Below are 103,616 nucleotides of genomic sequence, written 5' to 3'. Positions count from 1 at the left end.
CAACACCTGTGGGCACAGAGGGTGCACTGCAGATGTAGTTAGCAGTGGTTATGAACAGTACACAGTACTCACAAGTGTCAGCAATAACCATTAAGATGAATACTCAGTAATGCCTTGGAAGTAGGTGTAAAAAGTGTGCAAAGTGTATGATTGAGTAAGGATAATTTCCTCATTTCTTGCACATAAGGTTCTTTCTACTCCCATCCCCCTTAAAAAGTGAATTTTGTTTTCTAACTCCTGAAGGGGAAAAGTAAAAATTACAAAAAAATAATTATTCAGTTGGCAGCAATTTGGTACCAGGGAGAATTTATTGACACGGAGTCAATAAAAACAAAACCATCACATGCTCTGTTCGGTTCCTCACCCACCAGACTCTTTCAGGGAGGTGATGTGTGGAGGAAAACTATATAGTTTAATTTGATATTATTATCTATAAACTACTAGGTAGGCCCTGAGGTGTTCTGAAATAACCTGTAACAGGAAAAAGCATCTGCAGTGAAGAGCAGGAAGAACATCATTCTTTGCTTATTTACTACTTAGAAGTATTTTAAATCTTGTTTTTATTTCCAAGTGATCTCAGCCTGCAAATGTACAATGCACCATTAGAACAGCTGCAGATGATATTAAGAGAACTGAATTGCAAGTACATTTTGGAGCACTGCACTGAATCATCAATGAGTGCTGGAGAACTGTTCTTCCATTATTTTAAATGTGTACACATTACCAAATAAAATAAAAATATCATGTATTATTGATACTACATTACAGCAGAGCGGGTAGGTTGTATAGAAACCAGAAAAGGATAACCAGAATAACTCTGTAGTTAAAATATTTTAATAAAGTTTATAGAGGTTAATCTGTTACCTGAAAAAATGACAAAAATGAGATATAGATATAGGATCTACCCCTGATCTCAGAAGGAATTGCATTATATTAACTGCATTACAGAAGATGCTCTGCTTTTGCAGATTTGGTTTTTTATAGTTTAATCATTGTAGGCCTCTCTAAATTAAATAAAATGTTCAACTGTTTGGACAAAGAAACATAAATTATCACAAATACATTAGAAAGTATTTTTAATAAAAGCCTGCTAGGCTCTATAAATGAATGGTGGTAAGGGCTGTAAAATTTCATTTTAAAATGAACTCTTGAACATGAGAGAAACATTATCATGCTTAAATGCAAGCATATAGATTTTTCTCTAACATGGGAGTATTACTCTGCAATGGAATGACGGAAATGCCATAATATGTCGTAAACACGATTTAATAATTTTTTCCATTAGAAGACTGCTTGCAGGCACAAAGAAAAATTTATTACAGCAGAACCATCGGTGCTTTCACAGTTAATGCCTGATTGCATTTTCATTTAAAATTTGTTTGTTCCACAGTTTGTAACTTGATAAATTTGCCCTGGACCAAACCGTGGTTCTCAAGAACTAATGGTCAGGACCTCATTTAACCAAATTACATTTAAGTATGTATTTTAAAAATATTGGAAAAACATTTTCCGTGACTGAATCGTGATGGCAGGTGAGAACCCCTCAGGATGCATGGGAAACTGATAGGATGGTCAAAATCCAGTTTGTGCTGTAGAGCGGGTTAAATATTACCTTTTCAGCAGCATCACGCGAGTTACTGATCTGGCCCTGACAATCACCATCCCTGCGTGTAAGAGCCATTGCTTTATTTCACCACTAAGAAAAACTATTGGCACTGGGAAAACACCAATGACATCCATTCTGCAACGTGTGAGCAATTAAAGCTCAAAGGGCGCTCTGCCCTCTGAAGGGCCATCCATCCTCCAGTAACTCCTCTGAGATGCCTGCTCACTAGCTGCGGGATGAGTCACAGGCTTTCACTTCCCAGTGACTTGCCCAGGTTTCCACAGATAACCTACGTTAAAGAAACAAAACCTCCAGCCCTCAGCCTACATGCCAAACTACAATTCAGCTTTCTAAACTTTTTCTTCTCTCTTCTCTCCTCCTTCCAAAAGATGCTTGTATAAACTGGAAGTTTCAAGTCAACATCAGAGGTATTGGGAAATTAAGCCTTGTGCTGTTTTCTTTCTGGTTTATTCAAAGACAAGGAGGGGCAGAAACATTACTAAGTAACACCTGCCAAATACATGATGGCTGTATGCTGCAGAACTTGGTTTCCCAACTTGAACTTTGTATAGCTCTTTCCTGCTGCCCTGTAAGCGTGGGAAATCTCTCAATACACAGCAGAGGCAAAATGAAGATTTCTTTGTTTCAGAAGCAATATTCCAATCTGGGGCTTAATAGATTTTAAAAATCCAGAAACTATGATTTCAAGAAAGGGCTCGTCAGCATCGATAAATTTGCCACTTAAAATTCTCAAATGAATAGCACAAACCGTGCTTTTCAAAGACACTCAAAAGTTAATCCACTGAACTCCCACTGCAAGCTAAAGAATTTGACATTTGATATCTACAGATTCCTTAGCCAATCCCTCAGCTATGGTATACAAGCACCTTTTCGTGGCCCAAAGAAATTGCCTCCTGCAGAGACTATTTTACAGCCCAAGAGGCTGGTGGGGCAGCACCGGTAGCGCGGCCAGCACAAATGCCCCAGCAGGAAGAAGCAAGGCCACTCCATAGGGGAGAGCACTTCTTGCCGTGCCCATGCTCAGGGCACACGCTAGAAGGGTGAACTCATGGCCTGCCTTTTCCACCACCCTGCTGGAATGAGGTTTAATCTCTGCTTTTATACTTTTCATTCCTGGGAGTCTTTCCAGGCTAATCCATTCTGCACGGACTGTTTGGGCCGCCTCCGCCCCCACTAAGTCAGTGATGAGGCACTCATTGCTTTCAGTCCCTGCTAGCTGTGTCCAACGAGCTCATCAAGAGCTTAAGAGAAATCCAGAATCTCAAGTTGAGCTCCTCAGCTTGTCTGGAAGCCTTTTGCTGAGTCTGTTCCACAGTAACGTATTTCCACAGCTTAGCGTCCTATGCAATCATCTTTCTCTGCATAGAGCCAAAAAAATAAGACTTTCAAGCTGATGCTTGTAGGGTCATTCCAGCATCAGCTCATAACTGCCAGTACATTAAGCCCAAATCCAAGTGTTCACCCTAATATTAGACTGCTTCATCCAGACATAAGCATATTTATGTAGATGTGGGCAGTTAATACCTTTGAAAAAAACCTAGCATTTGAAAGTTAGAATGCATTTGAAAATTTTGGCCCAAGCACACAGAAAGGTAAAATTGCTACCAACAGTTCACAAAAGCCCAAGTAAGCTGGAGCTCTACTAAGCTAGTTCCACTAAGATAGCTCTACTACAATCTGTTCAGGCCTAAATACAAGAATACAGTAATAAAAAAAGAGATCCATCAGTATAAAATTAGCTATCAAATAAAATTATAGAAGTAACATAACTTCTAATAAGCGTTTAGAAAACTTCTTTGAGTTTACAAAATAATAAAGAACAACTCCATACAAAATACAAATTAGAATGTGATTTTTCTATGAAGAATGACTTTCATAGCACAGGCTACTAATTCTTATGTTCATTGCTTTCCAGACTGAAAGTCTTGCTTAAAACACACTTTCCATCTTCCCAACTCTGTACTCGCTGTCTCTCCTCTTGTGCTTTCACACTTCACAATAGTATGTTTCATGTATTTATTTTGCTATCCTTCAGTTAATTCTATTTTCTATAGTAAGACAGATACCAAGGTGTGAGAAATCTTAGACACCAATGTCTGCCACAGACTTCAACCGAACCCTGAGAGGCACTGCTAAGTAGGCTACAGAATATGCAAATATGAAACAGTAAACTGCAAGCTGCCTTTCAAAATGAATTTGTGGATCTCCTTGCCCACAGATGGAGCATTCCTTGTAGTATTTCTCCTCATGGTTCTCCTTCATGGATAATGAAAGCGTTTCCAAACAAGGTAAACACGAGGCAAATTTCATGCTCAAAAACAGTCTGGACACAGTTGATGCATCTATCATTCTGGTGAAAGTTGTCTAAGGACCTTGGTAACAATATCCCCTAAGCCAGCAAGCCCAGAGCACTGCCCAGCGCTGCATCCCTGGGTATTGAGTGCCTGGCCCCAGGACAGCCACTGCCATTTTTGCCCAGTGACTACCTCGGATTGGCTGTTTTAGTGCTGCACAGCAACACCCTACCAAATTGAAGAACAGGGAGTGAAAACTTTATCAATCTGTTGGTGGCACTGAGTAAATTAAGCCAGGCAGAATATACTTGGAGGTTAGCCAGAACACAAAATGTCCTACAGATCTTCTTATCAAAATGGCTAAGATCTTGGACTACAATTCAGACTAAACTTCATTTAGAAAAGGAAATAAGACAAAGCTACGAACTTATATATGCATCAAAGGTGACCTTTACAATACCATTTTTGAAGAATAGGGGAAGAGAAAGATGGGTTCAGATCTTATTTTTGGTGTTGCCCGAAACATCCTGCTTCTTCGATACTAGCTAGAACATGAAGACCAGGAGAACAGAGAAATGGAAACAAGAGCAATGCTCACTTCTAACAGCTGCTTCTTTGCTGCTCAAAAGAGCAAGTTTCCTGAGGAGTGGATTCCCCAGGGCGATGAGCAGTTTTTAATTAGAGTCATGGAAGACCAGCCAAGGGACCAGGCCCTTTTACATCAAAACTAATGCATAAGAATCAAATTGGCTGTTTTGGCTGAAAAACTAGTGAAACTGCAATGTGTTCTAATTACTTGGGTGAGCACATTGGTCAACATCCAGCAAGCCAAAACCAACTGTCATTTTTATACATCTGTCCAAGCATCCCATAAGCAAGCATATATTTGAGGGTTTTTTCAATTGTTTTAGGATTGTGTCTGGTGAAAGAAATAAGAACACAGGAAAATAAACCAACTATTAAATAGTATTTTTGTTTTGAGGAAATTTGAGGAAAAAAGTATTTCCTCTATGTTTAGTCTTTGCCACAGGAGTACCTCGTAGCTCAACAGAAAGGAGAAATGCATTATTTTTTAAAGTTTCAAGAAAATTCAATGTGTCTCCAGTAATTTTTACTGTGTCCCACTGATTCCCAAGGGTTTACTTATCTGCCAGCTCAAGCCAAGGTCTTTTGTTGGCAGGATCTTGAGCTTTCACTCCCCAGGCTTTGGTTCATTAGGCTAACTGAGGCAAGGTACTAAAAGATGCACAACTATTACAGAGAAAATATTTTAAAACTCCCTCAGTTCCTTCAAACAGAACTTTCCCTTCTCTGGAGTCTCCCAAGTGCTTCAGAAATATCCGTGTGCTGGGCAGGTGTAGCAGGGAACAGGTAACTATACTAGGATGAAAAAAAGGTCTTTTACCATGACTTTACTTCTAGATACCACAATGACTGATTGCTTTAATAGATGACAAGTGTGAATCCTCCTGTAGCACCTTCTCATAGCTACAAAGTCCTGCAAGGCAGAGTACCTTATCTGAAAAATGGAGCCCTACATCGTTACTCAGAATGCTGTGTTAGCACTCATGCAGCTGTAGAACTACTTTCCTCATGTCCTCTCAGCCTCTGCCTGACAAATCCTTCTCCTAGACCTCTCTAGAAATAAATGAGCAGCAAGAAACATCAGGACTGTGATACCTGGAAGCAAACTGCATCTAAATTGCCTGTTCGTTTATCTAGAAGCTTCTCAACTGCTGTAATTAGAAACGCTAATGCTATTACCAACAGTGGCAGTTTCTATTGCTAAGGTAGTAAATTGAGTGATTTGGTTATAATCTCTCTTTGTAGGAGCATGGGTGTGTGATAGGGGAATCAATGAATGACAGATTCAGTAGTCATCACCTCCAACCTCTAAGTTGCTTTTTATCTAGCTGATATCAGAAGTCCTGGCTGCACACCCATATTCAGCAAAACTCCACTTGATTGCACATAGTGATCATGACGAGCTCCATTCAGGGAACAGCAGGTCAGAAAACAAATCCCTGTTACATAAATATAGTCTGTAAATATAGTCAATTTATACTTTTGTACACTGATCATAGACTGCAATTTCCTGCATAGGATGGCACAGCAAAAGGCTTAATCTCAGAAAACAGGCAGAAATCTATTTGCATCTCTTTGTGTTTAGATGTTTTTTTCAGTAAAATACTTGGAAAGCTCCCTTTTTGGTGGAGATTTTTCTTTGGTAATTTTTCATCTGATGTGCTTTCAGGAAGCAACTTCTGTGCTTCAGAATCTTAGTATCTAAATAGGTCTTTAAATCTTTAGCTAAATGTTTTTCTCTTTCCTTTTTTTGTTTTCATGCCTTCCCCCTTTCACAGTAATCTCAATTTCAAGTCAGCAGCAGCACAGTTCAGCAGCATAAAAGATTCTCATATATCCTGGCCTGTACTTTCATGTTCACAGGCTGGATGGAGCATCTTAGTGCTACATCCACCGTTTCAGGTCTGCAGATACTATGCTCAGCAGTGGGATCCCAAGTGTCTCCTAGACAGCTAAAAGTGTCTATAGAAGAATACGGATGACATTTAAAGGTCCCATTTGGGATGAAAGCTCCATTCGATGAGGTGCCTTGCATACCCCGACACAGACAATTCAAAGAATCTGCAGTCTAATAGATATAATTCACGTCACACTCATAGCCAGATATGTAGTAAGAAAGCAAATACAGTCATAAACAGTGCTACTTCTGCTGTGTATTGGTCTTTGTTAAAATAGAACCAAAGTCAAACGGACCAACAGTAGTGGGGGAGTCACTAGAGGAAGGAAGATGAGGGAAGAGAGTCAATATTGTATTTCTTCCTTCATAAAAACGTGGTCACTTGTATCTCAAGGATGGATGTGAAAACAGATGAGGTGATACTTGCACTGACACATAAGCATGTTGCATGTTTGTATGAAGAGGCAGACAACAGAAAATTAAAAAGTGTCAGGGAGCCTGTGTGTTTCTGGCATTATTTAATCCACTTTGACCCTGCTAACGCAGAAACAGAAGTGTATGGGCAAAACAGCAAAATACAGCTGTTACTGTGACAATAGTGCTGAACATGAGAGCAGGGCTCCAAAGGGACCACACCTGCCTGTGACAGAGCTTCCTCAGTCTTCTGAGTGACTGTGCTAGGAGAGCCACGAGGACACCACTGCCAGATCAGGAGGTCTCTCCCTGCTTTTGGAAAGTCTCACATTTCTCCTTGCCTGTACCTCTGCCCTGAAACCAGTGCGCATGTCCAAGAATGGATGAACTGGCAGAATGCCGTAGTTACACCACTGCCACAGGGAGACAGGGGCCTAGGTGTTGAAAAGTGCAAGGCAAAGGTATCTATTTGTCTGTAATATATTCTAAGCCAAACGCTAAACTGCAAACCAACACCAACCAATGAGGAAGATGACACGCTTAAACACTGCTAAAGTGTAAAACTCATCAGAGAGGAATGGCACTGAAGGGAAATGGAAAGTTTTTTAAGCTAGACTAATGTATGCTGCAAAGCTCTTTATGCCATCTGGTAATAACAGCAATAAAAGACCAATATGGAACAGTGAGTAAGTTCAAAAAGTAATCAAGAATAAGAAACTGGCGTACAAAAAAAAAAAAGATGGCATCTGTTACAGAGAATGAATGGAAATCACATCTATCTCATACTCAAGGATTAAGAAATGATGAACTGAAAGTCTACTCTGATAACATACTGTCCTGGAAAAGGGCTATGCCAGGACATCTTAAAGCTTCTGGGAGACACAGCTGATAAATTCGCATGATAATTCCAGTCTCCATCTGGCAGGCGAAAGAGCCTTTCCCTGTTCCAGGGCTAACCACCAATCTACGCAAGCTTGCAGCCTCCTGTTACAAGTCTGTCAGGAAGAACAATACCAATGTAACAACACAAATGTGCAAATACTCATCAGCAACTAAGCCCATGGGCCCATTTTCCCACAGCATGCTGTCCTGCCGAAGACATTTGGTATCCTTTTACTCTAGTAGAAGGGAGCATGGCTGTGTATCTCAGCTCTGGCTGCAGAACAGCAGTGACAGGGGAAGCTGCAGCTCTCCTGTGTCCTCCTCAGCTAATGCAAAAGCTGTGTTTGAAGCCTTGCTAATGGTCTGTGAGTGCAGGGAGAGAGCAGAGATGCGCAGGAGAGGAGGTACTGGATTCACATCAGGTGGCCTACATCTGAGGTCTAATTCAAAGCCTGATCAGGGTGGGGTATGAGTTTCAGAAAGGGGACTTCTCAAAGCAGGAGACAGAAGGTGGCTGAAGGGGAGTGATGATGATCAGGATTTTCTTATTGTCTCCCATACATCTTTTTTGGTGATTTTCTTCAAGTAGCAACACACAAGAAGGTTGCTTTGGAAAGGGCCATTTGTCATATCAGGAGTGCTCATATCAGGAGTGCTGCTCCCAAATACCACATGTATTTGAAAGAATTAACAACATATGGTCTGATTTGTAAATGATAAGATGCAAAACCACCCCTCCCACCCTCCACTATGTCTCCTATTTAAAACTGGAACAAGTCCCCTGATTCCCACCCAGAGTTACACAAACCAGAATAGACAAGAGCAGCATCTAGTCCTTTCCTGACCAATTTTCTTTTCTGCTATATTGCAGAAGGCATGATACACACAGCCTTGCACATCTTTGCTTTTCCATTAGTTTGTGACTTGTCACATATTCAGGCCATATTTGTGCCTGTAAACATGACTGTCAGACCACTATCTGTAGTACCTGCAATGTCATGAATTAATCTAGTATGATCTGTTTGCTTTACCAGCTGTATAGGAAGTTCTCATCCACTATCTATAAAGTCATTGCACATTATATCCTTTGAAATTCCACTTGTACTCAGATTTAAACCTTTAGCTTAGATTATCTCACTCACATTCGTTATAAAATTTTCCTTACCCCTCCATTTTTTTCTGAAACAATTCTCATTTTCTGCTGTTGCTCTACTCCCATTAAAATAATTGATACCTCACCACATTTTTCTACTTTCATATTCATATCTGCACCTGAAAAATCCATTTTATGTTGGAAAAGGCCTAAGTCCAACTACATTTGTTCATTACTACACAATGTGACACAGCAATATGTAACATCTAATGAGAAAGACAAATGCCAGAAGCAGAGTGAAAAAGCGAAGACAGAGCACATAGCCATGTAACAAAAGGAGCAGGTATACTAAAGGCCAGTGAGGATGAAGAGAAAAGTTTTAGTACTGTTTTCTTTGGGGTTGACATGTATGTTTCTCAGCAATCTTCCTTCCGGTTGGAACCACAACCACAGTGAAGTGAGTGGTATGTTTGAAAATCACACACTTGAGATGAAGCAGATCATAAAGAGCCTTGTAGGTGACCAAACCCTTGCGGTATCTCCCACCACAGTGCTCAAGACGACTTGTAGAAGCTGGCTCTTCCATTGAACCTATAGAAGTGACTCTTCCCCTCAACCATGAGAGGCTTTTAGGGTTTATAGCAGTATACAGGTAGAATTCTGTTTACAATCCAAATTTTCAAAAGAAATTACATCCATGACAGAAATTTTCTTGACCTCTACATGCAGATCACTAGATTCCTGAAGAAAAATTCCATTTTATTCATTCAGAAATGCAGAATACAGCCTTTTACCTTAAATATGCAGGGAAGGCAGGTCATCAGGCAGCAAGTAAAAAGCAGCAGCATAGTGTCCAATGCCATGGGAGTAACGACTTCTCTTAATCTGACAGAGAACTAAAGATCAAACATCTCGTGATTATCCGTTCTTCTAAGCAAAATGGTAATTGACTGAAACATATACATTATAAGTAGGCAACATTCCCATCAGAGACCCAGGATGACAGAATTATGTCACATAATCAGCTGACATCAAGTCCCCACTCACTTGGTTTCTTTCCTAAAAAGACTCAGCGTGGGAAAACTCTTACCCTCCATTGGCAATATTTAGTTTGTTTAGTCTTTCTATTCCCGCTCTTCTGTGCTGGTGTTCACTGTCTTTGAGTATGACTCCATAGAATAAATATAATATAAAAACAAGGACATTCTCTGTTTCTCTCTGGAAGACTTTATGCTCCAAGACTGCATCCTTATAATGTTTTCTCTAATTGCTCAAAAAACCCCCCAAAACCCCCAAACGGGTATTAATCTCAAAAAAGATCTATCACCTTGCCTTGACAACAATGCAAAGCATTGCCAAAAGGCAAGGGTCTTGTTTTATCCTTCATGTTTCCTACTAGGATTAGCTTCAAGTCTCCTGTCTTCAACGACAGCCAAAGGGGTTTTTCTTTTGTTTTCCTAAATAAGCACTTCATTCTTATCACATCAGACTTATTTTTAGAATATGTGAATAGAATATCTTTAAGTTGTCGGTTGCTACTGTATAAATAGAGGTTGCTAAGGAAGGAACAGTAGCTGCTTCCTTAAGCAACAGTAGCAAAAGAGGATGAAACAGCAGATGATTTCTTAGCAGAAACAGCAGACTAAGAGCAGCAGTTCTCTTCTGCTGCAGTGTTTCAAAAATGCAGAAATGCCATCCACTAAAGTATTGATATTTTAAGTTAGAAAAATACAGCAAATCTACCTCAAATTGGCACATTTGCTAATGAAGAAGGTGTTTTCCCTGTTTCTGAAATCCATTACCTTCTCATTTTGTAGCTCTTTAGTTTTCTTTTACAGTTGTAGACATGTTTACTCTCTTTTTTAGGGTTATTGGCCTACTTCAGACCAATCCTAGGAATTCACAACTCAAGGATCTCACAATCAGAAACACATTAAAAATTGCCAGCAAGGTTACAAGTTCCCTGTAGCTGCAGAGAGTATGTATTGAGGTATAACATATTATTTAGGAAGAGATTTGTCAGAAAAAGGGTTTGGTTTCTTACATTTAATTATTTATTTAGATCTGAACATTGCCAGATAAGAACACTAGTGCAAAGAATTTGGTTTTGGGGACTAAAACCCTTTACTGGGGTTTTTACTGAAGCCCTCATTTTAGAGGATGGATTCAGTAATTTCACAGCTGGAGATGACCATTGTGCCCATTCTTAATCACTTTCAGAGCACAAGAGTAGCCCTCTGCACCCAGTCCACTAATGAAGCCACCAGCAGGTGCATAATTTAGAGATGATTATTCTGCTGATGTAATCACTTCAGGAAGCTGGCTGCTGCACACTGTTCTGACTGTAGTCACTAGGGAAAGATATTACAACAGTAGAGCTCCTCTGGGAAACAAAAAGGCTTAGGACTTGTCCACACAGGGGACAATTCAGGACAGTTTATCTGAATTAGCTAGACACTTGCTGTGGATTAGTTAGAATCATATAAAACCTATGGGTGCATACTTTCATTCAGAATAAATTGTCCTAATTCAATTAGATTAACTTCCACGTGTTTTACACAGCTAGTGATAACAGACCAAGAGCAGAAGACTTGTAAGACTATCTAAAATGATCTGCCAATGAATACAGTTGCTCTCCCCTTATGCCTCATGAATATCACATCTCACAGCAGAATGTAGCGAGATAAGAGCTGACAACTGGAATGGAAGAAATTGAGTTCAGGGACCTGATAGGCAGAGAATTGGATGTCACCATCATCTTCAGAAAGAAAGTAGTTGGAGCCAGGGCACTAGCCGGTTATATTGCTTCCAGCTAGTGATCATCAAACATGCCTGGATCATGATATCTTTTTAGGCAAGCAGGAGCTGAGTATCTTTGAAGCTAGCCTTAATGACAGCTATCTTACTACCAACTTGTCTGGGATACTGTTCATCAGACACTGGGGACAGGTTTCATATAGGATATGCTGCGCTTCCTAGGATTCTCTACAGAGAACAAGCTCCAGTATCGAGCAGTGGACCAAGTACCTAATCCCGTGTTGGAAGTGGACTGGGGCTTCATGATGGGGCAAATATAGGCAGTTTAGTATCAAAAGAAAACCTGTTAGAGTCATACCTTGGCATTGCAACTCAGCGAGTGCTGAGGAAACAACCAAGCTTATCACACAGTCACACTAGGGTTTCCAAGTCCCACTCTGATAGGAGTATTTCTGGGGTGCTCACAGTTTACTCTTTCCAGAATGTTAGGTCAAGCCCAGAAACCCCAAGGAGCTTTTCCAGCCATCCTCATACAGGAGAGGATGACAAAAAGGCAACACTGTGTTTTAATGGAAAGTCCCTGATGGCCAATAGCAAGAGTAAAGTTTGCACAATCCTGGGCATACAGCAGAGATTCAAATGGGCAGACAGACTGTGAAGCTTTCCTTTACTTTCCTTTGTGGAAGCCCCTGAAAACCAAAAGGCCTAGAAAGTGGAGGAGAAGGCCAAAAGCCAAAGCCATGATGGGTCCTCATTCATTTGGCATTCCACTTGTCCAAGCTAGCTCCAGCCGCAGTCATGCTTGTAGTACACTTTGAGGTGAGGGCGTGGTACCTTGCCTGATCTGTCCAGTTTCTCAAAGGTACTTGAGGGGAGTTGAAAAGTGCTGGTGTACAGCAGGTAAGTCTGGTGTGTTGGGGTCGAGTCAGCTGTCAGAGGCAGAGCCTGGTGAAAATGCTCTTGGTGTGCCTGGAGGAAGGTGCTGCAGGGCTGAGAGGTCTGGAGGTCTGCTTGCCCTTCCACCTGCAAATGCTCCTGAGTGTCCCCAAGGCCAAGGCTATGCAGATGGCCAGGGATGTATCTGATCAAAACAGACTCAGGTTATCTGTTCCTAAAATGTAGTGCACTCTTCTTTCTGCATGGCAAGCCTCAGAAATACCAAAATTAGACTTCAGAAGAGTATAAAAAGCTCCCTGCTAACATAATGTGCAAATGGACTATCACATTCACTATGATCTTGGACAGCACAAAATTAGAAGGCAACAGCAAACAGCAAAGAAAATTGCAGCTGAAAAATACCAACATTATCCTCTTTTAATACATATTGTTAAAATGAACATTTTTAAAAGCTGAAGAGACGTGAGCCCAGATGCTATCGCCGTATGTCTTATGCAGTTCATGATTATGAACAAACAGCAGAATACATATACGGGAATCTAAAATGGTATGGATATGAGCCCAGCTGGTGTCCCCATATGCCTTATGAATTCCATTTTTAGGAACACAGCAGCATATAGCATTAGAGATGCTTCTTAAACATCTCATTTATAAATAGAGTGGAGCTGTTTCACTGAAGTACACACAGAAAAGGTCCACTAGAATCATAAAACCAGCTGCATTCAAAACCACTGAAATGGTTCAACCAGTGTTTTCATTAGGAACCTCTCTGCACCAGAATATTCCCTGAATGAGGGATGATGCTTGTTTGTCATAGGCTCCTCACCCTGATTTTTTTAAAAGCAACCACCAAAAAGCCATTTTAGTCAGAAAATGCCAGCTACTTGCGTTTTGGCAAACTATTCCTACTAAAGGCTTTTTCGCATCCAGAATGGAAGAGCAAGGGCCCAAGCTCCAGAGCAATAGAGAAGTACAGGTATAGCAGAGGTAAATTCTTGCCACTTCTGAAAAAATCAAAGCAGGGTCTGGAGCTTGGCTGATCCACATCTTGGGGAGACTCTTTCACCAACAGTCTGTGGACTTTTCTGCAATACTGCTTTTCCTCTCCTGCTTTTCAATTTCATCAGAACCACCTCTAAGGAAAGGTAGTTAACTGTGAGGATTCCTGGTTAATTGTGAAAATGTATCACCAAATGCAGTTGACTTAAAATCATCATTTCATTACATGTATACTATCAAACAAAATATATCTAGAGCAGATATCTTAAAAAAATACACTATATGTGAATGAAAAATTATTTTATTTAAAAATACATTATACAGCAGAGTGTCTCTCTTTTTGTTTTCTCACTGCTGGTTCACAGAGATAATATGATAAATTTAACCCAAATATTTGACTGGGAAAGATCCTGAGAGAGAAAGAGACCAGTTACAAGCTGATGATATACAGTACACTGAAGGAGTCATCTCTTTTAACATAAAAGAATCTCTTGGTAATCTTATAAATCAGATATTAAAAAATGTAGGTTTGCTACCATGCAAAAATGAGTGAAGATTTCATTTAAATCTGCACACAGAGAAATAATTAGTACCTTGGACCCTAAATAGCTAGACTGAGAGAAGGGTAGGTGTGCCTAACATGGTGATACAAACTTTGGACCTACTACAATTTTGTAAACACAGTTGATAGTCTAATAAAGGTGGATTTTTAATTACCTAAGTAACATTGTTGTAGCTAAGGGCTCTATTCTAGGACTTTTCTCACCACTGATGTATTTCTTTATTCTGTAATTCTTAGCTTAGCACAATGACTTCACGAGATATGCTCTATTGCACTCAAAGATGACTTGGCCTTGCCCTGTTTGCCAAGCACTATTTAGGTAGTTGTACTTTAGTGAAAGAAGAGGTAAAAACAAAAAAGTTAAAAGCAGGTGTTACCTGGATGACTATGTGGGAATGCATTAAAATTCATCATAGAAAATATATACCTGATTCTACAGCCTTATACTTCAACATCTTCTAACAATGATTAATGCACAGGAAATACACTGAATTATGGAAAATTTAAGGCCTAGAAATGTTCAACAGCCTGCACTGAACATTACTATTCTCTATGTGTCTATAGTGCTAGCGCTGTATCAGCTGTTGCCAGAGGAAAACTTTCTGGCAGCTGTTAAGAGCACCTTCAGCATCTACAATATTCAGATCCATTTTGAGCTTAATTTTTACAGGACACCTTCGCTACGAATAGTCAGCGAGGCTGTCTGTTGAAGGGGAGTTCAATGTGATTATTCACAGCGATAACAGGGATATGGCAACAATGCCTGATGTTGAAGAAAAATCTATTTGTCAACATCACACAGACTGACAGAGGATTTTTTTGCAAGAATATGGCCCTGCAACACAGAGATAGAAAGCTTTGTAAAGAGAAAGTCTGCCTGTCCTGGTCATTTAGACTGAAGAAATTAATGAAGCCATTTTGTTTTTTCCATGAGTGCTCCAACATGAAAATAGAGAGCAGAAACTCATACGCATTTTTCTCACTAAGCCAGTGACCCTCTTCTTATGTTAGCATCCATTCTCCCAGCATAATATCAGGGTGTACAACAAATATGAGAAGATGCAGGCTTCCTCGAATAATTTTTTAAATGACAGCACGGCTTCCCATCAGATATACTGAGCTAAGAATGGAGCCCTTAACACTTCATGGGATATCATTAGTAATAAAGAATATATCAATAATGAAACTTCCTATATTATTTTCATTTCTTTTAACCTAGATACATATATATCATCCAAGACATTCAAGAACTACAAAAACAACAATTCAACTACAATTATGTCAGGAAAATATCCAAATAAATAAACTTTTAATTATGATACAATACTTATTACAGTAAAAATTGGCATTTTTTTTCTCTTCAAAAGCAGAAGCACCAGTCTTACATGTAACATACTGTTTGAATGATATCTTACATGGAATACAGCGTAATACAATGTGCAAACAGCATTTTCATACAGAACATAATATTTGTCTATATTTTTATACACTGAAATCGCCTCAAATGGAAACAAGTTCATGCTGAATTAAAAATGTAGATTTTAAAAATCAAAGTCAAATCAAAATATGAAGTACTGTTGGAATAGGTACATGAACCATTGAAAACAATGAGAAGCCAAAATAGAGGGTATTGTCAGATAAATATAATTAGTGCTCAGTTTGTCCCATTCCATCAAAAAGTAAACAGTTAATATTTTTGCTAGAAAGTAAAGTGACGTTCTAATATTTAAGAATTCTTCAAAATGTTGGTATCATTTTAATGATGTAAAAATCAAGTCAGAAATAGGACTTCTAAAAATTTCTTATTTTTGATACACTGCAATTATCGTGTGTGGGCTGTGAAAAGAGATGAAGTCCAATGGAGGGAATACACATCAGCATCAACATCATGTGACTTCTGCAAAGGCCGTGATGTGGTTCTACGAGTTAAAGGAGAAACAAAGAGATAAAAACCCAGAAACCACACAGACAGACATCAGTCGCCATTGTGAAAATCTTTGCCTCTTGTGCTTTAGGGACAGCCTTATGCTTGGAGACTATTGCAGGATGATGTAAATAAAAGTGGTTTTCACTGCAGTGCTCTCACTCGCTCCCATAGCAATTCTTTGTTAACCGCTGAAAGACTGGATATGTAAGTATGCTGAACAAAGTAATTAGGTGAGATGGTTCTGCAACATTTTAGTTTTAGATGGGGTTTTTTAAATTAAGTATATGTGAATAATTGAGTTAGCTGTACTTTTATTGCTACCTTATTCATAATTTAAAGCAAAATTCCTAGAAATTAAAATGACAGTTTCTGACAGATTATAATATTCTATTTCAGCGTTAATAACATTTTTAATGTTGCATTTTTTTTAAAGATTAATTGCTCCCCATCAGCTCGATGGCACAGAATCAAGTAGCGAAATGCTACAACAGAATTGAATTCAGCAATTGAGAACTCATATTCAAAATTTCTTTTTTAGAATCACTACAGTTTCCTCTTCATTTGCAATGTTGTTCTCTTCTTTCCTTCAATGGGATGATTCTTCCGAACACAAAGATGTCTATCAGAACGTGAATATACTACGTGTGACTCTACACAGTGACACTGCAGCATCCCGTAGAGCTTTGTTACTTTTTCATGCTCTAACCTAAGCAAGTGCCTCTGCAAACATTTGGTAGGTGAAGACTCAACTGCACAGTGACGTGCAGGATCCAAAGGAACTGCACGTTCCCTTTAGGCACACAGTACCCTTGACTGTGTAAAGTCATAAAAGATACAATAAAAACATGCAATGTGTAAAATTAATACAGGGAATCTTGATGTTAAGCCACGTGTTTGTTCCCCAGCACAAAAATGCACAGAGGGAAGTAATACCATGCAAAGCACTGTAGATTTCTCTCATCACCTCCCCTCCTGGAGCAGACCAAAGTCAGAAGAGAGGAGGTGTAAGCTGAAGAGGAGGGGATGTAACTAACTCATGGACAGAAGGATAGATCTCCCTTTTTTTGCTTACGTGAAGTTGTACTAAGTCTATCAGAAAATCCCTTATCACGCACCATAGAAAGTGCTGGAGAGAAACAGTGGTTACCACACAAATTTCTGTTCTTCAGTTCTTTAAACTGCCTGAATATTTGTCTGTCAGTCTGTGCAGGGGGCGGCAGGCAGACGTCTTTGATTTTCATATTGCAGAAAGGAATTTAGAAGTACCCTGAGTGGGAGCATAGGAGAGCTGCCTCTTACTCCCTTGTCTCCAAAGGCGGCTGGCAGCTTTGGTCCCTTTCTCACTGTGCCGTAACTGCACTGTGTCCAGGAGGAGGAGCTCTCTTTCTCCTCCCCTATAATATGCATTTTAGCTCTAGCAATGTTCTTGCTGAATTTTATGACAGCTTTCATAAAAGAACACCAGCAAATAGTAAGCATCTATGTACATTCTTCTCCAAAATAGAATATATTTTAAATAAATAACAATGATTAAACCATAGCCAGAAGACTATTTAAAAAAGTATTAGGAAAAAAAAAATTAGTGTGCAACTTTTTGTGAAAGTGTTTTCAGTAAACAATATTAGAAAATGTCATTGTTTCCAGATTTTGATTCTGCAGAAGAAAAGCAAAGTTAGATTTCCTAATTAGAAAACAAAACATTAACATTTCAAAGCATTTTAGTTGTTTGGCCATCATCTGCTTTCAGTACAGGCAAGACGAAACATTGGGCAACCTCAATGACTTTGGAGTTGCTGTGAGGCTATTATGACGTTTTCTTCACAGTGTTTACTTCATTTTTCCTTATTTAGACCTGAAAATTATCCTGTCAACTTAAACTAGCATCAGTCTAAATTTATTCATTTTATTGGTTCAAAAATGAGGAATTAGAGGTGAAAAAAATTCCTCATTATTCATTCTAATAAATTCTTTCAAGTCCTGCTATGCGCTATCCTTTTCTCTAAGTGACACACATTTGTCTGTGACGCAGAGAACCAAATGCTCTTTCATGTGGCATTAATTCAGGACTGGATAACTATTACTTGGGAAAGGAGAATGTGGTAAACGCTCCCGCCAGCTATACTTCCAAGATGAGCAGGTCACCATCCTTGGAAGGACATACAGAGCATGGGATATAACAACACAGAAGAAAATCCCATTCCTCAATAAACTCTCAGAGAGAGCTGCTAAGCTACCAATCATGGAGCTATTGATTTGGACCCTAGTGAAGACTTGTCAATTCACTTCCAATGGACTCAGCAGGGTGATGCATAACTGGGTCAAAATTAATCGCTTGCTGATCGCAAGAATCACTGATACAGATTCATGCAACTGTCTGGGTATTCGTGCTTTGTCATACGTTATTGTCTCAGGCAAATGTACAAATAAGTCTTGCTGAGACTCTTTACAGAAAAAAAATAATCAAACAGCACCCCTCTTGAATAACTGCATTTCAGCTCTCTTACTATGCTCTTTTACTTGTGCTTAGATTTACTGTGACAAAGTTCAATGTGAGATACTAACCACCATCAGCAAACAGATTCACACAGATGCAGAAGACAAACAAAAACACATGCATAAGACCTCAGCTTCTCCAATTCCATGGGAAATTATTTTTCTCTACAGTACTCAAAAGAATTAGAATATGCTGAGGGTCTGCTCAATGGCAGCAGTTTCACAGACAGGCACACCAGCTTTTGTATTATTCATTCTAAATTGACAGTATAAGCTTGGTGTCAGCACCACATGAACAAAGCATGCTTTATAACCATGCTCTCACACCACTAACAGAAATATGAAAGCTGAAGGCTAAGCCTTGAGTGCAGGTTTTTGGAGGGAAATGATCCATATCTGTATGTCTTCTGTTAAGATTTTAATTAATTTCTGTTTATAAGCAATTCTGTAATGTTAAATCATTGAAACAAATCCACAACATCTTTTTTGTGGTTTGCAGTTTTCATTATATATCTCTTAAATATTTTTTACCTGAAATTTTTTTGTTCTGCTCTCATGAACACAGTTAGAAATATTAAAAAATAGTCATAACCCTAAAAAGATTTTCCCATTTTTGAAAACAGGAATTTGAAAAATTGTTTGTAGTCCTTCAGACAGTGGAGTTTGTTAAAAGAAATAGAAAATCACTACTGTAGCAGTTCAGGCAAATGATAATTTACCATACAATAATAATAATGTTATCATACAGAATTCTCTGGGTCAGCGAAGTATATTTTATGCTTTTACTGGACGAATCACATTTTTACAGAAATGAATGAGTTTGAATTAAATTCCCCATTTAAAATGTTGCAGACCTGCACAGAATGCTGCCACCACACAGCATCTGCCTTTGTTTCAATTCCACACACAAACACTCATGTGCGCTCTTGCACACGTGTTTACTGCCTTATATGAAGATGTTCAAAATGGTCCATTCCTGATATCCAGGAGAAGAACCTAATGATGCGTGCTTTGAGGGAGTTTCGTTGCAAAGGATCTTCTTGATTGTTACTAATACCTTGATTCTGTAACACCTACAATACGTATATTTGAGGAGGTCACAACGAATATATTGTTCCACTTCCTATGTTTAAGTATGATTTTATTTGAACATTAGATGTGGTGATCACGGTTTGCATTCAAACAGAAATAATTCTTGTACAATCCCCCAGAAGTAGACTTAAGCAGAAGAGTAGGACATGAGTGCAAATTCAAATGCCTGACATTGAAACAAAATTGCTTATAGTCTTTTATGAGCTGTTTCTCCTGGGTATGTGTTTCTGTGTGTGAAACAATGTTGTATTGTATCTCCTTTAACATACTGTATTATCACGAGAGAACCATTATGACAACAGAAATCTGAAAACCTGCCTAAAAGCTAATGTAAGCACATGGACTCTATAAGCTAATCTAAGCCATCCTGGAGATACACATATGTGTACTATAACACTGTACGGATACCCATGTACACTTTTGGATATCAAGCACAATAGTATTTGGATACTTCTCAATTAAAATATTTTGAAGTAGCAAAAATAGACACAAACCCTCTCCCCCATTTGCTCATAGTATGATGAGCCAAAACATCTTTGCGTTTTGCTTTTAGCCTGTGAGCTCAGTGATAGGCAATCAGTCTCCCAGGAGAGCCGCAGGGACGAGACCTGAGTCCCTAGGCGACGCTGTGTGTACGCAACTGCGCCTATGAATGAAAGACTTCTTAGTACCAAAATGCCAGCTATCTGAAACACAAATTGTCTTGTAGGAGATGAAGAAGGGCAGAGACAGGAGAGAAAAAGGAGTGAGTGATGAAGTTTCTTGGCTTTCATTCTTTTCATTACTTCCGAGGATGAATGTAGTCAAGGTGAAAGCAATAAGTCTGCATTGTTGAGCCAGCTCTGGCAAGGATTCTTCAAGGAGATACTCTGCAACTATGGCTTATTTGAGTGCATGAGATGTGGGTACCCATGCAGAACAGCTAAATCATCTACATGCACCACAATTAAACAGAAGTGTCATGCAAACAGTGATCTACCCTTGTCATTAACCAGCAGCAGCTCAATTCAGAATATTACAAGTACACATATTCCTGTTTAAGTGCACTTCAAATGTAGCTCTTGACCTCCACCAGAACTCAGACAGTGGCAGCACAGAGAGCATGCCAAGCATGCTAAGAGCATTCGTTCTCTGGCAGGAAAAAGCACTGGAATAGCAAGTAGCAGATCTGGAAACATACAAATAAGGTGCTTCCAGATCTGTGTGACGCACCATGTGCTTATTCATTTATAGGTGAATTTATAACAAAATTGCAATGCGTGAGGTCCCATCTGGTGGGCATTTCTAATAAATTCATTCTTTAAGACAGCATCTTTGAATTGGTCACTTCCAGATACCGATATAGTTATTATTTTTAAATACCAGAGTTGCATTGCTTCATGCTAGCACTGCCTTAGCCCATGATAACTTCAGTGAGTCAGGATTTGTGCTATTCTTAATAGCTAATTTCTGACAGTAAACTGTCTGTAATACTGGCATAGGAGCTTGCAGACTAAGAATAAGGAAAAACAGATTTAAAATAAGCCAAATGTAAATGTATGTGCATTCAGAATATGGAACTGGAATAGCCCTAACGGAAATGTAGTGAAAAGTAACTTGCATGTGGCTAAAGTAGGGAAAGGCAAGTAGCACACAAATTATTTAGCACCTCGCCCTCTCTCCAGAGGAGAGCAAAGAATGTAAAATAAGAAGGGAGTTAAAAAGCAAAGACTAAGTTAATAATTCTTGTAGTGCTGGTAGTTAATTGAGATGGCTCAATTTAGACTTTAGTTCTACATAAGTATTACTCTTAGTGCCTTTTATTTAACAGGGTCTGGCTTTTATGTAAAACTTTAGACTAAGTATTAAAAAAAAAAGATACACAAAATCTCAACACCTAAAGCACTTACATGTAAGTAACTTTTTCATCAATTATTTGCTAATTCAAATTTAAAATTTCTGAGAGTGGAAACAAGAAAGTATTTCCCAACAAACAGCAAAGTCTCCACATTATCGTCCTCCCATCTCATCCTCTCTGTCTGGAAAGGAGAAAGGCTTTGCAACATAGACCAAGATGAACTCATACACTCAGATCTCATCAAGTGTTAACACCCTGCAGACAGCCCCCAATTTAATTATCTAGAGAGAAGTTCCATGACAGCAACAGCTACCCACTACTGCCACAGGAATATGGGTTCAGAAGGCAAGAAGCTCATTCATATAATAGAGTCCTGGGAAGTTCACAAATGATAGAAGTCATCCTCAAGCAGAGCAAACATTATTCCTGCCACCACCCTTCCATATTCTCCCATAACTTTCCCCACAACATCTCAATCTTGCCTAGGCCAAGTCTCAGGAAAAGAGCATTGTTCATCATGAGCAAGAGGGTGTCAAAGCAGGTAGAAACACTAAGTTAACATGAGGTCTTTATCCACAGAAAGCAAATAAAAATGTCAACAGCCACAGAATGTACATTGATTACCTATGATGGCTTTTGAGCCGCAGAAATGGCTTCTATTGTGGGAGAGCCAAGCACATTTACTCCCCACACATTTACAAGAGTAAATAAGACATGTTCTTAGTGTGGTATCTCCTAGGCTGACATCTTGTTTTGTTTTTTACAGAAAGTTTACTAAATGGATTATTTTGAAGATACACATTCATCATCTAAAAGCTTGTTCAAGCAAATGGGACTCTAACCTCCTTATGACAAGATATCAGCAGAAGTAGCTTAGACACATTTGGTTCAAAAAGGTGTGTTAGATCATTCTGAAAAGAAATCTCTCCTTTCAAGGAAAGGAATAACAAACCCAGGGCTAGCAGCAATTCTTACTAAAGGACAACTTCCACTACTTCCAGTGACTAAGCCAGACTGGGAAGTGGTTAAAAACATTTCTTCTTATGTTTAATATGAAAAAATATCAGAAGTAATTTGGATTTAAAAGAATGCCATAGAAACATACTTTTGGTGCCCTGCCCAATGTAGAATTGTTTACTATCTTCAAATATGGGCATAACACAAGAGATTTTAACAAATAATGACAGATAAAGTAATTAGAAAAAGTAGAATTGGTTTCAAACTTTCCCCCTGGTAAAAATGCCTAAAATGTTTTCTTTATTTGGTTATGCTATCTATTTCAGTGCTTGTTGCTCATAAAATTGTTTAGGCATAATCTTACCTAACACTTACATAGTACAACATCATCTTCCAAAAATATATATTTTTATTACAGGAAACTAAAATAAAATTTTAAACACATCGCAATACTTACTCATGCAAAAAGCCTTGGCATAACCAGGAGACTATCGCTAGCATGTCCTAGTCCAAAATCTCATTTGCTTTGGCAAGAGATCCCCACTTTTGTGCAGTTACTGTATGACCCACGTTACTCTCTATTATTATCACGTTCATTAAGTTGTTTGCCCTACTAGTGCAGATGTCAAATCCCCAGCATTTCCAAGTGGGTGTCCCAGCCCGGGGCTAGCATGTGCCTGATAAAAGCCCCACAGCTGATCCAGAAGGGACTGCATCCCATGTTCTATACTAACTGAGGACATACCCGAAGAAATAGGACAAATGCCACTTGTACCTGAATTGCATAACTCCTTGGGCTCAGGGGTTCAATTTACTAAGTACTTCAAGCTCTGTGGACTCTCAGCCAAAGTGTTAATCAAACTTACTTGAGGAACATAAGGAAAGAGGGCTTCAAATCTACTCAGCCTGACTCCACGGACTTAGCAGTGGCTACAGCAGTAAACTGGACTAATATGTAGCCATTGTTCCTGGAGGTGACATAAAGAGTCTCCCAAGAAGTGTCTCTGAATTAATTCTTCCCTTCTTTCTCCTTCACTGCCATGTCTCCTTACTTTGAAACTGATTACCTTGGCACTCTTGTTAAGATAGTTTGGGATCAATCCTTCCAGGAAAGCTACATTTTATTTAATTGTTTTTAAAAAAGTCAGACATTACCTTTTCTAAAGGGCTTTCTACTCGGGGTATGCTGATCATGGGCATCTGGGCCAGATTATCCATATGAGAATGTTCGTGTTCTGCCTGACGTCCTCTGAAGTTATTTACCACACAAACAACCTAGAAGGAATTAGAAGATAAACAGAATAGCTAAGGAACTACTCATTTTTTTAAGCTTTGATCCTAACATCCATAATTAGGCAGAACTGACACCAGCTTTAGTCACAGCTTACAGTAAAAACACAGAAATGTGAAGTTCATGTTTTACAGAAAATCTTTAATTAATATTTCAAGACAAAAGATTTTCAACCAATTTATTGTTACACGCATCATCTCAGAACCAAAAAACTCTCTTATCTAAAAGCAAATCCATTACCAAAGCTAAATAATAGAATACCAATAAGCAATGTCATGAATAGATATCCAGAGCATGTGCAGCAGAATATGGCAGTAACCTTAAATTCCTTTGAAAGGCCAGTACCATCTAAGTTTTGACCAGCAAAGACTTTCTCAAATGGAGAGTGAGAAAGGGGGGATAAGGAGGCAAGGACCATCCCCAAGTTTGAACTGAACTCTAAACCTGCTCAGGGTAGCAGTGACTCTCACACAGGGATTTAGGAATGTGATATATAGCAGTTGGTTAGTGTTTCTACTAGTTCAGACACTCAGGAGCAATGTTCGCCCATTGTATTTTCTTCAAAACACAACTAAATTTGATGTCATGCTACTCAAAGGAGTTTATGCAATATAAATCACAAAATACAAGAAAAAATGCTGGGAGAGATCTCTTTCCTATTCTGTTCTCTTTTATGACTTTAGGGGCACGAACAGAATGGAAAAACTTCTTAAAAATGAGCAACAAAAAAACTCCTGGACACCTTGTGTGGAAGGGAATGTTTGGAAATGCGAGCAGGTATATTTTAAAGGAGACTAAAGCTGCCCTCACATTTCTCAGAGGAGTGAAAACACCCACATCAGCCATCTCTGTGAGAGTTCTCAGACAAGCCAAGTCTTCAGATCCAAGACCGTGATATCAAGACCTTGAGATCCAAGAATCAAGCTCAAAAGTGTTTTCATGGGGAAAAAATTCAAAGGTGTATTTAGTACTATTACAAGCTGCCAAGGCAGACAAACTTGCAGGCAGTAAACAGCAGTGACTATTTTATGCCATAGTCTTGCATTGAAGTTATCAGTGAAGGTGATTAATAGATTAGCAGCAGCTTTCTGACACTGACACTAGTCATTGTGAATTGTGACTAATGATCTGGTTTTGGAACACAGTTCCAGAAAAGGAAAAGGCTAAACAAGGACTTTTTTTAGATAGAAAAGAACATAAAATTTCAATGTAAACCTGAATTAGCATGAAAGAAATTCAACGGGGTTACATTAAAGCTGGAAAAGAAATGCTACTTATTCTCTGATCAGTGTAGGTATCACTATACCAAATTTAATACTTTATACATGAAATCATAACTAGATGTTATTCTGAAGGATATATACTTGCTTAAAGCGGAGCTTGATGCAAAAAATATTGGTTGAAATGATACAATCTGGTTTATAAGGAAGTCAAAAGAGATCATTTAATCAGTCCTTTTTTGACTTTACATTTCTGAGTGTATGTAAATATAACTAAGGACATGGAAAATTAATTAAAAACAAAAATTAGAAACACCTCTTTTGTCATTTAGTTGTCTGAAAAGTCAAGGCTACCAATATTTTTTTTGAAGAGATACAAAGCTATACACTGATTTTTTTTCAAACAGAAGCAACACAGATATACACTTACCAAAAATACTGCTATAGATATTCCAATTACAAATCCTGCTATTACATCTGACCAGTGATTTCGATACTCTGCTACTCTGTTGATTCCAGTAAGGAAAGCCAAGCACATTAAGCCCAGACACAAAACAGGTTTTGCAAGCCTTGTTCCTCTGGCTTTTACTGTGTTGGTGATATACATCTGAAAATTAGAAAGGAAGAAAGTATAAGACTGGTGGTATCTCCCATTAATTGGTGAATACAATCTCTACATTTTGTTTGAATAGACTATGTGTATTTGGCTTTTTTTTTTCTTTTTGGTAAAGAAATAATAAAGTAGAGGGCTAGCTAAAGTCATCACACCCTTTTCCTAGGGATATAGAAAAAGAATTAGACAATACAGGAAAATTACACTTTATGTGAACCTGAAAAGCCCACAAAAGAACAGGCAAATTAGACAATCATATCTTATTACTCCCAATGTATGTGTTTATTTATGCACAGAGGTAAGGAGACTGATTTTTCACTGTGCTGTGTTGACAATAATAGACAAAGATCTTTATCCTGAAAGGGGCTACATCAAGGCTTTGTTTTTATTAGCAAATGCCTTTCTTCATACATAACTTCTCCATGTGATTAACTAGAGATTTGTCAAAAAGCAGTGAAATTTGAACTAAAGCCAGCATCTTTTATAAATAATGTGCAATAGTTTCAATGAGTGCTGAACCAATACACCCCTGTACTTTACAGATGGTAACTGAGGATGTTTAGTACCAATCCTCTCCCAGCACACAAACCAATCTAAATGCAGAAACTTTTATGCATCAAACTCTGAGAAATCAATCTGCCCTGCTTGCAGTCTAACCCTCCCTTGCAATACTACTGAATGAAAAGCACGACCTGATGGCAGAGCAGCTCTTCTGCCTTAAGGGTGCATTAGTAACTACTAGGTTTAAGCTGGCACTTTCCAAGCTCTGATGGGCCAACAGAAGAAATGAACACCAAATCTTTGAATTTCCATTCTCTTGAATCTTGGCGTTAAGGCTGCTTGAAAGTTCCCCCCTGAAAAATTACACTTCAACTAACAAGATTTTTAAGAAAAAAAGTATTTATTTTCTGCAGAAGATGTTTCTGCAATTAAACCATTGAAATCCCTAAACCATTCACATTTAGACAGAGTTGAAGTTTTTAGACTGAAAAATGGAAATATTTTCTATGGAGTTTCACTAGAGACTCCAAGTGTGTAATGCCATCACTTTGAAATGCAAAGGGAAACAGATGAATCCGCATTGAAGAATCAGTACATTTTGGCTAACAAATGGGCAGTCCTTTGGGGTTTTTTTTGTGCTGTCTGAAACTTCAGCTGAATTTACTGGGTAATCAGTTACAAAGTGCTACAATAATCCAGTCAAGAAGTTTAAGAAGTGTGGTTACAGTTACGTTAAATTAAGTGAAGCAAGTAGTGGTCAGAGCTTGTCTGAAAAGAGCAACATCCGACAGTAATTTTGTTCAAAACACTAGAGAAAGACCCATGGCTTAGAGGACAAATCAAAGCTTAAGGTGCAAATCGCAGCAGAGTACTGCACCACATACATCTTCAGTGTACCTTATGTGATGAATAGCAAATTCGTCACAAGCTTTCAACTAATACAGACAGAGCAAAGATTTGAAAAAAAGAGTTTTGGGGCGTATCTCCAAACCACATTTCTCCTCTCCTCCTCCTAGACCATTTCAGAAATAGCGTTTCTCCCTTTGCTGTTTATCCTTTTAGCTCCTTATATTTTTGCTGGCTCTCTTCAGTGAGTTACTCTTTACCATGTAGAATGCTGATAAGACAACTGCAACTTTGATTTCCAGCTTTTTAGCCACTGGTTTTCTTCAAGCTACAGGCAGAGCAGTACATGCTGACTTACTCAGTAACCCTCTGTTTTAGTGAGTCTCATTGTACTCCTGGATACTACCACAATTATCCACATTCACACTACATGTTAGAACATCTGGTGCTAGGGAAAATATTCTAATATTTTGAATGTGCAGCAAGATCACCAAATTTCAAATATAGCTTGTGTGAAGTTGACACAGGGAAATTGGCAGGAAGGTATCCTGTATTTAATTCTGTATTGTGGAATATTAAATCAAAACGACTACTGAGAAGGAGAAATCAACTCAAAAAAGAGCGTAGCTTGTTTAAGGCAGGTCTCGGTGATATATTTCAGTTATCTATAATACCTGGTCATCGCCCAAGAAGATGATCTCAATTTTTATGAAGTGAAAACACATTATAATACAAATACTTGATTCTGCAGTACTTCAGTCAAACGTCAACATTTTTAATAGAAAGCTAAACTGAAAAGTGATCTTTTTACGATCAAGCATGTCCTTCAAATCCCTACTCAGGCAAAGGACTGAGTGAGCAGAAACAACTGCAGGCTCATGCTGGGCCTCACATGAGTAATAAAGACCTCCATTTGCCAAGTCCCTTCCTACATGTACAGCCAAGATCGTCATGCCCAGTCTATCATTCAAAATAACCTGAGGGTTCTGCCAGCATAGGTACCATTTCTATCTATCCTTTAAAGAACAGACACCACTAATACTAAGAATATTATTATATTAAAATATTATTAAAGCATCAATAGAAACAGGGTAAACTTTTCCTGAAACAGTGTAGCAAAAAGTCTGCATATTTGCAAAACTCTACATAGCAAACGTAGACTCTACCAAGCCAGGATTCATAATGTCCATTTTTAAACTTGACCTCTTGCAGTGCTAGTACAATATATTAACACAGTCAACTCAGTCACAGATCTGATTTGAACTAAGAATAAAATACAATTAAGCAGTTGTTTTCTTCTTGATTCTGAAAGGAAAGCTAAAAAACAAGAGTCAGTAATTGCCAAAGAATAAACATCCTGAAAAGATACAGGATTTTTCTTCTCTTACTTTTCATAACTATTAAATGCAGTATCAACAAAGGAAAATAGCTTTGTGATTCAAAAACATTAGTGAGAATGAATGACAATATAAATTTTTACATGGCTGAAGATGTTTACTGAACAAGTTCCTTTTAAAAACAGAAATTGGAAGAGGAGAAATCTAATTAAAGATATCTTTTAAAGTAGTCAACAGCAAGACCAACAGCAAAGATATTGTATGTAAGGTCAAGGATCGATACAGTAGTTAGAATTGATTTTACAGGCTGCACGTTCTCCTGCAACATCAGATCAGCGGTGAATTTTCTCTTGAAGAGCTTCTGCTATTGCTTTTCCTTTTTCCTGAAATAAGATTTTTAGTATGAAAAGATGTAAAGGTGATACAAGCAAGTAGACACTGGCAGAGAGCCATATAAGGAGGTGGATGTTATCTGATCATTCTATATACCAATATTTACTAGGTTTTCAGGAAAATACAAACATTTGCCCTTCGGTCTTCAAGATGTTGGAAGTGAAGTCTTCAGAGAACCTCATAAATTGAAAGAAAAACTTTAATGGAAGTGTTTTTGAAAATACGTATTTGAAAGAGTCAGAATCATTACCATCACCACCAAAGACAAAGCTACCTGTGAGGTTTCTGACATGACTATCTCAGGTGACAATATAGGGAATTATTGTAGTGTTGGCACTTAGCTTGCACTGGGAAAGTTTTCAAAAGTGTCATGCTGCAAGTCTGACTCATGTGAAACAGGTCCTAAATCCAGTGCAAAAAAAAGTAATTCCAAAACATGTAAGAGAAGAACAGGAATTGTATGTCAAGTGCAGGACAAAGTGGCCTCCTGGGCTGTGCTGCAAGCTCTTCCTAGTCATCATCTTTCAGCTATCTTTAGCCTCACCCACAGAAACATCTATGCACACAAACACACACATAATAGCTCCCAGAGTCCCATTTTAGTTAGTGTGGAGCTAGTCATCAGGCTGAGTGCGCCAGCCAGGAGGAAGGTTAATTTTCCTAGTCGAAAAATGTTCCTACACCAGCCTGGGGCCCAGGGATGTGGGTAGGAAGATCCCCTCTGTGCTTGCTGTTTCAGTCCTCCCTAAAGCAGATGGTCTGGGGGACTGACAAAGAGACAGACCAGTCCATTAGTGGGAAGAGAACATTGACTCATGAAATGACAAGCAGAAAGAGGAAGGAATCACTGTACAGGCACCTATCCCAGGCAGAGCTCCAAATATAAATTATCTCATGTTTTGTTTTGCTTTTATAATGTGCTATTGTTAAAGAATCTTGAACTATTCAAGTAATATAAGTAATGTTATAGATGTTCCACCTGAGGAATGCACAACTGTCAATACTCATCATACCTACAAGAAAAGAGATACTCGGAGATCAAAAAGCTTAAAAAGTAGTGTGCTATAGTGGATGGTAGTCTATAACCAGGTTGAATGTTTAGTTAGAATCCTGTTTGACAATCTAAAAGCTCTTCAGCTTCCTTAATTAATAATTATTGGGTCAAATTATTTCTAAAGCAAACCACAGTCATTCTGAAATCATCTAGGTCTTTCTGCAACTGCCCACTGAAGACTTTTTTAGTGCTTTTGAAGCCTCCTCCAGCTTTCCCCATAAGTTTTGCAGTAATTATTAATGACGCTAGATAAAAATCGGCTTTCAAAGTCAGGGGTCTGGGTTGGCTAATGGAAGAGAAAGCTCTAGAAATGCTGGACCTTCCTATTCAAGTAAGTTTCCCACTATGAGCTCCCCACAGTTTTAAGTCTAAACAACTGGAAAAGGACAGAGGTATCCTTCAACGTACCAGGACTGTAAGATACACTCAATATTAATTGAAGCTGATTCAGTCTACAGAGGTCATTATCCTGAACAGTTGAATTGTAGTGAAGGATTGACTGATAAGAAAAATCTAGAGGTCTTTAGATAAATCCCTGGATTAAACTGCAACTTCACTATCCAGCCTGAAAGTAACTAATACACCCAATATATGAAGCCCATGATAGATGTACAATCAGTATCAAGGGATAGTTCTACTTACTGCACCAGGTACCGAAAAGAAATGTCACTTTCCTAACACTGCCCCTGAAAAGCAGCCAAAAGAATCCTTTAATTCTCCAATTTCCTAACAAAAAATGGACAAAACTCAACAAGGTGGTTCTGCTACTCCTTTTCTTCCTGAACACTCCCTAAAGCCTAGCAAAAAGAGGCCTGTCATGCCTCCGCCAGCTGCCCATTGAGCAGGTGCCAAACAGGCACTTCAAGACGAAGGAGAGGCGAGACAAAGCCTACACCTAAAGACTGGATCAAGGAGTGACATTGAGCAGAATGTCACCATGTTGCCAGCACTGTGACCCAGACTGCCTTGCTGTCCTTTCTCAGTGACTTAGGAACACAGTAAACAGCAAAGACAATACAGCAAAATGCCAGGAGCAAGAACCTTGCAGAAAAGATGATCACAGGCCCAACAAAAGCTTTGCAGAGTGGAAAAAATTATTTGTCAGCTTTACCTGCTAGCCTTCCTGAGGCCATAGTTGAGGCCAAGGGTTCACCATACAAAGCAACAAAAGCAGTCTACAGACCTAAGGACTATGTCAATTATCAAGACATTAAACCTGCTCCTCTATCATTACAAATCCAAAGCAGGTCTGAAATGCGGTAACGCCAAGTTCAAACACTACCTTACAGACAGGTTGGCTGCCAACTGCTCTTGTCCAACACAATAAGAATAAAACAACAAAACCCCAAATTTTATAGAATGAATTAAAATGTCTTAAACTACATCTAGCAATGAGCAATCCCGTAGGTCTGCAGTACCAAAGGACAACTGTTAGTCACAGGTGTCATATTCAATTCCATGGGAATAGACTGACTAAATCTTCATATATCACTTTGAAATCCTACCAAAAAAAGACACTCATGACTTCTCATTTCTGTGCCTCAGCTGTGGAAAAAACCCGAGTATGTGCATACTTGGCAGTTTCAACATACACCTCTAATTGTATAGCCTGTGTCAGCTTACACATATCAAAACGTGGTTTATACAATTATATTCTATTTAATAAACTTGCAGCATTTGCCTTAATTCCTATGTTAGCAGATGTTGTTCCAGCTGAGAAAGGGTGAATTGCAATGCTGATAAGAAGTGAAAGCATCCAGTCAACTTATTAGCCCAACTCAAGCCAAACACAAACAAAAGATCTAAGATGAGCTGAGCAGACACCTAAGGAGAAATCTAGGTAGCAGCCAGCTTGGTTAGAGATTTTGGAATAGATTTACAGTAGTTCATTTTGAGGATTCTTGGCACACTGGGAAAAATAAACCTAAAAGTCTGAAGAAGACAGGTAATGCATCCTTGAAAGTGTCTGTGTTTGCAGCAGGGTAGAGAAAATGCCTAACCATAGTGCTGCCATTCAACATTTCCATTGCTAAGTCTTTCTTGAGAGGTACTGAGAGAAAATAATGGAGGCAAACATTACAGAGAGGTCTAAATATTAGCAATAGAATTGTTTGAAAAAGACTGTACTTTCAGCAGGAGGGGAATTCAGAGTTACCATAGCAGCCACCCACTCTCAAAAGAGGGGGAGGGGGGGAAAAAGGAAGACTCAAGAACTTAGATGAAAAAAAGAAGCTATTGTTAACAAGACAATATGCACAGATGCTATGTGATAAGGACATGGCTACACTTAAACGGAACAAGATAGGGGAATTAGATAAAGCATAGGCTTTGTTTTTAAATGGGTTGATCACTGAAATCACACAAGTCTGAGGTTTACTTCACCCCCTCAGAGAGCAAGGACTTTGGATCAACTTATTGCCAGTTTATGTCTTCAAGCTGGTTTTGTATTGTGCACAGCTGGCTAAAATGTCCAGGGAGAATTCTGTAACAATCCCTCTCTCTCTCCCAAATACTTCCGTTAACCAAAAAGAAAGCACATTTTGTATCAGAGATTATATACTCATGAAATACTGAGTAATATATGGAGGTCTTTACCTCCATGCTCTCAATAACTGTTGCACCATGGCTCATACAAAGACTAGGCTACTGTTTAAATCTTCTACTCCAGTGAATAGTGATGAGAAAGTTGTTATTCAGGGCCAACTATGCTGATAAACATCATGACAGTGTAAGGACATGACCCCGAATATTGGAACGTTGCATTTCTTTCCCTGGTGTATAATGAACAGTATTTTTAGCTGCAACCATGCAAGAGGATTTAAAAAATTACTAAATAAAAAGGATTGCCAATATTGCATCAAGGTCCTAAATTTGCAGGCTACACTTCAGCTGATACATCATAGTAGTTCACTTTATTAGGCAGTCTGTAAGAATCCAGAAATCCTGAGAACAGTTTATAGTGCTTTAGTTAAATGATGACAGTGTCATGCACCATGCAGCAATACAGTAATGACATAGGATATATTCATTTCTGCAGTTACTGAAAGATTATAAAGTCATGAAACAGATCACAGCAGTTTTAATTTTTGATGTTGCTAACTGTATATTGACCGCAGGGTAATGAGGCACTGGAACAGGTTGCCCAGAGAGGTGGTGAATGCCCCATCCCTGGAAGTGTTCAAGGCCAGGCTGGATGAGGCTTTGGGCAACGTGGTCTAGTGGAGGATGTCCCTGCCCATGGCAGGGGGGTTGGAACTAGATGGTTTTTAAGGTCCCTTCCAACCCAAACCATTCTATGATTATATGATTCACAGATAACAGAAGGTTTGCCTAAAGCACTCTTGCTCATGTCAAAAGCCATTGTCTCTAGGTATTAGACCTTACTAATGTCTACTTTTTGTTTTTAAAATGTATTAATACTATTTTCCTTCCTGCTTTGCAGTAGCTGAACAGTTGGTTTCTTTTAGTTACCGTGACTCACGGCAACAGTGGAAATCCAACTTTACAGATGGATGAGAAAAATAGGAGCAATTAAAATGAAGAATGCTGAATATTTTCTAAAATAGCTTGTGCCAAATTTAGAGGTACGTTTCAGTGAAGCAAAGCCCCAGATATCTCCCCAAATAGATAATACTATTAAGAGTCTTACACTTGCCTCAAGTTAGAATAGAATTTTATTGCTCATCTCTGATTTGCAGATAACACTTGACTGTACTAACTGATGATCCACATCTCTTAAGCAGACATTGCTCACAAGGAACTTTTGATAAATGTTACTGTCAGTGCTGCAGATTTTAAGCAACTGGTTCTAAAATCATGTTCAGAAGCATGGAGTTGGCACACTGTCTGTGGATGGGGTTGGGATCTTTGCCATATTGGCAAGTATCAGTTTCCAGCTCAATCGGGAATTAAAAGTCAGCTCATTAAATATATGCTCAAAAGCAATACATACATACATATACATGCATATATAGGCAGACATACGTACACACACATATATAGGCAGGCCACTGCTCAAATACTGAGGGAATTTAAGGGATGACTCCTGCAACAACCACAGAGGTACACACACACTTGCCTAGTTTCCCACTGACACTATGAGGGCAGTCCTGGGCCCATCCAAAGGGCTACCAACGACTGTGATTACCAGCACAGGTCAGGTAAGAGACGCCCATAAGCACGTGTTGGGGACAGCTTTACTAACAACAAGATGTGCTTCTGCTTAAGACTAGAACAAAGTGCACTCCAAACTAAGCCAGTGAGTACTGCACAGAGTTACTCGAGTGAGATTCATTAGTCACCGTCACTCTGCCCCTCACCTGCCTCCCCATATTTCTCAATAGCCCATAGAACAGCTCTGATGCCAGGCAGTAAACACCAGTTTTATCCCTGCCCTGCTCATCACTCCCTGTATGAGAGAAGAAAGAGGGAAGAAGGGCTGGATTGTATTGTAGCCCACTCCATTGCAGAATAAGAGCCAAACTGACTTTGCATGAGCATTGAGGTACCTATGAATAGCAATTCTGGCACCTAAAGACATGCACAGATCTCACGAAACCTGCAGAGATCAGACACTTATGTATGCCCACTCTTCACTGCACCGAAGAATACAGCCGTGTGCAATTCCACTAATCTGTACTGGGTTAAAACATGGAAAGGAACCACTCTAGTCACGGGCAATCCCTACCCTTATTCCTTCCCACCCAGCAAGGCCTCCTCCCACATTCTCTAGAAATGAGGAAAAAGTAAACCAAAAACCTGGTTATCATAAATCTATAACCCTTTTTGGACAACTTGCCCTCTCTCAGCATTGCCTTAGCTTTCAAAGCTCAGAGAACCGCTACATCTGTAATTGTCAGAATTAAGTCCAATGAATCAAATTCTCAAAGGCCTCACAGCAACTCATAAAAGGTTTGCATATATAAAATCAGCCAATAGTTGTCTTGTCTTCTCCCCATTCCTCCCTCCTCCCCTCACAGTGTGAGCCATTCGCTCTTAAAAATAGAGTGACATTAAATAGTACAATATACTTACAGCCAGATACATAGCTGCATATACGCTTAGTGCTGCTTCTTTGGATGGGAATGTCTTTCTGGCTTTCATGATAAGGTCTGGATTTCCAGTACAGGCATGTACACTACTGATGAATTGTGTATACTGTTTACATCCAAGTGCTGTATAGTTGGGTTTACAAAGTGCAAGAAAATGTGGTGCAAGATTCCCTGTTACTACTTGTCCAGCATTTACAAAGATGTCCGTAGCAAACAGTCCAAACGCGTAAATTCCTAAAGAGGGAAACAGAGAGTTAAATTTCCTGACAATTTCACTCCAGTGCAACAAATTATAGTATTTATCACAGTAATATATCAGCTCCTTCCACTTAAGTGCATGAAAAACCCTCACATGTACCCTAAAGACCCTGGCTCAGTTGGAGATAGTACTTTCCTACACAACCACAGCAGCCACACTGCAAAGTACCCGCACGCCTGAGCTCTCTCCATCTTGCAGAGGAGCACGTTCACCTCTTGTGCAAGTAACCTGCTTTCCTAGGTCCCCTAGCCATGAATCTCCACTGTTCAGGGTAGCTAGCTATACCAGTACCTAACTTTTGCCCATGTTCACTAAACAGAAGTGACAGAGGCAAATTCTTCACCCTATAAATCTGCTTGAGAACCAAGCAGAAGTCAGGCCCTGATGGAAAAATAACTTGAAAAGTTGTCACACATACTGGACAAACATTCTCTTTTCCCTTGCAGCTGTAAAGAAGCTGAAGTACTGAATAATTCAATATTGCCATGCACGAGTTGTCTCCATCTGCCTGCTGCTGGGGACATCTCTATGCAAGGCATATTAATCACAACATCAACACAGTGAGCTAAAGATCTCTATATTTGAGGAGCTACTTATGCTAAAGAGTTTTTTCATCAGACATCAGCAAAGCATTAAGCACACGTACTCATTCATTAGAGTGGAAATGCATGTACCTGATTACTTAAAAGAAAACGTATTTCTGCTATTCTGAGGTCCCTTTCTATCCTTTTGCAAGCAGAAAATGAGCTCTGGAAGGAAATTCAAACAGTTCACCCTGACTGGGAGGCAAAGCCAGCAGGTACATGTCCAAATTCCACCTGAACTACAGATTTCCTCCTGTGTTTCCAAGGGCAAATCACCTTACCTTTCCCATACTTCAATTGCCTGTGTATATAGTGTGAGTTCTAGCAGCTCCAAATTTCATGGGGCACCATGAGGACTTTAGTGAATGTACACCACAGCAGACATGATCCCACAGAAACACGTGCATTTCTAAAATCAGGTTTTTTCCTCAGCAAAGCTAGAGGACCAAGGATGATTTCTGGGATCCTGGCTGGTCAGCAATGTCACACTAATGTTAATTCACCCTGAGCTGCTAGGCACTGGTGATCAGTATTTTGTGCCTAGCGAGTGGCTGCACAGAAGGGCTCTTTCAGCAAGCCCTGAGGGCGTGTACCGCCCCAACAAAGGTGGCTGCATCACTTTGTGTGAGCATAATGGGTAGTGATGCCTCATCTGGTAGAACAGTGCGGAGGCCACTGCTCATTCCCTCCCTCCCATTTTTTTTTTTTTTTTCCTTCCATGAGCAAGCAGGGCCCACCAAGTGGGAAGGAAATGCAGGCACTGATCACACACAGAGCAACTGCTGGAGCAGGAGGAGCTCCTCATCATCACTCCCCACCTTCTCTGGACCCATGCAAGACAGTCTCAATGACTCTTAGCACTCCAGTGTGACAGCAAGCAATCGTGCTCTCAGAAGGCAGGCACGGCTGTTGCACAAACACTGCAAATACAGACACAGCTGTACATCCCCCCGCTCCCCCTGTGACTGGGGCATACAGGAGGATTAGCCGCCCCAAGGCTTCATTCCTCCAGCTGTTTCTCTTAGATATAACCGTGAGTGAGAAGCAAACAGAATTGAGCCCTGCTATGGCATCCCTGCACGTATTAATAAGCAGCATCTGGGAATACTCAACAGAGATTCTGAGTGGTGGTACTTCTCCCTCCAAACACATTTACAATGAACAAAGTAGAAAGGATGACATCTCATATCTATTAAAGTCAAAGGGGGAGTTACAGCTGACTTCAGTGGCGCATGGATTTTGACCCAATTTTTTTCTATTTTTTACTGCTGTTTCTGCAACTATGTTTTTATCCAAACTTCCAAAAAGCTTCATTTGCTACCCAGTAGGAGAGAACTCACTGCACCTGTGTTAAGACTACACATGAAATGTTGTATGGTTATCTGAGTATTTTCCCCCGGTCAAAATTAAGACATAATTGATCATGCTCACCATTCAGAAATTGAAAGCATTAATTTTGCTCATACCAAGGAATCTGATGGTCCTGCGCACCAGTGGATTTATATAACAACAGTCTCCAGTTAATATTGTTTTTTCTTGGTTTTCAAAATCCTTTGTAGCTAACTGTAGACAAAACACTGCAGTTTCTCCAATGATAATCTTAAGGAAGGAGAAAAAAGGGGAGAGAAATGGTACATCAGATTACAGCAAGTAAAATATACTAATATTACAGAGATGGCTATCTCATCTTAAGGAAACAAGACCAAACCAGCACAAAAGACAACATAAACGAACCAAGTTCTGTACATAATCTTCTTATGAGGGAAATACGCCTTATGGCTTGCTATACTTTATTTGCATTAAAAGAGAATAAACTTCTACAATGGGGACTTGGAATTGACGTAACATAAGCTCGTTTTCAGGATGAAGGGAAAGAAAGAAATCTATTAGTTCAAGAACAACAGATCGCATAACACACAAGATGTGGACCAAAGTGAAGGCCTAATCCTGGAAGATGCTGGACATTTCAGTTCCCACGTGGCTTTCCCTGACACTCAGCAATTCACAAGGTTGAGCTCTAAATTTTGGACCATGGTGGGGGAGGGGAAAAAAAAAAAGTAAAAAATGACAACATAGCTCCTGTTCACATCAGAAGATTGGTTTGCCAGGATGTATTTAACAGGGTTTGATTCATATTTTGCCAGCTAAGTTTATCAAGCCTGGCTTTAGCTTTGTTCCTCGTGCTTGAACAAAGTGTCACACCACTGATATTTTAACAGTAAGCATGGCCTGTTTCACATTCATTGTACCAAAATGAATAAAGTTCTCATGCCTACAGATCAGTTGCATTACAGTTGGGGGAAAAAAAAAAATCACAAATAAAAAAAGAAAAATATAGATTTTGAATGTAAAATACCCCCTCCAAGATGTGTATTTACCTGTACAGCAAAACATGACCTTTAATTTACTCATGGCAATTATGGTATTGAGAATTAATAGCCAAAGCCAAGTCTTAAGCATGTTTCTATCTAAACCTATGACACTGAAGCTTTATTGCAGTAGCACAGGTATGATCAAAAAGGGGTCAAATACTGACCACTGTATTCCAGCTTTGATTCACTGTGGGACTTAAAGGCAAAGCTTTTCCACTCTTCTATACGAAAAGTAGCAAAGCTTATTGATAGGTACATCACACTTTGATAAACAGCAATGAAGACTAGCAAACTGAAGTCTCAATACTACACAAATATAAGAAATAATGCCATCAAATCTGATTCATTGCCTACATTTTTCTAAACCTTTGACCTAACAGAAAATTATAAACCTTTTCATATATCACAATAGTTCTACACACAGCACTGGTTACAAAAAAACCCCAACCTATGGGTGATGGCTCATAAGCAGAGTTTGCTGTCAACAGGAAGAATGCAATTAATGGCCTGCCTTAGTTATATACAGATCTACACAGATGACTTTGGGCTAAATTGTGACACACAGAGGAGGAAAGTGGTTCTTACAAATAATGCAGCACAAGTAACTGTGGTGGCAAGTGTGTAAAAAGCAAAATTGAGTTTGTCACAGAAACAATAATCATCCATTACTTTAGAGCGGCTTCAGATCCTAGTGGAATTTTTAGATGAAACAGAAATTTCAATACCTGAGCTAACAAGTATCCTCTCTCTACTTTGATGTAAGCAAATTTTGCTTTGATGTAAGCAATTTTTCCACATTCCTTCATCTATAATTAACAAATTATCAGTACACATAAGAAATGTAATTCAATCTTGAATTCAAGGTCAGCAAAATTATGACGATGATAAGGAGAATTCAGCCCAATGACCCCTACAGCTTTCATGAAGAAAACAAACCAACCAACCCTCAGTTTTAATATGATTCATAAAGGTGAGAACTGAAACACTCTGTGAGTCACAGTAACTCCTTTCCTCTGGAATAATGGAACATCAAGGACTAGGCAACCTGAACAAAGTCAGATTCTGCATTTAACTGACGTTTTTTTGCCAAACTCAATATATTTCAGTAAAATTATTGCAGATTTCCAAACTCCAGGAAAAAGTAGAGTTCAGCACAAGGGAAGTATCTGTGATGTACAGTGCTCAACCTTCTGCAAGAACAGAAAGAGAAAGTGTGTCAGCAAACTCAACTCTCCAGCTCTGAGCACAATCTCTGAATCTGCTGATCTAGGAATACAGGTTCTTCTTTTTGGTTGGTAGGGAAGCTAGGGTTAGCAAATGGGGGGACTGCTCATTCAGTTATAGGAAAGGAGATCCTCACTTCCAGCAACCTGTCTTCATCAGCTGCTGGCAACAATTTTTCCTTGTTACAATTCCTGTCTTTGATGGTGACCTGAATGAAGAAAACCCTCTGCTCCAAGAATAGCAGCGAGCAGTGTTCAAGTTCTTAGCTGACCAAAAATACTCTTAGAGTGGGTACATAGGTGCAAGGGTCAGAATGATGTGGAACTCAGCAGAAGACAAAACTTTTGCTACACTAGACATAGTGCTCTACCCTCAGAAGTAATCAGAGTGGGATACGCCATTGAGCACAACAGGCATTTGTATGTATGTTTCTATGGCTTTACTTTGATAGAATCCATCTGGAATTTGGCAATAAATACAGGTTCTGTATTTTTCTGTACTGGCAGGTCAGCTAAAACTGTTCTCCTTCCTCCATCCTTCATCACAAGCACTGCTCATCTCAACAATCAGCCTACTGATGCTTCAGAAATGGAAGGAAAATATTTTTCAATTTCAGTAAGTTCCAGGAGAGATTCTGTTTCCCAGTACAATTCCTGCCCCTTCTTCTCCCGGCACAACTGGCAATAATCAGCTCTACAGGGTAGAGGAAAGGGAGGGTGATCTCCCTCTTGCCCTTTTTACCATAATTTGCATGCCTGGCATATTCCAGGATAGAACAATTTCTGCACTTCCTCTGGCACAGGGACTGCCATTACCCCTTCCACTGCATATGCAAGTTGCGACCAGTCAAAAAATGACATTTAATGTAATGGAATTACTTGTGTACTTCTTGGCTAAGTCTTGGGGCAAAACATCTTTGGAATATTCCAAAACCGACAATGAAGAATTGCAATGGAGAATCTGAAAGCTCTGATGACATAAACTTTTGGACAGAGCTACACAAGTTAAGGTACAGAAATATAATTTGCAATGAAAAAAGTGAGGATATTAGAAGTACCTTTTACCTTATTCTGTCTAACAGGGCCATGCGACTTTAGATCACTGTACAGATATCCTGAAGAATGATATATATTAAAATTCCTAGCTCACAGATATTTTAACAGCTGTTAAAAGCAGAGGTCATCCTTCCCTAAAGCTGAGAAAACCTTTTGACATATAATTACATCTTCTAAAGTATAAGGAAAAGAACATTTTTACCTGAAGACTAAGAATACAAAGTGCAGGCTTTCCAGTATTCCAAAGAACATTATATATAATTGTTTTATTTATACTTATATAAAAGTACAAGATATTTGTACTTAGATAAAAATGCAGTGTGCATAATTGTTACAAGAAGGAGCAAGACAAGAATGAGTGCCCTACGGGCATCAGCCTAAGCTCTGACAGGCAGCAATCAGGTCCTTGTTCTACTACAGCTTCCTTCTAAGTAACCGAAGGGAAGGCTCTTAGTCCTGGGTCACTATATAGAGTGTAATAGGAACAATACAAAAATCACCCTACATAAAGATATTTAATATTAATACATACTCCATAACGAGCATTTAGACAGTCCTTCCTTTTTATGGAAGCACAGAAAAGAAATATTAACCCAGCCAAATCTATATTACAGGAAAAGTTCTTGTAACTATCTCCATGGTAATTGTATCCTGTCTGCAATGTGACAACCCATTAGACAGCCAGGAACAGAGTTTGGGAGGGGTGAGATCTAAAATTAATATTTCTTCTTGCACCTCTTAGATTCTGATTAATTTATTAGCTGATTGATTTTCAAGGTGGTTTTGTACTAGTAATGTATTTATTGCCAACCATTCAATACCTGTCCCTTTTCTTGTTTTCTGCACAGGATACTTACAGCGTTTAGCACACATTCCCTACACTGATTCCTCCCTCCCAAATAAATTCTTTTTTTTTTTTTTTTCTCTATTAGTCATTTTTCTGAATCCAGGCAAGCTGTTCCTAGTTTTAGCACTGCATGTCAATTTAGAAATTTAATTTGTCATTCCCAAAATCATCCATCCAGTATATTCTTAACTTGGTTCTAAATTCTGAGCTCTTTTTTAACTTGAAATGTCAAACCTGACTCATTCCAAATATTAGAGCTAGAGCAGCTTTGACCTTGCTGATTTTCCAGTAAACTGACTCCATAAACAAACTTCCCCTAGTGTCACATATGGTTTACAATAGCCAGCACCTATATAAATGAATAAACTTAAACCTGCGCTTCTGAAATACTAATGAGGTTTATTTTAAGGTCTATCTTTTCATATATGACATAACTTCCTATAAAAATCCAGGATTCAAGTAAGAATTAAACATTCATTTCTATGACAAGATATCTGAGGGTATATTAATGCGCTTAAACAAGATAAATCCTGAAATTTAAGGCTGATAATCTTTATTTGGGATTGTTGTGGTTTAACCCAGCAGGCAGCTAAAACAACCACACAGCCATTTGCTCACTCCCTCCTTGCCAGTGGGATGGGGGAGAGAATCAAAAGAGGGGAAGAAAAAAAAAAAAAGAAAAAAAAGTAAAACTTGTGGGTTGAGATAAAGACAGTTTAATAGGACAGAAGAGGAAGACAATAATAAATAATAACAATAAACAAAACAAGTGATGCACAGCCCAACTGCTCATCAACCAAAGCCAATACTCAGCTAGTTCTTGAACTGAGCTGCCTCCTGTCCCACCCCTCCAGTTATATAAGGAGCATGATGTCATATGGTATGGAATATCCCTTTGGCCAGTTTGGGTCAGCTGTCCTGGCTGTGTCCCCTCCCAGCTTCTTGGGCACCCCCTGCCTTCTCATTGGCAGGCCAGTATGAGAAGCTGAAAAATCCTTGACTGCTTGGCAACAAATAAAATATTGTTATCAACATTATTCTCATTCTAAATCCAAAACACAGCACTATAGCAGCTACTAGAAAGAAAATTAACTCTATCTCAGCTGAAACCAGGACAGGGATTAGGAAAGAAATTTCTGTGTACACATTCATAGATCTTTCCAGCTAACACCTCTTTTAGGGTATACAAATGTTCATGAAATATTTCATATGGGCCAGGGAACATGGTAGAATACACGATTCCCTCTCTGCCAATTCTCAGGGCTATGCAGTAGCTACAGCAACCACTCAGACAGATGAGTAACACTGAAAAGCAGTTATTGCATTAAAAAGACCACTAAATATTCATCTGCGTTCTGAATGCCTCAAGTTAAGAACAGTTCACAATACTGTGCACTGTGATTTCTCTTCTGACTTCTTTGCATTCATTGTATTTCTCTCATTGACTTGAACCCTAACCAAGGCTTCTGTGAGACCATCTTTAGGAAATAACATGGCAAAGGATTGTCCCTCAGGGGAATGAGCAGCTCTGCTCTTCTCTGAAGAATGAACTTCCTCACACTTCCTTAGCAGGCAGGAAGGGAAGCTGGGAACTGGATCTAAAAATCTTGGGGATGATCTGTGTATCTCCAGGCAAATTGTTATCATTTAAGTTGCATGGCCTCCCCATTCATTTCACTTATGAGTTCCCACTTAAAAAGTGTGTGGTAGATTTATTTTAAAAAGATGGCTTCCATAGGCTTTGTTGTTCCTGTTCTTTATCTTTTCTTCATAACGTTTAGCAAGACCATGAGCTATTTTTGGCCTATTTCCCCTCTAAAAATGCCATCAACATACCACAGAGCATAGTGGTCTCTAGAGTTAGGAAAAATCTAGCAGCATAAACCTCAGTCTTTAGTGATGCTGTAGATAAGCTCCACTCTCCACTTTAAGCTAAAATTGCTGTGCGAGGTGACAGCCCTGGCAGGAAAAGCAGCAACAGTATTTCCAGCAGTAGCAATTTCAAGTTCATTATGCAGAGCTTTCCCCTGAGGCCACTTTCTTTGTGGTTTTCTTGTTCTCATTGCTTCTTGCTTGCTTAAACTGACAGCAAATGCCCTGGTTGATTTTCACAGAAGTACATTTTCCATAGTAAAAAATGACCAGTAGTTTTGAGGAAAATGAAAAAATAAATCCTAGATAAATCTGTCTGCTATTAATTAAACACAAAATATTCCCCCTTGCATTCAGCATGGAGATATAGGACCATACTGCATAGCAGCTTCTGAAGGTCTGGAGAAAAGATGTGAAAAGAAAATTGCTTTTCTAGAAAAAGATGTGGAAAAAATACTCAGCCTTTTTTCCAGTAAATTTTGTTTTTAAAATATGTATTCTCAGTTTTTTGAGAAAAATATCAAAATTCTAATAGAGTTCTTGGTATATATTTGGTCATGGCCATTTACAAAAGAAAAAATATCAGTATAAGATTATATATCTAATAGTCAAATATTATCTGCTTTACTTTTCTGTAGTGCAGAGTATGGCTATATGCTACTAAACACTAATGTTACTTCTGACAGGGACAAATACTCTTTACTGCTCTTTGTAATACATTGTACACATAGTCAGTATGTAGCAATGGTAAAGGTTGTTCATTTCATTAAGACTTTATGGCTATTTGAAAGCAAGAGGCACATAAATAACCAAGCATTTATAACCAGGGAGCTTCAAGTGAACCCCATGAGCACATAATCAGAGAGACACGGACAACTTCATCATTCACTGAATTATCTTCATATGACCATATGACAGGAAAAAAAAAAAAAAAGGAAATATTTTTCAAGTACAATGTCTCTAAACAATTCCTTTTTCCCCGCCTGTTCTTTTTCTTTTTTCGTAACTGAGCAATTGATTGTATATGCAAATGGCATCTCCTATAGAGCATGCCTGCGTTATCCAACAGGCAAAGCCTCTGCACAGCAGCAAGCTCTTACCAGGGCGGGAATCACACAGTGCTGGAGCAAAGTTTGGTTACACAAAAGATCATTTTGAGAAACAGTTACCAAGACCCCACTATTTGGAGTGTAACTAAGAGAAGGGCCTTGTGCCATCACCACAGAGGTTGAGTCTTGGTGCATGACACAGGTCCTGCATTTGATGCTCCGTGACAGAAGTGGAGGGGGAAAGAAGCAGCACCACCGGTGCACCGGCCCTGCCAGGCTCCACCTCGGCAGGAACATTCACTCCGCATCCAGCCCACTTTACCCACTGCGTTTGGCTTACATCCCCTACTCATGTCTACTAAACCTTTTATATCGCTGTGAGATGAAGAGTATCCAGCTGCTTTGCACTGCGGTTCTCCAGAGGGTTAGAAATGGCCAGGACACCAGGAAAACAAGCTCAGTAATGCTAACATGGCAGTCTGGGGGCCAAGGAAGTGTCTGGCACCTGGCTCCAAACCATCTAACTACTGGCACCATTTCACAATGCTGAGATAAGTACTCTTGGTGAACATATTGCAAGATGTAGTAGATAACAGACTTCAGTGAGAACTCTTGCACCAAGCTTTTCTAATTTTAAAAAATAACACCCAAAAGCGAGAAAAAGATATTAATCTAGAAAAAGTTCTCAACATCTAAACAACCCCAGTAATTTTGACCTGAAAATGTTGAGGGGAAGAGAAACGTATGCAAAACTGCCTTCTAAAAGCATCAATTCACATTTCAAAAGGTAACGTTACTTCAGGATGAAATATTCCAGATAAGGTGCTTATCATAAGGAATTCATACAGGTTTTAAGTTGTTCCCATTTTCCTGTTACAAAAACAAGGATGCCATTATCCAAAGTTTCCAAGCTCCACACTTCACTACAAACACATCTCATCAGGAAGATGAGCTGTAGTATGACCAGAGACCAACTAATTTTAGTCTCCTGATCTCCAACTGATACGTGAAAAGGGTTGTTGCTACATACAATTATTTTATTAGGGATTTTGAAAAAGAACTTTTCATCTATTTTTTTTTCTTTTTTTCAGGTGCTTAGCTTCAACCTTTAAAATACCGTAATATTTGTGAAGGAAAAACAAAATGTTCAAAGCCCTACCATTTATCTTCCTTATTAGAAGATGAATTCCATACAGCATGTTCAGGTCTGCTCTCAGCTGTATCAAGCAAGTCTTCCATTGGACTTCAAGTGATACATGTGAAAAAGACAGTGGTTCCTTATGGCCTGGTCTTGGTAAACCCCTTTGTTTCTTATCTGTCCGAGAAAACAGTACTTTGTTCTGTCTGTTGAGAGAGATTGGTTTCTCTACCCTTCTGTGCATGTTGAAAACATTATTCCTTGATGAGCACAGTACCAATGCTTCTGATATCCATACTGATGATCATTTCCAACAGCAATGTTACTTTATGCTTTAAACCTTAGGTGATCTACACAACTTTTCTACCCAAAATGAACATTCAATTGCAAAATTCAACATAAATGGTCTTCCATCCATGTTTGAATAAAAACTGATCACATAAAAGGCATCTCTTAAAGATTCTGGTCACAAACTAGTGGTTTTACAGTCAGTATGTGACTGGAGCCAATTGTTCTCAGATGCTTAGAGGAAGGAGAATATCTGAATTTCCTGCTTTTCACACTGTCTTACTTCTATCTCACTTCTCCTCAAGGCCAGTCACATTTTGCAGATACATTATTCCTGAGATCAGTTCAAGCCAAGTTACTTTCACTGAAACACCATCGTCGTCAAACAACTCAAACTGAAGGACCAAATATGTTACCATTATAAGCAGCTTGTGTTTTAATGTACGGCCTGTTTTTCTCATAGTTATATATGATAAATATCTGTAAGATTCCAGAAAAATTGTTTTCTGGATTTTTGTGGCAAAATATGTGTGTCTGCAAAACATACACACGTAATTAGTTTTTACTTATGTTTGTTATTGTCAATTAGTATTTGATTCATAATGATAAATTTAAGTAGACAGCTTAATAAAAGAATTCTATCCTTTTTTATTAAAAATTTTCACAATAAAACAGCTGTCTTTGAGAGCACCTAACTAGCTCCACTCCTATTATAATGGCCTCTGTATAAGCATCTCTTCCTTTACAATTATCTTAGGCTACAGTATAATTGCCAACCCACCAAAAACAGTAAGGCCATTATCTTTTTCCAGTTGAAATCCAAGGTAACATCCCCATAAATTCAATAGGGGCTGGATTAGTCGTGAAAACCCACACCACTCTTGATGAAGAGCAATACTTCAGTCAAAGTGGGAAAATGGATCATAGCTATGAATGCCATCCCAAGAAGATAATAAAACAAAACTAGGTAGCCAAGCCAATTTTAAAGGCTAAATATTTGGGAAAGAGGTTTAACAGGTCAGATAAATCAGAAAGAAAAGCCCAAAACTATAATGCCTACTCCTGAGCATATTACCTTAAAGTCATTCTTCTTATATAATACTTTATAGTCTTCACATTGTGAGCATTACTGCAAAGGATCCAGGTGTCATTAAAAATGAGTTAAAAACACTTCAAAAGCCATTGCATAGGAAGCATCTGGTCTAGAACCATGAAATTCTGCACTGTCGCACATCAGGGTTACTTATGCATAATATGTATGTTCAGCATAAAACCAGCAGTAGAACTACTAAGTAACAAGTCCTGACAGTATTAATCTGCATTTCTAGTGCCTGTGAAAGCCAGGAAACGACCAAATAACAGCTTTCAAAGTAGAGACTGCAACTTGTATTGACACTTCAGCGACACAGTCAAAGCAAATAGTGCTTCTACCAAACTTAACTTCTGAAGTTTCACTAGAGATGCTGGTCAGTGAGAAAGGATCAGAAAGAAAAAGAGAGCAGAAGTCCCTCTTCCAGGCATACCCAGATACAAAATGACATGTGACCATTCACATCTCTTTCCTCAGATTTGAAAGCTGTAATTTCACAGTGTGCAATTATTTATTATAATAACATTCTTAAGGAGAAATTAATATATGAAGTGATGTTTATTAGAAACACAATCTTAATGAAGGGCATTGAGAGCAGAGAACTGTTTATGAGCATCAGAAGTTTTAATAATTACCTTCCTCTTCTCTTAACAATGCAACAGTAGTGAATCAGCCAGCAAGCTTTTTCACAGAACATTGCATAGGAGTAGCATATCCCACTTGTCTTTATTGAAATGGTCTTTCTAGGTGCGTATGTATCAAATAACGATTCCATATATCCTGTAGATCAAATATGGGGCATTTACTTTATGGTTTTCTGCAAACATGATTTGCAGCACTCTTGTCGCACTTTCAACTCTGCTACACAATGTCTATTTTACTGCTCCTGCCACAACTCCAGATGGCTGCAGATGTGCAGCTGGCAACACTATGTTGTCTGACCCTGTTTAGGAGTTTACACAATGCAGTGCTTGAATTAAGAGGAAGTCCCAAGTGCCCTCATTAGCACAGCAGCCAATGAGCTGAAACAGGAGCAGCAAGACTGGGAAATTTTTGCAAAAATTCCTAGTACAGGAAATGCCTACAAGACAGAGGAGAGATTGTATACTTTGCTGTGAAGACAGCAGAGGATAAAAACAGCTCTTTTAGGCATGCAATGGTATTCTGAAAACTAATTGCTAAGTCTAAAGGCCAAAGCAAGCCCAGCTACTCTTCTTCAATATGTGACTATCTCTTTCCACTCATAAAATAAGTCATAATGGTTTACCTTAACTAGGATCACCTCCCTTCACAGAACTGTAAAATAATAGTAAACATGTTGCTGGCTTTATCAAATTACCTTCAAAAAAGCTCACTTGGTGAGAGAAGTGTTTTAAGGATGAATGAGTCTAAAAATTTTAGGTCTTGTGAAGCTATGACATTGGCTGTCTTCAAGGCAGACTTTATAAGAGCTGGCATTTGATCTTCTCTGTGAAGACAAAGGAGTATTAGATAAAATACATAATTGTTATTTAAATGTATGAACATATATTGTGGTTTTAGTCAGTGTTGGATGTAATCTCTCATTATTTGAGCAACTTAAGTTATTACTAGAAAGAGAAGTTCAAAATATGCTGTGTTGAAAGGTGCTTTCACACATTCGGTTATATGATAACCTTTTTAGGTATTCTGGTGTGGTGAACTAATTCTTTCAGGCATTATTTTTTTGCCACCGGCATTCAAGGTTAAAAACATAGGTGAACTAAACTATGGATACGAATCAACCATGTAAACACAACTACTATCTGGCAGCAGGTTGTGCATACACACTCACATATGTAAATATATTGAGTTTGTTAAAGAAATAGTTTCTGCTGTATGATTTCCTTCTACTTCTAATCACACAACAATCAAAATCAATTCATAAACAAAAGAAATACTGAGTAAAACTGCAATACTGACTCTTAAAATGAATGTGGTTCCATAAAATTATTCTATCAGCACCACACTCATTCACATACCCTAGTCCTCAGGAAAGACTTGCTATTTCAAGTAGCACTGAAGTATGTGATTAAACCCCACCAATACCAAGATAACTAATTAACAATTACTACATACCTAGCTCTTGTATAATTCTTTTCATGCACAAATCTCCTAGTGCTTCACAGAGAAGCCTAGTTTCACAATTGCCACTTGACAGCTAGGCAACAAAGGCTAAATGTACATCCTGCTTGGGTGGCCAGATCCCTCTATCAGGGCAAAGCCTGACAGAGCTCACAAGCTAGCTCTGTATGTTCATTCTGCCAGCTGCAGATGTCCACAAACTACTTACACACCCCAAGGTCACTCTGCCTACAAATCTCATCTGCCTTTGCTAAAAGCTCTGGAAGAAGTCGCCATGACTGACTGAAGCACTGATTTCAGTCAAGCATGAGCATTTGGAAAAGAGGGCAAAGACGATCATCACAACAGCCGGACTCTCCTCACCACCATTCATACAAGCATGCTTGTGGTCTACAGCACAAGCTCCTGATTCCTCCCTCGGACTGCTCAGACACTCAGACTCATGTTTGTGTAGTTTGAATGCACAATGTCAGCAGCCTCAAACCTGGGTCATGGCATAGCCCAGATACACCCCAACAGGTTCAAGGACACCTCCCACAAGGACAGGAGAGGCAGAAACTGAGCAGTGGAGAGGCTTTGGACACCAGCTTCAATCTGTGTAAGTATGATCAAACTACTACTAAGTATGGACTGAAACTCAGGCATGTCTACTCTCTGCACTTATGCAGAGCCATGCACTTCGGTGAATGAGGTCAAACTCCAGACATCAGCCAGGGGCAGTGTGACTGTATGAGTCCCCACTTGTCAGCAGAGCCATGTCATGTTATCAACAGTCTGTGCACCTATTGTGTGAAATCCAAAAAGGTAACATAGAATCATCGAACGGTTCAGGTTGGAAGGGACCTTAAAGATCATCTAGCTCCAACACCCCTGCCACGGACAGGGACATCCTCCACTAGACCAGGTTGCCCAAAGCCCCATCCAACCTGGCCTTGAACACTTCCAAGGAGGGGGCATCCACAACCTCTCTGGGAAACTTGTTCCAGTGCCTCACCACCCTCACAGTAATTTCTTCCCAACATCTGATCTAAATCTACCCTCTTTTAGTTTAACATGTATTGGCCTAAGTCTTAATTAAAGCAGGTCAAGCTCAAATACTTCACCTCGTGCTCCCCACAGGCTACAACTTGCACATGGTTGGTTACTGCAGCTCAGCTGACCCGTGATTAACAAATCTTTAAGCAGAATTAATTCAGTCATGACTGAGCCCTAAATTGGGATGGACAGGTCACAGAAATCCCTATTACTACCCAAAATAACTATACTGGGAAGCTGAGTTCCACTTACTAATTCTACCATTTAATATTTGATTTACAAAGAGGCAAACTACAAACTGACTGAAGAAAGTCCTCATAATATTACTCAGAGTTTGAATGACAAAAAAAAATAAAATTTATGACTCTGATCCCTTTTAGAGACCTGAAACCTACTAGTGTAAAACAACAGCTGTTTCAAAATGGTATGTAGAGAATGAAAAAAAGAATCAGAACAGCAGGACACTGTTGGGCTGACTGCTGTTCTTGATAATTTGGGGGGTTTTAGATATATTATTATTATTTAGAAAACAAAAAAACTCTAGTTTAGGAATGAATGCCTTTATACATACTCCTTAAAGATAGATGGGTGAGAGGCAAGAAGTAATATCTGCAGAGAAGGAAAAATACTATTTGTAAAGAAGAAAGCCCTTAACAATAGCTATATTGCATTTTTTAATTGGTTGTACATTAATAAATATATAAGGTTAATGAAATTTTCATATAAATATATGTATACTGTATAATAATAATATATAATGTCTAATAATTATACAATGGATAATTATGATAGATTTATACAATACATGCAAGATAACAAGTAACAGTGTATGCTGTCCAGAATGGTGAGTGGAAGTGGAATCCACATCCTACTGAGTTTTCACTCAGTATAACCAGAGGGGGTTTTTTATGGTGCCTCGTACCCCAGGAAATGGCATCCAGGACTGAGGTTCAATTTTGAAGCGGTACTGAACAATTAATTAGATTAACAGCAGATTAAAAAAAAAAAATCTTAATATATACAGTAATTTTTCTACTGCAGATTTCTTTGTGCTTTACATTGAAAATAAGTATCTTCCCACCTGCAGGTGAACAGAAGTGATTTTATCAAAGCCAGGTTGCTGATCAGAGATAGCAAGTGCTATAACTTCTGCTTTACTACTCCCCCTCCAACACCATGTTCATTGTACTATGCATGAATATTAAGGACTAGTATGTTCACAATGTATATTCCTGATTAAAACAGCATGTCACATGTTTTCTCAGTATTGGAGATGTGGTATATCCACCTTAGCTAGGCTTTTTATTTGCAATCTATGAGGTACTACACCTCAGCTAAATAAGAACCATTTATGATAAAAGCTGGACCATCACTCACTTCAATGTATCCGAGAGATGCTGCAAAAGCATTGTAAACCTTTTTACATGTCACACTGCTTTTAAGGCTGAAAAACACAGCTAAAGCTACTTACAATTCTACTTTGGCTGTCATTTATTATGTATCATATGGACACCCATCTCCTCAATCCTGTATGATGTACAATGAGTAAGAATTGTTTGGTTGAGAAACTGATTATTACTTCAAGCCTACTATTTTAGATTACAAGCAATGCACACAAATTCCCTAATCGTGCAGGATCAGTTGGATTAACAATTTCTCACTTAAACATAAGTGCATCATTTATAGGACAAGCAGGCATTCAGCTGTTGCAAACAGAACCCTGTCCGCCTTCTTCACATCTGCTTGCCACTTTACTTCCAGAGAGCCCATCAAGGGATGAAGCATATGGCCTCGATATTGTTAGTGTTTGTAAACACCAGGCATAGCAAACACAGCAGAAATTATACATTCAATTGGAAGTACAAACATAACTTCTACAGGCAACATTCATGTAAGCCATCGCAGCACAAGAGGAAGACAGACAGATAAAGAAGAATTCCCAAGAAAACCCACAGTGGTTCTGAATCTTTTATTGTTTCTCTCAGTTACAGCTCTGTTGGATTAGTGGTTTTATGCTGGGATAAAAAGAGCACCACACTATCAAACCATGTATTTGTCTTGCTATGTGTCCCAAGAGGCCAGTACTGACATCTGGTACGCAAAGTTACAGCAGACATTAACAGTGTGATTTATTTTTTATTCTTAAGTAAAGTTGCAATGCAATTATTCCTTCACAAAGGAAGGGCACGACATAAATTGTCCCTTAGCTTTAACATCATCTGCTGGCATTCCTCCCTTCCAGAAAAGTGGCTTTCTGAAGTCCCTAGCATTTGCACATTAAAAAAAACCAAAACACCAACCCGGAAAGTTTGACATGTCTTACATGTCTTTTTTTCTCTACCCCCCTCAAATGTGAGAATGGAAGAAGAAAACTATCAAGGAAAAGAAGTTGCAGCTGTGTGCACAGGTTGAAAAAGAACTATGAAGACAGAGACCAAATGGGCCCTTCAAGAACAACATGATCACAGAGTAAACAAAGTATTTTGGCAATTCCTTCTTCATGCAAAGTCTTAACAGCTGTCAAATGTGCCAACAAGAAAAGGACACATAAATAAGCTTTAGCTAATCAAAGATATTCTAGGATTACTGAAACAGGTCATACATCAAGATGCTAAAAAGTTTCTCATACAAGTAAAATGATTTCCATTTGATTTCAGAGGATAAGTTTAGGCTACCCAAGTCATACAAGACTGGCTGTACAATTTTAATCTTCTGTTGCATTACCATTGTAATTTCAAAAACAGCATTGGGAGATGTTCCAATATTGCAGCTACCTACCTAGCAAAAAAGCTTATTACTCCCAAAAAGAGCACCAGGACAGACTGAACACTTTGCAGGGTGATTCCTCTAACTTGCTCTAGAAGATGTAGATAAAAAATGAACACTTGAATACCTCACCACATATTCTTGGAATTTCTAGCCCTGTAACACAGACCTGCTGGAAACTATGCATTCTTACAATATTTACCAAGCTTCCTTGATTTCTTTCTGGCAGAAGTGACAAAACAGCTTAGTCTCCTTCAGGATTCATAGAAGGCCCTTCTACTTTGAGTAGCAGAGCAGGAGAGAACTCACTTTCAACTCTGTCCCTGTGCTTTAGTTTTTTCCAATAGTATCAAAGTGCCCATAGACGCTAAAGTGACTTGGTACCAGCTATGAAGTAGAAAAATAATCAGCCTAAAATAGATGGAAGAACCATTTGTGAAGGTAGTGCTTTTTCTGACTAAAGTCAGGAATGAAAAGCATCTAGAGTACTCTGGTATGAGGTAAATTTACAGATTCCTGGCACAGCAAATTCACAGAGGGCGTTTCCAGAAATACTCCTTTTTCAGAACTTTAATTCTAAATTGTGTTTTTCCTTAAGTTATAACAAACAGATAACAGAATATTTTGATGTCCCAGAAATGGATCACAATCCAGCACCCTTCTTCGTGTACAGCACTAAGTTATGTCAGAGTAGAATTGTTTCAGTGAACTACAGGTTAACTAAAAGCTACTCTGACAAAAGCATTTTGAAAACACAGCCTGATAAAATCCGAACAGTCTCTGATGCCACAGCACATGGAATCACAGGTGCCAGAAGGAAAATAGGGACTAGCAGGTTCAAAAAAAGAAGAGTGAGATAGGAGCACGCCCAACCACATCAGCTAGAGCTATGTGCTGGAAACAAGCAGTGCATCTCCTTCAGGTCTCTGCATATCCTTCGACTAGTCTTGAGCTGCTCAGACCTGGAACTATTAAGAGATCAGCAAAGAGACCGACAAAGAAAGAGAGGCTTATGAAATCTGTGCTGATCCTTCAAAAGGTAGCTTCTCTTTCTCATTATTCACAGAACGATCTTGGTTCTTCTTAAAGCATCAGGGTACAGGAAATTTGATACATGAACAACGATGTTGCATCTCTCACTTTGCAATCTTTTTTGCCAGGTTTCAAAATTCCTTCCTCAGATGATCAGGAAGGAGAAAGTTACTGACTAAAGCTAAGCTGAAGGCAGAATGCCTGATTTTCTACATCCATTCCTTGTTTGGGATGTGTCAATTTAAAGATTCATCCAGTCTACTAAAAAAAAAAAAAAAAGGAATACAATACTTCATGTCTGAATGGCAGATATTTTTTCAATTATGATATTAAGGGAATTATGCTAAAACAAATTAGTCTTTAATTGGTTTACAGAGAAAATATGAATATGCTAGGAATTCATCTAGGCAAATAGTGTATGTTTTATGAATAAGTACTGTAATCATCCGCTTGTTACTTGGAAATAAAAACAAACAACATTTGCATAATAAAACTGTTTACACATCTTAATGAAAGTATGTCATTATCTCCTCCTGGCTTTTATACAACAGTCAATGTACATCTCAGGTCAAATACATTGATTTTTACACCAATTATTGCTTAAACAGTTTTGACATTTTAAGTAATCCATATTAGCATGTGGACTCATTAAAAGAATCCTCGAGTGCAGTTAATGGTATTATAGAGAGGTCAAATTTATTAAGATCTACCAGAAAGAAATAATGCAGAACTGATCACTCCATAGATTCTGAAAACATGAGACGCTAGCCTCACAGTTCTACAAATCATTTCTACTGGAAGCTAAAGGATTAGACTGACGTATATTTCCCAAGCTACATCTGTCATAACAAGTCTAAAAAAGCAACCAGCCCACTGAGCAAGAACTGGCACTTTGGGAAATGGCTTAAATAGCACTGAGATCTCAACTAGCACTTCTATGATTACATATCTGAATAGACTCAAATCAAGAGCGTATTTCTTGTCACCTTCACATTTGACTTAAAGATAAAAATCAAAAATAAAAAAAAGAAAAACAAAAAAGTATTGAGACTTCCTCAGTGTATCAGAGATTTCTTGATATTAGTGCTATGAACAGTACAAGGACAGGAGCACAGAGCCAGCAGTAGTCTTTCAACCCTGAGTCACAAAGACAAATGGGAGGAAGGGAGCGCACAGGGGAGCACTCTGCAGGAGTCTTATTCTCCCATCGCAGAACCTCATACTTAGGGCTTCTACATTCTTCTGATTGCAATTTCAGCCTCATCTATATCTGGTAGAACATTTTACTGTTAGTCTGCCTAATACTCCTGATGCAAACACATCTACTCACTCAAGGCATTACTTTGCCCATGCCTAGAGGTATGACTTAGGAGACCTTCCACAAATAATGATCTGACATTGGAATGGACCATATATTTTGCTATATGTCAAGCTGCAGTTGTTTTCAGCCTTTTTTAAAAAACAAAACAAACGAACCCAAACATTTGGGTCCTCAAAATTCTCCAGTGGAAGAACTCATAAACTACAGGTTTAACAGATAAGGAATAGTACATACACCCTTTATAGATAACCAATAGAACACAGATTGGAAACCAATGTTGTAATGTATCCTGCTTCATTTCATGGAACCTGCATAAGAGATGGGAAAACAACTGGAAAAAGGGAAAGGAGAAAGCTCTTCCTATCCTACAGAATGGCTGCTGGATTTCTCTATGGGTTTCCCACAAGTGCTGTTATACCTATGAACCCCAGAATGGTTTGGGTTGGAAGGGACCTTAAAGGTCATCTAGTTCCAAGCCCTCTGCCATGGGCAGGGACACCCTCCACTAGACCAGACTGCCCAAAGCCCCATCCAAGCTGGCCTTGAACACTTCCAGGAAGGAGTCATCCACAACTTCTCCGGGCAACTCTGAAGTTGCAGGGACTTCAAGCAGATATGTCTATTCGTGAACAATAAATTGATTACTGTTGAAGTGAATAGCACAACAATTTGACCTCTTACTAGCTGCTACATGTCCTAGGAGATATCGTAGAATAGAATAGCTCAGTTGGAAGGGACCTACAATGACCATCTAGTCCAACTGCCTGAGCACCTCAGGGCTGACCAAATACTTGGTTAATACTTTGTAAATACTTAACCAAAGACTGTAGATCTACAAACCAAAGACTGTAGATCTAAGTCCCAAGTGCAGAGTACGAAACTCCCTTCCTTCACCCCCAGTTTCCCTTTCCCATACCAGAGCACCTGCGAGTCAAGCATTACAGTAGCAAGCAGTCTCTGTTTCTGTCCCGGGGACTCCATTTCCCAGCTCAGACTCCTGAGGACCTGTGTGACCTGACAGTCAGCTGCATCTGTCCTTGGACGGAGTGAGCAGACAGTCTCAGGAATGGAGGTGTGGCAGCAATGCCGCACTAGGGCTGCAGGAATGTATTAGTAGGAAGTAGCATTTTAAAGAGTAACCTGAAAGTTTCCAGGACTAACATAGTGCTCACAGGTACATCCCTTGCAAATGACCCAGCTCATTATTTGTGTCTCAGCACCTGCATGTGACCAGACACGTAGCTCCACTGCACGGCTTGACACTCAGGTCAGCTACTGCAACTCTGATGTGGCACAGGAGTTTTGGATGAGCAGTTGTATGACAGCCTCACAGCAGCAAGAGACCCATTGCTGATGAGATGCTCATCAAGACAGACCCAGCTACTGGTACTTTACTTTTTCAGTTTTTTAACAGCAGGCATGTGGAAAGAGGAAAGTTACTGGAAAAACTCGTTTATTCGCTGATTTTAGAGCAACTTCATTAAAACTCAATGCAATGGAGCCATTGATTGAGTCACATTAAGAGAACCTGGGTTATCTTGAAGCACTCTAGGGCTCCAATTCAACAAGCCCCATCCCTCAAAAAACCCAGTTACCCTGAACACCAAGGTAAAGACCCTTTATTGCTCTATCTCAAAACTCCAGAAATAGCATTAACCCCACACCCCAAACTAACAGAAAGAAAAAACCCATAGTATTTAATAAACTATATTCCATGACAATAGTGATTTAAAAATAAATAAATAAAGTAGAATTTCATTCATAGAAATCCCTTTCCTTCACTGGTCTACATTTGTATCTTTACAAGCAGAGACATGGTTTTGTTACGTGATACAATTTTATGTTTCATTTATAGAAAAAACAAAAATTACACAGAGTATCTATGTTCAAACCTTCATAAACAAGAAAAAAATGAAATAGAAGAGAATCTAATTCAGCTCTGAAATCTTGGGAAGGAAGTTCGACTACTTCTGAAAGCATACAAGTTGCATTGGTAAAGAAATATTACCTTCACCACTTCTTTCAATGTAAGGAACAAGCAAAGGCAGTGTCCGTATCCTGCACAACTGAGCAAGAGCTATCCTGTGTAAACACTAAGTCCAGGAGGATTGCCCAAGGAGAATCAGAACAGAATTCTGTCTGAAGCCTGAAAAATGTTGCCTTTATTAGTTAACATTAATGATCAGACTTATGTTGTTGAAATCATGAGATTGACATTCCTAGGAGCTGAATTCTTTATTTAATAAAATAAAAAACTTAATAATAATTTTTAAAAAAGCAACACAGGCACCTGTGATGGGGTTTTCCATGCCCTGACCTCCCAATGCATGTCATTTGCCCAAGAGACTGGTAACTGGGAGACGAAGCACAGTTAAATATCATTAAATTCTATTATTAGCTTTTAGCAAGGCTAATTACAAGACTGCCAACCCAAAATGTCATGGTGATTTCTCTGACGTAATCATCTAACACCCAGGAAATGAATGGAAACTACCAATCCATTTTGCTGACACACATTAGGAAACAGACATGCTCATCATAAATATCTGACATAATCTTTATAACTTCCTAAGCCAAACAAAATAAATAGAATTAAAAGCAAGACAATCACCACATGCAAACACCACCAACAAAAAAAAACCTCAACAGTATTTAGGGGCTCAAAAGAACAAACAAGCAAGCTGGTAAATAAAATGGTCAACTAATTGATGTTAAAATAAAAAGGAAAACAAAACCAAAGGCTACATAACATCTTTTGCCAAATGATGTAGTTCAATCCCTAGGAAAAAAAGAAAAAAGTCTTAAATACTAAGGCTGAGCCTGACCATGAGGTTTTATGTTGGATACCATCTGAGACCTCATGGTCTACAATGCAGAAGGGAATTGTATCTGGGATTACCATAGTATCATCTTGATGCAAGCTTTCTCTTCTCATATTTTTTTATATTTTCCTGAAAAGGAATTAATCTGTGAAACTAATAATTACTATCTTAAGAAGCCTTTTATTATTATATTTTTTTATTTTAATGCTTACAGCTGACTAAAACTCTTCACAAGGAATTTCTATATGTGTAACCATGCATGCACCTAATGAATCTATATGTAATCTATCCCTGATGGTTAAATACTCCGATCGCATTCCCTCTCAGTCTCTGCTCCACAGTATGGCCAGGGATTATTAAATGATATTAATGCCCTTCTTATCTGACAACACAAATAGTACATTCAACAGCTTGAAGGGAAGACATCTCACTGCTTTTCCCTCTTAGCTGTTTTCCAGAAAAACCCCAAAGAAAATCAATTACATAAATCTCATTTTAGATACATGTATTTAAACCTGATTGACAGAAGATCACATTCAATTAGAGACACATAGCTTTAGTTTGCATACACATCAGTAACTGTGACATACGGAGACAACTAATCAAACAGAACTGCTCCCTGTTCCTTGCATGTATCAGTTTATTTAAAAAAAATAAACTGACAAGAGGGATTTTATAATTACTATTGGGTGAAATATTAGTAAGTGGTTGCTAACAAGTGGATTTCCCTCAGGTAGCCCCGCAACTGACACATGCTTCGAAAAACAGAAGACCATTTTTACCAAAAGGAGTCGAAAGGGGCTGGCAATACAGGCACTAGCAGTTACATAAATCGGTGCTAAAAATAAACTTCAGAGGCACGGGGTGGGCAGCGGCTGGGGCCGGGCCCGACAGCGCTGCCCGCCGAGGCCCGCGGGGCCGAGCTCAGCCCCGCAGCACCGGGAGCACGGAGGGTCCCCGCCTGCCGGGCCCACCCCAGAGCCACCCCGCCGGCGGCGCTCCGGCCGGGGCCCGCGGCGAGGCCCGGCCCGATTCAGCCCAACAAGTTGCCAGAGTGGGGACGCGGGCGGCCCCTGCTTACCACCAGCACGGGCACCCCTGCGGTCAGCGAGTAGAGGAGCACCGGGGGCACGGCGCTGCGGTCCTCCGGGCCCGGGTAGGGCTTTCGGTACGCGCCCTCGTAGCAGAAGAAGCCTTGCACGTTGACCGTGAAGGTGTCCGTGTACTCGAAATAATAAGCCAGCATCACGGTCCCTGCCATGATCACCATCTGGAAGTAAAGCATGCTGGTGAGCGGAGAGGGCACTCGCATGTACTTGGGCTCCGGTGGCCGCAGCAGCCCCGTTCCCCGGCGGCGCGCTCCGCTCGCTCCCCGGCGGCATCCACCGCGGAAGGAGACGGCTCGGAGGCGGCTCGGCGGCGGCCAGCGGCGCGGTCAGGCCCGCGGGGCGGGGAGCGCGGGCAGGGCAGGGCAGGGCAGGGCAGGGCAGGCGGGGGCCCACCCCGCCGCTCCGCCACCGGCTCCAGCGCGGGCGCCGGCTCGTGCAGCGGGCGGGCGGGCGGAGCGCGGCGGCGAGAGGGGGCGGCTTCGCCCCGCCCCGCCCGGGGAGCAGCAGCCGCGCCGGACCCCGGCCCGGGCGGGGAGGAGGGAGGGACCGGTGGGGGAGTCCGCACCAGCTGCGAAGGCCAATCTGAAAGTTCCCCGGCCGCGCGACCGTGATTAGTACGTGAACACTCCCCACCTCCCCCTGCCCCGGAGAAGGCAGGGGGTACGGCTGGTCCCTCTCTCTACACCGACACACACACCTGTATGACGGGTGTGCACAGGCAGGGAGCTCTCGGAGCTGCCCGCTGTCTCGTCCCGTCCCGTCCCGCCCCAGCACGGCAGCGCCGGGCGCTCGACACTGCGCGGCCCGGCGGCGGCCCCGACGCCGCCAGCAACCAACGGCTCGGACGTGCCCGGCAGGCAAACGGATCGCCGCTATTTGCCGGGGTGGTAAAGGCCTCAGAGTGGAAATGCATACTCTTTTGTATATGGATAGCTATTAAAGCAATTAACGTTTGAAACTTTCGTTTAACAGCTACAAAGAAAATGGGTAGCTGGGCACAAACATATCCTCACCCAAGTAACATTCAGAGTAAGAGGTAAGTCTGCTCCAGTGCTGAGAGAAATCATACCTACATGAACACAAAAGAGTTCCACTAAAAATACATATATAGCGCATACACATACACTTAAGAATAGATGACTGTGCCCAGTGCTTGTGCAGATTCACCCGTGTGCAGGCTCTAATCTGGATTCCCAAAGCCAACAGGTAAAAAGACAAAAAGTTACTTAAAGGTACTTCCCACACACTCCAAAATGTTACATGGCCAGGAAACAGTCTTTAAAGGGGCACCTTAGCCTTAAAGATTCCATTGGGCTTACTTAGTAAAGGCTGTTAGAAATAACAAGTGAGATTTGATCGCCCTGTTTTATAATGTGTAATCATTTTTCTAGTGTTGTCCTTTGGCTTTAACTGTTCATTTTCCTCCCCTTTCTGGAGAATTTTTTTCATATTCAGAGATGTTAGTCTCCATGCACTTATTTTTAATCATCCCTTGAAGAACACCCTCTTCATGCGTGGATTCCACATCCAGTCTATTTTTATGTGTTCTTAACATACTCCCCAGAAGAATCTAAATCATGTCATTCGCATTACACTCACCAGACTTAGCTGGATAGCTCCCTACCTTTGTGAAAAATATGTAGTGAGACATGAGACATCTTGTGGTGAATTCTGCCTAGCACAGAATTTATTTTCCCCATTTCTTTAGTGCAGTCCAATATCCATTACCATACACAAAAATCTTAATTTCACCCTGGAGACTGCATATGAATACCCCCATTGTTAGGATATAAAGCCTGATCCAAAGACCAAAGTCAAGAGCAGGACTGCAGTCAGCACTGGACTCAGCTCTGCAGCACTATTTGAGTGGACGCCCCAGAGAAACACTGATGGCGTATTTTTTTCAAAACTTGGCATTGGGCAAAATCAACCTTTTTCCAGTAACCATCTAACAAAATACTCCTGCATTTTGCTATTACAAGCCAACTTTTATTTATAGATACACCAATGGGGCTACTGCATATAGGAATTAGAGGAAGAAAAAGTCCTGTTTAAAAAAAAAAAAAAATTAATGGTACTATCAAAGTCTCTGAAGGATTTTGGATCATAGATTTTGGAAAGAATCTTCATAGGGCACATAGTCCAACCACCTGCTCAACACAGGTCCCATTAGATCAGGTTGCTCAGTCCAGTCAACTGCCAAGTATCTTGAAGGATGAGATTCCACAACCACTCTAGACAACCTGTGCCAACCTCCAACCACTGACATGTAAACCATTTTTTCCTTATATTAAGCCAGAATTTTCTGTGTTCCATCCTGGGCCTGCTGCCTCTCTTGTCACTGGGAAGCTGGAGAGATGAACCTGACTCTCCCTCCTCTACACCCCACCATGAGGTAGATGTAAACAATACTAAGAAATGCGCTTGGCCTTCTCTCAGTAAGGCTAAACAAAATTAATAACACTGCTGGTGGTATAGGAATACATCTGTATTCTGAGTGCTCTGCCTTTTCTGTTGGTACACAAATGCTAGCAAGTATATATTGGCTGCCATTAAATGAAGCTATTAAAGGAATTATTAAGGGGCATTACAATGAAGAGAGTTTGTCTTTATGCTTTTCTCTTAAGTGTACAACAGTGACACTAGGCTCTAATATGTGGCTTCCAATCATTTAAAAACATAGTGTGCAATGGGCCGGAATAAATCTATTAGATACAATATTCACTTGTGCTATTTGGCTCAGTCTAGGGCCCATGCTTCAAATACTACAGGTGGACTTGCCATTTAATAGTGTTAACACCAGAGAATACAAGATTTAAGCCAAAGAGGAGTTTTAAAGTCAGCTTCATCAGTAGTCAACTCAGAATGATCTGAGTCAACTCAGGTCACTGATGAAAAAAACTAAAACATGAAAATATCAGGCTCTGGGTTTTATTCAAAAAAATGGTGCTACATAGGCAAACTGATTGATTATCAACTTGATGCTTCATTGAGGAGTTAAGGGAATTAATTATTCCCTTTCTCCAACCTCCAGTGCTTAGAGTAAAGATCATTAGGTGAGAAAAGTAGTCAGGTCATCTTATTAGATAGCAAGAGGCTCAACTACAGAGAGGTGACCAGATGCCAAAAAACTTTAAAGCAGAAAGTATATAAAAATTTCAATGATTTTTTTCTTTGAAAGCTCTGTAAACCTATGACTGTTTCTGAAAATAATGATGAAGCGTGTATTTGTTTTTATACAGGTAAGGCCTGATCTGTCACTGTCATCCTTTCTCAGCCCCTTCTTCCTCTTCTCCCATTTTGAAGAATTTTTTTTTCCTTAGAACAAGTCTGCAAGGCTTGGTTTCTCGCAGCTGATAAGGTTAAGTTAAAATCTGGATTAGTTTCTGTCTGACTTGCACCAATTGAAAAACATACATGCGTTTGATGCTTGCTACTGTTCTCTTCATAGAAATTGAGTGTTGCACTATGTAGATTACTATTTGGTATAATAAGGAAGGGTAGAAATGCTTAGGAATGCATAGGTAAGGCACATCCAAGCTCCACAAGATGCTCAGAATATTACAAAAGCAAAAAGACAGTAATACCAAATATTGATTTATTTTAACACTCGTAAACAAATTCCCATTGTTGCAGACATACTTTATAAGCATGGTCTGTACACCAGTGACTTGCCTTCATGAATACGCATTAGCTGATCAAGTAAAACCACAGCTATGCTTTTTCTTATAATGAACGTGATGTTTATTGGCTGCACAGCTGAATATGCAAACATGTATTAAATCAAACAAATAGAAGCACAAGAACACAATCCCCAGTGACTAATGCAGCCAGCTAAATATATTCTGCAATCACAGTATTCCCTGCTGATTTATATCAGTGATATGCAATGACAGCGGAATGGCAGAGAAAAGCCCAGAACCAACAATTTTTGTTTCAGAAGGCTATTGATAAAATTGTCAGTTGAAACTCAGATGACAGACAGACTGTTGTTGAAACTAACTTTCTTGGGAATAATGCCACTGATTTCAGAGCAGGAGTTCCCCCAATAGATTTAGCTTGTTCTTTTCATTTGCTACCTAATTTTAAGTGAAATATCAGCTCAAGAGACACAATGTAGAGCAGGGCAGACAAAGACAAACCTTAGCTGCACTGTTTTGAAATACTTTGAAATCATGACCTTCATTACAGGGAGATATTTCCAATTCCAAACCAAATTCACTAACCTTTCATGTGCTTACATCACCACTTTTTATAGTATTTTCTAGTTATAAAACATTGCTATGGCAAAAGGCAGTAAAGAAACAAAGCCAACCCAACAAAGCCTTCTCAATGGGAAGAAAAATAAGAATTGATATCAAATCATCCCACTGTTTTTACTTTTCTGTTTACTTCTTTCATGCTTTATCAGAGTGACAACAGCTGGCAACCCCATGGCTGTTTCCTTGTTACATCTCCACACTACTGCACTAAACGAGCCCTTTCTGAAGGGAATATTGCATCTGCATTGATGGCACAGCAGCGGGGAAGATGGAATGAACTAAAATCTTTAGAGGCCTCCTGGCTTTAAAAATGAGGGAAAGCCCCCTACTTTGGCAAATAGCAGGAGAGAGATTTGCTGACATACAAACTTTAGAAGAACATTGTATAATACTTAGTTATTTGATGCAAACTTTACTCTGGCAATATACAATGGTCTCTTCCTCTCTATTTAATAACAGACAATGTTAAGAGATAAATAAAAGGACATTTTAATTGTTTAATTAAATTGTTTAATGATATGCTTCATCCAGCAGTGATTTAAGTCCTAAAGCCCAGGGCATTTACTGCTAAAATTTATGCTTGTAGGACCATCATAATGCAAAAGGAAAATAATTTTCTAACAGTTGGAGCACAGCACAGAATCAGAAATGAGGGCTTGCCCAGAACACTTGCACTGTGATTCAAACAAGTTAGGCACCAAATCTAAGCTTTTCATATGGTCTTAGCATGTAGTTCACAGAGAGAGACAACTCCAGTAGGTGACTAAGCTCTACTACATTAGGGCAGGCTGAATCATCCTCTGAAAGTGTCATTCATTCCATCCTAAGAAATACCAGCCTCTGATGATACCACTTGCAACAATAATGAAACAAGCTTTGATGACTAGCTAAGACTAGCATTCTTCTTTTAAAGGGCTCTAGTGAGATGCGATCAATTTTACTCTTCACTTTCACTTGCACATAGCTAAACTAGCTCCAAAATAGGAATTATACTTTTCAAGAGTCACACAGGGAGAAAAAAGTCAAATTAGTAGCAGCATAAGCATTAATATTGCATTTGTATTGCAGTATTATGTAGAGGTAGACCCTATTTCCACATAAGACAACATTTTGCCCCAGGAAGCTTGGGCATCTCATACAATGCAGTGCAAGGATATGAGAGAGTGAGCAGATGGAGATGAAACAAATGAGGAGGAGGAGAAGGCAACAATGCATTGATTGAGTTTGATATAATGAGTAGCAGTCACAGCACATTAGTTGCCTAGTCAGTGTTTACATCGATAAGATAATTAATCTTCTTAAAACTGCTTGCTATCTTCAAATTAAGGAGAAGTATTATTGCATGCAAGTTCTTCATAGGTTAGAACAGAAATTTGGGATTCCAAAGGGACACCATGTACCTGTACATCTTGAGAACTGAAGCTTGTATTAGCACATCTACTACTATACTGTCAAAATTAAAAAAATACAGAACACAGTTTTGTCGATGTGAAATGAAATTAAACACTGATATTTGAAAGCTCAAATAATGATTATTTAACCTTAGATAAGATAAACTTAGGAAAAAGCCTACCACTTAAGAAATTGTTACCACAGCTATGAAGTTATCTTCATTGGTAACATTTCCGGTAACTGCAATGTTATACAAACTGACTCTAAACTTGGCAATCTTTGGCACAATTGGTTTGATAAAAATCATATGAGTAACCTCAGGATTTTGGAATAAACTTCCTCATCTCATTCACCCAGAATATCCTATTCTTGTCATTTATTTTGATGAAAGAAAACCCCTTTCCAAGGTAATCAGCAATGCCTCGGAATATCGATACAGCAGATTACTGAACAGTAGCTGACATAAGCAGAGCACTAACCTACTCATGGTGCAGTAGTCAAGTGGAAAATAACCAACAAAAACAACAAACCAAAACAGACAGACCTGCCCTGTGCAGTACACTGTATCTATCTGTACAGCCCATTTTGTACATAATTCAAAATTAGTTCAGACATTTGTACAATGCCTGAAGGTTTTACAGACCAGTCCTAAAACTTCCTTTACATATTACCAAATTAATTTCACTCATTTGAATATGGCAGTTTGCTGTATTGTAATTTGCCTTCTCTTTTGAACTTTTTAAATTATAAATAGTGAGACTAATTAATACAATTTATCAGCTAAATATTGTGTACAGCCTTTAAGGGGATGCGCTTAAAGTAAATGTTTGCCCACTCCTCAAGATTCCATGTTGTCAGTATAAAACTTTCATCAATCTGAAAACACACAAGTGTGACGGAAGGAAATGGCCAGCCCACCCAGCCACCCTTCTGTGGTTACTTACGCTCTCACCCACAGCTTAGCTGCCTATAGGAACTGGACTCTAAGCACAGTATGTGCTTTTACACGTACTGTAAACACATTGCTCAAAGATCTATGAGCAGTAGCTGAAGTTACCAGAGAGATGGAGATAAACTTCTGTTTTAACTGAAGATCTTCTTCATTTGCAGGAAAACTTGTGTGAAAAATCACACCTTGTCTGCTTGCAGGGTTCATGTTTTATAGCCTGGTCTCCACCTGGATGAATCCACCCTCTCATTTTTAAATTCCACACTTAAATACAAGTGTGACTAATTTCTAGCTCTGCACACTTGCCATCATTATCGTTTGCTAACTTCACGACTGGGGAATAATATATTCTGAGATACTGAGGAGGAGAAAGGTAAAACCATCCAAAAGTGTGTACAAGAAATTAGATAGTCATGTTGGCATGGGACTCTGCATGGAATGGTGAGGTCTTCCTTCCAAGACTGAAGATTTCTCAATTCAGGGGCAGATGCCTAGTAAAACTTGCAGAGTTACCTCTTTCCATAACCAAACCTGGCCCTTAGCAATTGTATCATGAACAGTTAAGGTATACAAGACTCCAAAGATACTTTCAGCACCAGTCTGTACATAAGATTAAATTAACCCACTTATTAACTTGCTCTCAAAAGAGAAAGACAAATAGGCTAATATCATAAATTATGCACCACAATCACTGCATACTTCCAGCTCTGGTTATCATTTAATGTATGCAGCTCGTCCTGGCAGGAGTCCAATACATCCTCTGTAACAGTTACTGCTGGATAAGCTCACACACAGTTGTGTGGTGGAACGACTTATGTTCTTACAAATTATACCAGACATTTCTCATTAGCATTACACCTGAAATCCCATTCCCAAGTTGGAAATTATCCATTACTTCACAAAATTAAGATGAAAAGCATAGAAAGAGCAAGTTCAGGGTACCTTTATCCAGTTCAATGGAGAAAAAGGAAAAAAAAAAAAGCCCATAGAACTTACCAAACAGAATTACAGACACTATTCATTACTACCAGGTAATTGTTCAAGAAAACTAGAAATAGAGAAATTATTTTCTTGGATTAGTTTGAAAGTTTTAAATATTAAAAATACTTAAAGTCCAATTCATAATACTCATCACCCAGAACCCTGCCCTTCTGCCCTCAGCATTCATGATCCACAGAGCTACAAGAAACATGGGTATCACACATGTCCATTCAACACCAAGACATTCATGTTACATTCATGTTTTCACACACATCCTTTCTCTGAAAAATGCCTTTTCTTTTGTAGCTTGTTCATGAGCATGCAGCAAAGACAAAAAACTCAAGAAAGAGGAAAACTTAATGCCTAATGACAAAAAGTAGTCAGCTACAGACACAAAGCAGTCATACGGCCGTGCGATATTGCTGTGAGTGACACCATCACCAGGCCGGTGAGGACACACATCACAGGGGCTTCCTACACTGGTTTCTACATGCCCGCTGCAGGACAAACACCTCTGCACTTTGAGAAGCCCTCACCTTCTGCAGAACACCACCTACGCTACCCCTTCTGGCTACAAGGCTAAGTCCAGAGCAGGACTGAAAAGACAACCTTTGTTTAAAGCATTAGGCCTGCTCACACTGAAGTTAGTAAGTGCATTTCTCTGAATAACTGTACTCCTACAAAACAATGATTTCAGGAAGCATCCACTTCTATCCATCACTATTCAGATACTTTCCTCCTATCAAGGTATCTCCATCCTTGGAGATATGAAAATCTTCACTGACAGGGCTCTGAGGAGCCTGACCTAAAATTGAAGTCAGCCCTTCTCTGAACATATGGGTGGATTACACGACTGCCAGGAGTCCCCTCAAACCTAATTTTTTCTATGATTCTGTGAATTACTTCTGATTTACTCCAACCCATAGATTTGCAGTCTTTAGTCTTAATGATTACAATTCATTCTAATGGTGATTCACTGCAATTACTGTAATTCACTTGATTATTGTAATTCATATCTAAAAATAAAATCATATTTCCTCTAAATTGGTGAATTGGTACAAAGTGAAACTGCCCATCTGCTTACCTACACTGGTAGCAACAAAGATATCTCTTAATTTTCCCCTTTCTAAAGGGACAGTCCTATACATATATGTATGTATAGGCTCCAATAAAGTGCTACATAAAACCTCTTACAGGATTGGTCCTTAAAAAAGTAATCTGTGAGGCTACCCCTTTGACTTGGTCATCACTTATCATAATTACCTTCCAGGCAAAAAGTATACCGGCAAGCATTAGCAGGAGACTCAGGAGGGCAGCAAGGAAGGAAATAACTTGTTGAAAACTGAAAAACAGTTGAAAAGTCACTTCTGAGAGATGTAGCAACAGCTTTTGCTGCTTTGAGAAGTGAATCCTGAAATGCAAAGAGAAGCTGGAAAGGTAAAGAGCCAAAGTAATAATAAAACAACAAATAAACCAGCTTTTGAAGATCCTTTGTGGTAAGTCGCTATCATTGGTACCATGAATTATTAATAACCAAAGCTTTCAAGCTCTTTGCTAAATTAACTTACTTGAGATTGCTTCTCATTTAAAAAATATTTTGTGTTTAACAAATTGTTAGGTGAAAGGGTAACAAATTTATTAGAGTAGCATATGAATATCACTGATATAATAGGGGACAGTGTCAAATTATTATGTAACAAAATATATGCTTGTTTGGTTAATATACAAGTCTTTACTTTGATCACTGCTTTTGGAAATCCTTACTCATTCAATGCCTTATTCATCCAGCTAACCAGCTTAACTCCAGACAACTGACTGTACCAAAAGAAAGAAGTGGCAAGTGATCATGTGGCAAAAAATGATTAAAGAAGGAAAAGTGGGGAGAGAGAGATTTGTGCAAGGGTACATTTACAAAGTTGGCAATAACATCAGAAGTTGAAATTACAGGTTTCTTGTGGGAAAAGGCAGGAAGTGGGGGATTCTGTAGGCTCCTGCCAGGGCAACAGGATTAAGATGTAGCAGCTCAACAGCTCATGCAGGCAGCCAGTACGCTGGCGTGACAGCAGGACAATATGAAGAGAGTTTGATTACGCATAGGCAGCCTGGCTTTTTGTAGGCCTGGCAGGTGGTAGAGGGGTAAGAAGGCCGTATCACTGGGGCAGAATCAAGGAATGTAAAATTTCTTCAGGATTTATTTTGGGAGAGGATTAATTGATACCTGCCAGAACTAAGATCAGTATCTCTTTTCTGTTATGACCACCTAGTGATTTTACTCTTTTGGCCTTAAAGCATCATGCAGTTTTTACACTCTTCACATTGCCAGAAACTATCACTCTCAGAAGCATATAAGGCTCATTTACTTTGAACTGGCTGCTGTGTGGTAAAGCTGTAAATATGAAGTACAACTAGTACCTCAGAAATATAGAGACATTAAAATATTATTAATGTTTGGTCTTTTCCCCCCATAAGAATTCTGTTAATTTAAAGAAATTACAATCGGTAGGAGATCTGCGTACAGAATGTAAGGGTTGCAGAATCAGATTCTCACTAAGCCGGCACAAAAATTAACCTTTGAGAAATGGAGTGGGCAGCTGCTAAAAAGATACAACCATCTTAGGACACATAATTTTTATGGCATTAACCTTTTCTTCATCAAGCAATGCCAATATCCAGTATGCTGAATACTGCTTCTACAGTAACTAGGACAGTATCCAAATTGGATTTAAGCAAATTATTTAGCTTATTAGGCATCCTAATGTCCAGTGTTTAATTCCATTAGGAATATTTAAAATTTCAGTTAGGAAAAAAAAAATGTCATCCCTCAGAAACGGGAACAATATCAGATTGTCGCAGCTGACCTTGGCATTAGTTACACAGCCAAAGTCAACAATAAGTCTAGGAAAACCATGTATGGTATATTATGTACAACTCTAAAAATGCATATCATCCACACAGGTTTTAATCATGCACTCTCTACTTAATATATAAACTGCCTTACAATAATGTTGCAACTAGCAACTCCAGAAACAAGGCCAATGAAAATGGGGACACAGAGCAGCTTTCGTCATATAATCTCCCCCAAAGATAGAAAGAAATCTTGGAAGGAGAAATTTTCGTTGCTGTTGATACACAGCAATTTAATCCTGCACCAGTAGCTGTATCTTACTAGTTTTAAGTAATAAATAGATACTTCTACATAATCCTTTCATTTCAGTTTTCAAGAAAAATATCACCAGCCTGGGTGTTTTAAAGAAATACAGAGTAATAAAGCCTATAAACCAATTGGGATAGTTATGCTATACAAGTTCTTAGAAAAGACTTCAACTATCTAAAAATATCCCTGAGCATACTAAAAATATGCTACAGAAAAAGGGAAGTTCAAATTCATGTTCCTATCCATATCCAATAGGTACAGAACTCATGATGCCCTCCCTTCTTCTAGAATAGCCAGCAGGTGATGTAAACCACAATGCATTCTCTGGATGCCAGGAAATTTTCTTCTCCCTGCATTTCTCATGGTCAGGGCTGGAAAAATCATTGCATCAGAGAGAAGAGCAAAAATTCTGGAAACCTCTTCAGACTTCAAGACAATTCCAGAAAAAAATCATTCCTGGATTAGTTTCCCTCAGATTATGCCTCCCTTGGGTCCTGCTGTCCTTGGCATCTCCATTCCCTGCCTTCTTGTGCTTCGATCTATTTCTTATAAGTAAAACAGGGGTTAGGAAAAGCAGGAGAAAGTACCTGCTTCGTGTTATTGGCTACTACAGTCGTGTTCAGTACCAGCAGGTGCAGATGAACAAAGAGGGGAAGGTGGCTCATTTCTGCATTGCCTGGGGTGACTGACACAACCTTCACATGCAGGATGTTTACTTGCATCTGGTTCTCTATTATGCAAGTCCTTAAACCATTATCTGCTACAGTGAAAGTGCTTACTAGGATGTTACTGGTTTATGAGAACTATGCTCAGAAATTGCTTGGGAAGATTACATTACAAATAAAGAACATTTATTGAATTCCTATGCTTTATCCATTTCAAAGAAGCAGCAGCTTTCCAATGCTTGCCTCATCAGTAGAAGACATTAAAAAGTTTCATTAGCACAATTAGTGCCTTTCATCAGTGTCAGTTCTTTCTCTCTCAGTTGCATTGCTCTCAGTGAATGATTAGTGTTGAAATCCTCTTCTCTCTGAATGTTTATCATCCTGTTAGATATGGTTGGAAATTTAGTTTTTCAGGGCATTGTCAAATAAAATGTGTTGCTGGTTTTGAAAGTAAAATACTACACAGATAGCCAGAGCCCCCCTGGGGACTGTTTCTAACAGTGGACTATTCCTGCCTAGCAATGACAGAACAGATATGCATTGTGGCACATATATTTTTCATTGTAAAGCGTTACTAAAATTAATTGCAGAAATTAGCAACTGAAAAGAACTGTGAAAAAAATCATTTTCATGTAAGGTAATTTCTACCCAAAAGCTATTTAAAGGAACAGTGCAGTAAATGTAGGCTAATCAATATATGGCAATAACGTTCACAAGCCTCAGATTCTGAGCAGGTAATCTTCTCTATTTTCACAAAGGAAAGAAGAATCTATTGGAATGGGAGACTCACATGCAGTTTCTAGAGACGTATTTCCCTCCATCTTCTTTGTCAAATGATTGATATATCAAATTCAGCAAGATTTTAAAAGGACCAATGATTCTTTTTTCTGTTTTTGGAGTGGGGTTAGAGGACAGTCAGTCATGGCAATTGCTCTGTAAAATGATCTCTATAACATCCTGGACAAATTTAATGACTGCCTAAGCAATTCACTTCCTACTTCAAAGCTCATGTGTTTCCCTAAAGCAACTTCTTTATGCCACCTTTTAGGATTGTATTTGTATCTGAAGTCATAAACCAGGAGTCATTAATGGGATGCAAGATTAGAAAAAAAATAATCTCCCCCAATTCAGATGCTCCAGGAAATATGCAGGACAGTCAAAAATATTTTTTACCTAAGTCAAAATGGGTCAAAGGGCTACTTGTAACTGAAGGAACAGCTTTCCACCAAACCGCAAGCCAACATCACTGAAAGCTATGGAGTAGGGTTTTCAGCTAGAATTTATTATATTTATTTTAGTTTTCCTATTAAATCTCCATATAACTTCAGTTCCATCAGAAACTGTGTGTATCTGATCCTGTCCTGGTATCTTGCATTTATCTATGGTATTTAGAGCACTGCAATGTTTTAAAACAGTTTTCATTTTCTTACAATATAATTAAAAAAACAGCTGAATGTATTTTAAAATTATTGTTGGTTTTGTTGTTACTATGATGGCAGAACTGCTATCATAATCTTTATACTTTCTGTAATTCCTTTCAGGACCTACATTTTGCATTTGAGTGGCTATGCAGAACCTTAAGAGCTAAATCATGGAGAAGAGATCAACAATACATAACAGTATTATTAGAAACAAATCTGCATGACAAACTGCACTTCCCTGTTCATGTGCTGTTTCATTTCACACTGAAGAAAAAAGTTATCAGGCATCTTACTCCATACCTAAAGGGGATTACAAGTCTTGGAATGGGAATAAATACACAAATAAATTAACACCGACAAGCATACTTGGCAGAAGCAGAAACCACACTCTAATTCCATTCATCTAAGAGCAGACTCCAGTATACATATCTAGTATTTCACTTCAGTGTGATATCTTTAAAGTCCATTGCAAAAAAAAAAAGATTAAAATTTTAAAATTCTAGATTTAACGAAAAATATATTTTGAGAGTTATAAATTAAAATAAGGATTGTTTGATAAGTTGTGATTTTGAAGGCTGTCTATTTTGATGGGAGATGTGAAATGATTTTACTTACTTCCTTGAGAGAGATTATAAATAACGTCCTTCTTAGGCAGAAAATAAATCCTTAGAACCCAAAGGGTAAAGGAGAAACTAAGATTGACCTCCTGCTGTTGAATCAGCTGTAAATTGTCTGAGTCATCTTGATTCTCAGATATGAGAAAGCTCACAATTCAATGAAGAATAAATTGCATAAAGAGCTCTGCAGAGTGCATAACCAAGTCAGAGATAAATGTCAGCCAGGATCTCCTGAGAAGCATGAAAAAAGGGCATTGCTGTATTGCTACAAAACATAGCAGGACGAGGGAGGTGATGCTCCCCCTCTACCCCGCTCTTGTGAGACCCCCCCTGGAGTACTGCATCCAGCTCAGGAGCCCTCAGCAAAGGAACAACATGGACCTGTTGGAGTGAGTCCAGAGGAGGCCACGAAGATGATCAGAGGGCTGGAGCACCTCTCCTATGAGGACAGGCTGAGAGAGTTGGGGTTGTTCAGCCTGGAGAAAAGAAGGCTCCGGGAAGACCTTAGAGCAGCCTTCCAGTACCTAAAGGGGCCTACAAGAAAGCTGGAGAGGGACTGTTTACAAGGACATGGAGTGATAGTACAGGGGGGAATGGCTTTAAACTGAAGGAGGGTAGATTTAGATTAGAGATTAGGAAGAAATTCTTTAGTGTGAGGGTGATGAGGCAGTGGAACAGGTTGCCCAGAGAAGTTGTGGATGCCCCATCCCTGGAAATGTTCAAGGCCAGGTTGGATGGGGCTTTGGGCAACCTGGTCTAGTGGAGGGTGTCCCTGCCCATGGCAGGGGGGTTGGAACTGGGTGATCTTTGAGGTCCTTTCCAACCCAAAACATTCTATGATTTTATGATTCTATATCCCCAATAAAAACTAAAAAAAGACAAAGCCTATGAGCATCGTTAAGCACAGTTCAGAGCTCTATGCCAAGAAGTCAGAAGTCCCTTGCACATTAAGGTAAATTTTTCACAAAATTTAGATAGGTAGTTGATGAATGTAACTCACAAATATCCTAAGTACATAGAAGTCAATATTCTCAAAGGTACTTATACTAAAGGATCTGCCTACTTGCAGAGTTAGGAATGCAGGAATATTCTAATTCCTGCGTTCAAAAAAGGTAAGTTTAGTAATTTCTGAAAGTTAATACTGGGTGAAAGAATTATACCTTCTTTAGAGATTCCAGTGAGTATACTTATACACACAAGTGGAAAAAAAGAAAAACAGATAAAACAGCTGGGGAAACTAACTTCTGATATTGCATGGCTTTGAGGAGATTGATCTCAAAATCTGATGCTTACATGAATTTCTTTAATGGAAAAGATGCTAGCAGGAAAACAATAAATAAACAAGTGCAGCAACATACCATAAGAATTCAATGTCTGATACAGAAAACCAAGTGCAAAAGAGACTGTATAAATGATACCTTGAACCAGGAGGAGCTCTTGACAGCAATAGCATATAACAGATGTTTGCACAGCTCAAGTTCTGCCATGCAGATTCAGTTTTTGAGCTTTCAAAGTCTTATAGAATTTACATTTTTCCCTCCAGCTTGGGTAGTCAGATACAGACTCTTAGATCCATCCACTAGGATCAACAGATAAAAAGAGGTTAATCTCTTTGAATTAGACTAATGAAAGTATCTGGAACAGATGACAGAATACCCAAGTGCATCTTTTCTATAATTTGTCAATTGAAGGGGACAGGGGTTTCTGGAAAGTAGTAGCTTACAAGACTTTTTTTGACAGTAGTAGCTTACAAGACTGTTCTGTAGAGAAAAGCTGACATTTTGAAAGGTATAGAGCTTAGTATCACCAAAAGAATAAAGTCTACAGAGACTCTGATTTCCCTACCACTGAAAGTTTCTGTACATCTTATCTGTTTAGACTAAATTTCTTTCCCAAGGTTAGAAATAAGTTAGGAAAAAATTCCACTAAATATTGCTAGAAAGGCCAAGAGCACAGAGACTAGTTCTACCAAATAAATTACCTCCTGCTATAACATTATTGCTTAGCAGAGCTGAGCCTATGCTTCGGAGCAAGCTCTAAGAAGTGCAGAAAACCTTATTCTGCCTTGTTGCAAGAGAGAAACTATTCTTAGCTTTCTCCTAATGTACATCACTCTGATGTCCACCTTTTCTTTTGCTCCTAACTGCAGGCTACTCATGAAAAAGTCATATTTTTCTGAGGAGAGTGAAGTAGAACCCGACTAACATGTATGTAACTATTGCCTGCTGTAACTTCCAACAAGCACCCTTACATCTCCTTCCAGGGCTAAGGTACTTACTGACCTTCTTGTAGCTTTAGCTGTGCTGCCCCTGCTTATCTCCCAACCAGGAGTGCTGGGCCAGGCTCTAGCTGAGGGCTAAGCCCGAGCTTCCCAGCTGCTGTAGAGCCCAGGAGAAAGTGCTGCCAAGACGTCAGTGGCGTGGAGAACCACAGCATCTCACACACGCTTCTCTGACAAGCAAACTAGGACTTGCGTACAGTCCTGTGTCATACCCTGTATCCCATTTACATCTGCTCAAATGCTCTAATATACAACTCAATAAAGGCTGACAGATTTCCAGGAAAGCGGATTTTTTCTGTGTCCCATGCAAAACAAACTCTTGAAATACAGCCTGGCAAAGCTGCACACAGCTACTTAGTTACTCCTGTGCTTCTGCAAATAAACAGTTTCTCTGACAGATAGCCCAATCCTATAAAGTTCGCAGAGACATCAGGTCTCTACAGGCAACCACCACCAAATGACAGTCACCACTACTGCTATTGGCACCTCATGGCTTCTATTCCCTTTTATCAGTGTAGAGGACTTGGTTTTGTGGCTGTATGGCTGCAGACATTTGAATCCTTACCTGATATCTTCTTTTGCTCTCCAGCTGCAGCCTAAGTGAAAGCATAATTGTTGCCTTATGTCTTTTATGTATGAGTGGACTAATTTCTTCTGCTAGAGAAGTAAGGAACTTACAATGAGGCTTTTAAAGGAAGGCTGAGAAAGCTCGCAGACCTTTTCATCACTCAAATACCTAAACCCAGGTACTCAAATATTGCATACTTCTTTTATCTAGTTGCTTTAAAAAACGAATTACAGCTATTACAATATTTGGATCACCTTTTGATTCTGGAGAACAATGATAATATCAAGTGATTATAGAATACAGTACTGCTACAACATATCTGTTCTCTTCTATCTATGTATCTTATCAAATGTGGGTGTAGAATTGTTGTTCAGATTTTAGAAATAACGAGCCAGAAGTTGGATAAGGCTAAGTGATTCCCCCCAACATTTAGGAATAGAAATCGTGTGTCCTGATCCCCGTCTACAGCTCTAGCTGCTCTGTACCATCTCCCTGATGACTTCCATGACATAAACTCATATAATAGTGTCATGACATCATCAGAATTTTGGATCCCCTAATGCCATTACAATTCACGATACAGAGGTATGCTGGTTTTGGCTGGGACAGAGTTAATTTTCATAGAACCATAGAATCATAGAATGGTTTGGGTTGGAAGGGACCTCAAAGATCATCTAGTTCCAACCCCCCTGCTATGGGCAGGGACACCCTCCACTAGACCATTTTCTTCATAGTAGCTATGTTTTGGATTTGTGCTGAAAGCAGTGTTGATAACACAGGGATGTTTTCATTACTGTTGAGCTGTGCTTACACAGAGCCAAGGCCTTTCCTGCTTCTCATACCACCTCACCAGCAAGTAGGCTGGGGGTGCACAAGGAGTGGGGAGGGGACACAGGCGGGACAGCTGACCCCAACTGACCAAAGGGATATTCTATACCATATGATGTCATGCTCAGCATATAAAGCTGGGGAAAGAAATAGGAACAGGGGGGATGTTTGGAGTGATGGTGTTTGTCTTCCCAAGTAACCATTGCGTGTGATGGAGCCCTGCTTTCCCGGAGATGGCTGAACACTTCCCTGCCATGGGAAGTGGTGAATATTCCTTGTTTTGTTTTGCTTGCATGCATGGCTTTTGCTTTACCTGTTAAACTGTCTTTATCTCAACCCACAAGTTTTCTCGCTGTTACTCTTCTGATTCTCTTCCCAACCCTGCCGGGGGGGGAGTAAGCAAGCGGCTGCATGGGGCTTAGTAGCTGGCTGGGGTTAAACCACGACAAGAGGTCATGCATCTTGATGCTGTCTCAGTGTGACATAGCACAAGCAAGAAAAGCCAGTGGATCCGCAGTGATTTGTGTCACAGTGGATCACAAACATTACTGGAAAACAGTGAACATAAATTGCCAAGCTGCAAAACTAACTGAAATGATGTGACAGAAATAATGCCAGACAATGAAGCAATTTTCTATCCACACAGAAGCAACTTCTAAAATGTGCTGATAAAAAACCCACTGTAATTTAAAAGGCAAAGAAGAAAGACTCCATGGAGGATGAAAATTTCTTCAGGAAAGGTCACTTAAGTCATAATGTTTACATCATAAAAAACTTTCCTATGCATGTTGCTGTATTCTCCCTCAATTTACTACATCCCCCGCCGTCTGTTTATCAGATGTCTCTAAGAGTACCACAGAAGGATCTAAGCATCCTACAGCAACAAAAGCATTGGTTTCCCAGTACCAGCTGAGGTAAAGAGATGGGTAGCAACACACTAGGAACTAGATCCACAGGGGAATCTTAATGGTCCTCAACTTTCACTTCTGAAGTCCAATATTAAGCACTACTGAAACCCCTGGAACAACTGCTACCAAACAGATTGCCTAAAATCCAGGCATAACAATGCCCAATTGCCTTTGCAGTAAGGCCCAAGTAGCATATTCAATACAGCACAGGAAATCCGTGGTTGAGCAGAAAATTGAATGCAAATCCCCCACTTTCCCTCTGCCTCAGCAATGTTTATCTGAAGATGTTCTACTTTGATCTGCATTCCACAGAATCCGATGATACCAGTGTGCACAAGTAAGTCAGGAAAGATTGTACTCAAAATCTAGCTTAATAGTCTCCCTCAGGCTCCCTCATACCAAATCAGCTGGCAACCCTGGAAGAATCATTAGGATTTTTCATTATAATTAGCATGCATTAAAAGATAAGCAAAATGGTGCCTGAATTTTATACATGATCCAAATGTTCTGGATATAGAAATGCCTTAAGAGAAATGGGAACAAAACCTCTGCCAATATAAATGGGCACAACTACCCTAAACTGAGTTACCAGTGTAAAACCTGCCATATGAAGGAATTACATTCTCCTTCACACCAATATTTTATTGGGTTCCACAAGATGTATATTGTTATATAACATATTTGTTACAATATAGTTTCGTCCATTCTCTAGAAGGGAGCTTGCACCTAGCTGGAAATAGGACATTTCCACACCACAGACCTTGTATGACTGTAATGTAGTGCACTTTCACCTAAATGCTAGCACAAGATTTACTACAGGGACTAGGGGGCTGTACTTGTCATCCTCACACACTCGAGTGCAATGAGTCTGACCCTGGCTATACACACAGCTATGGCTGTGCAGCATCCTTATCCATACCCCTCTGGATCTAACCCTGGCTGAGCCAGCTTTATCATAATTAGGTTAACAGTGGGCGTACAGCCACAGCAGCAAGGAACTCCCAAATCCCTGCAGGCAGCAAGTTCTGCTGAGTTCATGGTGGAGCTGAAGCAAGCCACCTTGAAGTCAGGTCAAATAGAGCCAAATAGATCTATGCCATGCTGCAGCCTCAGGTCCACTGCAGGGCACACATAACTGGAGTCAGTTCTGCTATAAGCATGATCTACAAGCATCAGAGTAAAGAAAAGGAGTTGTTTATAGTGCCTCAGTAAGAGTAGTCTCAAAAATAAAAGCAAAAGAAACACAAGCTGGTTTAGATGGTGCTGAAGTTACTCAATATGCATCACCCAAAATATCTCCTGTTCTGGACGGATTGAACAACCTTGAACAACTAAAGGAATTTTCTGTTCCACTGCTCCCTATCTTTAAAATTAAAATAATGACATTTACTCTCAAATGTTAGGTGGTTTAAGATTGATGAACAAAAAGAATTCTAGACTGATGGGGTGTTATTACCAAGATTTAGCCACCAATATCTGTACGGGTCCAGCTCAGAGGTACTTCACTCTCCTGGATTCTGGCACTTTAGAACATCATATCCACTTCAAATGAAATTGCAGGCATAGGGACCCTCCTTCATTCCCTCTCATGAAAGAGGGGAGGGGGGGAAAAACAGTATGGGGACAGAAATTTTACTCACAGCTGCCAGAAGTGATTGCCAACTAGCAGATAGCAGTTCATGTTGAGATAAACATAAATATGTTGGTAAAATATAAATCTGTTTCTGCTGAGAGCATTTTCTTAAAAAAATACACCCAAAACCTTAGCAATGTATCTGCTGTATTTTCTTACCTCAACTAATATGAAGCATGGCAATGTCATGTAGCTTCTCTGAGACTGATGCCTGCTGTTTGAAATCATGTTCACCTGTGAAAGAAACAAAATATATTGTGTCCATCTGTAAGAAGGTAGCATTGTTTGGAATAATGTGCCTACAGCAAACTCTAAAAGATTTGTACCAAAATAAGGAATGATGATAATTACAACAGGAAAGAAGACTGCTCATTTATTCTCCTTTATTGCAGTATGAAGTAACTTCAAGTTAATTTAGATTTTAATATTTTCTTAAACTGATCCAGCCATTTTTGTTCCAAATAACAGTATCTATACAAAGATTTGTACTTAAAATTGTTTTCATTATATCCCTGCAAACTTCAACAAAACAAAACCTTTATCTCTTTTCAGTAGAGCTTTTCTAATTCTATTGACTTCAAAGAAACTTAAGCATGTTCTTAAAGTTTCTACTAGAGGGGGCTGAAGGGGCATCAGTTGAAGGCTTAAAAATTTTCAAAACTAAAATTTTAATTTCTGAGGCGTCTACAGAAGCATGGGAACACAGGACTAGAATGAACTACCAAGCTATGAAGTAATGTCTTGCAATCACAGTACAGTAAATCTGTGATTCTGAAGGATCACATAGAATATTTATTCTCAACGCCACAGCTACAAAACCTTTCCTAGTTCTTTGCAAGAAAATTAAGATCTGTTGTTACAAATAAAACAAACAAAAAACCCAATAACCTCCTAGAAGAAAAACCTGCACTACTAATCTCTGCCACAGAAAAAGAAGAGCAGAAAACAAAGGACTGTGGATGAAATGATCCTAGGATTCAGCCCATGATTGGAAGAGTAAATCGACTAAAATTTCCTGAGGAATTAGCATCTTAAAGAATTAGAAAACTTCTAAATGCTGGGCAGCCCTCTACATTGCTCTCTCCTTCCGAAAAAAACCCCAAAACAAACAAACCAAAACCACACCACTATTGCTTTGATTATTTAATTTTTAAAACTCTAGTTTTAAAAGCTTCTCTCTAGGCTCTTCCTAAAAGATACTGAAGCAGTTCTTTAGACCTCTTTTGTTTTTCTCAACTATGCCCCTTACTGTTCCTTTCTGTCTCACCATTCACTACTTTTTTTATGTTCTCTCCTTCTGGTCTCCCTGTGTTCCTCCTCCAGTTTCTCTTTACCCTTTTCACATACTCCCTTTTCCTCATTCAGCTTCTCTCATGTAGCAGATCTCCCAACATCTTGCACCTCTTTCTCTCCCTCTTCCATGGCCTCCCAATGATTCCCTTTCTCCCTCTGATGCTTCAGTAAGCTGCAGCTGACTGTTCTCTTTCTCCCTCCCGTGCCCTGCCTGTGCATGTGCATATTCCATGCAGGGCTTGGGGCTGAACAGTCCAGGAGGCAGCACACTAAAGAGAAGAGAAAGCAGATGCTTCCACGCAATATCGGAAAAACAAACTGCTAGGTGTGTGTGCAGCCTGACTTCCAGCAATGCACTGAGCATCTTTAATACTCTCCTCCCCTCATGAAGGTGGCTGAGGGACTCTGACACTGTGCCTCCTTCCCCTTCTGAGTCAGTTAATAGAAATGTGGAAGCAGAGCTGTTGCTCTGTTCAGGGAGACTTGTGCATGTACCAGCTGGGGTGTCCCTGGGAGCTAGGAGCTTTTCAGCTGGGACCTTGTCACTCTGGGCATTTTTAGCCCAGTCTTTGGTGCTATCAAACACAGCAGTGGTTATCTGTGTTCAGCTTGTGTTTATCCAAAGCAATGAGCAAGAAAATGCTTCATAAGCAAGCAGTATGGCATATGCCCTTGAAATCTCTCTCAGATTGTTAAATGCTGAACTTATTTATCAAGCAAATAGAAAATGGTGGTTCTGCTGTTGATCAATTTACTTGTACACATCCAGGGTCAAACTCTGCTGTTCATATTCCATTTAAATCTTCACTCAGGCAAGAGTCCCAGAGACTCCTTGACACTCTGTTTTACGGTTACATAATATAACCATTAATATTGCAGATGGAGATGTGCATGCACAGATACTGCACATTGGGACTATAGGCTCAGCTCATTAAAGAGACACCAACATAGCAGTTATTTATTATTTATTGAGTGCTAACAGTACATTGAAGAAAAGAGAACAAGCTCTGAGCATTAAGGACCAATACATGGCTGCTCTTTAGCTGTTATTTCAAGAACAAAAAGGGCCTAAGATTCCTTTTCTCCAGCATAGCATCAAAGGAGAGACATGTTCTTATTAATGTTCTGTAAATACTGCAGATGGGTGTCCGCCAATCCCTAAAGCTCTCAGTGCACCAAAATGGGGATGAACTGTAGAGCCTGAGGTGTGTCCCAAAATCTCCTTTTCTATAACATGGAGATGGACACTGGCTGGATACTGGAACACCCTTTACACAGGATAAACACATACCATACATGAAATTGCCTTTCCAGAGGTTGCTGCTATGAGTTTGGAGGAAGATGAGTGAGCCTGAATAAGGCATCATGAAGCCATCTGTGAGGGCATGGCTGAAATGCTACAAGCATCCCTATAAATAGCTCTTGGTAAAGAACTAGTTCTGTTTTAGTAATATGAAGTCTTTTCATGCAACTAGTTACTAGGCAGCCTATGAGACAGTTTCTCTGGCAGTACACCACTGTATGCATTAGGCAGTATGCCTCCCTCCAGCTCCTTTTCTGGGGGTATGCCTAACAGCAGCCTACAGGATCACTCTCCAGACAAGCCTACCTCTGCCACATGTCATCACCAATCTGCCTCACTGCTAGACTAGGGAGTCACGTTCACATCTGTGCTCTCTCTGGTTTTGGAAGAAAGATTGCAAGCACACAACTCCAGGAGGAGCTCTGGACAACAGCATCTGACAGCAGCGGTACACCCCTGCAGCGCTAAATGATGGCTGCTTATGAGCTATAGGTGAATATCACACTTGGCAGCTGTAGGCTGAACATCCTCAATTTATACAGTTGTTGCAAACATGTTCACAGTGTTTCAGATCCCATTTGGATCAAAATCCATTCAATTCAATTTATAAGAAGCCTCAGCACCTCTCCTCAACATGAGAGAATTGCATTCATATTTCTAGGGTGGTTTGTTTTTTTAATTTTTAGCTACTGTGTAAAGGGGGTAGGAGTTTGGCAGCAAGACCATGGCCAAACCAGCAGAATGTTTTTACCAAAAGCCGTCACTGCCTTGCATTTTGCCTGGAAATCAATTCTATAGGTGAATTCTAGGCATGCCTACTGGCTCAGGTACTTCATGTTCACAGGGAGTCTTCTTTTTGGATGTGACATCAGCAATGAGCTCTGGGAAATTTGAAACAACTTTTATTGTAAAAAAGTGAGATGCCTAGAGTCTAAGCACTTCCAGCATTACTCAAAAACAGAAGAGGAATCACCTGAGCTCACAGCTTGAATATGACTTCAACTGATTTACTTAATACCACGTTTCTGCCAGAGCTACAAGATGGACTCAGATATCATTAGTTTTGAAAGGGAGTCCCCTAATCTTCTTGCTATCTTACTACTTGTATTATCCACAGTTGCCATTTGTATGACTGTTTTCTGGCATATCCCTTTTTTGATGAAAGCCAGTGTGAAGGCAATTTGAGAGCCTGGTGCTGCCCATCTTCCATAGCTTTTTACACAAGTGCCAAGCAGATCTAAGACATTACTGTATCATCATTACGAGATGTCCCATCACAGGTTTCTCTGTAACTTATGATTCAGCTAGAAATACAAATGGCATATTCTATTTCATTCATCTCTTTCCATTTATGGACAAAGTTCACTTACACCAAGGAAAAAGTACTTAATAATTCAGGAGATGTAAAGATATGCTCTGAACTAAAAAAAAAAAAATCTGCTAAAATGCAAATAAAGCTCACTAGAACTATCTGTAGCACTTATACTTCCCAGTGTGGTAAAAATGTAGTGGCTTGCCAGAAGGTAAACAGAGAATGTGTCTGGGGAGTGTTGAATTTGTCAAGAAAACAGGAAAATAAGGTCACTGTGCTATGAAGAAAACAAATCTTCATGACAGGAAACCATTAGGTATCAAATCTATATAGTCTTCATAGAGGTAATGAAGAATGGAGATGATGGCATTTTAATAAAGAAAAAAAGAAAGAAAACAATGAAGATACTTTCCTCTGAGATACTCACATTTATATCTATCATTTGTACCATTTGTATCATCTATTTATCATCAGAGTCTGTTCATAAGGAGGGGAAATGTGTTACATGAATGTAAAGTACGAGAGCTTAGAGTTTGTGGGCTGAAGGATATCTATATACAGCTTTATCAATTTTCCAAGATGAACCAGCTGGGGAGTCCCTGGAAGGTCCAGATTCTCTGCCCAGGTTGATAATCAACACACTGAAACACACAAATTGATCTGGGCATGGCAGGAGCTGCCTGGGAAAGTCTTCAGGACAGTCCAAAATTCCCACCTAGGTAGTTCCTATGCCAATTAGTCAAACACTTAGCTGTGAAGGTGGCTAAGAATTCAGTCAACCACTTTGTCTCAATTTAGTCCATTATTTCAAATTGTCCACTATTTTGTCTGTGCAGATGGCCAGACTGAGAGTTCCTGCTCCACTCAGTGGACTTGCCTTGATAAGCACAAAGGCACGTCCTTGATATCCAGCTACACAAGAATTCTAGTTACAGTGCAAACTTGTGGAATTTCATACTTACAACTTAAATTTCATAGTTTTTGTCACTGCTGAATTTCATTGGGAAAAAACCCCCAAACTTTTTAAAGTTATTTTTTACAGTAGTTGATACTCTACTCATGGCAAACACTGTTAGTGAAGATTTCCCTTTTTATTTTTACCTATTTTTCCAGTTACCTCTCTTTTCCATGCATATGCACAAGACAGCTGCTTTTTTCACGCACTACTCAGGCTTTCACGCATAATGAAGTCTCTGTTTTTATATCAGAAAGAGTTCTTACATGATCTAAAGCTGACAAAAATCAGTAATTAAAAGTCTCTTTTCCCTGATGCTGATATTAGTGTTGATTTTGGGGGGTGAGGAGAGAGGACAGACAAAGCAATAGGAAGCTAACTCTAACTGTATGAACAGCAAACGAGCATTTTGAATAACTGACAGAGTAGAGATGAGCCTGGTATCTAATGTAACCTGAATATCAAACCAAACTACAGAATATCAAAGAACTCATCTTCAGATACGAGTGATAAAACAGAGAATTTTGTACACTAACATCTATACCTTTTTAACGTAAAATGCTAGGGAGTTTGTTCTCAGCCAAATATGCGACATTTTTCCAAATTGCTTTTCTCCTACAAAAAGACTGTAAAACGAAAAAATAGGAATGATGATCCTTTCAGGCTCAAGGTCTGCCAGAGTAAGAAAAGAAATACACAAGAGCCAATCCTCCCCAACAGGAGAGAGAACATATCTTTTACCTACATAACAGGAAAAAGGGAAAGAGTAACACAGCTCATACTGATGGTAAAGATGCTGGGGGAGAAATTACTATTTAAGATAACTTAGACACAGATCTTACAGATCAAAGTCAACATTTTCATGTATATTCAAAAGCAAAGTGTGAAGCCAATGAAATGTAAACTGTGTAAGAATAGGTTGCTATCAGCTGAGAGATGCACGAGAGAAGAACAATTGCAAATTGCCCTGATAAGAGCAGGAAAAGGCACTCTTGGCTGCTTTTGCTACCTGAAAATTCATGAGTGCCACTAACTGGTGAACCTTAGTAATGAATCAGATGCTCTTTCCCTCTGAAGCCCAGAGCAGTTGCTCGCTTTGCCACTTCCTCCAAATAACCTTCCACCTCACAAGTGTATTAATCTTTAGCCAAAAAGGTCCCTGTAGCATTTGCCAGGCTGTCAGTGATTGTCAATGGACAGCAGCATCTAGGTCAAGAGTAAACAAACAGTGGAGGAGAATATTATCAGCAGATTGGAGGCAGTGCAACATATACCAATGCAATACTTTCCCCAGTGATTTCCACATATGTTGCACAAATGTCTCTTGTTTCTTCATTATTTGCTGGCCTTCTGATAGATGTACATTTGTGATGATACTGAGAGCTAAATTATGCTCTCCTGTCTTGAAATTAAATAAAATGTCTTTTTAAAAAAACTGTAAAACAGTTGAAACAGTATTGAGAGACAATCTTATTACCATGAAAGATGAAACTATATCCTTCTCTTTCTTAGATTACTCATTATCTGAAGATTAACATTAGGAGGACCTGGAAGCCTGTCAAACACCAAATAAAAAGCTCCCACAGGAGTTCAAATTGTAAAAAGTGTTATCAGCAAGAAGAGGATTCACTGGATTATGTTTGTAGCTACAGGATTAAGTTTTGCCCAACAAGCTGCATGATCAGAAATAACAAGGTCATTTTTATGTTAAGATGATGAGGGAAGAATGCACTTGTTTTGCAAGCAGGCAAATTAATATGGGATTAACCAATAAAAGAATTTCATAAAATTACTTCATTTGTGAAATCAAGGCAAATCTTAATCCTACAGCTTTGAAAGAAAGACCCCACTGGAGCAAAGGAGCTGACATGAAATCCCATCCAACATAGATGTGACACCGACCCTCTACCATAACAACAAGAAGCCCTTGACACTCAGAAGGTAGCTACAAAGACACCTTCCCATGGTCAGGCAGCTGATTGTGGGAATCTCTGCAGAGATACTCACTAAAATAGTTAACACAGTGCAACTGTCTGCAATAATTTCCTATATAGATCTTGGAATAGCTTATTGTCTTCATTTTTCTCTCTGTTTTAGAACCAAAATATTCAAATATGTGGAATGTTTTAAACAGCTAGTCTTAGTCTGCAGCTTGTTCTGCAGTCAGGAATGGATTTACCAGGCAAGGCAAAATCAGCTGCAGCTCTCTGTGTATTAGCACTGGTCAGTGAGGTATGAATGACACAGGCCATTCAATGGGATAGCAATATTGGGTCTGTTTTAAACCCAATGAGTCCGAAAAATTCTGAGCAAATAATTCACAGATAAAACATAATTATGTGAATTTCAACCCTTTTTTTAGTTGCACACTAATGACACTAGAATTACTGCTGCCGAAAGTCCCTCACAGTCAAGGCTGGTAGTGCTGTGGAGGCGGTGGGTGAGTCAAGCTTGCTTGATGCATCCGTGATTGTACCTGCATTTGATAAACATCTTTTGTCCCACGATTCTTGCCTCACTCGATGCTCAGTTGAGTATTTAGAGTCCCTGAAGTACTTTATAGCCAGCCACACTTTCTCTATTCATGTTCCAGTTTTCCATACAGGATCTGCAGGGACATTTGTGCATTGCCTGTTTTAACTCTGGGACTCATCAGTGACAGTCTCTACCAATGATGGATGTGGAGTCAGCCCACTGTAAGTGATGGACATTGACCTATACAGCCTCATCTGGAATCAGATGTGAAACAGCTGCTGATAAAACCTATCCAGCTGATTAATGTACTTCCTGTGTGTCTCATTAACAGTAATATTAGTATAAAATAGTAACAGACTGAGGTGATGTTATGATTTCCTCAAATTTATTCAGTATTGACATTTCTTTCCTGATTTTTTAATTCTCATGATTGCCAAACATACAAATTTTTAGTTATGCTGATTAGTTTTGAGTAGATGTAAATATCACGTTATTGTTTCTGTCACAATGATCAGTTCCACCTTGTTTTCATTAAAATTTAGCTCACATGCCAGCCTATGAAATTTGCTGATTCTAAATATTTTTTGCCAGAAAAAAATCAACTGCTCTGATGTTCACCAAAAGTACATACAAAGAAGAAGCAGAAGTCACTACAGGCACATGTATATCAAAACTAATTTGTATTTAATAATACCTGTATCTCAACTTGTCTAGAACTGCTGATCTGCAGAATTCCTGATGGTGATTTTTGGGAAGCTGGGCTGCAGCTTTGCTTTAAACTGTATCTTAAAATACATTAAGTATGTTCCTCATGTAACTATCTAAGTAAATTCTGTATTGCCAGAAAGATGTGATGCAACTACAGATAGGAGCGGGTATGGTTCTTCTTTTTCAAAATCAAAGAGGTGCACCATGTCACCAGTATGAGAATCTCTATGATACTGCAACAATCTGTTTATCAATTATTTCTCATTTAGAAAATTTGATGGAGGCTGGCATGTACAAAACTCTATATGCCATTTCTTCAGATCCCATTTAGTTGTTCTATTTCCTTCTGGCCAAATAAACTCAGTTCATTTCAGCTCATGTAAGACTAAAACCTGGTGTTATTTCTGCTGAGATAAAATTCACTGATAGTTCTCAGCTTCTGCATAAGACCTAATTTGTGCATAATAATATGTGTAAAAAGCCACAATTAAACTTCAAAGAACTTAAGCATGATAATCATCTTTATACTTCATTAAAACAGTAATGACTTAAAATTTTACTGCATAATTGTAAAGTTCCCAGTTAGCTTATGTATAAGATTTTCTTCCTAATCTCTCTTCACTAAAAAAAATCACAGTAAATATCTTAAAGAAAAAAAAAGAAAGAAAAAATGGCATTTTTTTTTCACAGGGGAAATTTAAGTACAGACCTGTAAGTGAAGGTGTATGCTTCAATTGGCTGTGTTCTGGGCCTGTCTGAATACCAAAACACTGCCCGCACTGGCCACCTAAGTACATATGCTGAATCCAACAGACTCCTCAAATAAATTTAGAGATTTCAAAATAAAAGTTAAATAGGAGCTCTATGCATTTTTTAGTGATGAATTATGTACTTCTTATTCAAGCAACTGGGATACCTCACAAAGGGTGGGTGTGAACTGCAGGATTTGCTATCTACTAAATAACAATATGTTCACAGGAGTATATAGCCATACTATAACTTAAGGCCAAGCAAACAGAAAATATAACCTCAGCGTATGTATGTGAGGTTCATCACAAACAGTTTGTGCTGTGGGTCTATCCACGAAAGATTCATTTTCTAAATATGTCATTGCAGCCAGTGATTCAGAAGTAGAACACTTCCATCTGGCAACAGATGGTCAAGATGTATCTTATTTGTAGGAGAGTCTTCTGCTAAAAGAACTAGTCTTCTCCACAATCTGTGTAATCAGATAAGCAGCTTCTTTCTAGTTTTACTGACATGACAAACCACACCAGCACCTTATCTCAGAAGATCAATCAAACCTGTATACACCTACATCCCTGCTTAAGTATTAAGCATCCTTCTATGTATCACAGCCACTTCTTCATTTCACTTCTAATTTTGTAGTTGATAATGTGCATGTGACATGGGTAACACCTGTATAGTTTCCCTAACATGCTAGTTGGTGCTCTGAATCTATGTAGCATTCCATCATATGTTGTGATGAGCTTCTCTTATTGACTTATTGTTCTTACTGACTGCGGGGTGCTTGCAGCTTCCTAGTAGCATTTGCCAGGGGTTTGCAAAGCCATCCCCTCAGACTGAAGCTACGGCATTGTTTCGCATTTTTAATCGCTCATGCACAAGATGGCAGTATCTGTGGGAGTAACAGATGGCTGCTCACAAAGTTGGTTTATCCTATTCCTCCCTCATCATCCCAGGTATGTGTTGCCCTTTGCTGGCTTTCTTCTCTACAGGTTTCGGGAATGATATTCCAAAGCTCAGCACATCCTAACCAACCATCCAATATTTACTCTTTGTAAAAAACCAACAGATTCTGTTTCACAATAACTGGAAAAAAAGAAAAAAAAAAGAAAAAAAAAGGGTTACTTTCACTAAATGAGTTGTTCCTTAGGAGTTGTTCACTCAGCTCTAAGAAAAAGGGCTCAAACATCAGCTCTAGTGGAGAGTTATGAGTCATCAGATAAGAAAATTCAGCTCTCCCATTTTTATGTGATATGGTAAACAAGAAAAGCACTGCAGAATTAATTCAGTGCTTGCTTTGGTCACAGAATCTGAAGTGACTGTTGCCATGGATACATAGAATCAAGTTTTTAAAGGGGATTTAAGGACATGACAGAGGAGAAAAGACAAGACAGCACGGAAGATTCAAGAATTGTAGATCCCTAAAGAAACTGAGGATCTGAAACATAGAGATCCAGAAAAGAAAAGTAGCCATTTGTGACATGAAGACAAGGTAAGAGAAAAGACAGCCAATGGAAAGATCAAGGTGGACAAATAAAGAGAAGAAACTGGCAGACACACCAAGGGGGAAAGAAGAGCAGCTAGCTCTGTAAGGAGAGGAAGGAGCAATGAAAATAAGCAGAGACTGGATCATGAGGACAATGAATTGCACTATACAGGTCATGACAGAGATCAGAAAAGGACAAAAATAATGGATAAAGAAATAACAGATGAGGGATAAGGGAAGCACATTGACAACATGGAAAACAGAGATGTATGGATGATTGGGGATTTTCATTAAAGAATCAATGAGCAAGTCATCAGAGCTGATCTGGAGGAAAGAAAGGTATGTGGTGTGGCAGGAGCAAGAATACATGTTGTCCTGAACTACAAAAAGTCATCATGGGAGAGCAGAAGAATCCACTAATCCTACTTCATGCTGAAAAATGTCACTGCAAAATTCCTTCAAGAACAGGATCAAAGAGCTGCCAGCTGGGAAAGACTGGCTTATCTGGTCTTTGATGGAATTCTTCCAGCCCTGAGAGAAGGAACATGTATGAAATACAAGATTAAATAAACTGGGAGATGACTCAATGACTAATCTTAGAAGGAAGATTTTAGGTTGCTTGGCCACTCAGTAGAGGACTTTTTTCTGAAGGGAGGACTTTTTCACAAAGGGACAGTAAGGAGAAACAAAAGATAATATTAAAGAAAACATCAGGTGAGTCAGTGACGTAGCTGCAGAAATCTGGCTTTAAAAAAAAAAAAAAGTAGTTAAAAAAAAGACAGTAAGCAACACCTGAAATTTATGTGCATAAACGAAAAGAACCTCCAGAGGGAAAGCATGTTGAAATAGCAGTTGTGACAAGGATACCAGCATCAAAAAGAATTTGCTGGCCAGGAAAGGGATACAGACCTAAATATAGTGAGATGTCATTTCACAATAAAGATGTGACAGACTATAAAGAAATAAGAAGGGCTACTGTGGATGAAACAGAATCTAGGTGGATCAAAATCAGTGTGTAAAAGCAGTTCTACTGAGTAGTGTCAGAAGTGTGTGGTCACCACAACTGCCTGGTTGGATCTTTGTTGTGAGATCAGTTGCAGCAAATGTCCATGGAAGTGTTCTTACCTCAAGGCACTTACTAGAAAATACAGGGTTACGGGCTCTTCAATGAAAGCTTAGCTCCCGCGTAGCTTTCAGCTTGAGAAGCACAGACTGGCCTTTCTTTATCTTGCTATTATAGTGCTAAGAAATTAATCACTAAGAAAAGAAATTTGTTTCAGAAAGGTTTTGGGAATTTTTATATTCTTGTGGAAGCTAAAGCTGTGAAAGGGCGCTCAGAAGAGTTTAGATGCATTCGCTGAGGACATGATCAGTTTTTAAATGTGATGATTCAGATGAACTTTCAGATTATAAATCACTAAATTCAGGACGTCTTTTCGCGGGAAGGATCATTAAGACATACTCTCTATTTCTTCTACTTTTTCCTTAAGCATCCTTTAACAGTCACAGTCAGAAACAGGAGACAGGCTAGATGGCCCTCTGTTCTAACTCAGTGTGCCCATGCTTTGAGTTTGAGATTGAAACATGCCTTTGTAATTGAACAAGAAGGAATAAGAATATTTACATCCCTGTTACTGATTGCCTGGTTTCTTTATCCTATGGAATATGGACAGGGACACGGCGATCAGTGACCCTTCATTCTATAACCCATTTGCAGACAAAGAGCCAGAGGGCTTAATTTGATACTGGTAAAACCTTCAACTCCACATTCTTAGAGAAGAAAAGACTTAAGAGTTGGAAAGCTGTCTGGAAGTTACAGTCTCATCCATGGCTACTTCCAGGACTTTACTGCATGAAGTGACAGTGCAGTCTAAAGGGACATCCAAGAATATATGCGTCATTCATAAAAGTGATCAAAAAATACAGTTCGTGTGCTCTGGAAAAGTAATGCTAACCTACTATTTAGACTGGATGTCTTTCTTTTTCCATAAAAGACATGCTGAGAAAAGACTCTTTCTAACAATTGTCAATTAACATTTTATTTCACCAACAGTGTGTTACTTTTTGTTTATGACAAGATTGCTGCATATTTTTAATTGCTGTACAATTTACCACATGAAACAATCTTTTCTTACAGGAAGCTTATACTGTACATATGAAGAGTAAGGTTCTCTTGCTATCAAATATAGGTTCTTTTGCCTACCTCTACTAACAAATAATCTAAGACAGGTCAAAAGAAAGTTAAAGCATTGCTACTAGAACATCTTAATGCCAATAAAACACCTCTCTCCTTTTTGAAGAACTGTGTGTTTTTCCTTCACAGTCAACAGACTTTCAAGCATTTAGGTCAAACATGTTTCAACTGGTTGAGACCTGTTGGAAAGCATCTTGCAAATGTCTTACGTGCTATGTGAGTTTGTTTGTGATAATGAATGCTGCAGTGCCATGTCGCTCTGTTGAAGTCTGTAAAGATGTTTCATAATTAGTAATATTCATTAAAGTTTCAATAATACTCCAAATGTATTAACTGCTGTCCAGGCAGACAGAAAGAGATAGTCATTGGTGTAAGCAGCTTGTAATTTAAAATACGTAACAATGAATAAGGAAAAAAACAAAGATGTATGCTCGGATTATCATACTGTCCACACTTACAAGGAAAAATATTTAGCTGAAATATTTTTAAAAGTATTTAGGTTAGCTAACAAAGACTACTGTCAGGTTTAAAATATCAGCACTATAGAATCACCAGATAAATGGATAGCACATAAAAATTAATACACAAGTGGATCTTTGAAATCCAGTGAACCTGAGATGAATTTTTATGAACAGTGTAGGTATAAGTTTAAGGAAATCTGTAAAGGAAAGTGGAGAGGAGGATGTAACAGAATCGATTAAGCCATTACTCTTTGCCTGCAGAACCCTGGCACAAAGCCTGCCTTCACTTCCAAGTGCGATATGAATTTATGAGCACTCTTAAACCTCCTCTGTACTGAAAATTTGCCTATGTCTCATTCTTACTGGATAATATGACTGGTTGGCTAGACAGAGAGCTGGTTTGCTTGATTACAGCACCCAATGTCAGGAGCACTATTTTTTAAAAATTCCTAAATTCAGAAGCACCTATATGAACATACATAAGTACCACCATGACAAAATGTAGTCCATTATGCCCATTCCTACCTGCTGCATGCTCTGCAAAAAATTTCTGGTGTGCCTATTCAAAGTGCCAGGAGGTCCACTGTCACTTAACATCTCATTCTGAACTCATAGGACTAAAAAAGACAGAGGAAAGGAAATGAAAATCTATTTATGCAGGAATAAGTATTGCTGACACCACTGGTCCACCAGGTTGAGCATGTCTCTGGGTGACCTTACCCTGGCTGGTCACTCATCATGCCACTACCTCCCCACTGGTCAATCTCTACTAAGATGTCTCTCCATTTTTCTTTGTATAATTACTTTCTTCAAATTATCCAAAGGTACACAAATATGTACTTGATGATTTCCAAGAATAGTAAGTTTTTCTAACTACTTGTAATGTACACAAAAGAAACTTCAGAGGAGATAGGTAGTAGAAAGCTAGTAGGACGCTAAAGGTTATAATTCCAATAGGAAGACACATTTGTGCTTGAGTTTTATAAATGGTGTACAAACACAGCCAGAAAAAAACCACCACCAATGACACATATTAGGAAATAACTCTACTAAAAAAAAGAGATTTTATTGTCACTACTAGAAAATAAAATACGTTGTCAAGGTTGTTTCCTTCCCAACATGTTATACCACGGTATTGTAGAAATATCTTGGGGGAAGGGCTGGGCAGGAGGGAGTTGAAAATAAATTCTGTAAAATTTTACAGCCACAGTTTTCAAGAAGGCATTACTGCAAGGAACGACACTTGTGTTAATACCCCATGTACCTGTATTTCGCACATACTTAGCACCCTTCAGTTTCATTATTGAAAATCTTTTCCCAGGAAAATAAGGATAAGGGATGTGGCTCAAGAAGGACTTCACACAGAAGCTCAAGCTCTTTTTGCTATAGTTAAATAACTGTAAATTTGAAAAAGAAGCTAGTACCTGTGTTATTTGCACTTCCATCCATTACTGTTATCTAAACCTGCATCTCTTCTTGTTCCCAGGTACCTTTTATTTCCTTCTGTACCTAAACTGTGACAAAGATACCTCTGTTCCTTAGGGGTCTCAGCTGTGGGCAGACAAACTGCTATGTTCTTCCATCACATAGGCCAAAGGCCACATGTTAATTTTCCATCAAGAGTACAGCCATCATTGTGATGTTGTGCCACAGCTAATAGGCTGCTCAGAGACCTATCTCAAACCAAGCCGTATGTCTTTCCCTAGTCTGGCCCCATCCTATAGGAAGAAGCATGATTATGGTGTATGAATCTGGTACAAAATCAGTATATCATGTTTGAGTGGGGTAGGAAGATGGGTAAATAATGGGCAGATAGGCATTTTGTGTGACAGGAATGGTACTGTATGAGTATGCAGCTTAGAAAAAAAATTAAGTGATATATGATACATCTATTTAGTGGAAGTCACTCCTTCTAAGACCTCTTAGTCTGGTTTCTAATGAGAATTTTAATAATAAATGTTAGGAAAGTAGTTGTTTTAACATTCATCCAAGACACAAATAAGCTCGTCACCTAACCTGTTGTCAGAATCTGGGAAGTGTTAGATTCAGTTCACTCTAGGACTATGGTAATGGTACATCTGGTGTTCAATTACAAGTCATTACTTCTATGAAAATAATTGTTCTCTATCCTGATCAGAAGGAATATGCCCATTTGGCCTATTTTTGGTCACTTTACTGACCGTTATTTCAGTTAGAAAAAAATATTTCAGTAACCAGTTTAAGCTCTTCCTCTTTAAACTATCTTATTAGGTCCCATCCTGAGTGTTTAGTTTGGAGTGAGGGACTACATCAGGTAGAAGGGCATTTATAGCTGTCTAATGCAAAACAAATCAGGGGCCTCAGCAGAAACACACTGGTCACTGATGCATTTAATGGAATTGCTGTTTCTTTTCTATTTTCAGAGAAAAAGTTTTTGTGCAAGGGGAGTTTTGGAGGCTGGAGAATGAAATATGCTTTATCTTTTTTCTGATAAATATTATTGAGCACCTATTTAATATTTTTCATTTTTATAAAACAAATAATATTCTGCACCAAATCCTACTACTCTGGAGATTTAGCCAACTGCCTTCTGTGGAACATTTTGTGTAAAGGAAGCAAATTTTCTGTGGACCAACATTTGCAATATTTCTTTCTATTTTAGCTGTCCAGAGAAATTTAGGAACATTAGAAGCACTGTACAGGAAAAGATCAAAGATCTGAACAACTACTACTGCTCCAGAAACATTAAACTCCAGTAATGCACTGTTTGATAGAAGGATGAACTTCTTCCCATTCTGAGTAGCTGATCATTTCATGCCCCAAAGCTCAAACATTCTTGGTGCTGCAGTGCATGCGAAGCATGCCCCAGCAATTGTATGTAAAGTTCAATATGAAGAAGTATCATATCCCTCATAGATTGAACTGAACAGCTCTACTGCAGAAAATATCTTCTGTCAACATGCACAAATCATTTGTGAGTTTGGAAATGTATATTAGAAGAAAACTCTATTGGAAAAAAACATGCAAATATAGAATATTTTATTTTTAAATCCCATATATTGCCTTCCAGTATACTTTATTCCCCACTCATTAAGCCCTCGTCATCAGCAAAACCATTACTGTTTACATCCTGCAAGCTTTGTGTAGATTCATCCTGTTAGATGAACGCCCCCAGAAATCAGATTCCATTTTTCCAGGGAAGTTGTATCCAGTTTTGCTACAGCTGTGTGATGCTTTGTCTCCTTATTTACATACCAATCTATCACTCATTGCATACAAAAAACATTTTGTAAGCCATACAAATACACATGTACCAGATTTCAAAAAAAGGTAAAGTCTGTTTTGTGTCCTACGTTCTAAAGATTTCTGAAGACACAGCAAGGTTGCATATCAGCCTATGATCAGTAGAGCAGTCTTTAACTATAATTAGTCTTCCTAAATACTAATCAGAATTTCATCTATGTGAGTTCTTATAATATATTCAATTCCCCAATGCATTAAAGAGTGCCAAAACTATTTTTAAAAGGCAATTAAAGGAAGAGCCAGGGCCCGGGACAGTGCCGGCTTGGGGAGCGTCAGGGCGGCTGGCAGCACGCGCTTGCCCACAGGAGGGCTCTGAGCACATAGAAACGTTGCTCACAGTGTCTGTCTGCTTACAGCTGCTGCAAGGAGTAAGGGAAATAACAGGATCAAAATGAAAAGCTCTAATGGCATGTTACTGCTTCTAGATTACATGGACTTACTGAAAAAAAAAAAGAAAAAAATAAAGCCCAAATGTTTGGAGGTTTTTTTGACTGAGCAGGTTTGATGCATATTCAGTTCTGAATTTCCACTGTGTCAATGCAGTGGAAAATCCCAAAAGGGATTGTTGGTTCCAGCTGAAACAGGATTATGCACACATGACTGACGGTCCCTCGTAGCTAAGGAAGAAGCAATACAAATCACTGCTGATTGATTTTTACAGATCAATTACGCTCAAAAGACAACATATTTCTATCTCCTATAACAGAATTCCCGTTTGGCTGTTGGGACACTAGGGCTGGAAGTGGACGTGGCCCTTGGTGTCACTCTTGCTGTGTCCCAGCCACTGCCACCACCGCCCGTGCTCGTCCCCCACAGCCCCAGCCTGGGCCCACCATGTTTTGCAGCAGTGCTGTCTGGGCCCCTTTTTCCCACCCTCACAGCCCTGCCCAAACTGCAGGCCCAGTGCCTACTGCCTCTGCCTCCTGCCCACTCACCCTGCACATGGATTCCACAGACCAACAGATGAGAAGCTGAGGAAAAATACTAATGACGCATTCTTGCACCATGAAAACAAATTAAGAGAAAAGGAGTAGAGCCAGAAAGGACAAAAAATGCACAGATAAATACAGAGAGGAGACCAATGTCCCCATTACATTTGCAAGAGCTCAGCGCTTGGCAGAGGGCTCCAGCCCCGCATGCAGGCAGCTGCTCACTGCTGCCTGTGCCCAGGGGTGCCGCAGGCAGCCCACACACAGGAGGGAAATTGCACAGTTTATCCAATCACAGGAAATATAAACTTCTGCCTTGAAATTAGGGTTAAGATATTTGTTGACTTGAGAAGAAATAGACTTCATGTTTTGTGTTCACACCATTGTCTGGAGACCATCATTATTCCTAGCAGAGAAAATATCTGTGATGTTTCTGCACTGAGGAGCTGCAGGGACTGAGATAAAATGGCTCATGTCCGTTTAGTTTCTGTGAAACATCCACCACACAAAAAAGCAGACAGCAGAGCAGGAAGCACGCCTGGGTTCACGTGCCCACGCACTCTGTGTTAGTGACATAGTGTAACTTGTTCTGCCCGAGTGAACAGAGTGAAATACTTGCTCTCCCTCTCATTAAAGATGTTCTTAAAACACATGCCTGGATGTCAGTCTCTGCTCCCATCTTCTCCTTCACTGAGTGGTCTCTAGGCTATAGAAAAAACATTGAAGGAGTCAAATACAGACAAATATGAGCCTTAGTACAGAAGAGCAGTATGACTGTTCCAGGTGTTGATACTACCACCAGAAAGTGCAAACATTTGAAACAGCTATTTAATTGAGCCTAACGTGAAATACAGAAGCAATCTGACTGGCCTGAGTTTCAGTGTGTGCTGGGATTACTCCCTTCACTGCAGTAGAGTTGCTCCTGAAGTGTGCCACTGCAAGTAGATCAGCTCTTATTCTAAATTAAAACCTCTTCACAAGAATATTCAGTCTGTACCCCACCCTTGATATAGTGCTTTGCAATATATGTTGCCTAGAGGGTAATACAAACAATTATTACTTCTTTTTTATTACAGTCATATTTAGATGTTAAATAAAAAAAGAGCAAAGTTTCTTTATGCTTAGTACTGTATATTTACTCAGCGGTACATTCATTGATTATTTTTGTGGTCCTTAATTGTACAATAGAGGACAAATGTACAATTGTAAATGCTTTCCTTCCCTTCCCCTCATACACTAATGTTTTTATTCACAGGTCTCCAACAAGCAGACTAATTGTGAGTGCACAAATACGTATATGGATTAATGCACATGAAACGGGACAAAGTTACAAAGGGGTGTGCTTCGTTGAAAGAATGGGCCTACAGCTACCCAGTGCAGTATAGATGTATGTGGGCAACCTTCACGTACAGTATGCACAACTGAGTTACAGCAGTTACACATGCAGACATCAGACATTATCTGAACTGAAAACTGTCTGAAGCTATAACCCTAAAGAAGACCCCAAGGATTCCGATGGTATGTTGATCCCCCATGAGAAAATCTCATTGAATTTAATGTATACTAACACGTTTTGTACTGTTTTGTAGTATTTACTATAGGGCAGCAATTATATTCACACTGAATTTCCAATGATATTCACTTTTCAATTCTGTAAGACCTTTATACAATTTCTCTACAAGATTGTCCACTTGATAAATGTTTTCAGCTTTATCCAAATTTAGAGAATTTTGCATATAGGATATCTTATATTATCAATAAGATTTTTGTTCTTCAGTATTTATTGTAAAAAACAATCATCCCTCCCTCCACAGAAATTCTAGCAAGGCTGAAATCACACTCAGAAACTCTCAATTTATGACTACTACCCTGGAGATGAAGGTTTTCTCTGGTAGAGATGTTGTCGAACATACTGAGATTTTGCTTCTCATGATGTTTGGTGACACGTGGCAAATCCGTTTGTCCACTGGGTAAAAACATGCAAAGGGAAAGAGACTTGCCCTACTGCCCCTTGTTGTATGACAGACCATGGTACTGTTGGTGCTGTGAAGCATGAACATGTAGACAGAAGATGCCCTGATCCCGCAACTGTAACTGCAGGCAAACTGCAATTCAGAAGAGGCCAGAAATAGCAGGCTTTCTCATGACAGCCATCGATGTAGGTATCCATGCAATATCTGGTATTGTTATCATCCTTTTTCTTTTGGACTACAGGTAGAAGACACTTGTATATTTATTGCCCTGCTGAATTTGTAAGATCAGAAAGAAGAAAATCCAGAAAGGGGAAAATGCAGCATTGGTGTGGGAGTGAAGTTAAGGGAATGCTGCAAGTCTTGCATATTTCTAACCCAGTATAAACATGGATTCCTCATACTTTTACCTGAAAGTTCCATTTATTTTAAGAAATCTGTTTAAATTAAAACAGGAAGATTTGAAACACACCATTCTTAAAATGTGTGTCCCTATCCTTCTCTGACTGGTTTTTATTAAGAAAAAAGGGAGATCTGGAGTAGGCCATGAAAAGGGTATATACTGAATTATGCATGAACAAATGAGATTTTGAGTGAATATAGTCATAACAGATTTCTACAAGGTAGTACATTCAGAACTTAAGATTGTCACATGCTAAAGTACCTTAGCACTGTAAAAAGAAAGAGCATGTAATCTCAGTAAAAATACCTATTTTAATTACACCACCAGCAAACTGAATGGAAAATGTGCATTTTAGAGTTCATTTTAGAGCTAAGACAAGAGGTGCTAAAAACACACAGTGCCATATCATACAGATTTTCCTCTTTGATTTGCTTTGTTTCTACAATAATTGGAGTCGAATTTTTCTTCTCCTTTCTAAATAATAGAAAACTATCAGGACCAAATTAGTCATTTTCAAGGGGTCCATTATCCTATTACTGAGAAAGAAATGTAACAGTTTATTAGATATTTCAGAGCAAATGTAGCTTTGCTCTGAAACCCTGCATCATAGAATGCAGGATTTAGTACTGGGAGTTTAATGTTAGAGTGCAGTTAAAATAACTAGCTCTAACTGAGAAAGGACCAGGAAGCTTAACCCCTACAGGTTTGTCATGTCTTTTATCCCAGTGAAGTCTATGGGGAACAAAATTGTTCATTTTGGAGACAGGAAGAAGAACGTCTCTGCATTGAGCCAAATTTACCAGTTACCATAGTGGAGCAAAGACTACCAGCTGAGCCATGAAATCAGCCCTGCCTGGTGTGCTTTTGCAATTGGAGCGCAGATAGATCCCTGTACAAACGCAAGCTGCTGTAACAAGGATGACTCCACTCTGTGAAATATGAGGTTGCGATTTCATATTTCCTATGAAATTTCATATATGTATGTTTCCACCACAAACATAATTTGGCATGACATTAATTGAAGATACATTCTAAAGATTGCAACTCACAGTGGGTCTTAGTTTAATGCTATATATGTAAGACACATTCTTTTCAAATTAATTCTGATACTCCAAGAGAAAGATTTTCCCTGCCATAGCCTGGGGGATAAAATACATACCATGGCCTGGACTTGTCCAAATCTAGTTATTTAACTGAAGTACCTCAGCTAGGAGCTTCCAACTATACCAAAAGTCAATGGAACCTCAGGGAGTATATCTGGTCCTCCTAAAACCGAAATCACCTTCTGGAGATGTGTGTCTCTCACAAAACACACTCACTCTCTCCACTGACTGGATGGAAAACCTGGGGACTGAGTGCCTCATCTTTGGCAGAATTAATCTGTGCTCAGATATCTGTCCCAGATGGCTGTGGCCTCCATGTGACATGGAAGAATACAGCACTAAGGGAGAGTGTTGTCATACAAAGAATAATAGAACAGACAGATCACAGTCCCTGTGAGGCATCCAAGAACAATGTAGCTTATACACCACCCAGCTCACTGGGGAGGTAGCAAATTATCCCTTTTCTTCTGTGAAAGATGTTAAATACAGCTTTACCATGAGTCCTTTTTTCTTATACAGCTATTTTCATTAAACACAGATCACTGCACTGCTGGGCTGATAGCATAAAAAAATTATCAGTTGACCATAGAACACTCCATAATGACAATTTTTCTTTCCATCATTAATAGACTTTATACAAATGATAAAATGCAGTTATTCTCCATGCCACCTCATGTATTTTCACCACAGCACATATCCCTGAGAACGACAATGATCTTTGCGTTATAGGTGCCAAGATAGCCTTGATTTTCCAAGTAGGAGGGGGAAAACTCTGACAGAGGAAGGTGAAGACAACTATATATATGTCAAAGTACGTATTCCCTTTGGTGCTGCATCTTCAGATCGACTGTCCCAGTTTTCCCAGATATCAAGTTTGGGCAAGCACACAGGACATTCAGAGAAATATGGCCTTAGAGGCCCCTCGGTCTACATCTAATTTTAAAATTCGTATGAGACAACTTGACCTAAAATACACAGTAAATAAATGTCTAAAATACGCATCGTAAAGGAATGCGTATTTTGTTCCTGCCAAGTGTTCCAAATGGACTTTCTGTATCACAACTATACTAAGTCAGCTCCTTCACTCAGTGGAGCTCTACAAGTTTGCTGAACTGATAACCTTTTCTTCCTGTAATATATAGTTTGGAGATACATAAAAACAAAGCAATAAACTATGTTCCCAAATCCTACTGAAAACAAAAGGAGCTACCCTGAAACACTGGGAAACAATATTTGGTTTCTAATGGGTTTTGCACACAAGGTGCTTATGTTCTGAGTACTTTCTACCAGGAAGATATTTCGAAAGATTCATTAGATCCATTGACTTCAGTCATATGCTAGTTTCACTGGCTTAAAAAAAAAAATGAAGGCAGAATCAGGCTATTTCCTGGTTCAGAATGCAGCTGTTCTCCCCCCTACGGCATAACTAATTCATTTAATAATATTCAAAGCATTCTATAACAACATATTCTAGCAATTTCCAGTTGTCCATTACTTTTTTAGCTTCCCCTCATAATCAGACTTGACTGAGAGAAAATGGGAGGAAAAATACATACATTATGTATGTGTAGTGCATAATGTCTGATCTATGATGACATTTCCCTTCATTTGTGCAGAGAGACAGAATCAGTATCTCCTGGCTATGCTGCTCTCGAGTTTTTCTTTCTCTTTCTGCTCACAATGTTTTATAGTAAAGATTCGACATTATATGGTACTGAAATGATGTAAGCCATATCAGTGGGGCAGGAAATATCAATATTATTATAGCAAAGTTTGATGCTTTGAAAGATGAATCAAAATTTCAGAAAGAGCATTTAAAAGATATCATAAAAAAATCTCAGGCAACTTTGCCTAGACAAAACTGCCCTGTATGTATAAGAAATAAATGTGAGCTTTATGGATTTATGATTTAACTTTTTTCCTCCCTTGTATCCTTTTATCAGCTTAAAAAAAAAAGAAAAGAGTCATTTCAGTAAGCTATTTCCTCCAAAGGAGTGCCAGTCCTCAGGAAATACTTTAAATTACAGTTTGACTGAAGTCATTAACTTCAGTTGGGCCCAGATTTTTCCCTCTTAAGTGCAATACTAATCTGAAAAGTGATTATGTTAAAATAGTTTTTACATGGTGGATCACCTCTATTGAAAAATTGGGCAACTTCTGTTGACCATAGTCACAAAATTATTTCCTTTACTTCTTTTTAACTCCTAAAAAAACATGAAGGAGCCGAACACCTTTTTTGTTATTGTTTTTGATCAGCATGATCATTTACTAAGTAACACATTTTTGAAGGGATTGTGGCTGTTTTGCTAAACACTGTTAGTATCCCCAGGCCCTAAATTTAGCACAATCACCTGAAAATTCTGGGGGCGGGGTTATTGACTGAAGATGTGGTGGTTTCTCTCAGGCATCTCAGTGAAACCTCCACCATCTCAGTAAAGACAACTTAATGCTACTGGTCAAAGGAGCAAGGCCAGAACACACAGGTACATAAGCTTCATTTTTGCCTTCCTGGAGACATTTAGCCATGGAAGTTGTAACCCAGTTGAGCAGGGCCAGCCGGGAGCCAAGATAAGCCAGACTCAGCAGAGGGCACAGCTGAGCAGTAACCAGTGTTTCCATATACACCCTGCCGGGCACCCGTACAGAGCAAGTTGCTTGGGCCTAACTGTCATCAATAACTCTCTCACAAACCAGCAGAAGGCAAACAGCACAGTGCAAGGGTCAGCTCAATATAATAAGAAAGCATTGATGCTACCAGGTAGAAGTGAGTAACTAATACAATCTGCAGCATTTTAATTACAGGTGAGGATTCATTGGAGGAAAGGACTCAGCATGATTCTCCCATCCAAGGTTAAGCACTCAAGGCTTAGTGAGTGAAGACAACCGATTGCTGCTGGTTTTCAACAGTTTTTACAGGGAAACTGTTGAAGGGAATGATGTTGTCCTGCTATGCTGATTACTGTAAAATCCATTCCAGACAACAGTGGCACTTACAGTAGTGTTTCACTCCCAGGAGGTTGAGTAGGTTATTTGAAAGGAGGTGGAAGATAGCAGGGGTGAGGAACAGCTATGAAAACTTCCTTTTAATTTTTGCCTTTACTGCAAAATTAATGCATGCCACATTATATGAGGTATAATCTGCACCTCTCTGCTCTGTATCTTATTGCAAACCTTCTTTCTAGGGGTAGATTAACTAGCAGCAAATCACTCAGAAAAATGCTCTCTCGTTTCCTTTTTTTATGAACTTATTCACTATAGATCTTGTGGTAGCAGGGTTGACCTGAAAATCTATGCAACTTGCACCTAAAGACCTATGTGGGGATTCTCCTCCCTCCTATCCCCACGGTCCACACAACTCCTGAAGTAAAAACCCATGGAGGAATATTACACTTAACCTGGCAAACTTCTCTTCAAATACATGTGCTTCTTTTTTGCCCTCCTGCACACGCCAGAGGTATGTTTTTAGACATACTTTTTATAAATCACAAGTGATTATAATTTTTGTTACAAACTGCATAAGAATCAGTTTCCATTTCTCCCATAATCAATACAGTTTTCCAAAATACAGAAGCTGATCTTACTTAGAAGTGATTTCCATGACATTTAATCATTATGCTTCTAACACTACTGTTTCAGCACATTTCCATAATGGGACAAATAGGAAAAACAGCTACCTCATTTGAAAAAAATCTCAGCAATTCTTTGCCAACCCTCATTTCTTTTCTTTCCCATTTTACATTTTAAAACACTCCTTGGAGACCCAGAAAAGATTGAGGAAAAAAGTACTTAAGAATTCAAGTATAGTAAAAGATGATAAATTTTTATATTTATATAATAATCTTATGTGTTTTTTTTAAAAGGAAAACCTGTGACATAGAATTCATAGAACAGTACTAATAATAACCCATATTTATTGCTTTCTATGAAATTTCTACATGAAATGTCATCCCTTTGCGTCATTAAAAAGTGTCATTGCATAAAAAAGATATTAGCCGTAGAAAATACCCATTTGAAGGCACAACCTGAGGTTCACTGTCTCCTAGAGGAACTTTATGTATTACATGGATATTCTTCTGGAGACACAGAAGTAGCTAACAACTGCTGTATTGCCATTTCATGACAGCACGATTGGAAGAGGTTAGATGGAGTAGGGGGTGAACTTCTTCTTATCACACCCGATTCTAAAAATTCTAGGAACAGGTAGAGGATCCCCATAGCTCCTCTGGCAAGAGGATTCAGTCTGTAATCAAAATGTATAGAGAGGCAAAGATCATAAGTATTCTTTCCAGGTCTCCAGCATCTTTAGAAGTTCCTGAAAAATTCTAACTTCCATCAACATTGTTAGAAATTGTACCCAACTGAGTATCTTTAAACATTAGAGTTACAGTAACAACAAGAGACTTTCTTCTAATGATCTCACAGTAATGAATTTAATTATGACTTACATAACCCTCATATCATCTCCTGAGACCGAAAAGGACATTGTCCTCATTTTACAAAAGCATAAACTTCAGCATAGAGAGTTTACGAAAGATCAAAAAAAACCCACACCCCCCAAAAAAACCCAAACATGGAACAAAGTTAATGAAAGAAACAACAAAAGTTTTATGCACTTGCCAATGCCACCCTTCTGCTTTTTGGAGAGTCATTTTATAATCCCATTTTTCTGGGTTTCAGAAATAGTCCCTCTTCAATCACTCTTGGAAAGAGTCATATAAACAAATGGGAAAGCTGAGTCACTGGAGAAACAA

General features: G+C 39.1%; 1 protein-coding gene and 1 long non-coding RNA gene across 3 annotated transcripts; one reads left to right on the top strand and one right to left on the bottom strand.

Moving 5' to 3' along the window:
- Window positions 1-13,732: 13,732 nt before the first annotated feature.
- PLPPR5 (phospholipid phosphatase related 5) lies at window positions 13,733-59,056 on the bottom strand. Of its 2 annotated transcripts, none has more exons than XM_054833335.1 (6): window positions 58,558-59,053; window positions 36,929-37,061; window positions 34,603-34,853; window positions 25,255-25,431; window positions 23,469-23,588; window positions 13,733-15,926 (listed from the first exon to the last, which is right to left on the bottom strand). In XM_054833335.1, the coding sequence occupies exons 1-6, from the start codon at window positions 58,786-58,788 to the stop codon at window positions 15,894-15,896; spliced, it is 945 nt and encodes a 314-aa protein (XP_054689310.1). In that variant the 5' UTR covers window positions 58,789-59,053; the 3' UTR covers window positions 13,733-15,893. The 2 variants fall into 2 exon arrangements, with proteins under 2 accessions (XP_054689310.1, XP_054689311.1); XM_054833336.1 differs by lacking the exon at window positions 13,733-15,926 and adding an exon at window positions 19,366-19,500 and having other exon boundaries at window positions 58,558-59,056.
- On the top strand, window positions 58,277-74,706 carry LOC129209216 (uncharacterized). The gene is made up of 3 exons (XR_008578013.1): window positions 58,277-58,765; window positions 59,558-59,621; window positions 71,530-74,706. It is a non-coding gene; the product is annotated as an uncharacterized LOC129209216 (long non-coding RNA).
- Window positions 74,707-103,616: the final 28,910 nt, after the last annotated feature.

Source organism: Grus americana, chromosome 8, assembly GCF_028858705.1.
Source record: "Grus americana isolate bGruAme1 chromosome 8, bGruAme1.mat, whole genome shotgun sequence".
In the NCBI taxonomy this organism is placed as follows: Eukaryota; Metazoa; Chordata; class Aves; order Gruiformes; family Gruidae; genus Grus; species Grus americana.
Note: the sequence above shows the minus strand (reverse complement) of the source record. Positions and strands in the feature narration are given on the sequence as shown.

Excerpts from the sequence above, each read along its gene's own strand:
- PLPPR5 (XM_054833336.1), bottom strand. The coding sequence starts at position 58,788 with ATGCGAGTGCCCTCTCCGCTCACCAGCATGCTTTACTTCCAGATGGTG. Across the intron at positions 37,062-58,557 it reads CAGGGGTGCCCGTGCTGGTG|ATTATCATTGGAGAAACTGC; the intron begins GTAAGCAGGGGC and ends TCCTTCCTTAAG. Across the intron at positions 19,501-23,468 it reads TAGAAAGCCCTTTAGAAAAG|GTGTTACAGAATCAAGGTAT; the intron begins GTAATGTCTGAC and ends TACGTATTGTAG.